This window comes from Lepus europaeus, chromosome 2 (assembly GCF_033115175.1).
Source record: "Lepus europaeus isolate LE1 chromosome 2, mLepTim1.pri, whole genome shotgun sequence".
NCBI classification, from domain to species: Eukaryota; Metazoa; Chordata; class Mammalia; order Lagomorpha; family Leporidae; genus Lepus; species Lepus europaeus.
The window spans coordinates 69,563,419-69,698,780 of record NC_084828.1 but is presented as its reverse complement, the minus strand read 5'-3'; the positions used below and the strand labels follow the sequence as shown (position 1 = coordinate 69,698,780).

The window sequence follows — 135,362 nt, the reverse complement described above, 5'->3', positions numbered from 1 at the left end:
TCTCACTGTCTAACTCTGCATGTCAAAAATAATAATGATAAATTTAAAAAAAGAAATTAAAGCATAGACCTTTTAAAAAAACTTATCTGAAAGGCAGAGTGACAGATCTACTTGCTGGTTCTCTCCCCCAAATGCCTGCAAAGGCCGGGACTAGGCCAGGCCTCAATCAGGAGCTAGGAACTTCATCTAGGGTCTCCCACATTGGTGGCAGGGACTCAAGTGCTTGAGCCATCTGTCACTGCTCTCCCGGCACATTAGCAGGGAGCTGGAGTAGCCAGGATTTGAACCAACAACTCCAGTATGGGCTAGGGATGGCCCAAGTAGCAGTTTAACCCACAGCACCACATTGTCCTCCCTGAAGCACAGAACTTTGAGACAAGAGTTGCACAAGTCTTTCATTAGAACTACCCATGTCAGTTTAGTCAAAACAATGTTTGAGGGTGGAAATAATTAGAGGGACTTGTACAGTGTAAAATTATGCAAAGTGCAACTGCCTTGTAAGTCAAACAATTATTGTTTAGGGATAGCTTAAAGAGGTGTGTTAAAAATGATAAATTAGTGATGGGCATTTGCTACACATGGTGGTTCAGACGCCACATGGAATATCCATATCCAATGCCAGAGTGCCTGGTTCGAGTCCTGGCTGCTGATTCCAGCTTCTGGTTAATGCACACTGAGGACAGCAGGTGATGGCCTAAGTACTTGGCTTCTTGACATCTACATGGGGTTTCCTGGATGGAGTTCCTGGCCCAGTCCCGGCTATTGCAGGCATCTGGGGAGTGAACTGGCAGATGAAGACTTTTTCCCACCCCACTCTTCACAAATATATGTGTATATATATATATAAAGGTAGTGATAAACCCCATATTTGGGATAATGGATGCTCCTTTTTTAAAAAAAAAAATATTTATTTGAAGAGCAGAGTTACAGAGACAGATCTTTCCATCTGCTGGTTCACTCCCCAGATGGCTGCAACAGCCAGGGCTGGGCCAGGTCAAAGCCAGGAGCCAGGAGCCAGGAGCTTCTTCCAGGTCTCCCATATGGATGGCAGAGGTCCATGCTCTTAGGCCATCTTCTGCTGCATTTCCCTGGCCATTAGCAGGGAGCTGGGTCAGAAGTGGAGCAGCCAGGACTAGAACTGGTGTCCATTTGGGATGCTGGCAATGTAAGCGACAACAGCCTGTTATGCCACAACAACACCAGCTCCTGGCTACTGGCTACTTCTTAGAGGGCACAGAGGGGCTTGTATTAGGGAGGAGTATGTCAACAGTAGTGACCTTAAGTACCTGTTTTTAGAAGGGTTTGAAAATGATTTCAGCTTCCATCTCTAGAAGTTTGAAAAATAGCAAGTCAAACCCAAAGGAAGGCAAAGGACAGATATAATACAGCAGAAATCAATAAAACGAAAAATAAGTAAGTCATAGAGAAAGTCGACAAACTAAAAGTTAATCTTGTAAAAGGAAGGAAAAAAAAAGGATCATCCTGCAGTAAGGCTGATCAGCAAAAAATAAGAGAAACTACAATTACCAGTGTCATCAATGTGATAGGACATCACAAAGCATTATACAGTAATTAAAAACATAAATGATTATTTACAAACTTATGCCAATTATATCAATAAAATGATAAAATTCTTGAAAAATACAATTTACCAAAAAGGACAAAAGAAGAAACAAAGTCTTTATAGTCATATTTGTTAATGAAATTGTATCTATGGATATGGAGTTAACTTTTTGGGGTGAAGAAAATGTTCTCAAACTGACCATGCTGATGGTTGCACAACTCTGAGAATACATTAAAAACTCTTGAATTCTATGTTTCAAGTGGATGAATTCCTGGTGTGGGAATTCTCTTCCAATAAGTCTATCTATGAAAAACTTCCTGTGAAGAAAACTTCAAGCCCAAGGGTTTCAATGGTAAATTCCTCTCAATATGGAAGGGAGAAATAGCACCAATTTATCCAAACTCATGAAATAGACAAAGAGGAAACACTTCCAAACTCATTTTATGAAGTCAACATAATGTGTGTATCAAATCTGTCATGACATCATAGTAAAAGGAAATCCTAGGCTAGTACCTCATAGTAAACATAAATGTGAAAATATCCACACATTAAAACTTTGTATCTATGAATCGTACATCCGGACCAAAAGTTGTGTAATTCAGGAATGCAAGGTTGTTTTTTTTTTTTTTTTTTAAGATTTATTTATTTGAATTACGGAGTTACAGAAAGAGGTAGAGACACAGAGAGAGGTCTTCCATGCGCTGGTTCACTCCCCAGATGACCGCAACGGCCGGAGTTGCACTGATCCAAAGCCAGGAACCAGGAGCTTCTTTTGGGTCTCTATTATGGATGCAGGGGCCCAAGGACTTGGTGTACTTGGTGTAAGGTCGCCACAAAACACACCAAACACCGGAGTAAGGGAAAGGGTTTGTTGGGGAAATCCAAAAGACCAGAGGGAAGGGGCAAAGAAGGAAAAGAGGGAGAAGGAGAGTGTAAGAGAGAGAGAGAGAGAGACAGAGAGAGCCGTGTGTTCAGGAACAGGTCCTTTTGAGACTTTGCTAAGGGGTGGGCAGCAAAGTAGGAGCAGCAAATCCCATTAGGATGGGGGTGGGGCCATGTGGCCACCTGGCTTCAAGCAATGACCGCGGGGCTAGAGCCTAGAGTGGTGTCAGGGCATACATCATGCCATAGATAAGACTGCGCCATTTTACTAACACTTGGGCCATCTTCTTTCATCTGCTTTCCCAGGCCATAGCAGAGAGCTGGATCAGAAGAGGAGCAGCCGGGACGGGACTAGAACTGGTGCCCAAACGGGATGCTGGCACTGCAGGCCAGGGCTTTAACCTGTTGCGCCACAGTGCCGGCCCCACAAGGTTGTTTTGGATATTTTAAATTCAATTCACGCAACTCATTGTATTAATACAATAAAGGAAAAAAGCCACTTGGTAACTCAGTTGATAAAATTCAACATCCAGGCCGGATTCTGTCCCGGTTGTCCCTCTTCCAGGCCAGCTGTCTGCTGTGGCCCAGGAGTGCAGTGGAGGGTGGCCCAAGTGCTTGGGCCCTGCACCCGCATGGGAGACCAGGAGGAAGCACCTGGCTCCTGGCTTCAAATTGGCACAGTGTGCCGGCTGTGGTGGTCATTTGGGGGGTGAACCAATGGAAAAGGAAGACCTTTCTTTCTGTCTCTCTCTTACTGTAACTCTGCTTGTCAAAAAAAAAAAAAAAATTCAACATCCATTTATGGCACAAACTCTAAACACAATAGGAAGACACAGGATTTCTAAATCTAATAAAACACATCTACAAAGAACAAAAACCCACTTAATATAGAGCCATAGTGTAATAAGAAAAAACACCACAGTGAAGAAACCAAATATCTCCAACATGCCATACAAGAAACGCAAAAACCAAGCTAACAAGAACAAGGAAGAAACTATGACGCCCCCAAATGAAAAAGACACCCCAATTCAAGATTATGAAGATGATGAGATCGAAGAAATGCAAGAAGCGGATCTCAAAAAATTGATAAGAACATTAACAAGTTCTCAAAAACAAATTCTTGAACTACAGAAATCCTTCATGGACAAGATAGAAAATCTCTCTCGTGAAAGTGAAATATTAAGGAGGAATCAAAATGAAATGAAACAACTAGTGGAACAAGAAACTCTGATAGTGACTAGAAATCATAATGAAATGAAGAGTTCAATAGATCAAATGACAAACACATTAGAGAGCCTTAAAAACAGAATGGGCGAAGCAGAAGAGAGAATATCAGACTTAGAAGACAGAGAACAGGAAAGGAAACAGGCAAACCAAAGAAAAGAAGAAGAAATTAGAAATCTAAAAAATATTGTCGGGAATCTACAGGATACTATTAAAAAACTCAACATTCGGGTTCTAGGAGTTCCTGAAGGCATGGAGAGGGAGAAAGGATTAGAAGGCATTTTCAGTGAGATACTAGCAGAAAATTTCCCAGGTTTGGAGAAGGACAGAGGCATCTTAGTACAGGAAGCTTATAGAACCCCTAATAAACATGACCAAAAGAGATCCTCACCACGACATGTTGTAATCAAACTCACCACAGTGAAACATAAAGAAAAGATCCTAAAAGGTGCAAGAGAGAAACATCAGATCACTCTTAGAGGATCTCCAATTAGACTCACAGCAGACTTCTCATCAGAAACCCTACAAGCTAGAAGGGAATGGCGAGACATAGCCCAGGTACTAAGAGAGAAAAACTGCCAGCCCAGAATACTATATCCTGCAAAGCTCTCATTTGTGAATGAAGGTGAAATTAAGACTTTTCATAGCAAACAGAAACTGAAAGAATTTGTTGCCACTCATCCTGCCCTGCAAAAGATTCTTAAAGATGTCTTACACACAGAAACACAGAAACATGGTCACCAATATGAAAGAAGGTAAAGGAAGGAAACCTCACAGCAAAAGATCACAGGAAGCTCAATTTCTCTTTGACATAGAATTAAACTCTGATGCTCTGTTAAAGCAATGTGTTAAAGTAATCTATTATGTTCTCTTGATGTCTGTTAAATTCTAATTGTTCAAAAACAGCTGAATTTTTATTAAGAGCTATGGGTTATTTAAATATGTGCTTTTTTCAAAAATTTGAATAATCACCTTGTAACAATGATCAAATTTGGTCTATGTTATGTCATGATTTTAAGAAATCTTATTTCAACCAGATATTTTGGATTTTGAGCCTTCTTGGCATTCTTGACAGGCATTCAAAAAATCAAAGTTTCAAACAATCTGGTCTCTAAAATTTCCAGTAAATCCTGGACTTTGGTTTTTCCAGTTTGGGCCCAACTGAAAAAATCGAAGGACCTATGTCTCTCATCTTATAGAGACACCAACTAATCAGTCTATTTGGAGTATATTAGAAGTACTGTCAAGATGTGATGTGGAACCAGACTTTAAGTTTCTATAATGGAAAATGCTATTAATACAAATGTTTGAGAATTAAAAAGTCTAATGATCTTGTGTTACTAGACATGATAGTTATCTTAATGAGAAAGCCCCAGAGGCTTAAAGGGTTAAATACTTGTAAAATCTTACAGGTGCTTTCAAAAATACTGTGAAGTAAGCAAGTGCCTCTTGTTGGTTGATGAGTTTATAATTTTAAACATGGCGACTTAAAGTCTTTTGTCATCCACAGTTATATATGATCTGCTGCTCATAAAACTAAAGCGTTGTTGGTTCTGTGTTTAGCTGTCCTCCTATAGGTTCCTATGGACTTTTTCCAGCCACTTTTATTGTATTCAGTACTTTGGGATGGCTCTGTAAACAGATGAAGCCAATAATGTATTAACAGTACCAACTGAGAGAAAGTATGGTTAACTGAGGTTACTAAAAAGAAAAAGCAATTCAAATCAATTGGCAATCTACAAAAAGAGTTAAAGATTTTAAAAGCTATTATTAAAATTGATATATTGGTCTATTATGCTATATTATATGTGTGTACATATTGTATGTCCACATGGGGAAATTTTATTAAGAGTTTTATTTTAAATGGCTTATAGATAAGATTGTCCATAAATTTAAGCTGCTAAAATCAATCAAAGATACATTTTAATTTATGGGACCTGAATCTGTGTATCATATGTTTTAGACTTGTTGGTAGAAAGAAACTAAAAACATTTTAGATGGTTGTGCTTAAGTTTACTGGCTAAACAAACTACACCATGTTAGATATTTAAGAGGTGTTTTCAAATACATGATTCTTAAAATTTATAGAAGGCATTGGACCTTCTGGTAAATGTTTTCTTAAGTTGTTATCTAATGGTTGAAACGGTTTGCTAAGTATTCATGTGATATTGCTATTGTCAGCAAGCGATCTAGGACTTGCTCCCTCATTTCTCTATTCTAAGCCCAACTTGTTCTTTCATTTCTCTATTCTCTTCAAGGTAGGAAACTAATTCTATTATGAAGGAATCTGTAGGATGCACAATTTAATCTTTAGACCTTATAAAAGAGATGGCTAACATTTTTCTGTAATAGCATAGCCAAAATAAGAACTTAAATAATAATCTCATAGCTAGATTCACTTCGCCATCAGCGAAGTATACAGTAAGTAGAAAAAACCTCCCTTTCAGACCAAAGGGAAAGAAAGTTTTAAAGTGAGAATATAATTTTCCTCATGGGCATTGTCTACCTTAGAAAAACTACTACAGAACATGCCTGTGACTATAGACTTGTAGTTCAGGACACCGAAGATTAGAGATGGGACACGGGCACTCCCTTGACTTGCATCCTCTGGTCTGCTTTAACACAAACCAGGAGGAAAAGAAAGCTCGGCATCAGAAGCAATGGGTGGCAGGCCTATTAATGGCTGATCTGTACAGTGATCTGCCCTCAAGGAGACCCAACAGGCCAGTCCACTGCAGTGGCTTTCAATGTGGTAAGCCTGGGCTTCAGCAGAAGTCAGCTTGTGAAGAGCCCTGGCAGCTCTGCCAAGAGTTGGATCACTGGAAATGGACCTGCCCTGGAGTCGAAGGATGCCCAGGTCAGAGCCACAGATCTTATTGGCTCTAAGCTGAAAAGCCCTTCACTCAGCCCAACTTCCAAAGTGACCACTGCAGCTGAGGGGATGGTCAAGTAGGGTCAGCAACATTGAAGGCAGAACTGTAAATTTCTTGTTAGAGATGCCACCTGCCCTTACCTGGCCAGCTCTCCTCCCAGGCCAGCCAAGTAATGAAAGTCAACAGAGTGCCTTCCCCTAGGAGGTTCACACCTCCCTTAGGATATACCCCATGTGAAGAGATAGATAGGTCTGGGCCTCTGAATTTACAAGGCCTAAAGCCCACCAGATTATTATCAAGCCCCTTCTATCAGGTTCTATTTGCCTCTCAATCAGAAAACTTCATTGTAGCTTAGACAGCACCTTTCTTAGCTCCTCTAATAATGACTCTGTCCTTTGTTCTAGGCCCTGTCTAGTGTACTTGGGCCTCATTCCTTTGTAATCATAACCTCTACTCTACCACCAATGGCTCTACTCCCAACCTGTGTGTACTGATGGTCCTCTTCCCCACTTAATGCTGTATAATTGTTCAAACCTGGTAAATGCCACTCTTAGGATCATTGGTTACTATCCTCACTCTGTCTTTTATGACCTTGTCTAAATATGATCAGAGTCGGCAAACTTGGAAGGCTTCCATAGCCTTGGCAACTCATGACGACAGCCTAGGATGGTTACTGGCGCCATAAACTAGAGTGTCAATTTGTTGGGTCAACAACAGGAGCCACTGTGCACTTGCTCCTCATGTGGGATCTCTGTCCTTAATGTGCTGTACATTGTGATTTAATGCTATAACTAGTACTCAAACAGTATGTTTCACTTTGTGTTTCTATGTGGGTGCAAACTGTTGAAATCTTTATACTAAATTGATCTGTATATAAAGAGAATTGAAAATGAATCTTGATGCAAATGGAAGGGGAGAGGGAGCGGGAGGGGGGAGAGTTGCGGGTGGGAGGGAAGTTATGGGGGGGGGGGGAAGCCATTGTAATCCATAAGCTGTACACTGGAAATTTATATTCATTAAATAAAAGTTAAAAAAAAAAAAGAACAAAAACCAAGATAACTTCCAGCTGATATTGTACTTTCTATATATATATTATTTGACGGGCAGAGTAAGACAGTGAGAGAGAGAGAGACAGAAAGAAATGTCTTCCTTCCGATGGTTCACCCCCCACCAAATGGCTGCTATGGCCAGTGCACTGTGCCAATCCAAAGCCAGGAGCCAGGTGCTTCTTCCTGGTCTCCCATGTGGGTGCAGGGCCCAAGCACTTGGGCCATCCTCCACTGCCCTCCTGGGCCACAGCAGAGAGCTAGACTGGAAGAGGAGCAACCGGGACTAGAACCCGGCACCCATATGGGATGCCGGAGCTGCAGGCAGAGGATTAACCAAGTGAGCCACGGTGCTGGCCCCATAAAAAAAATATTTTAGAAGTAGAAGTGAAAACCTGATTTTCTTTTTCTTAAGATTTTATTCATTTATTTGAGGCAGAGTTACAGAGAGAGGGAGAGACAGAAAGTCTTCCATCTGCTGGTTCACTCCACAAATGGCTGCAATGGCCAGAGCTGAGCTGATTCAAAGCCAGGAGCCAGGAGCTTCTTCCAGGCCTCTCACTTGGGTGCAGGGACCCCAAGCACTTGGGTGTCTTCCACCGTTTTCCCAGGTCGTTAGCAGAGAGCTGGATAGAAAGAGGAACAGCCAGGACACAAACCCGCATCCATATGGAGTGCTGGTGCCGCAGGCAGAGGCTTAGCTTAATATACTATAGCACTGGCTCTGCTAATATTGTACTTAAGGATATCCCCCCTCTAGCTGGGAAGAAGACAAGGAAGATCATTATCACAGTCTATTTAACATATCATTGGCATCCTCCACCAGTGCTTTGTCAAGGAATAAAGCTACCCACAGAAAACTGTAACACCTTGGGAGAAATTAAAGGAGACATAAAATATGCAAGAGTCATGCAACATCATCAACATTTTATTTCCCTTCAAATTATTTATACGTCAATAAAATTTCTGTGAGCTGGGTGGGGGGTTGGAAGCAGAAACTAATTTAAAATTGTAGATGATATTTAATATAATAACTACATAAGCTTAAAGGTGTGAGAATAGCCTAGACTGTCTTGAAAAATCAAAATGGATGACTTAAACTATCAGATAAGAATGAAGTTCCGGCCGGCGCCGCGGCTCACTAGGCTAATCCTCCGCCTTGCGGCGCCGGCACACCGGGTTCTAGTCCCGGTCGGGGCACCGATCCTGTCCCGGTTGCCCCTCTTCCAGGCCAGCTCTCTGCTGTGGCCAGGGAGTGCAGTGGAGGATGGCCCAAGTCCTTGGGCCCTGCACCCCATGGGAGACCAGGAGATGCACCTGGCTCCTGCCATCGGATCAGCGCGGTGCGCCGGCCGCAGCGCGCTACCGCGGCGGCCATTGGAGGGTGAACCAACGGCAAAAGGAAGACCTTTCTCTCTGTCTCTCTCTCACTGTCCACTCTGCCTGTCAAAAATAAAAAAAAAAAAAAAAAAAAAAAAAAAGAATGAAGTTCCTGGTTCCTCACTTTGGTCTGGTCCAGCCGTGGTCCTTGGGGCCATTTGGGGAGTGAACCAGCAGATGGAAGATCTCTCTCTGTCTCTCCCCCTCTCTCTCTCTGTAACTCTGCCTTTAAAATATATGTATATGTGTGTATGTGTGGGTTAATACATAAAGAAGAAAACAGGAAGCATCTGACCATAGTCATAAAATAAAAAATTGTTAAATTGGATTTCATTAAAATTAAGAATTTCTCTTCATCAAGTCACAAACTGTAAAGGATTATGTGTGTGTATATATACATATATGTATATGTATATCCATACATAAGATTCATAAGCCAGTTTTTAAAACTGGCAAAGAACTTAAGTAAATCTTTCCCACAAATGACCAAGAAGTCTAGAAAATGGTGCTCAATATCATTAGTCATCAGAGAATTGCAAAATAAATATGAAGTGTAAATTGGTGCAACTCCTTTCGGAACCTGTTGATACATACCCAATAACTCAGAGATTCTATAGTGCATTGAGTATATACAGCCTGGGAAAAAGTTCAAGAATGTTTGTAGAAGTTTCCTTTACAGTATCCAAAAACTAGAAACAATTCAAACACCCATCAATAGGAGAATGCATAAATAAAATATTCAATAAATATTCTTAGATTTCAAAATTTTTTTTCATCTTTTAGCTCCATTTTTCTATGAACATTTTGGAGTTCCCTTGTGAAGGACAGATGAGGTTTTATCAGAAAGTGCTTTCATACAGTTGCAAAGGCTTATTTATTTATTTATTTATTTATTTTGACAGGCAGAGTTAGACAGTGAGAGACACACAGAGAAAGGTCTTCCTTCCGTTGGTTCACCCCCCAAATGGCCACTATGGCTGGCATGCGCCGATCTGAAGCAAGGAGCCAGGTGCTTCCTCCTGGTCTCCCATGTGGGTGCAGGGCCCAAGCACTTGGGCCATCTTCCTCTGCACTCCTGGGCCACAGCAGAGAGCTGGACTGGAAGAGGAGCAACCAGGACAGAATCTGGTGCCCCAACCGGGACTAGAACCCGGTGTGCTGGCGCCACAGGCGGAAGATTAGCCAAGTGAGCCGCGGCGCCGGCCTTACTTTATGTAAAGTAACTATTTTCTATGACCCCCTTCATTCCCATCTTCCCTACACATGAGACAGAAATGCTAGCTTCCAGTAGAACGGATTTAGCTGGTCAATGGCAATGGCAATGGTGCCTGTGGCCACTGCTTCTTCCTGTGAGGAGTCAAGATGCTGCCGCTGCGCTGCTTTCTAAACAGGCTCAGATGTCAGCTTGGCCAACTATCAGCATGGGAGGCTTGATTTTTCACATGACCAGATAAGCTGTAGATTTTAGGGGAGATAGGAAGACCCAGCTGCCATTGTTTGTGCTGTGCAGATCTGGTTGCCTGAGGTGCTTTCTTACATTGCTTACCACATTCAGATGCGAGGTTAGGGACCGGCCGCAGCCAGACTGTACTTGTGGAGAACTTGATAGCTTCAGGGAAGTTTTCTGGGAATTCATGATTTAATTAGACTAAATCCCATTTTTATAGAGTGGGGGTGCAAATTCACATCCAATATATTTACATATATGCCCAACCCAGCTTGGTACAGGAGAAGAAAATCATTCAGCATGTTAGTGGTCCAAACCAAGCCATACTGCTTTTCTGATCTTATTTCTAGGAAAACTTAAAACATTATTTAACTTTTATTTAATAAAGATAAATTTCCAAAGTACAGCTTTTGGATTACAGTGGCTTTCCTTCCCAAAGCTTCCCTCCCACCTGCAACCCTCCCATCTCCCGCTCTCTCTCCCATTCCATTTATATCAAGATTCATTTTCAATTATCTTTATATACAGAAGATCAATTTAGTATATATTAAGTAAAGATTTCAACAGTTTGCACCCACACAAAAACAGTGTAAAGTACTGTTTGAGTACTAGTTATACTGTTAATTCACATAGTACAACACATTAAGGACAGAGATCCTACATGGGGAGTAAGTGCACAGTGACTCCCGTTGTTGATTTAACAATTGACACTCTTATTTATGTCGTCAGTAATCACCCGAGGCTCTTGTCATGAGCTGCCAAGGCTATGGAAGCCTTTTAAGTTCACCAACTCTGATCTTATTTAGACAAGGTCATAGTCAAAGTGGAAGTTCTCTCCTCCCTTCAGAGAGGTGCCTCCTTCTTTGATGGCCCGTTCTTTCTGCTGGGATCTCACTCACAGAGATCTTTCATTTAGGTCATTTTTTTGTTTGTTTTTTGCCAGAGTGTCTTGGCTTTCCATGCCTGAAATACTCTCATAGGCATTTTAGCTGGATCCAAATGCCTTAAGGGTTGATTCTGAGGCCAGAGTGCTATTTAGGACATCTGCCATTCTATGAGTCTGCTGTGTATCCCATGTTGGATCATTCTCTCCTTTTTAATTTTATCAGTTAGTATTAGCAGACACTAGTCTTGTTTATGTGATCCCTTTCACTCTTAGTCCTATCATTATGATCAATTATGAACTGAAACTGATCACTTGGACTAGTGAGATGGCATTGGTACATGCCACCTGGATGGGATTGTATTGGAATCCTCTGGCACGTTTCTAACTCTGCCATTTGGGGCAACTCCAATTGAGCATGTGCCAAACTGTACATCTCCTCCCTCTCTTATTCCCACTCTTATATTTAACAGGGATCACTTTTCAGTTAAATTTAAACACCTAAGAATAATTGTGTGTTAAATAAAGAGTTTAACCAATAGTATTAAGTAGAACAAAAAAATACTAAAAGGGATAAAGTATTAAGTTGTTCATCAACAGTCAGGACAAGGGCTGATCAAGTCATTGTTTCTCACAGTGTCCATTTCACTTCAACAGGTTTCCTTTTAGGTGCACAGTTAGTTGTCACTGATCAGGGAGCACATATGATACTTGTCCGTTTGGGACTGGCTTATTTCACTCAGCATGATGTTTTCCAGATTCCTCCATTTTGTTGAAAATGACCAGATTTCATTTTTTACTGCTGTATAGTATTCTATAGAGTACATGTCCCATAATTTCTTTATCCAGTCTATTGTTGATGGGCATTTAGGTTGATTCCATGTCTTAGCTATTATGAATTGAGCTGCAATAAACATGGAGGTGCAGACAGCTTTTTTGTTTGTCAATTTAATTTCCTTTGGGTAAATTCCAAGGAGTGGGATGGCTGGGTTGTATGGTAGGGTTATATTCAGGTTTCTGAGGAATCTCCAAACTGACCTTCATAGTGGCTTTACCAGTTTGCATTTCCACCAACAGTGGGTTAGTGTCCCTTTTTCCCCACATCCTCACCAGCATCTGTTGTTGGTAGATTTCTGAATGTGAGCCATTCTAATCAGGGTGAGGTGAAACCTCCTTGTGGTTTTAATTTGCATTTCCCTGATTGCTAATGATCCTGAACATTTTTCATGTGTCTGTTGGCCATTTGGATTTCCTCTTTTGAAAAATGTCTATTGAGGTCCTTAGTCCATCTCTTAAGTGGGTTGTTTGTTTTGTTGTTGTGGAGTTTCTTGATCTCTTTGTAGATTCTGGTTATTAGTCCTTTATCGGTTGTATAGTTTTCAAATATTTTTTCCCATTCTGTTGGCTGCCTCTTCACTTTCCTGACTGTTTCTTTTGCAGTACAGAAACTTCTCAATTTGATGCAATCCCAAGGGTTAATTTTGGCTTTGACTGCCTGTGCCTCTGGGGTCTTTTCCAAGAAGTCTTTGCCTGTGCCTATATCTTGTAGGGTTTCTCCAATGTTCTCTAATAATTTGATGGTGTCGGGTCATAGATTTAGATCTTTAATCCATCTTGAGTGGATTTTTGTGTACGGTGTAAGGTAGGGGTCTTGCTTCAAGCTTCTGCACGTGGAAATCCAATTTTCCCAGCACCATTTGTTGAACAGACTGTCCTTGCTCCAGGAATTGGTTTTAGATCCTTGATCAAATATAAGTTGGTTGTAGATGTTTGGGTTGATTTCTGGTGTTTCTATTCTGTTCCATTCATCTATTCATCTGTTTCTGTACCAAAAACTTAAAACATTTATCATCACTGTCTTTGTACCCTGGATGGAGAAATATGATTTCCCAGTGCAATCAGGCAGTCCTTCCTAAATTTGGCTGCGAGAAACAACTCCTTTCTACGACAAGAGGCATGTACCCAGCAGCCAAGAACAAAGATGATTTCACCACTGATGGGAGTTGCAGATTCTGCCTCATCTGTTGGGCCGGCCCCAATCAGCTTTGGGAGACTTTTTGACTCTTGACAACTTTTTGAGACTCTCTTACATCCCTGTGCTTTCTTTCCATTTTTAATTTTGTTTTTGAACCAGCAGGCTCCCAGTAGTAACCCAACACTTTATGGTATGTATATTTTAATTTAAAAGGAACCTTAGGGACCACAGCCCTTTGCCAAGTGCAATCACTGAATTTATAAAGAGGACTTTGGTTCCTAACAGTCCTCGTATGAAGCCAGCTGTTCCAGCTCAGACAGCCAGCAATGATTCAGACCTGTAGTTTTATTGGTTGACACAGAAGGTTTCACTGTTACTGCGGGTTAGTAACAGGCACATATCTTCTGAAATTTGCAAAAATCTTCCCTTTTTGGTAACACTGTCAACAATTCCACGCAACGTGTTTTGCCTCATTAGTTCCATGCACAGATAAAATTGAATCTTCGTTGGGAGCACAGTTTGTTTTCCTTTTCTCTGGTCTCATTACCCAGACTACTCCTTTTGTACCTGCTAGTCCAGGTTTCTGCACCAGATGCCTCACCTAGAACAGCCACTTCTGTAAGTTTCACTTTCCCATCTGCTACATGGGGATAGCAGTCCTGGTCCTGACTTTGGAGAGGCCTTTCGAGACTGGACACGGTAAAGTACGTAAACCCCCGGCAGAGTGGCTGCTGATGAACACTGGCTGTTTTGCTGATCAGTTCAGCCCATTTAATGTTCCAGCCTTGGAGGTGGGAGTTGAGGAAGATCCCGCTACAAGAGCAGACAGGACCTCAACCACGCTGGCCCTTGGCAGAGGGAGCCGTTGCTGAAGTTTCCAAGCTTTAGGGAGATGATTCCTGTTTCAAGAGTGGATTAAAGGGACCCTCACTCCGACCACCTGGATCTCTGCTCTCTGCTGGGATGAAAACTAGGCCTTTCATTTTTCTCGTGAGCAACTGGAAGCTGCCGGTTCAAAGCGTATCTGTTATTTCTGTGCCTGTCTCCTTTTAGCTGTGAGGACGGTTACGTTTCTCCTCTGGTATGACGGGCCAGGCCGGCTAACACAATGGAAGCTTCCCTCTGCGTGGAAATAATGGTATTTTCAAACACTGCCTGCAGTTGTCGTCAATGCCTGCCCAGGGGACCCCAAGGAGCTCTTTCTTTTTGCTTTCAGCCTGCCTGAAAATGAACAAAATCAAACCCATAAATCCGCATCAAAGCTTGTCCCTCCTCCTTTGGTCCAGTTCCCTTTTCCCAGTGCATTTTATAGTTCGCACTAAAATGACATTTTGTAGGCTCTATCCATCATTTGTGCCACCAACACTACTGCCCAGGACTTTTCATGAGGTTAAGTGACATTCTTTTTCCCTTCCAGTTTGCCCCTTGCTTTTAAAAAGCTATTTTATTTTTCTGAGATTTCATTATTGTTTACAGCCCTTGTCTCTACTGTTGAGGTACAATGCTTTATTCTTACTAAAACAACAACAACAACTTAATTGAGAGGCAAACATACACACACGGTGGGAGAGAGACAGAGGACAGAGTATTAGTATTCATCCATTCATTTACTCCCCACCCTCCAAATTCTGCCCACAGACAGGGCTGGGTGATGTCAAAGCCAGGAGCCAGGGACTCAATCCGGTCTCCCACATGCAGGGTTGGAGACAGACCACGTAAGCCACGTGTGCTGCCTCCCAGGGTTGCACTAAGCAGGAAGTTGGAATGGGAAGCAAAGCCAGAACTCAAACCTAGGCACTTCGATATGGGATATGGCATCCCAAGTGGTGTTTTACCCCAAACCCTTAACTTATGTAACTCAAAGAAGCAGTTATCTTTCCCTCCGCGTACCAATCCCAGAGCATTTGTCCTCTTTTTCAAAATCCCTTTCCTATCTATAGCTTTTAGCAGTGGTTCCCTTCCCCTCCCCTTAGACTTTCAGAAAAAAACACTACTGCTTGAACCTGACCCTCAACTGAGTTTCCATTCAGTCTTCCTGTCGTTCATTTACTATTCTTGCCTCATATCAGTTTCCCTTCTCACTGCTCCATCCATATGCTTATTACATTGCTGTGATACTTGATCATCAACTAGAAACTCTCAGACACATTGAGGGTAATCTTTTTTTTTCTTTTTCCAACAGGTAGAGTTATAGACAGTGTGAGAGAGAGACAGAAAGGTCTTCCTTCCTTTGGCTCACTCCCCAAATGGCCGCCATGGCTAGCACTGCGCCGATCCCAAGCCAGGAGCCAGGTGCTTCCTCCTGGTCTCCCACGCGGGTGCAGGCACCCAAGCACTTGGGCCATCCTCCACTGCCTTCCCAGGCCACAGCAGAGAGCTGCACTGGAAGAGGAGCAACCAGGACAGAATCCAGTGCCCATATGGGATGCTGGCACTGCAGGAGGAGAATTAACCAAGTGAGCCACGGCGCTGGCTCCTGAGGGTAATCTTATCAAAAAAGTCTGTTTCTTCCGAGTCACCCACTCCTGAGAACTAGTACCCTCTTCTCTGGCCAGATCTCAGGCAGGGTCCCACTAATTACTTCACTGCCCTGTTAGGTTAGTAATAGAACAGGGACCCACACATGGAGCAAGGCTGCACCTCCCAGAAGAGGTCTCTTATCGGAGAACTACAGGGCCAAATGTTCTTTCGGGGAATTTGGTTATGGGGGAGATGCTCTGTTGTATTAGCAATTAGGGCTTTATCTCTAGGGGGTGGATATTGCTGATAATTATTTGGATTTTATTTTTTCTGCTCTGCGCCTAATGATAAGATTCTTATTAGGCTATTTTCTTCTGATAGCTCTTGACCTGCTTATAATGAACAGATTATTGGTTCATGTCCATCTTGCCGATTGCACAGTAGACCACACGATGGAAGAGACTGTGTTTTGTCCATGGCTGTGTCCCAGTTCCTTACAGTATCTGGCCCAAATATTTCTTGAGTATTGACTGGCCTTGTATTTCTGGTTCTATGTAAATGAACAGAAAATTGTGAGGAAAGACAGAATAAAGGGAAAATGCACCTCTCAACGAAGCCAAATATTTCACAAGGTGTCCCACATTGAGATGGGAGCAGAGTAAAACTCGAGCCATAACTTGTCTTCTTCTTGAAAGGGACCTTCCTGGTATCTGGTGGTTTATAGAAGACTTAAGATAAGCAATGAAAGAAAAATCATGAAATGCAAATCAACCTCCTGTGATAGCCGTGTTTCAGCACCCCAAGAGAGCTTTGAATTCTTTTGGATAACCTTCTGTTCGAAGGACTTAGAGTTGTAGTTCACACACACACACACACAGAGTCAAGATTTAGAATAAATATAAAGCCGGGGCCCCAGAGCTAGCCATGGTGGGACTGTGTGTTGGATTTCCCTTGCCTTGACTTGAAAATCTTTCACTGTTTAAATCTGTTGTTTTCTAAATCATGATGATGATGCTGGGACAAGAGACAGGACATCCAGACTTTATTTAGCACTGGGCTGAAATGTAATATGACTTCAAGGCTATTCTACATTAAAGTACAGCGGTCAGCTGCTGTCCATCTCCAGGGGAATGGATAAGCCTTCCATGGCAGGGACTACCTTGCAGCCAAAACAATGGAAGACGGTGCCAAGGAACTTTCAAAGATGTAAGGGCCATGGGAAAATGACGGAATTTCCTAACCCAGAGATACTTAGGAAGAGGGCGGAGGTGCATTTCTCTAAGACTGGGGGAGCGAGGGGTAATTCTGCGTGAATGGTAGTGTCGCTTGGTCATCTTTGAGCTACGTTAAGAGCAGCAGCACCAGGCTTCAGGAAAACCATACAGTGTCATTTTCCCCAAGGGGGCCGTTGAGTTGGAGTCCAAGCTAAAACTCAAATTACCGTGGCGTTCTAGAAACGCAGTGAGAGAAGCTGCTCTGTGGTTCTCAAGCTTAGCTGAAGTTGCACCTGTGGGCACTTAACCTGTTGACAATGGTGCCTTCATACCGGGGAACATGAAAACGTAACGGCATAGTTATCTTGTCTCCTCTAAGCAGTGTCAAAAAAAAGCAAAGGAAGGAAAAACCCACCACTACCATAAACTGGGCAGAATCCGGGTAAAAGCAGGCAAAGCTTAGTTCTTCGCTGCTTCTGGCAAACAGTGCCTTTACTCCTAGTGCTTTTCCTCCATCAGTTCCACCAGGGGGCGGCAGAGTCGCCGTGAGTCTTTTCAACCCCTGAGTGGCTCACTGCGGGGACCTGTTTGGCCACCTGCAAGCTGAAGCTGCCTCGTTCTACAGCCTCAACGTCCAGGCTTGCCCTGCAGAACATCGAGGGGGGAGGAGAGTGGAGGGCCAGGGAACCACCAGCACACGACATCGCCTGAACCTCGGTTACGGGAGCCACTGGACAGGAGAAATCTAGGTTTTCTTTTGTTTGAGGTGCCTGGGGTAGAGACAGCAGCAACGAGGAGTGACACGCACCGCCGGACATTCCGCTCGGCCCGGCTTGGACAGTGTTTTTTCTTCTGGGTTGGAACAACTGGATTCAGGGTCAGAGGCAGTGAATTGTGAAGGTGAAGAGCGTGAAGCTGGGGACAGGAGATCTGACAGCTCGGGGCAGGGTAGCGGAAGCGAAGGCGGTGGCTTCCCAAGCCCTCTGGGCCCTCCGGGAACTGAGACGGGGAACCAGCACGGCCGATTTTAATGGAGACTCAGGGGAGGACAAGGATCCCCGCCTGGCCTCAGATCTGCTGTTGCTCTGCCACAGGTGGTGGTCTGCGGGTGGGCATGGGTGTGGAGGAGCTGCGCTGCTGGCGCTGCGGCCGCTGCCTGACCGGTCTCTGCCTTGGTCGGCCTCCCGTGAGGTCATGGAGGTGTGCTAGCCGGGGACCCGAGCGTTTTGGGGACCCACCCAAGGTCACACAGCAGATGAACGGATTTAAAGTCTGACTCCAGAATCCTTCTCAGACTCTGCTCTTCCTTCTATTGAGAATATTTACTTTTTTCCTCCCTTCTCTCAAGTTTTAGGCAGACAGGCTAGCACCCAGAATGAGAAGCATTTGGATATTACTAGATTTCCCAACATATGCCCTCTGGGACCCAGAGCATTCTCTTGGGTGCTCAGAGCCACAGAGGCGGCAGCTGCCCCTGTTTGCCCAACGCTGGCCAGGTGACAGCCCACAGTCATGGAAAGTCCCTTCCCCAGACAGATTCTGGTTTCCCACTGGCTTCTCCTGCTGCTAAAATAAAACCAGGCTAATCCCTCAAGCATCCAGCACTAACAGGTGCGGTGGCCTCCGAGCATCTGTCCGGGAGGTGTGGGGAGGTCATTTTGTGTGTGCACAGTCTTGACCTCTGGCTGCCACATGGCTGGGCTGCTCCCACTCAACTGCTCTCATTACTTCTGGGCTTGCTCTGCCAAGAGCCTCTTTGCAGTCGCTGGTCTCTCCAGTTACCCTCCAGCTGGACTGGCTGTCTCTTCAACGGCAAGGCAAGCAAACAGCACAGGCCTTGTACTACCTTGGGACGGCGGCGGCGGCCCCTGAGCTCTTGTTGAAAGCTCTTGTTGCGCCCTTTATCCCATGGATGCAGCCAAAGAACTTTCTATGTCCTCCAACTACAGTGAGGGTGCTCCCGAGAGAATTCGCAACAGGTACATGTAGGATATTTATCCTGAGAGCAGGCTTGGTCTGAGCGCGTTTTCACAATGTGTGACTTTGTAGCACAAGACTCACTCTCAGAGTGCAGTCAAGATTACAGCAGTGCGACCCCTCCCTTTCTACAGGGGCTCCTGACATCCCCCCTCCCCCTCCACCACTGACATCCCCCCAACAAGCTCCCAGACAGGTAACCATCATCATGTGTGTCCACTCTGGGCCCCAGGGCTACTGCAACGGACTTCGTCTTTCACATTTCCTTAGTGGGTCTTCTGATTGGAAACCATCAGAGCCTTAAAGGGAAAGAACTGGGCCCGATCAGCCAGAAACAGGTTTGAAAATTGTTTTAGAAGTTAGATTGATACAACCATTGAAACAGTGGCCTTCATCCAGGTGGAAGCCAGAGATTTCTTAAGGAAAAAAATAACAGAAGACCAATGACAAATTTGAGGTCATTTTAGAAAAAAAAAAAAAAAATCACGAACTATTTCAGGGAAAGCAACTTTGTGTGTTTAAAAATCTGGAAACACTTGCTCTTTGAATTTACACAAAGTGTTTCTGAACATTAGACAAGTGTTTTAAAGAAAAGACAATGATTTTTTTTTAAAAGAATGCCTGATCCCTTTCTGTGACGAATGATCAAGAAACAAGGGGTGAGAGGGGACTTCAGTCTCACAAGCAAACACAACCATGTGTGCACGCTTGTGTGCGTGTTTCCGGATTACGTCATGCTCCAGGCAGCAGGACAGCTTGGTCAAAGTGGGACTTCTCGGAGGAGGAGCCGCCAGGCAGTGTGCAAACAGATGGCCGCTGGGCTTTTCAACACTCCACTGCGGGAACGAGCCAGGCACAACCAGTGGACAATATCACATTCGCTGTACCCTGGGCAACGAGAGAGGAAGAGGAAGATGTGCTCCTCCTGGCAGCTCCTTCTGAGGGCTCCAGGGAGAAAGTCTGGAACCCTGATCCACATCAAGTGACAGGCACGGGGCTCAGTCACGAAGTCCCCGGCGACAGCCCCTTGTCAGAACGCTCATTCCCTCCACAAAGGTGACATAGGCGCAGGATTGTGGTGCGCAAATGGGAGGGCCAAGTAAGCACCGTGCCCTTGGCTGGTTTGCACGAGCAGTCCCAGTCCCTCGGTGAGGTCTGCCCGCTTGATGTCCGTGTTTCCAGTCGCTTAGCACTGCCGGCCACGCCCCATCTGTCTTGAAGCTGATGGAAGGCTGTGGAGCAACAGGGCCTTTCCAAGAGCGAGGGCTCAACACGCAGCAATGTAGTGAAGACACTAGGGAATAGGGCAGCTCTCCCTATTCTGGAGACAGTGACAGTAACCTGTTAAGAGGTGTCTGTGTCCCAGAGTCCAACCTCAAGTCTCCTAATGGCAGTAGGAACCTGGAGGAAACACTGGACATTCCTCCGGAAGTGGCAACCAGCTGGTACCCCCAGAACATCTATCCTACTTGGGTCCACCTCTCCACTCCACGCGGGGCAATCCCATCCTCCGAGGACCTTAGAGAAGTGAGCTGGTGCTTTGGGAAGCCCGGAGCAGCAGGTGTCACGGAGGTGGGAGATCCAAGGAGCTGGCCTGTCTGACATGGTGGCAGCTGGCAGGAGAGGAGCAGCAGCAGTCTGCCGTTGCCAGCGAGTCTCAGGGGAGGGCGCGAAGCCCTCTCAGATCCAGTTCTGACCACGTCTGACTCACGGAGTAGCAAACAGAGGGGACAGGTGTTTCTCGGTGCTTCTGTTCCCAGCTGTGGCTTCCCTTCTGTCTGCCTTCCTGAGGTCTTGCTGCCCCCAGCCACCTCCCTCCCGGGGGAACACAGGCAGAGTTGCCTCTACGGAGGCTGAGTGGAGCACTGGCAGTGGTCGTGTTGCTGCAGTCGCTGTCATTTGCGTGAAACAGCACCAGGGTGGATTGCTCCTCTCTCCCTCTCCATGCTGGAGGCTCAGAAGACAGGGATCTTGTCCCTTCGCACCACATCCAGGTCATCATCCAGGGTTAACAGAACCTGAAACAAGAGAGACAGAAACGCAAGACTTCCCAGTCGCAGCCCCGCCAAGTCCCTACCTGCTGACCCCCACAGACTGAAAACTGTAGGATCCCTTACTCATTCTATCTTCTACAGCCTTCTGCAATACCTTGCTCTTAACCACTTATAGCCATATAGCTCACTTAGCAATTAAACACTTAGGAAGGGTTTTAATGTACTATTCCAGATGATGGAGATACAGCTTGGAACAAGAGACAAAAATCTCCCCCTTCATAGAGCCTACATAAAAGAGAAGGTTTTAGACATGTATGCTAGATGGTAGTATATGCCAAGGGCTGAAATTAAACTAGGGAGACAATATAGGGAGTATGGGGTGGGAGAGGCAACCGTTTTGGCAAGATGGCTTGGACAGTCATTATTAGAAGGTAACACTGAGGACATGAGGTTTTGTGGCACAGTCTATAAAGAAATGACCCTTCTCCTCCACTCCTAGCTCTTATTTCCATTCTCTCCTCATGGAACCCTTGGCTCCTCTCTCTCTCTTTCTCTCTCTCTCTCTTTTCTTATATGTATATTTTAAAGAATGTCATCCTTTATTAAAGGTTTTCTGGAGAACAAAAGGAGAGATCTACACAAGGCACCTGTGACAGGCATGACATGCAGAAATCCCCAGGAGAATCTGCTGTAACGTCCATGCATTACAACACTCTTGGAAGGGGGAGCCTGTCTTCAAGAGTTGCTAACCAGCATGGTATGGGTTCCTCAAATGTTTTACCTTCGGGACACCGTGGCAGAAGAACAAGTGTTAGGACTCACATTATGCCCTGATGGAAACTCACAGACCAAGTACACGCGGCCTGTGCAGAGGAGTGCAAACACCTATTTGGTGCGTAGTGATGCTGGGTACAACTTGCTTAGCTCCACTTTTGCCTCTCAAAAATACAACCCGTAAGGAATAGGTATACAGCGTGCTTTAACTTTCCTAAACTTCCAAAACTGGCCACTAGGGGGAAGCCTTGGCCCATTCTTGATGTTAACACGGCTGCCAGAGAATGGTCAAAGCGACCTACACTGTTCGTTGTCAACTGAACCTACATGCTAGCACCCGGACTTCCACTTTGGAAAAGTCAAAGTTAGGATTAACAGATGCTGGAAGCTGTCACTCAGGGTTAACATAAGCATGCATGCCTTCTAAGGAAAGGGTTTGGACAAAGAGAGGGACTACAGGAGACCCCGGGAACAGGCTGGAGAGAAGGCAACAGAGGCTGGAGGCTATCTGAGCCACCCCAGGACGTAGAATGTCCAGTTGGACTGGAAGAAGGGCGGACATGTGAGCGGGCAGAGCACAATAAGGAATGGTCCAGTAGAACAGGGATCAAGTGAAGGTCAAAGGCGATTCTTAGGGGAACTCCAGGCACGTGAGTCTGAAAACCAATTCCATCTCAATACGCTGGGCAACTTAGGGAAAGCAATTTCATTACTGTGTCTGAAAATATTGGAGGGTAGAGAGAAAATGAATTAAAGATCTAGCCAAGGATACAGTATAAGGAAAAAGAGATAGGATGGTCCATACACTGAATTACAGTGAGGGATTGGAAATCAGGGAGGACTTTAAAAGAATGTCAGGAAGAGTGGAAGAGAAGAAATGAGGGTAGAGGCTGTAGAGAGAGGGAAGGAAGAAGAAGAAATACGATGAACTCACCAGGAATGAGAAAAACAGAGCCGTGGCAGAGAGGAAGTGCCAGATGTCATGGTCATCAAAGAAATCCAGCAGGATGCACTCGCGGTTCTTCTCTCGGGATTCGGCGGGGGTCCCCTGCAGGAAGGGGAGGCAGGAGGTGGACGAGAGGCCACCATGCAGTGGTTTGGAGCATTGAGCATTTAGAGAGCCACAGAACTGCTGCTGGCTGGCTGGCTCTGAGAGCACCCACAAAGGTACATGCACACCCAGACTTGTAGGCAAGTGCCCGGGGCGGCATCTGTCACAGCACTCAAAAGGCAGGAATAACCCAACTGTCTGTCAACCGATGAACCAATACATGCAGTGTAGACAGCCACACAACGGGATGTTACTCAGCCAGTTGAAGACAGGAAATACTGATGCATGCCATAGCACACATGAACCCAGGAACCAGGCTAAGGGGAAGACAGCAGACCCAAAAGCCACATGTCGTGTGGCTCCCTTTATGTGAAACGCACAAAACAGGCAATCTATAGAGACCAGGATAGCTTAGTCTAGTTTGTCAGTACTAAGGAGTTAGGGAGAAATGAGAGTAGCTGTTAATGGATACAGGGTTGTTCTCTAATTGATGGTAGTGAGTGGCGTGCTGGAGAGCTGGGACTTCATCCCTGTGCTGTGTTTCAGGTTGCACTAATTTCCCAGCCTCAGCTTTTCTGTTCTATGAAATGGATTTACTGACACCTGTGCTGGGCCTTTATTGATGGATGGTGACTCTGCTGAGAAAGATACAGTCTTCTAGGTTCTGCACATGTTAATTATCCACTGGGCACAGGATCAAACTACAACACACAACAGAGAGCAAGTGTGCCATGTCTCTGGGGCTCACACTTTTAGGAAGGGCCTCCCTGATAATGACGTCCACGTGGCAGTTCTATGTGGCTATTCAAAACCATCCTTTTCAGAGAAAGCTTTCACGTCAGAGAAAGTAAAAAAGATCAGAAGCAACAAACACACGGAGAGGGAGGCAGAAAGGTCAAAAATGCAAATGAGAAAGACCTTCCTAGAAAACTGCTCTCTTACCTCCCAGCTGCTGAGACTCTGGAAGAAAAAGTACAGGGCGGCTGCCCACACCACAGCAGTGGCCACGATGCAGAAGAGCGGCAACGGGAGAACCTTCTCCGAGCTGCGAAGCTGTGAGGGCAGACGCAGGCGGCCAAGCTGGACCCAGTGCCAGAGCCAGGGCCGGAGCTCTGCAGGCCCCCACGCCCACACACACTTACCTTCATGATGATGTAGAAGGCCAGGTAGAGCAGCAGGTTGCAGATGAAGATGCCTAGCATGTAGGATGCAAAGTCCCTGGGTCTGTAGATCAGTCCAAAGAGGGCGCTGAGGGCAAGAGAAGGCGGGAAGGTTGCAGGCCCAAAGCTGGGTTTGCACCTTTCGTTATTGGCTTTCTTACCTCTTGAACTCTGATTGGAGATGTTAAAAGCAAATCATTTATATATACAAGTAACTTTCAATGTATTGCCTCCTCTTCAGAATAGTCATTTCTAGTGACTAGGAAAGTTCTCATAAGGGGGTGGATTGTGAGTAATCATCATTCCTCTCCAGCTGAGAATTGCTCCTGAGTCCTTCAGGGGTTCATTGTTTCAAGGAACATTGCAGTGCATAAACACCTGTCTTCAGACATAGGTTGTACTTTATTTTTTGCATTTAAGAAGAACTCTTCTGAACCCTGTAAATATGTACAACCACTATATTATCTATATCATTAAAAAATATCTATTAAGATAAATATATTATTTAAAATGTAAAATATATCAATTTAAAAATAGAAGAAGATTTTTAAGGATTAGCGCCTTAGAATACATTACTAGAGGTGGAATTATCTCAGTACTCAGGATTATGGTTTGAATGTTAAAAGTCATCCAAAGTCCCCTGGGTTAAGCCTTGGTCCCCAGGGAGACGCTGTTAGGAGTTGGTGGAAGCTTTAGAAGGCAGGGCCTAGATGGAGGGTGGGGGGTGTTCTCAGGTCACTAGGTGTGTGCCTGTGGAGGTAGTTCTTGTGTAACTTCCTGAGTTATCACGAGAGGGTTGTCCTATTTTCCTGAGTTTGGGCTCACTCAACTCCCTGGCTTGCTAAGTGATTCTGCTGTTGTAGACACTATGCTGTCTGCCGTGGGGGCCTCACCAGAGCCAAAGTCATGCCTCTGGGACTCTGAACTTCCACAACGCTGAATTAAATGAGTGTGTTCTAAGTTCGCTGTCTTGGGTATTTTGTTATAGTAATGGAAAAAACTAACCAAAACTCTTGGCTTGAAACACATTACCGAATTTTTGCTATCTATGAGTCTTTTTTTTTTTTTTTTAATTTGACAGGTAGAGTTATAGACAGTGAGAGAGAGAGAGAAAAAAAGGACTTCCTTCCGTTGGTTCACCCCCAAATGGCTGCTATGGCCAGCGGGCCGCACCGATCTGAAGCCAGGAGGCCACGTGCTTCCTCCTGGTCTCCCATGTGGGTGCAGGGACCCAAGCACTTGGGCCATCCTCCACTGCCCTCCCGGGCCACAGCCAAGAGCTGGACTGGAAGAGGAGCAACCAGGACTAGAACCCGGCACCCACATGGGATGCCAATGCCGCAGGCAGAGGATTAAACAAGTGAGCCACAGCGCCGGCCCCCACTATCTATGAGTCTAACACTGAAGTTCATCTTGCTTGGCGTTTAGCCTGAATTTTATCCCGAATTTCTATTTTGTTATAACAAGTGTTAATTAGATAATGCTTCTTTTCTCCTTGTTTTGAAAAACTTGGTTTTTTAAAAAATACACATCTGCACATATATGTTTAAAATCTACATCTACATCTTTATCTATATCTAGTTGGTTTCTAGCCCATCCATTAAAAATGTATTCTTATACTTAAGAGACACAGAGTGAGAGAGAATGATTGAGCTTCCATTGGCTGGCTCACTCTCCAAACATCCTCAATGAGCCAAAGCTGAGAGATGGGAAAACAATCCAGGTGCTCCATATGGATGACAAGAACCCAGTTACTTAAGCCATCACTGCTACCTCTCAGGGTCTTTCTTACCAGGAATCTGAAGTCAAGAGGTAGCTAACAAACCCAGGTACTCTGATGTTGAATGCAGTTGCCCTTACCACTAGGCTATATGTCTGTCTATATTTTGATTTACTGACTTATGTTTCTAATTTTGGATCATTATTTCATTATTGTCTAATGATAAGTTATATCATCTGGTTAGGCTAGCCTGCACTATTCAATATGCTAGCCACTTTAATTAATTTACATAAATTTAACTCAAGTTAAATTAATTGAAATTAAATAAAATGAAAAATTCAATTTCTCAGTCACTCTAGTCAAGTCTTAGGTCCTTAATAACTACATTTGGTAATAGTTACCATACTGGACACTTTAGTGCAGAATGTCCACATCATTCCAGAACATTCTATGGGTAGTGCTAAGCTACTCACTATACCCCTCTGCTTCTGCTTCCTTCTGCTAATCTCCTTTTTCAGAGATTTTTTAAAGTTTTACCTAACTAGGCAAATAAATTTTAGAATAAAATACTATTAATTCTATTCTAAATTTGTACATTGACTTGAGAACAGGTATCTTTACATTAGTCAATCTTTTCACCCAGGCCTTGACATCTCTCTTCATATAGTCAAGTTCTCCTTTATGTCTCCTTTTAAAATAACTAAATTTTCTTCTAAAAGTTTCCACACCTCTCAAAATTTACTTCTAAGCATTTCAAATATAAAGTCATGGACTCTTTTCATGCATTTTGTTTTCCAACTAACTTGTTATATATATTGTAGGAAATTTCCTCCTCCCAGATACTTGAAATATTCTGTATCTCAAAAAACTCTCACATATCATTCCCTCTGATTCACCAGTTATTAGCATTTGCCACACATCATCATTCCCTCTCTCTCTATACAAATGTGCATGTTTACACACACACACACATACACATCTCTATTGATACACACATAGGATCATATAAGTGATTGCTTTATGTAAAATAACACCCCTATTACGTCACTCCACATCTTTACAGAGCACCTGAGAGGGAGGCCACGCTGTACTGAGTGCAGCATTAACTGCACCTCAGCCATCCTGCAGGCCTGGTGCCCACAGAGCTGTCTCAGGAGACAGAGGCTGCCGCCTTGTCTAGTGAGCAGATTGGCGGGGGGAGGTGTCTCATTCTGATTACGTAAGAGGCAGAAACAAGTCACACAGTCTTGTTATTCTTCGTGACCAATAAGCTCTGAAATCATTCAAGGAGAATCCATCCCAATCTGCATTTTCAAAGGTTAAATTCTTGACTAATGAAGATGGGGACAAAGTTGATGAGCCTTAGAAGAATGAAACTGGGAGGTGCTCCCCAGCCTTGTCGGGGAGCCTATTTCACTTTCATCAAACTTTATAATAATTTATTTGAAAGTCAGAGTTACAGAACGAGAGAGAGACAGAGACGGAGATAGAGACAGAGACAGAGACAGAGAGAGAAATCTATCTTCTGATTCGCTCCCCAAATGGCAACATTGCCCCAGTCTCCCACATGGGTGGCAGGGGCCCAAATACTTGGGCCATCTTTTGCTGTTTTTCCCAGGTGCATTAGTGGGGATCTGGATAAGAAATGGAGCGGCCAGGACATGAACCAGCACTCATTTGGGATGCTGGCATAGCAGGCATTGGCTTTACCTGCCGTGCCACAATGCCACCTGCCCCCCAGGGAGCCCATTTCAAATCAGCAATAGTCAAGCCTTGTTGGATGTCAAGAGGAGGATCACTTTTGTCTCTCCAGTGCCCTGGCTTATCTAGCCTTCAGGATTGTGGGCTGTGCCCCTGAAAGGGTGCTAACAAAGAGCACTGATGGCCACTGCCACAGCGTCATCTCACCTGTACTCTTCCCCAAGCCAAGGGAGGAATCAGGCACAGACCTTGTCCCAAGGTATTCCTGCCGTGACAACATTATGGAAAATCTCTTCCAGATGCAAGTACTCCTGCCTCTGTTCCCCTCCTTGCCTCCTTCCCCACATAAGATTCAGATTCTCATGGCCGGATTCTGGCCTCCCCTGAAAGCATGTGCCTTTCTTCATTTCTTCCTATGTCTTAATGGGCACCAGGAGCAGAGAGCTGTTCTTCTGTTAAAGCTCACTGATCAGAAGAACACATCAGCTAACAGCCACAAACAAAAGTAGCTAAACTTATTTTTTGATCAATATTACATCCTATTCACTCAATTTTTAAAATTGACTATCGGTTGCATAAAATAATTTCAGCCAGCAAAAATATACAACGCTTGTACTTTTCTATTTGGAGGACATTGGAGTGAAAAAAGCCACTGAGTTGATGAGGGACACAAAGAAGAAAGAGAATGATACAGGTGGAGTAGGAAGAAGAAACCTAGAGAGACACATGAACAGGAAAGAGACGTGCTCATACATGTGCATGCACTACACAAGTTTAGTAAGCAAGAGAGAGTTCAACAGAAAAGAGTGCCCACTATGGATAGCTTTTATGGATAATTATACTGAATAGTTTAAAATTATGGTGTACATATTGGCATACTTTTTGTCTGACTTTTGTCTGTCTGAATTATCCACAAAGGGGTTTGTCTTGTCAAGCAAATGAACTTGACCAGTGCATTAAAGTATTAAGAAATACTTTGTCCCCCTCATGTCTCCAGGTAAGCCTTATCTTCTCCTTAATTTCAGATTTCATTGTAAAAATGACAGTCAAGGAAAGCTATTCCACAGTGTCACAGATGTTAGTAGACAAAACACGCTTTCCTAAGACTACTCACAAGGACCAGTTAACCAGGTTCCCCACGACGAGCAACACCATTCGATCCTGTAAAACAGGGAAAAAAAAAAACCTTCGAATGAGAGGCGGCACACACTACTTTTCTTTTTACTTCCTGTAGCAGAAGCATCAACTATGGGAAAACAATTGCCTTGGTGAAAAACAAACACGTCCTATGGTTCTAAGACAGCCTGGCCTGGGTCTGACACCGATCCTGTACGAGACTAAATGGCAAAGCCTCTGAGTGCAAACAGCCTTGACCTTGTCCCTGAGAAAGAAAGGTGGTCAGCAAAGCAGGACCCTGGCTGTTTGCCCCCAGTGTTTAGTGGAGCTGGGCACCAGGCCCCATTCTCTGGGGGAGGCTAGTGGTGTGTGCTGACTGCTTCGTAGTGAGCATGCTGCCGCTGGTGGCGTGTGAGTGAGCACTGGTGCTCTGGGTTCTGTGACGGCTCAGCCACTATTGCAACTCTCAGGACCAACTGTGACGGTGAGTTTTGTACCCATTACTCTGGCTCAAGGAGGTTCTGCAACTCCCAGGCTCCTGACCTCTATAACCATGGTCTTAATGCTAAGGTTATTGGGTAAGGAGGGAAAGAAGGAGCAAAGGGTCGTCTTGTAGGACAGCTATTCTGATGAGATTAATTCACTTGGGTTCCCGCTCCTTAGTATAATATTTAAATCATTTAGGTGTGATTTAAAGTAAATCACTTATATGTAGATGGTCACCCATCTACTATTTAAAACAATTTTCTGTGTGTCCAGGTGATCCATCCATTTTGGAGAAAATATCTTTAAAAAAAGCAACTCATTAACTCCCTATTTGAATGGCTAAAATCCAACACACTAATACTAAATATTGGTAGGATGTGGAGCAACAGGCACTCTCATTCACTGTGGGTGGGACTGTAAAATGGTTCATCCATATGGAAGACAGTTACAAAACTGAACACACTCTCCAGCACTGTTTTTTTTTTTTTTTGACAGGCAGAGTGGACAGTGAGAGAGAGAGACAGAGAGAAAGGTCTTCCTTTCCATTGGTTCACCCTCCAATGGCCGCTGTGGCCAGCGCATCTCGCTGATCCGAAGCCAGGATCCAGGTGCCTCTCCTGGTCTCCCATGCGGGTGCAGGGCCCAAGCACTTGGGCCATCCTCCACTGCCTTCCCGGGCCATAGCAGAGAGCTGGCCTGGAAGAGGGGCAACCGGGATAGAATCCGGTGCCCCAACCGGGACTAGAACCCGGTGTGCCGGGGCCGCAAGGCGGAGGATTAGCCTGTTAAGCCACGGTGCCAGCCCAGCACTGGTCTTCTTAATATGCACCCAGATGAGTTGAGAACTTGTGTCCACACAAAAAGCTGAATGTGGATGCTGACAGAAGCCTTATTCATAACTGTCCGTACTTGGAAGCCACCAAGAGGTCCTTCAGAGGTGAATGGATAACAACCCGTGATATATCCAGGTGATGGAGTATTATTCATGGCTAGCAAGATACCAGGTCATGAAAAGACGTGGAGGAAACTTACATGCAAATTACTCAGTGAAAGAAGTGAACCTAGAAAGGCTATGTACTATATGATTCCAATGACATGACATTTTGCAAAAGGCAAAACTATGCAGATAAAAAAGGTTAGTGGTTGCCCAGGGCTGGGAAGGAGAGAGATGAGCAGGCAGAGCACAGGGTGTTATAGGGCAGTGAAGCTATTCTGCATGACACGAGGATGGTGGGTACTAGCCATTACACAGAGAATATACAACAGCAGAAGTGAACCCTACTGCGAGCTATGGAGTGGGTGAGGTCGAGGCGCGGGTGTGGGTTCACTGATGGAATGTGCCACTCTGAGACAGGATGCTGACAGGGGAGACACTGTGTACTCATGCCTGGGCAGGGTTTATATGGCCAAACTCTGTGTCTTCTGCTCAATTTTGCTGTGATCCTAAAACTGCTCTTAAATTTTTTTTTTAAAGAAAACCTGCACCAATTAAAGTAAAGCAACAAACAAAAATAGTAATGGCCCCCTCCTGGCTCACAGGTTTGCCTCTCCAAATACCCATAGCTTTTAACAGCTTTTAAACTCTCACCTGAATAAGATCCTCTGGCCTCAATCCCTTCAATATTTTAATGTCTATAGCTCCTAGCCAAGCTCCCCATGGCTAGAGATGCCCATGTTCCTTTATGTAAAATCCCTCTGATGAAACACAATGAGCAGGTACCTCCTGAATTCCTATGTGCCAGCCCCCAAAGCAACACTAGTTTTGACTGCAGCAGCACCATGTGGCAGCTGGGTTCCTGGGCTTGGAGGCAGTAAGTGGGCGTCCTGAAGTCACTGGCTAATGAGCCAGGACAGGGTTAAAGTCAGGGCCCCGATCTCTCAATTTACCAAATAAATGTTCAATATAATCAAAATATATGGCATAACTTTGGAAAGTATTTCAACCATCAAGAAAGAATGATAATTTAGGGGCTGGTGCTGTGGCGTAGTGGGTAAAGCTGCCGCCTGCAGTGCGGGCATCCTACATGGGCGCTGGTTCAAGACCCTGCTGTTCCACTTCTGATCCAGCTCTCTGCTATGGCCTGGTAAAGCAGTGGAGGATGGCCCAAGTCCTTGGGCCCCTACACCTGCATGGGAGACCCGGAAGAAGCACCTGGCTCCTGACTTCAGATCGGTGCAGCTCTGGCCATTGTGGCCAACTGGGGAGTGGACCAGTGGATGGAAGACCTCTCTTTCTCTCTCTGCCGCTCCTTCTCTCTCTGTGCAACTCTGACTTTCAAATAAATAATCTTAAAAAAAAAGCATAATAGTTTAAAAAAATACTCTTGCTTGTTGTAAAAATCGAGCCACACAGAAAGGCATAATATGGAAAGTACAAGTCCCTAATGAAAGCAATGGGAGTGACCACATGCTGCAGCGTACTTGGGGCAGCCTGTTTGATGGCCACTGTGTGTGTAATCATTCACAGTGTGTCCTTTGACTGCCACGCTGGCACCTGTTTGGAAGGACACTGTGTCTTGCTTCTCCCCCACAATGTGCTGTATATGTTTGCTTTTTATAGATTAGCCAGTATTTCACTTATGAAAGTGAGGGCATTCTAGCTATCTTTTAGGAAAAAGAGGAAACAATATGCTTCTCCCGCCCCTCCTTTCTCCTACCCCTCCCCCCAAACTGGACTTCAGCCACTTCGGACCATCTGGATTTTGGGAGCCTTGAGTGACTGCCCTGCGCCTGCCCCTCCTGCTGTTCCCCTGCTTTCTGAAGGAACGCCAAGGAACATAGGGGCACGCATGTGACACACTTACCATGTACAGAGGCCGGCTACACTGCTGCATACAGTCTGTGTAGAACACCATGGCAGCCCGTCGGAAAATTCCCAGGTCTGCTGAAGACACAATCACGTGGTGAGAAGGCTTAGTTGGAGATAAAATAAATACTCGGACATGGCCCAAGCTTACGGGGCAGAGTGCTTTCATCTTCAGTTTGTTAAAACACATTAGAATGCTTTGCATCTAACAGATGAGCAGATGTTTGCTTTAAGAAAAGCGGTGCTGTCATGGAGGCGTGCCCCCTCTGTGTATCACACAGCAGGAAAGTAGGCAAGATGGATGTGAACGGCAAGCACTTGAGAACAACTGGGCGGGCAGCTGGGCCTCCACTGTCTCCTTCAGCTAAGCTTCCCGCTCCGTTTGCTCTGGGGGCATTTTCTTTCTTTCTAACACAGATGGAATGGACTTCCTCAAATCCACCTGGACACATCTCTTCTCCCTAGAGAGTGGGCAGTCTTAGCTTGCAAGGGTTCTGATTTCTATGTCTCCATGTGGTTATGTTAGTAACAGTTGAACCAAGGGCTCCTGGGCTCCTCTGTCTGTACTGAAACCCTCATCAAAGCAATGTAAGTTAAGAGGAGGAGAAAAAGACAGGAAACGTCCTGTTAAGGCAATCTTTGGAAAGGATGGTACAGAATGCTAGGGGTGTGCCCTGGGGGAAGTGTTCTCTGAATAGAGTCAAGGTCAAAGATGCACTGTCCTCCTGCGAACTGTCCACACCAGGGACATCAAAGGCAAGTCCAGGTCTGCCCAGAGCAGGCAGTCCAGAGTGTGGATCCCTGCTCTGGTGGGAATGCCACTCCTCCGCCAGGGGGGTCATGTGACAACACAGGAGAGGCCTGAAGCAGCCTGGCCAGGGTGCAGCGTGGCCCCTGGACTGTCACAGGCTCCCGCCCCCACCCCCGACCTCCCTTGGTGCCCACCCGACCTGGAAGCAAGTATTCAGGGAGCAGAGCGGACAGGTCAGGGGAAGGAAACAAGGCAGAACCCAGGCAAACGGGGCTCAACATTACCTGTGTCAGACACATCTGAATCAATGGGAAGCAGAGAAGAAATGAGAAAAAAAAAAATGATTTGCAAGAAGGAAGCCAAACAGTAAACCATGCTGTTTTCTCAAAACAATGACTTTGCTTATTTTCTCATCATGGAAGTAGTATTTGATTATCTAAAAAACATAGAAATTTTCTGCCTGCGTCAAACATTCAGAAGTTTACTATTCCTCAAAGAGTGCACTGAGCCTCTTCTCTCTTCCTGTCTTCTTCTCTTCCTTATTTACGATTTTTAATCCATCTTCCCTCAAGAGCAATTGCTGAGGTCCTTTTCCAGGGCTCTGGGAGCAAGAGACACAGTGATCATGGGGCAAGCAGCTCTAGGATTTTCTGTAATGTTCTCGCCCATCACTATTGCCTTTCCTGTGTCCACATTTATTTTCTTGTGGCCTAAGGCCAAAGAGAAAGGAACATGTGATAAGAAAGCAAAGGCAGTTTATGAAGTGAGTGGAAAGATTTGAATTGGCTGAGCCATTGTTCATTAATCCAACTTCTTGCCTTTGGACTCAGTGTAGACATGCTCATTGTCACAACAAGATAGCATGTTTTTCCAATGGACTTTGGCAAATCTGTAACCACGTAGGGGAGACTCTCTGGGTCCAGAACTTGGAAAACATTCAGTTCAACTCTATGCTGGCTCTCTTCCACCTGCCCGCCTTGGCTCTCTCCTGCACCCAGCCAGGGAGGTGGACACATCTGGACTACATCAGAGGATTCCCTAACCCTCTTTGGATCCGGACAGTGGGGAGTCCTGGAGGGGACTGCAGGGACAGGGGGAGAAGAGTGGGCTCAGAGGAGTCATGTTCCTGCTGCCCTCCCTGTGAGGTCCCTTTTTAGGTCATGTCTGTCAAGCAAGGATCACTGCTCCTTTCAGAGCGACTTTGTCTCCATGACACAGTGTGGCAACCACTTCCTCCCTGTCCTTTTGGGCTTACAGACAGGAAAGGCATCACTGTGACTGACCCCAGCCTGTGCTACACCTTCCCTCGTCCTCTACCCACCTGCATCTCGTGATCTTTGATGAGCCCTCCTCAGTCTTCAAGTGTGTCAAATCATCATGTGGTCACGATGCATCGTGTGAAATTAGGGAAACTAATTTTTTATTATATTACAGTTTGTACCATTAACACCATTAGTATGCATGACCAGAGTAGTGGTGGTCATTACCATTACCTATATCTGTATTCAAGTTTATTTTACCAACTCTGCGAGAAACTGGAATAGCAATGCTCCAAATTATTTTCCTTGGGACTTCACTCACCTTCGGTGTGCAGGATAGGAAATGACAAAACACCATCTCCAATGTTCTACACAAGTGGCTGCTATAATTGGAGGATCTGAGGATGGCTATGTTTGTGCCAAGGGTAGATCTACTGGCCATGCCCAAAGAGAAAACTAAACTGCGAAGATGAGAAACTGTCTTATTTGGTTTTCTAGTTGTCATTGTTAATGTAGAATTGCTCTTAGACCCAGGCAAACAGGGACCCATATTTTAGAGAGCCCTCGTTCTATGAGTGAGGGGTCTATAGGGTGAGGGAATCAATCAATTCTCTTGTAGACTGTGTTTGGAATTCCTTGGCCCCCCAAATTCCCTTCTTAGGTATTCTTGAGCTTCTTCCCAGGGCCTGCCTAGCCCTCTCCCCTTCTTTATGAGAGCAGATGGTACCACCAGGACTTAGTAGGGGACAAGAAATGGCCAAGAGGTGGCTCATTTAGAAGATATGGATGGACATTGGGTGTTGGGCCAGGTTGTTCCTATACACACTTGTGAGACCTCTTAAAACACAGGGCAAAACAAGAGGCGGAAAGAAAATAATGGCGGGGGCTACAGATTTGCTTTCCTGCACAACTATGCTCTGCACTGTTCTTTTGAGGGACCAAGAATTCTAAATTTCAACTTGGATCTTCTAGGTATATTTACCAATTTCTCTCTCTCTTTCTCTCTTCTCTGTCTCTCTCTCTCTCCCTTTCTCTTTCAGTAGCTTTTCAGTTTGTTTTATAACTTTGAAATGTCCACAATACAGTGTGCAGGTTTTCATTTGTACTCTTGCAGTGCGCTCTGCAAATATTAGTCTAGGCCTATGTTCATATATAATGATTTATCTTGAAATATACAAAAGGAGATTTAGGCCTGACTTCCTGGACCTTAAAATGACTTTTGAAATTAAATGCTCTAAAGCAACCTGAAGCTGCTCCCTTCTGACTGACCAGCAGCACATCCCAGGTTGATCTCTATGAGAGGCTCAGTGCTCCCTGGTGGGTTCACATTGCTTGAGGGAGTTCCGCAGGAGCCCTGCCTCTAGATTGGTAAATGTGTCTCAGAAAGTTCGAACCCTAAAATCTGGAAATAATCTACAATTCATTGTCAGTGACTATTTAGTGTGGTTACAGAAGTGCTCCTTCGGAGTGCTATCAAATGAAGCACACTCCTCCAGCTGGAAGCAGTGGGGTAGCAATCACGCCATTTCTCTCATGCACATTCCAAGTCTGGTGGGTTGGAGAATGTTTGCAACTGGGAGCTGCAGGCACAGCACAGCTCTGAATACAGAAAACTTACTTTCTCAGCAGAAATTAGAACTACTGATAATGGCTCATTGCAATCCTATAAAGGATAGGAAACTCTTGGAGAGAGTACATGGAATTAAACATAGCTCAGAATCCAGAGCACGTGCTCATGGTGACCAGTAACATTTCCATTCAGGATGAGCGAAGACAATGCCCACTTTCCCAGGGGAAGTTAATCCATGTGTTTAGTAGAAAACAAGTGACTCACCTATCTTGAAACGACCCATGTAGTAAATCTGTGTGCTGAGGGCCAGAGAGGCAAGAACATGGATGGCAGAGAAGATAACCCAGAACCATACATCGTTCTTCCCAAACACCTAGGATAGAGATGGGTGTTACCTTCATCTGGGGCTATTCCCAGAGAACTCACAGTAATCAACCAGTCTCTCAGGTATGTGGCAGGAATCAAAAACTAAGCTGCATGTGTGCTTTGCTCTTCTTCCCTTCTTGGAACCCACAGGGATCTCACTGCACAGTGGCCAAAGAAAGTGGAGAAGGGAAGAAAGAGGGGAGGCAGCAGCAGAATAACAGTAAATGGGCAGCAGGGTTCAGCTGGACTAATGCTCTTCCAACAGGTGATAATATCCAACACTTGTTGGCCACATACTGCACATCCCTGTTCCAGTTTCACATGAGTCAGGGCCCAGCTGTGCATTAAAGTTATGCAGGAGCAGTTTTACAGGTGCCTCTTACATGATCAGAAACAATTAGCCAAGTACAATCAGTGACGGTGTGATTACAAACAATTGACTAAGAGTGCGCTACAAATGGACCCATGATCAGAGTGGGTCATGACCCAAGGAGTATAGTTAAAACCAACTTGTTCACCTGAGGTCCAACGAACAAGCAAAGAAACAAACAATAGCAAAGTGCCTCCCATGGGGGCTCTTTTTGGGAGCCAGATGGAAGGCAGGTGGCGAGGGACGCACCACTCCGAGGACGGTGAGCATGATGACCACAGCGAAGGAGGCGTAGGCAGAGTAGGCACTGGCGTTGATGTCTGGGTGGCGGGTCTGGTAAAGCTTCAGCATGCAGAGGCCCGCAATCATGTACATGAAGGAGGTGTCTGAGGACCCAGGGGCCGAGACAACAGGATTCAGTAGGCAACAGACAACCCCTTCTTGATTTCAACCTCTCAGTAGCCCCTCACTGCAGTCCCTGGCATGTTTACTGCCCTCGGACTGTGTGGTGACCCCTCCTCCAAGGCAGGCTGTCTCACAAGACCCCACATGCTCTACCTGTACACCTCCCAGGGCTGTTCCCAGCTCTCCGAAGAAAGGCATCTCCTAGGAAAAACAACTGACTCTCCCCACTTTTGCATTTTAGGTGCTACTGTCCAACACCACCAACAAAAACTTCCTTGAGGGTAGCAGTTTAGGCAGTGACAGTCAGATGAGTCCCAGATCGGGGTAGGGAGCTGTTCTCAGGACTTTGGAGTCTAACCACATTGAATACTACACATATTGACTTGTATATCCCAGTGTTGGAAAATAGCTAGAAACCCTCTCCCACATATGCACAGAGATGTATATAAGGCTATTTATTGCAGTGTTGTGTGTACCAGCAAAATGGAAGCAACATCTAAATGCTGTTCAGTGGACGAAATGATAAATTTCATATACTTTTATTATAAAATATGGTAAGCTTTAAAATTAATAAGCTACATATCTTTGATTAATCTTGAAAAATACTGTGAATGAAAGAAGGTTAAAGATTAATATTCATTTACTACAAATGTAGTAAACATAAAATAACCAAATGGAAGAATAAATACCAAATTAATCAGTCATTGCAGTGGGGGGTGGGGAGGAATGGATTAACTCGGAAAATGGTCCAAAATATGACCTCAGCTTTAGCATAATGTTTTTTTTTTTTTAAGAAATAGATCTAAGGCAAATATTTACAAGTGCGACATCTATTCATTCGGAGTGGTGAATGTTTTCTGTTAATAAATCTTTTCTAATGGAAAGAAATTAAACATGACGGGGCTGTCTGTGGTCTTCTAACAGCCAGAGGCCAGGACACAGATATAAAGACAACCATCTAAAACACTCCATCCTCAGGTGTGGAGGACCCGGTGCGCTGCCTTCCACTCCAGCTCTTCCCTTCCTCCTTCCTAACAGTATCTGCATCTACTCGCCATCTGCTCTTTGCAACTCAAAAACGCACATGCGCCCAGCCCCTTTGCTTCAGCAAAGCTACCCCAGCATTGGTGGGGAAGGGAGGGTCCCATTGGTCTACAGGTCACCCCACTTCCTTTGCATATGAGTGTAGTAGCAGCCTGGGCCTGAGCTAGTTGCTCATAGGGAACCGACTTAGAAGTAGGGCACAACCAAAGTGTGCCCTTGACATTTCTGGAAGGGCCCCCGGATAAGACCCCTGTAACACAGATCTGTGGAGTTGATACAGATGCTAATTACCAAACTGGAAATTGGAGTAATTAGGGCAGACATGGTAGCAGGCACTGAGCACTCCTTCCATCATCAATGCGATGCCCATAGCATAGAAGAGACCAAAGTGTTTGGGAATCCCATACTCCTGGAAAAGGAGAAAGAGAGTCAAAGATGTCTGTAGTGACACATGAGGTACCCTGGGAGCCCACGCTTCCTCATTACACGTAACACAGCATCGCACCATCCCGCTGATGTCTGCTCTGCAAATGCTGTTTGCAACCATAACGTTCCTGGCCCCTGGGATTTACTCACTCTCTCCTCACCATGGCAAAGATGTCCTTGGCTTCCAGGGCTCTTCGATGGAGAATGTCCCGGCGCAGGACTATCAGTAGGAAGAGGAAGCCCAGGAGTACGTGGCCCAGGTTACTTAGGATGTTGTTGAAGGCACTATAAGGAGTGAGAAAGCACAAGAGTGAAGGCAGTCAATGGGATTCAGAAAATGAATGAACATTCAGTATTTCCCACCCAAGAACTTTCCACATGATTTTGGGATTGGAAACCCATCAGAAATCATTTTTTTTAAAACATAAGCTTTATATATTTTAGGTATACAACTTGATGTTATAGTATACATATATGCAAAGCTACTTCAAAAAGTTCAGAGAATGGAATTTAAAAATGAGTTTATTAAAAAAATGAGTTTATTTGGGTACAAAAAATTGAAATATATGCATTTTTTCATGATATGCCTTTACGTGAACTTTCTCAAGACCTTGCATTTGCATGGATTTCAAAAATGTTTGCACTGGCCGGCGCTGTGGCTCACTAGGCTAATCCTCTGCCTGCGGCGCTGGCACTCTGGGTTCTAGTCCCAGTCTGGGCACTGGATTCTGTCCCGGTTGCTCCTCTTCCAGTCCAGCTCTCTGCTGTGGCCTGGGAAGGCAGTGGAGGATGGCCCAAGTGCTTGGGCCCTGCACCCGCATAGGAGACCAGGAGGAAGCGCCTGGCTCCTGGCTTCAGATCGGCGCAGTACGGCGCACCAGCCATGGTGGCCATTTGGGGGGTGAACCAATGGAAAGGAAGACCTTTCTCTCTGTCTCTCTCTCTCATTGTCTAACTCTACCTGTCAAAAAAAAAATGTCTGCACAAAACAATTTGTCTTTTAATTCCAATTTCCATGAACTTTTTGGAGAACCTGGCTATATGCAAAGAACAGTGATAACTATAGCAAAAGCAGACCTCCTCTATAACCTAAGTCCTTTGTTTTAAGAAGCTTATGTCACTTGTGGCCATCTGCCTGCTTCCTCTTGGGGTGACTGCTCTGGTGACTGCATTTGCTCAATTTTCGCTTTTCCCACACAGCACTGGCAAGGTAGCAATCTGGGAAAAGGTCACTCCAAAGACAGCCTTGGATTTCAGCCACGCTGTGAGAGGGAATTCTCATGGGGGGACGACGTTCAGAATAGGTGTCAGCCAATCACGGTCAGCAGCTTTCTTTCAGGAAACCAAAGGCTGCTTCCACTCTGGAGCAAGAAGCCGGGCTCCCAACTCCCAGGCACATACTCTTTCCACTTCACCAGGCTCTGGTGGCTGGAAAGGAGGGGACAGCAGGTCTGGGTTCGAGTTCTGACATCACTAGTGCCTGAGGGGACTTTAGCAAGCCCTTATCTGATGATGCCTTAGTGTCTTTATCTAAAACTGGAGTAACAAGGACATCCGCCACAGGGGGCTGTAACAACGGCCCGAGGAAAAACACCTGTGAACACATGACACCCCAACTACAGATGCGACATTTGCAGAAACACCTCAATTACTCCTAATCTTGTTTCTCATTCACAAGCCAGAGAAACATACATGGTATCGACCTCCTGACTGAGGTCCTATTGCTCTCCACACAGGCTATCTTCCACAGTGATTAAAAAACCTGAAGTCCCAACATTAGACAGAAAGGAGTCTCAAAAAGCCTCACAGGGCAGCCAGGTTTACCTCAGGACGCCCAAGGGGTGGGCACAAAGGAAGTTGTAGTAACAGATGTCCTGGTTGCCAGTGACATTTACCACCTGCAAAATCAAGAGCAAGAAGAGGCAACATGGTTTTTCTCTGTCCTCTGAGCCCCGCCTGAGATCACAAAGAGCAGCCAGGGCTCACGGGGACACGTGGTCAGCCGTGGACACTGCAGCCAGTGCTCATTATCCACCACCTTTACACACAGCTCGGGCACGCCTCCTTTCAATGCCACCTCCTTGCTTTGAGTGAAATGTTCTGTGTATCCCATTATGCGGCCTCAAGGTGGAATTCAATTAAGTGCTTTTCTGTTGTTCTCAGAACAAAAGCACTGAGAAAGGATGGCAGCCTTGGGCCCTGCCTTTTAGAACTGTCAGGCCATGTCCTATTTTCTGGATCAATGCATTGGGATATGAAGCTGCCCCGAGTAACCCCAGGGCAGGTAGGCAGGAGAGAGATGCGTTCAGTTTCTGTATTTGTCACCATCTCTGCCAAGAACCTTTGCAGGCTGCGGCAGAGCTGTATCTTCTTACAGGGCCTCGAATGATGCAGGCTACTTAGATTAGAAACAGCGGTGCTCGAATCGCATAGTCTTGTCCTCATTATGAATGGAATGGACTAGACAGTAGTAGATCATTAGCTCTCAAGCTTGGCCGTGTGTTGGCACCACTGAGGGTTTAAACAATTCTGATGTCTGGTTCTCTTATCAGATTCCCATCTACTCAGTGTAGGATACAACCTGGAAAGTGACATTTTTAAAAATATTATTATTCATTGGATGGGGGGAGGGAGAGAGGGGAGAGACAGAGAGCAAGCTAGTTTCCATCTGCTGGCTCATTCCCCAAAAGTCCACAATGGCTACAGGGCCCCAATTACATGAGTCATCATTTCTGCCTCCCAGAGTCCTCATCAGCAGGATGCTGTTATCAGGAGCCAGGGACAGGAATCAAACCCAGCTCCTCCAATATGGGACACAGGCACCTTGACTGCTAGGTCAAATGTGTGCCCTGACACTGGGATTTGTTTGTTTTTTTTGAGTTCCCTGGGTGATTTTACTGCATAGCAAAGTTTGAGAGCCATTGAATGAGAAATCCCTTCAGCCTTGTGTTATTCTAAAGGGGCTTTCTCGTGGGTAAATTCCAGAGAAGGGGACGCAAGGGATGGGAACCCTAGGGTTCTGTGAGACAGCAGGGGATATTTTCAAGCCGTTTTAATATAACTTTTGTTTATTAAAAATCCTTTGTATTTTGCATTTTTATTGTAATATTTTGTAAGTTGCATAAAGCTGTTTATCCTCAATGAGAAGACACAGGCTAAACTGGACATCAGGTGTCTCAGTTTTGGTCTGGAGATTTATTGACTCTACTCATCATCCCACCATGATCAGAAAGCTCAGGTTGGTAAATAACAAATGCAGTTGATACCATGATGAATGAGCTCAAGGTAATGCTTTCACCTAAGAGCCCTCAGTTCCCTTTCTGATAAAACAATCGCATACTGAACAGAAAGGTTAGTTATAGAGGAGCAATGGAGACGTCCAAATGGAACTCAGTTTGGAAACCAGTTGTTGAACTGAGTTATGCCTTGTTCCGTAAGCCACCTGAAGACGGTGTGACGGACAGAAGCTGGGACTCTGGGCGGGGGGCAGCACTTACTGTCTGGTAGGTGATGACCAGCTGGATCACAGGCAGTGCATAAAACACAGCGATGGTGATGATGTTCCTGTGCAGGCAGAAAGAATGGGAAATCACCGCTTTCCAATCAGCAATGGAATCTCTGCTCTTGTAAAAATGCCTATGCCCGTAACTCCACAGTCAGCTCGGACAGGTAATTAGCAGCTGATGGCAGGCATTCCCTGTCTCTCCAGTCTTCCTCTGCCCTGTCTCGCATCTGCGCGTTTGCTGCACACTATCTTGACTTAGGGGAGACAGGGAAGTGAAGAAAGGCTCCTTTGGCTACTATCAGTTTGGTTGTAGAGAACACGGAAAATCCTAACCAGTGTTGAGGAAATACGGCTGCAGCCAGGGACAAAGAAAGAAAAGCACACACACACATACCCTGCCCTGCCAATGCCAACCTTGAAAAATGGCTGCTCGCAATTAACTAGTGAAGCAGCTGCCCACTCTTATCTTGTCTAGGGAGAGAAGATGCTTTAAGTTCTGCTATCTGTAACTCCAGTCATAAATCTGTTTTCTTCTATAAACATACAAGACCCACTGACCATAGGCTAGTTACCCCTAATTAGTCTTGAGTCACATAGAAAGCAATTTAAACCCACCAATGCTGTGACTGTTAAGCTATGATGCTGATAAACCTATAATATTGTAAAAGACTTGGGACTGATGCTCAGTTCTCTGGAAATGATTCCAGCAGAGCCCACTGGTGTAATAAACTGCTTCGACCCTCCGCTGTCTCTGGTGCCTGTTTGAACAAAGGGAGTGTTCCCTCCTCAGGTTTCTGTAACACCAAGATGGTGTATTTAAAGGTTAATGATGGGACCAACACTATGGCGTAGTAGGTTAAGCCTCTGCCTACAGCACCAGAATCCTATATAGGCGCCAGTACAAGCCCTGGCTGCTCCACTTCTGATCTAGCTCCTTGCTAATGGCCTGCAAAAGCTGTGGAAGATGGCCCAAGTGCTTAGGTCTCTGCACCCATGTGGGAGACCTGAAAGAAGCTCCTGGCTTCTGGCTTCAGATCAGCCATCTGGGGAGTGAACCAGTGGATGGAAGACCTCTCTCTCTGTCTTTCCCTCTCTGTCAGTAACTCTGCCTTTCAAAAAAAAAAAAAGTTAATGATGAACACTCAACAAATACTAGTTTTTTTCCCCTTTCTGGATGACCACTTGTAAAAATAGTGTAAAAACTGCTTTGGGCTTAGCCAAATTATTAATGAAGGTCTAACTCTTCTAGATGTTGTTAGATCAAAAGTGATTGGTGTGTTGGGTCTGGCACTCTGGTGTAGTGGGTAAAGTCGCTGCCTGCAGTGCCGGCATCCCATATGGGCACCAGTTCGTGTCCTGGCTGCACCACTCCCGATCCAGCTCTCTGCTGTGGCCTGGGAAGGCAGCAGAGGATGGCCCAAGTCCTTGGGCCCCTGCACCCACATGTGAGACCCAGAAGAGGCTCCTGGCTTCTGGCTTCAGATCAGCACAGCTCTGGCCATTGCAGCCAATTGGGGAGTGAACCATCAGATGGAAGACCTCTCTCTCTCTCTCTCTCTCTCTCTCTCTCTCTCTGCCTCTCCTTCTCTCTCTGTGTAACTCTTTCAAATAAATAAATAAATACATCTTAAAATAAAAAAGTGATTGGTGTGCAAGTAATGGGTGATGGATCCCATGAAGGGGATCTAGATATCGCTAAGTTCTAAAATGATGACCCTGTGAAATCCCATGTGGCCCCATCATCTATTGATTTCCTTTAAAATTTGTGCCCAAGAGGATATCCTTTGAAAGAAAAGAATGGGAGGAGCTGTCACAAGGGCACAAACGTCAGCCTGGGGACTGGGGAGGATAGAGAGAGGTCCTGGCCAGGTAGCTCAGCCTCTTGGCCCAGTGGGAGCCTGCATCCACATGTCTGAGCATCATAGGTCTATTTGGCAATAGCTGTGCCACCTTTCCTGTGCCTGTGCCTCATTCACCACTAAAATCTTGTGACATCAGTAGTCGTGGCTTTGTTTGCTTAAGGAAACCACGGTTTTGCTGGTCATCTACTTACCAAAAATAAATCTTATATTTTTTGCTGACAATTCTCCGATCCTTCCTGGACAGATCTGACAGGTACAGAAACATCTGGGACACCAAATAAAAAGAGAATGCAAAATTATACTTGACTTTTCTCATGTAAATTATAAAAGAGAGCGTTACAAATTTCAATCCCCTAGGGATTAAAATTACTCAATGATACTTTCTTTTTATTTTCCCCAGGATATCTGAACAAAAATCCTAGTATTTTCCATGGAATAATCAGGATTGGCCAATACAGGAAACCTACTGGGAGTCTTGAGTATTTCTTTTATCTTGAGAACTGATTTCTCAGCTTTTGGAGCTGCCCACTGTGTGGTTCTTGAATTACCTAAGGTTGAAATTGTCCAGTTCTCCTTCTTATCTTCTCCTGGGCACAAAACAACACAACACAATAAGTGTGTGCCCAAAAGACACGAGCTGTACACCTGCCAGAGAGCTTTCCAGTACACCCTTCAGAGGAAGCTCTTCTAGCTGGTTGGCGCCCTGCATCCCTTCCTGTCTACCGTCAGCCACTTCACACCTGGAGAGTGCTTGAATGCCCTGTTCTCTTTCTTACTCTCACTTCCTTTAGGAAAAAAAAAGTTAGAGTTAGGTCTTACCTAAATTTGACTTCCCCTGAAGGGAGAAAACAAATAAAAGAAACAAAGGCACTCCTGAAGTTGATTCTTCTGCCAAACTTTCCGCCCCTTCAGCAAGCCTGGCCAGGCAGAGAGCTACCTTGGTCCGGACGATGTTTTTATCACTCTCAATATCCGGCATGGTGTCGAAGTCACTCTCATCCACGGAGCTGTCTGTGTCAGACTGGCCCGGCTGCCCGTCGGAGGAGGACGCTGGCCTCCCTGCACTGGAGCTCGACTCATCTGAAACAGAGGAAACGCATCTGCCTCTAACGGCTAAGAAGGGCCTCTTGCACTCTTTCTTCCCTGCAAAAGTCTTCACGGTGCGGAGACGTTCTAGAAAATTCTATGTTGGTCAAAAACAACTCCTTTCCCACGAGACATGTTCTTTCCTTCTATTCCTTCTTAAAGGACATTTATTTTTCCTTTTCTCCTATTTTTATATTTTAGCTTGTCTAGCTCTAGGGCTGAATACATAGTAGAATATCAGGACATCTGCTCTGTTAACTATTTGGATGTAGAAACAACCTTGTGCTTACGTTTCATATTTAAAAATATGAACATAAGAATGCACACATGTGCAAGGATTGATGCACAGCATCTGTCATATATATGTGCACACACATACCCAGCAGCTATACATTTCTCACGCATGAAGTATTTGTACACAGAATTCCCCCCGCATGTCGTATCTACGGTTATATAACGAAAACAACATGCTCAGGGAGAAGAATCCTTCTGTTCCCCAGAACGTTTCCCAGAGCAGATGGGAATCTGTGCAGCTTGATGAGCACGTGAGCGAGCCTACCTTCCGCTTTATTTCTTCTGTTCAGATGGCTTAAAAAAAATCCTGTTCCTACAGGACTAAAAATAAGAGGCCTGCACTGAGCCCACATGCTTCTCAGAGTTATAGAATAAGAGGACAGGAATACAGGCGTCCCAGTCCCTCTACACTGAGCACAGCCCTGGCCCACACGCAGCATGGAAGGGGCAGGCAGCTCCACACTCTACTATCCCAACAAGACGGGTGTCAGGGACTCAGTTGTTTTCAGGCCACTGAATGAACACTGGAGTCTGCCATGTGAATGACTGGGTGGCAGTGTGCAGGTTCAGTTATGAAGTTGGCCAAAATGAAGAACTGTTAGGCTACTGCCACATTCCCTACTGCACTGTCTTATCTTCTGATCATCCTTAGTCCACTGAAACCTGAGGATGAAACAACTGGTCAGTGATATCAGGCTCCTTCCGACCTATCTTTTGTGCCCTAAACCCAGAATGGGTAAAAAGGTCCCTGGGGGGCCTTGGTAGTTGATAGCAACCATTCAAAGGAATTAAGTGTGGCTGGTAGATTCAAGAAGCAGAATAGAACCAGAGAAAGTTAGAGCTAGAAGGAACCTTCTAGATCAATCAGTCAGTTCATGTTATAAATAAAACACAAGCTCATAGGATGACTGCCTTGCCCATGCTCACTGTTATTAGTGGCTGGAGATGCTTTGTATCCGATTCTCTGGAGAATTAGGAAACATTTACATAATTGAGCACATTGTAGGAAATACCTATTGCCCCGTAGTTGCTCCCTTCAGGTGTGCTGGCAGCAATGGGATGTGACACCGCCATATTTCCAGAGCCTGTTAAAAAAAAGCAAAGATGCAAGTGTTCTGTGTTCAGCCGCTAAAACAAAACAACACAACTCTAAGTAGCTCAATCAATAGGCCAACATTTTAAATTTGGTTTTCTTTCAACTCTAACACAGGAGCCACCAAACTATGGACCCCAGGAAAGAAATCTAGCCTTGTGTGGTCCTTGAAATAAGAACAGGTTTTACATTTTAAAATGGTTGGGGAAAAAGTTAAAAGAGGACTAGGGAGGCCAGCACTGTGGTACAGAGGATTAAGAAGCCGCTTCAAAGCTGGCATCACGTTTCGGAGTGTTGGCTCAGGTCCTGGCTGTGCTGCTGTGACCCAGCTTCCTATTAATGTATCTGGGAAGGCAGGGGAAGATGGTCCAAGTACTTAGGTCCTGCCACTCATGTGGGAGACCTGGATGGAGTTCTTGGCTCCTAGCTTTGACCTGGCCAAGCTCTGGCTGTTGAGGCCATTTGGGGAGTGAGCCAGAGGACGTGTGCTCGCTCTCTCTCTCTCGATCTCTCTCTCCTATCTCTCTGTTGTTAAGCCTTTCAATAAAATAAGAATGTTTTTAAAAAGAGGAATAGTATTTCATGACCACTGAAAATTACATGAAATTCAAACTTCAATATGCACATATAAAGTTCTATTAATACACAGACACACTCATTCGGTTGCATACATGGCTGCTTTTACATTACAGTGGCACATCTGAATAGCTGCAACAGAGACTGGATGGCCTCGAAATCCTACCCCATGAACTGCTTGGCTCTGTATGGGGTGGGGGGGAAGGAGCTGATCCCTGTTACTGTTTGGCAGTATTGCAGAATCCCAAGAATGAAGAAGTCTGGGTCTGGAATCACCATGAACAGAAGCATCAGAAATAAACTTCTATTATTCGATAGCTGTACCTGGGAGGCTTCTTTGTTGTAGCAGTTAGTGGTCCCCTAATTATGGGCAGGAAGCCCAGATAGGAAGGAAATCAGTGTATTCACTGGAGCAATAAATGATGACCACATGAATAAGGATGTAGAGGGAGATGAGCGCTTTTGAAGGTTATTTAGGAGGTGGAATAGGTGTATCTGTTCTCAACAGGCTGCTGGAAAGGAAAGAAAAACAGACTCCAGGAGAACACGCCTCCAGTTTGTCTGGTGAGCTGATGCTAGTAGCAGGGAGAGCGAACTCACTGCTGTGAGAGCCTAGTGGTACCTCTGGAGCTATCCCACTACAAGCCCCAGAGAAAAACACCTCCCGACCTTCTTCTCAGCTGTTAAGCAAGATGCTACCCTATTGAGCTTATCCATTTCTGAAAACTGAACAAAGAGAGTGGGACCCACAAATGCGTGGGCCTCCAGGCAGTTTCTCTGACTCTGACTTGGTGCTCTGCTACATCCAGGAGCCGCACTCTTCTACGGAAATGCATTTCTTCACTGTCTCCTGAGCTTTGCTCAGGACCTGGATATTAGCAGGCTGGTGGGAATTTCAGTAAATTCCCTTTATGAGAGGTCAATCTTCTTGTAGCACATGACAGACAGTTTTGTGAATGTACTGTTTGGTATCTTGAACTATTTCAAGGAAATATATTTTCATTGAAGAAACATAATTAAGGATATTCTAAAAATATTCTCACTGCAAGTATATGCTGATTTCTTCATGAAAATATTTGTCATTACAATTTACGTTAATGTTACAGTGCGTAACACATGTGAAAGAACTGAAAGCCTTAAACAATTCCCAAGTTGTCAGAGTGCACTGTCTTCATCTGGCTCTAGAACTTCATTTCAACCGGTGGGCAGAAACTTCCTCTAGGAAGAAAAATAATTATATCCTAAGCTCAAAACATTTAACCAGGTAATGAGAGACAAACCTGATAGGCTTGGAGACCAATTTCAGTTCTCTCTTTGGTGGCTTGGCCGAGTGGGCTCCACTGGACAGCAAGGCTTGGGCCAAGGCAGAGTTCTTGGCAGGCAAGGCCATTTTCAGGGCTTACAGAAGGCAGATCTTGGCCCTCAAAATGCATACTCTCTGGCAGTTTTACCATGCCTGAAAATCTAGTAAAAACGCATCTCTGCCAACACATTTCCACCTTTCTTCCAAGTTGAAGGCAAAAAAACAGGTTACTTTCAGACTCTTAAGTTTGAGAAATCAAATCTTTTGAACACAGAGCAATATGTGAAGATACTGTGTATTATTTGACTCTTTTTGACTTAAGCCCGATGTGGCCAAAGTTACAGTACAGAGCTTTGCTGCTGCTGCTACTATTGACTCTACCAAGACCTGACACTATTTCCACCACCACCAGAGATGTTCCTATTGCTAATGCTTTCATTATAATGCTGCTAGTACTATATCTACTAATGCTACTGCTGCTATTACTATATCTATGACTGCTAATGTTTATTGAAACCTTACTATGTCACTCTTTCAAGTTCTTTCCAAGAATTTACTCTTTTAACTTCTCTAACACTCTAAGAGATGGGTGCTATCATTATTATCACCATTTTAAAGATGATAAAAGAGAGGTGCTGAGACGTAAAGTTATTTACCTGTTTACTTAATATTGGGTGAACAGTTGGTTCATTCTGTTGGTCTCAATCAAAGTTCATCTTTTTAAAATAGGGTTTATTGTAGCAGTTTAAGATGTACAATATGATATTTTGCTATTCATAAACATAGTGAAATACAGGTAAACAAATTAATATATCCAACACTTTCCATAGTTACCCCATCTTTTGGTTATTGTTATAAGACCCAAAATCTACCCTCAACTAAGTTTCAATACAGAATCTACATTACTATTAATTACAGCTCTCCAGCTGGACTTCAGATTTCTGGACTTAGCCATCCTACATAACTCCAAGTTTGAACCCTTTGGTCTACTTCTCCTCATTTCCTGCCCTTCCCTGCCCTTGGTAACCACCTGCCTATTCTCTATTAGACTTCTTAATTTTTAAAGATTTATTTACTTATTTGAGAGGTAGAAAGAGAGAGAGAGAGAGAGAAGGAAGAGAGAGAGCTTTCATCTACTGGTTCATTCCCCACATGACTGCAATAGCAGAGGCTTAGCCAGGCTGAAGCCAGGTAGCCTGGAATTCCATCTGAATCTTCTTTGTGGGTGGCAGGGGCCAAAGTACTTGGGCCATATCTACTGCTTCTCAGGTGCATTAGCAGGGAGCTGGATAAGCATAGCAGCTGTGGTACTAACTGGCACACAAATACAGGATGCCAGCAACATAAGGAGCAGCTTAACCCACTCCACCATAGCACCAACCCCTGACTTCTTTTTTCAATTCCACATATAAGTGAGATCACACAGAACTTTTCTCTGTATTTGGTATACTTGACATAGCATAGTGTCCTCTAGGTTCATCCATGGGGGATAGTTTACAAATGGCTGCATCTCCTCCTATTTAAAGATTGAATAATATTCCTTTATATATCTTTATCACAAAGCTTATCTTCTTAATTAAAAAGAAACCCAGAGCCAGCACTGTGGCGTAGCAGGTAAAGCCACTGCCTACAGTGCCAGCATTCCATTTGGGTGCTGGTTCAAGTCCCAGCTGATCCACTTCTGATCCAGCTCTCTGCTATGGCCTGGGAAAACAGGAGAAGATAGCCCAAGTCCTTGGGCCCCTGCACCTGCATGGGAGAACCGGAAGAAGCTCCTGGTTCCTGGCTTTGGATTGGCACAGCTCCGGCCATTGTGGCCAACTGAGGAAGAGTGAACGAGCAGATGAAAAACTCTCTCTCTCTCTGCCTCTCCTTCTCTGTGTAACTCTGACTTTCAAATAAATAAATAAATAAATAAATCTTTTTTTAAAAAAGAAAGAAACTCAAGGGTTTTCCTTCAGTAAGAACCATTGGTAGGAAACATATTGCTTTCATGGCAGCTCAAGCATAGATTTCAAATGGGCCACAGAGGTTGAGGCTCATTTATATCTCCACTTTAATAAACTCACTTTTTAAAAGAGAAAGCCCAACATTTGTTTTTTAGATTGGCTGCTGCTGCTGCTTCTCCTCCTCCTCCTCCTTCTTCTTTTTAAGATTTTATGTATTTATTTGAAAAGTAGAGTTATTGACAGAGAGAGGGAGAGACAGAGAGAAAGGTCTTCCATCTGCTGGTTCACTCTCCAAGAGGCCACAATGGCCAGAGTTGGGATGATCCAAAGCCAGGAGCTAGGAGTTTTTTCCAGTTCTCCCATGCAGGTGCAGGGCCCAAGTCCTCGGGTCATCTTCTCCTGCTTTCCCAGGCCGTAGCAGAGAGCTGGATCAGAAGAAGAGCAGCTGGGATTTGACCTGGTGCCCATGTGGGATGCCTGTGTAGCAGGTGGAGACTTGGCTCACTAGGCCACAGCACCCGCCCCTGGCTGCTGCTTCTTGTGAATGACTCCTGGTTGCGGTAGTTCATTCTGGTATCTTCCGCTTAATTCATTGTGGAGAGGGAGTCTCTTGGAGGCCTCTGTTCCCAGTCTTTTTTTAAAAGAGATTTGTTTATTTATTTGAAAGTCAGAGTTACAGAAAGAGAGGGAAAGATCTATATACAGAGAGGCCTTCTATCTACTGGGTCACTCCCCAGATGGGCTGCAACAGTTGGGCTCCAATGTTGTAGTCTTATTTTTTTCCCTAGTATCTTTTCAGTTAAGCTCTTTAACTTACATTTCTTGTTTAAAATGGCTTGGATAATTAGAATAAAAATAGGGGAGGTGGTTTATAGATTGTGACTCATTTTAGATATTAGGAATAGAAGAAGCTGGGTATGGGTTATGTGGAAACTGTGTAATGTCACAATTCTTGTCTTGTAAATCTAAAATTATTCTGAATTAAATAGTCAAAATGGGATTTGATTATTAAAACATACAAAAAGTAAGTGAAGAATGACACTAAAACCACAAAGCCGGACTTTTTGGTATTTTGGTGTTACTGGGAAGCCCTCTGGTCCAGGAGAAAGACGTGTGCTCAGGCAAATCCTGGTGTTCCATTGAGGGGAGAGGTCAACAGGGTTCGTGTTTTATGTGTGTGTATTCCAAAGAAGAACAAAAACGAAAATCAAAGCAAGTGAACAAACAAAAACACTCACTGTTTTGTTAGGTGACAACTGCATTAAAATCACAAAGTTAGCTCGAAGATCTTGATGAGTCACTGATTTCTGCACTCTGCTGTGGCTCACAAGGGAGCCTGATCTTGTCTGCATGTGGTTTCCAGCCTTGTACACTGTCGGGCAATTGCAGTACTGTGGGTTCTGTGCTGGACAAGATTTTCATGTGCAACACAATTGCCAGCACTTAGAAATGTTTTCACTCTGTGGACTTTTACATGCACAATGTACAGATGAGATTGGGTGACACTGGATAACGACATTCTGTTAATTTTGTTTATGTCTGAGCACTTTTGAAAAAATGGACATTTTGAGATTCAATGATTGTTTACAGCCTTTGTCTCTACTGTAGAGGAACAGTGTTTTTTGTTTTCTTATTATTATTTGTTGAACTCTTTACTTAGTGTGGGGTTAATCTCATGAGTATAAAGTTAACTGAAAGTAAATCATCATAACAATTAAAAGAAAGAGGAAGGAAGGAAGGAGGAGGCAGAATGGAAGTGTGGGCTGGAGGCAGGGTAGGCTGGGAAGTATCACCATGTTCCTAACTATCACTGTGTTTCATGAAATACATGAAATTTGTTCATTTAAAAAAAAAGACCTAAAAAAAAAAAGAATGCAAAAACCAAATCAGATTCTCCTCAACTTCAAGTATGATCACAGTTTTAGGAGGGAAACTGAACTGATATTTAACTGTAAAGTATTCCAAAGGCAGGATCACACACAAGATTTCAGTTGACAGGACAGGCCAAGATGTTGTGGCTGGAAACAGCAGACGTATCAGCTCAGGAATGATCTCGTCTGAACCAGGAGACTTGTGTGAGTGTATACTTCTCTGAGGACCAGGCCCTCACCATCTGCCTACTTCACTAACAGAACAGGATACGCGTGCATGCTTAGCCCTTATGGGAAATGCCCTATGTGAGAGGAAAACGTTCATTTCAGTTTAAGCATGTGTGAATCTTTTGGGGCCCCCTCATTGACAGCTGTCTTGCCTCCTTCGGTCTCTGAAGACTCAGGAGGCTGGGAGCTGAAGAGCGGGCCAGGATGATGTGAATTTTATTTTTATGCCGATTGGTATCCACCCCAACCAGCCTCGTGTTTTGTTTCAAAAGTTGAGGAGAAAGACGCGCATCCTCCGACCGCGGCTGCTATGAGCACGCCGGCCGTTCCCCGGGACCTGCAGCTGCCCCCGAGTCAGAGGGCCCAGTCCGCGTTCAGAGAACAAAGGAGACAGAAATTCAAGGAACATCTGTTAAGAAGAAAAACATTTTGTTCATACAAACAGGAAAATCAGACATTATCCAGTTGTGGAGATAAGACAGTGATGACGTATGAGATCCAGGACAAAAGGAACAAAAGCTCTGAATCTTAAAACAAAAATGGCTGATACAGAAAATCTCGAGGTCCTACAGGGGACAAAAATACAACAGTGGACAAAAATTATGTTCCTTTAAAGCTGTCTAATGAATTAAACAACTCAACCACAGTAATTGACGCAAAGAATTTTGGTGATGATAATCAAGCTATGCAGTTGTTATCAATTAAAGATGATCCCCAAAGTCAACATATGACATTAAGCCAAGCATTTCACCTTAAAAACAACAATAAAAAGAAACCAGTGACTGCAGAAGAGCCAAAGCAAGATGCTAACATGCCCAAAAAACCTGTGCTTGAAGCTTACTGTGGTCAAATTGTTCAATCTAAGATTAATTCTTTCAGAAAACCTCTACAAGTCAAAGATGCAAGTTTGACAACAACGAAACTTGCAACTACTGTCTCTAAAGCCACAAAGCCTCAGCCTATAAACACTAGCAGTGAAACAGTGAAAAGTGAGCAACCCTCAAATATGACAGCTGCCACTAAATCTGTGAGTGCTACATCTCAGAATACACAACTTGTGAGACCTCCGATTAGAAGTCACCATGATAATACCCAAAACACGGGGAAGCAAAGCATCAGTAGAACCTTGGCCAACGTTACCATCCGGAAAGGGCCTCGGGAAAAAGAATTATTACAATCAAAAACAACTTTATCTAGCATCAAAACTGCTTCTTCTCAGGACATAAAAAGAAACAAGGCACTGTCGAGGCATAGCATCTGAAATGGTAGCCAAGCATACTTCATTTCTAATACCAAATTGGTAGAAAAGTCAAAACCCGTTGACCAGCAGAGACCTACTATAGCAACAGCAACCGTTAGTAGTAGGTCAGGTCAACCCAAAGAAACTACAGAACAGAGAAAAGCTCGTCTGAGTGAGTGGAAAGCTGGCAAAGGAAAAGTATTGAAAAGACCTTCTAACCCAGTAGTTCAACAACCTGAGCCTGAGGGACAAGCTGAAAAACCAGTGGGGTCCTTCTGGACTACCATGGCAGAAGAAGATGAGCAAAGACTATTTACTGAAAAAGTAAACAAGACAATTTCTGAATGCCTGAACCTGATTACAGAGTGTAAAAAAGAAGATGCAGTTTGAAACGAATTCTACATATAAAGAGCTGAAGTTTCTTACACCAGTGAGACGTTCCCGTCGTCTTCAAGACAAGACTTCCAAATTGCCAGATATGTTAAAAGACCATTATCCTTGTGTGTCTTCACTGGAGCAGTTAACAGAGCTGGGAAGCGAAACCGACGCTTTTGTCTGCTGTGCTAATGTAGCACTCTGCACGATGTTCTCCGAGACCAATACAACAGAAGAAGAATAAAGCGCTGATGAAGAATGGGGTTTTATTCTTCCTGAGTGTTGTCTTTTGTGTGGCTCTGTATTTCCTTTTGGTCTGGAGATGGCTAAGTCCCTAAGTATTCTTAAAAGTGAGCTCCTTTCCTAGCATTTATCTTATAACGGGCATTACCTTTCTATGCAATGAAAACATAATCCTGCCTTGTAAATCTCAATACTTTTCTTTAAAATAAATAGTTTAAAACAGCTAGTTTACTGTGTTCCTTGACTATAAACAGGTTTGGTCATGTTAGCTTCTTTACTAAATCTAAGTACAGTAAGATGTATTATCAGAAAATAAAATATTCTTGATAAATTTTCTAGTTTTGCGGTTTTTTTTTTTTTTTGACAGGCAGAGTGGACAGTGAGAGAGAGAGACAGAGACAAAGGTCTTCCTTTTTGCCGTTGGTTCACCCTCCAATGGCTGCCACGGCTGGTGCGCTGCGGCCGGCGCACCGCGCTGATCTGAAACCAGGAACCAGGTGCTTCTCCTGGTCTCCCATGGGGTGCAGGGCCCAAGCACTTGGGCCATCCTCCACTGCACTCCCTGGCCACAACAGAGAGCTGGCCTGGAAGAGGGGCAACCGGGACAGAATCCGATGCCCCGACCGGGACTAGAACCCGGTGTGCCGGCGCCGCAAGGCGGAGGATTAGCCTAGTGAGCCGCGGCACCGGCCCTAGTTTTGCGTTTTAAAAAGTTGTGATAATTTTCTTTGATTGAGTAGAACCAATTCCCTTCAAGTATAAAACAAGGTTTAGCTTGCTTTTTCACCAAATTCCTGTTACCCAGACTGTTGTGCCCTGTTGTGTCTCTTGGACTGCTTGTGGTTCTTCACTGTCATTTTCGTCAGTGATAGCCTGTGTCTATTGTCTCTTGGCCTCTTTTACTTATAATTAAGGTCACCAAAAAGGATAAATAGCCTATTCCTAAAAGAGGGTTCTTTGTGTAAGAAAGACAAGAAGCCACATTTTGTAGATATTTGAAACTTTAATCTGAGTTCCTTTTATAACTTGACTACCTAAAACATTAACTTCCATAGCTTCATTTGGTAGTTTATGAACTATTGGAATTGAATTAGGAAAGGGAGTATATAATATTTAATAAATTTCTGTTGAGGTATCATTTCTAAAATAGTTAATATTTATATTTGCTTTCTCCTCTATAACAACTTTACTTTTCAGTCATGACTCCAGCAAAATAAAATTTACATACTGTAGGATCTCTGTCTTTAATGTGCTGTACACTGTTATTTAATGCTATAACTAGTAACTCCAACAGTATTTTTTTCACTTTGTGTTGCTATATGGGGGCAAACTGTTGAAATCTTTACCTAATATATACTAAACTGATCTTCTGTATATAAAGAGAATTGAAAATGAATCTTGATGTGAATGGAAGGGGAGAGGGAGCGGGAAAGGGGAGGGTTGCGGGTGGGAGGGAAGTTATGGGAGGGGGGAAGCCATTGTAACCCATAAGCTGTACTTTGGAAATTTATATTCATTAAATAAAAGTTTAATAAATGAAAAAAAATTTACATACAGTAAAGCATTTTCTCTCCATATATAAATCCACCAATAAAGCTGTTTTGTAAGTCCCAGAACTAATATTTTCATTTCATACATCCTTTTGTAACTCTAAAGTTTCAGATAAGTGAATTGTAAAAGATTAGTTTAAAAACTATGTATGTAATATGAGTGTGGTAAAAATCATATACTTAATCTTATGTATATTCATTACATTTGTATAATATCTCTCTTCTATTTATTGTGTTCTTATGTTCTAGAGGGTAGGATTTTTATTCTTTTTTAACTGCGTACCTGATATGTATATAATAAAAATATCTGTATAAAAAAAAAAGTTGAGGAGAAAGTGAAAAAAACTATTAATATTTGCGAAGGAATGTAAAAGTGAAATACCTCTTGGAGCAGAAAGTAGACAAGAAAAGCCAAAGAAATTTGGGAAAAGAAGAGCAAACCAGGACTGGATTTGAGTCTCATTTCCACAGAACTTGGGGATGGCTTGTGCTCCTTGGGTCCCGCAAACTCTACACACTCCTTGTCTTATTGCCCTCAGACCCTGCTCTTTGCTAAGAGGCTGATTCAGGAATTGCTGTATCCAGAAAAGGATTGGGCTGGCTATTTCTGTTCTAAAATCTACAGCCTGGTCAGGTTTGTCAAACTCTCTCACTTGAGAAGATAATCTCTTATGCTGCACCCTAGGTGCATGGTAGTGGCTCGTGTGGCTTCAGAAGCCTGAGAGGGAGGCCTCACTAGTCTGTCTTCCCAGTTGGTCACTGAATTTCTGTAGAACCTCTTTAATAAGGATGAGAAGTGAGGCGTTCCTCCCCTTTCAGAAACTGCCCCCAGCATTTTCTGTGGCTTTAAACCCTCTGGGTGTCTCCTGCAGCTCTGACCTCCACTGAACTTCGGCTCTCTACAGTCACACAGTGCTGGCCCCAGGAGCGAAAGGCATTTCTGTTTCTCCGATGGTTCCTTCCCTGAATGTAGCATATCAGCTTTCAGAAACGGACCTTATTTACCTCTGTTTCTCATTCTCAGCTGGTTTTTCAATGCTATGTTCCAAAAGCCTAAAAGAGCCACTGACTAGTTCTATAGGGCAAACTTGACTTCTGTTCATGTGGTACTAGATGTAGTACCATCTTCCCTGTCCCTGTCTTCTAACGAGGGGTCCTCATCCTCTCCCCATTTCAAAGCCCATGTTGGTGAACACTCCAACCCTCCACTTCCTGCCGCACTGGCGTTTGGTTCAGGTCTCCCCACTTGCGCCCATCAACTGATGTGTTTCAGTCCATGGTTCTCAGGCGGGGGGTGGGCGGTGGGGTGGGGAGTGGATAGTTTTGTCTTCAAGACGATATTTTGGCAAAGTCTGGGGACATTTTGAGGTGCAAAAGGAGGAATCTAGTGGATGGGGGTGAAGAGTGATACACATTCTACAGAAACAAGAGAACCAGGCAGGAAGTCAAACAGGAATAAATGAGCTGGGAGATTTCCCTGCACCTTCTGTCTCAACAGCCCTGCACCGTAACTCCACTCCTCACATGCCAATCCAGTGTATCCACTTTCCCATGATGCACCTGCATCCAATCTAAGACTGGAAAGGAGGAGAGGCCATGATGCCACGTGGAAGTTAAACTCCATGTGGAGGCTCCATGAAACTCCCAGAAAACCTCACACACACTAACTCTGCCCAGACTCCACCTTGATTGTATATTCAACCAGGGACTACTCCCTACCCATAAAGGAACTGCTGCACACAGGAGTGGCCCTTTCGGCTTCTTGCTCTTGCTGCCGGTTTTCTCTCTCCTCTCCCACGTCTCTCCTCACAGGCTTTTCTCTGGCCCTCTCATATAGGTATCACTCGTGGCATTGCCCACGTTCATGAGTGTGTATTCAATCTCTCTTTCACTTTGTCAAACTAATGGTTAAGCAAGTTATACTACTGTAGTCTTAATGATCTGTGAGACAATTTACTGTATATGGGTGAAATGGGCATTTTTCCATTCAATTACTGTTTATAGCCCTTGTCTGTATTCTCACTAAACTGAGGTCTTTTTTGCTTTTTACTTGTTAAACTTCTTATTTGGTGGTAGTATTAAGCCTTTTTTAGTGTAAGATAAATTTAAAATATGTTATCCCAAAAATTAAGAGAAAAAGAAAGAAAAGGAGAAGGAAGGAGGTTGGGAAGGAAAGCGGATGAGGGAGGGATGGAGGGGGAAGAAAATATCATTATGGTCTTAGAATTGTATCTACAATGCATATTGAATCTGTTAAAAACTAATAAAAATTTTAAAAAATACAATACAATAATAAAACACATAAAAATCTTGTTCTCACTAATGCACCTCACTTATGTCTCTGGTTTGAATTCTCATTTCAAAGTGGGGCAAGGACTTGGAATAAAACCAGGAAACATATTCCCATAACACTACCATGTGTGCAATAGCCCCCAACAACAGAGAATTATCAGACCCACAATGTCAACAATATTGGATTTGAGAAACTCTGGTCTTAGACAAAAAGAATCTCTGAATTCTAAAAATACGGTTGTCTGATGTAAGTAAACCTATTTATTCCTTTGCCGTAACAGTAAGTAAATGATCCATCCACCCATGAAGGACCAGGAGAAGTTTCTGGGAGGTTCTGAAAGTCTTTCCCTCTGACGTCATTATGTGGAGGTGTAAGCCTTCACCCTTCTCCCCACCAGCCTCAGGGAGGGAAGCAGAGTCAGGGGAGTAGGCCTGAGCAATTGGGCTCAATCCATCCTGATGCCTGGGATAGGAGCCCGCTACTGCTCAAGTGTCCTTGAGACACATTCTGTTGTTGTTACTTGTGGCCACATGCACCTTCATGATATGTCTTTATTCTTCTGGTCACTCATTTATTTCTTCTCATCCTCAGAAGGGTGTCCCTAAGTCATGGCTAGTTTTCACAGCCTTCCTGATCTTGGACAATGGTCTAGCTCAAGTCCCAGCTCTGTCCACTTGGGCTGGAATGTTCAGGAGATCCTTTTGAATGTGGAATTGCTTTAATTATGATCACAATAATAAAATGACTTCACCCATACAACAAAAAATAACAGACCATCCATTCAGAGGGTACCCAAAGGGATCCCATCAACTTAATTTATGCTTAAATTCAATTAGGTCTAAAATAATAACAAACTTGGGAGCATTGTAGGAAAAGGAGAACCAGAGAACTGACAAATTCATTTAAACATTTTATGAATAAAAGAGAAAGTAGCACTTAGCATTTTAAAGCTACAAGAGCAGGTGTTCCTTTACAGTCTCTTATATTGGCAGTTGAATGCTTAGTAAAACAAAGCGTCTGGGTGGCTAGAAAAATAGACATGCTGACATTAAGGAAGATAAATGTGAAAAAAAAAAAGCAAGCTCTCCAGCAACGGGAGAAATGTTGCTGCTGGGTGGGGGCAGTGGCTGAGTCTGCGTCTTTCTAAGATTCTGTGGATTCACTTCACTGTAGAAACACAACACTTTACATCTGCCACAGGCAACTTAAAAAATCAAGTCCCATTTCATCATCCTTTGCTACATTCTCTCTCTTTGTGGTACAGCCTATGAGCGCTGAGGAATTCATGCTGACTACTGCATTTCAAAAAGTGAAGGCATTTACATTTCAAGCTTTGATAAAAGGTGAGACAACTAAATTCTTTTGTTCCAAATCTCAGAGTGTAAGAAAGTGTCTGCTACAACGGGTCGGATACGGAATTATCCTGGATTCCCCAAAGTTGTTATACTCTTTATTATACTTGTTAGTCCCAAATATTTCAGTTTTCTAGATACTTTAAAAAGTCCTTTACCTCAGTTTGGGAAAAGCGAACTCTGTGTTAGAGTTGACACATCAAATTCTTACTATTGTTGGCGAATTAGCTTTGGGATAAGATAGGTATGAACAATCACATGCTAGAAAACACCAAACTTTTAACATAAAATATGAGTGGTTTGTAAATAATCTGTGGATTGTTACAAGAGACATGCCAAGGTTCTGGGTGTGAGCTCCCTGTCTCAATAACCATCAGCCATAATATTGGTCTTAATCACTCATCTTTCCATAAAAAAAAAACCCTGCCAATTTGACCACTTTGTGGGATAGGAACCAAGGGAAGATTTGAAAATTGCAAAAGGTAGCGACAAAGGAAGCACCAAGTGGGATGGCAGCACACTATTTTATGTCACTTTGAATGTAAACCAGGGATTTTCTTACCATCATTGGAACCAAAGCTTCCATCAATGGATTTCCTGTGAAACCTGCAAACAAGCACATATACACACTACTAAGATGGTGAAGACCTCAGCGTTTTACATTTGTTCCCTATGGACTTTGTTGCAGATTTTTCTGCTAGGGTCTCTTAAAAAATGGGCCTTTAGATACAGAGAATTTGGAACCCTGATACATCCCCCCCTGCTGGTGGGGATATAAAATGGTACAGTCACTTGGGAAAATCATTTGACAGTTTGAAAAATAGTTTGACATTTCCTCAGGAAGTTAAACAGAGTTACATACAACCAGCAATTCCATTCCTAGGCATGTCCATCAACTCATTCATCAGTTCTCAGATATAATTCTCTCCTGTAAGCTACTTCTGTCTCTATACATGTGCCTATTATGGACATCTCACATACACAGATTCATGCATCTGTGAATTTTTGACTGGCTTCTTTCCCTTGGCATAGTGTTTTCAAGGTTCATCCACAATGCTGCATGTACCAGTAATCCAGTACTTTCTGGTTGAATGTATCCCTTGGGTGTATATACCACGTTACATTTATTTGCTTGCATATGATAGAAGTTTTAGTGGTTTCCACTCTTTGGCTATCATGAATATCACTGCTATAACATTTGTATACAAACTTTTGTGTGGACATGTTTCCAGTTCTTTCAGGTATATACATAAGAGTGGAATTGCTGGGTAAGTGGTAATTCTATGGTAATTTTTTTTTTTTTAAATTTTTGACAGGCAGAGTGGACAGTGAGAGAGAGACAGAGAGAAAGGTCTTCCTTTTGCCGTTGGTTCACCCTCCATTGGCCGCCGCGGTAGCGCGCTGCGGCTGGCGCACCGCGCTGTTCCGAAGGCGGGAGCCAGGTACTTATCCTGGTCTCCCCTGGGGTGCAGAGCCCAAACACTTGGGCCATCCTCCACTGCACTCCCTGGCCACAGCAGAGAGCTGGCCTGGAAGAGGGGCAACCGGGACAGGATCGGTGCCCCGACTGGGACTAGAACCCGGTGTGCCGGCGCCTCAAGGCAGAGGATTAGCCTGTTGAGCCACGGCGCCGGCCCTATGGTAATTTTTTTTTTCCAAACTGTTTTTCACAATGGCTGCAAGCAAGAACTACTTTATATACACACCAAAAATGTATCAGGATTCCATTTTTTCTACATCCTTTCCAATTCATTGTTTTTCTTTTATTTTCTTTTTTTAAAGATTTTATTTATTTATTTATTTGAAAGTCAGAGTTACACAGAGAGGAGAGGCAAAGAGAAAGAGGTCTTCCATCCGCTGGTTCACTCCCAGATGGCCGCAATGGCTGGAGCTGTGCCGATCTGAAGCCAGGAGCCAGGAGCTTCTTCCAGGTCTCCCATATGTGTGCAGGGGCCCAAGGACTTGGGCCATCTTCCACTGCTTTCCCAGGCCATAGCAGAGAGCTGGATTGGAAGAGGAGCAGCCGAGACTAGAACCGGTGCCCATATGGGATGCTGGTGCTTCAGGCCAGGGCATCAACCCGCTGCGCCATAGCTCCGGCCCCTCGTTTTTCATTAACAGAAATTTATGACAGCTGTCCTAGTGAATCTGACATTTCCTGGTAGTTGTGATTTTCATTTCCCTAATGGCTAATGATATTGAAAATTCTATCATGTGCTCATTAGCATTTGTGTATCTTCTTTGAAGAAACGTCTGCTTAAATACTTCTTCTATTTTAAAATAAGGTTACCTTTTTTTAATCACTGTGTTGTAAGAATTCCTTATACAGTCTGGAAATTAGACTTTTACCAGATATACTGATTTGCAAATATTTTTCTCCTATTTTGTGGTTGTATTTTCACTACCTTGAGAACTAACCATTACCTCATCCAAAGTCACAAAGGTTTACATGTATGTTTTTTCTAAGAACTTTATAATTTGGCTCTTATAGTTTTTTTTTTTTATTTTGAGTTAATTTTTGGATGTGTGGTGAAGTGAAATTATAATGTCATTCTTTCTCAAGTCAACATCTAATTGTAGAATAATTTGTTGAAAAGAATATCCTGGGGCTGGCGCTGTGGCGTAGCAGGTAAAGCCACCACCTGCAGTGCCAGAATCCCATATTGGCGCCAGTTCAAGTTCTGGCTGCTCCACTTCTGATCCAGCTCTCTGCTATGGCCTGGGAAGGCAGTAGAGGATGGCCCAAGACCTTGGGCCCCTGCACCCACATGGGAGACCCGGAAGAAGTTCCTGGCTCCTGGCTTCAGATTGGCTCAGCTCTGGCCGTTGCAACCAATTGGGGAGTGAACCAGCAGATGGAAGACCTCTCTTTCTCTCTCTGTCTCTCCTTCTCTCTCTGTGTAACTCTGACTTTCAAATAAATAAATAAATCTTAAAAAAAAAGAAAAAGAAAAGAATATCCTTTCTCCATTGAATTGTACTGGTACCCTTGTCCAAAACTGATTAACTATAAACATAATGGTTTATTTCTGAACTTTCAACCCTATTCCATTATTCATACATATATATGTATATGAATAATTTATACACACACACACACACAGAGCCATGCCAGTAGATCATGCTCAACGACCAGCTGAGATCCTGAGCCCAGCCTATACTGGCAGAACCTTCTGGCTCACACAGGCTTATGAGCAAACTTAAATAGGAAATAGGTATTGCTATATCCCACTGGAGTTTTGTGCTTTTTTTTTTTTTTTTTTAAATGCAGCAGCATTGCGGAAATGGGTAACTAATGTAAGCATCAAAGGGAAGGATGAGTATTTAGGATCCAGCAGTTTGAACTCAATGTCTGGCAGGGCAGTTGAGAAGAACAAAGAGGCTGTGGATTTAGGGCTTGGCCCAGGGTCTGCACACTCATTGTAGGGTGATCAACATCTATCTGTAGGTGCTTATGTCCTTCCTTGCTTTCTTTATCAAAATGAATTCATGAATTTCTAGCTCCTTCCAGTGGTTTATAATCCATTATCCTCAGTTATTTTTGTGCGCAACATCTCCCAGAATTGGCTGAGGGTGTCCTGAGGTTTCTGAAGGCAATATCTCAACTCAAAACTTTCATCAAAGTCACAGAAGGGAATTTGTTCTTGAGTCAGAGCTTGGCTTGTATCGCTGATGGTTCTGTCACTGCGGTAGGGAAGCTTTTTACAGATGGAGTTAATCTCACAACTCTGTACAGGCTTTGCTTTCTTTATATGTTCAAGAGGAGAAAAGAACATTGTTTACTGTAACCCTCTTGCTATTCTTTTGTAGTTGCTTCACAGAGAGCACAACAAAGAATGCAATTCTCAAGGTTCAGTCCTGCTGAGAGGGGAAACAAGACCGGGGCTTTGATATTAGGGGCTCCAAACTCTTGAGAAGGGGGTTTTCCTTCATTGAATTACAGCACAGTCATCTCTGACCCCCACCCCAACCTTTTCTTAAATCTTCCAGGGACACTTTACTGAATAACAGCAGGAAAGCAGCTGCTAATGTATATCCAAGCATATTACTTCTGTTATTGATGGGACCTCAGGATTGATTTTAGGCATTCAATTTACCTTCTGACAAACTATTTAAAGCTCTTTCTAAATTTCCATGTTAGGAAGAACAGATCATTTCCTATATTTTGTAGGAATTACAGTGAGTATTTTCTGAACCAAAAGTATACAGATTCTTTTTGTTGAGGTTTCGTTAACTATGAAAATAACCAACACCCTACCAGCACTTCCTATGTGCATGACATTGATGTAAATATGCAAATTATACTGTTCTGTGAGGTAAATGATTCACTCATCTTGCAGATAGGGGAACTGGTAGCATAGAGAGGTTACGCAGCTCTGCAAAGTCAGAGTTGATGGCTGAGGTCAAACTGAATCCCGTGACTATGGGCCTGAAGCCTGTGGCTGATGATTGCACAGAGGTAGGGAGAGGGGTTAACATTCTTTAATGTTTTCAACCTACCTCACGTAATGAACGAACACAACCAGCAGGCATCCCAAGTAGAAGGATAAGAAGATGAAGGCACTGAAGAGACTGGCTTTCACATAGACGGATTCTGAGGGGAGAGAAACGACTTTGGTCAAGTTGTCTTCAGGAGAAGGAGGACTCTGGGATGGGGCAGCTTAAAGGGCCCACCGCCATCACACTCATTCTTAAATTCTAAGAAATTTTCTTTCACCACAGCAAAACCGTAAGAGGTTACCCAGCATGAATCCAAAGGGACTGTTTTTCCAGGAGAGTATTTGTCGCTGGATACCGGAAGGGACTGCTGTATCCAACTCCAGAATTGAATTCCCTTTCTTTTGAGGAGGGTTTAATGTTCTGATTCCTTCTTTTATCTCTAAGGTGAATGTACTCAGGTTTTCTTGTGATGATTCTCTCCAGTAGGATGACATTAACACTGCATTCTAGGACAGATTTCCTAACATAAGACTCTTTCTAGAGCCAGCACTGACCTTTAACAGAAGGGACAATGGTCACTTTAAGGTTCTTTGTTCGTTGCAGATTCCACGTCTGGTTCTCCTTTTCTGGTAACAACAACAAAATAGCAGAGTGCGATGGTTTAGATACCAGATTTTCGGCCTCTCATATGAACAGTTGTTTTTTTTTTTTTTTTTTTTTAAAGTACCAGAATTAACTCTGGCTGCTGAATCTTACTTTAGCAAGAACTGGAGAAAAAGTCTAACCCCCACCCCTCAAATCACTAACATCCCTCTTGGTTAAGACTCTCAGTTTGGCCTTTGTTTGGTGCATTTTGGTAGCATTTATGGATGCAACTAAGATTGCAGCAGCCTTTCTCTGCTATCTGGACATCTGAGAAAACAGCTGAAAAACGCAGAGTGCTGCCTCTTCCTTTGGTTTGCAGTCTTCTAGCCAGTGACAATTTTTTCCTCTATACAGTCATCAAAGGATTGTAAGAACAATAGACTTTGGTAAAATTCTAGATCTCTGTATTTCAGAGATGAACACAATAGCAGAAATTTCACCTGAATCTCAAGGGAACCATGGTGCACTCAACAGTAAACAGCCTCTGTATTGGTTACATCAGGCTCATCAGCAGCTGACGTTTTCAATCAACAGACCACTGCATTCCCAAGGTAGTTACTGAGTGGTTATCCATAGCTATCAACACTATGCCTACGAGCTCACCCAACCACTCATCAGTGAAATAAGCTGTCTACTTCATTCTCTATTTTTGAGAATAACTTTGGCAACTGGAATGGAGAATTTTTCTTGTGTATCCTTGTGGAAATGACATCTCATAAACACAAGTGACTTCATTATTGTTGGCTACCAAGCTGATCTTAGGAGCTGGGTCTTTGATCCTTTATGTAAGACTAGCACTTTATGATAGTAATTTGTTGAGTAAAGGGCCAACTGAATGAACTCACCTTACACGGCCTGAAGGAATGCAAGACTGAAAAGATGAGATGTGCCAAATGACATTTTGTAGTTTCAGAAATACATTTTGATTAATGATTTGATTCATTTTATTTTTTCTTGAGTATTTCTCAGGCTACCTTGCCATGTCACTGGTGATGGATCCTTACTTAATGGGAACTAGAAATGAGCTTTTGACTTCCCTTTCATTTCCTCCCCAGTATTCCTCATTATTGCTTACCCTGGATGAAGAATGAGCCTCCACAGGCATAATCTTCAGGCTTTATCACAAACACCACGAAGAACTGCTTGCCTGGAAAATCCTTTTTCTGCATAAGACATAACAACATTATGATAGGCAGGTAAGAGAGAAAATAAGAAGGGAGAATGCCTGGGGCCGAGGTGGGGGGTGGGGGGAGGAGGGCAGAAAGGAAGATCTAAGAAAAGTTCACCACTGGCCCCTAGCTCCATAGAAAGGACTTGCAAATATCCATGATCTTTTCCAGATTATCATAATTATTATACCCAAGAAATTAAGTAGATACATTATTATGATTTCTATCTAGTTTGTGCCCACTTAAGTGCTAAGATCTATAATATGCACCATATAAAAACATCAACAGCCATGTTTAATAATTAATACTGGTAGATTATTTTATATTAAAATGTAATGATAAATAGTAACTTTCCTCACAGTCACAACATCAGCAGTTAAATAAATAATTTAAGTGAGGGAGGCAAAGGACCCAAGTCATAAGATCTGAATTACAGTCTGGCTTTCATTTTCTTTAAGTGTGCTTCTCTCTGTGTCTCTTATCCATGAAGAAGCATGTTGACAGGTGATTTTTAAAAGTTTATAAAAATATTTATTGAGAGGCAGAATGACACAGAGAGAGACAGAGACAAACATGTGCACACACACACATACACACACACGCAGCCCCAATCTACTGGTTCACTCCCCAGATGTCTACAATGACTGGGGCTGGGGCTGGGGCTGGGGCTGGACCAGGGCTAGGGCCAGGGCCAGGGCCAAAGCTGGGAGCCAGGAGCCAAGGACTCAATTCAGGTCTTCCACACAAGTGGCAGGAACCTAATTACTTGCAACATCACTGCTGCCTCCCATGGTCTGCATCAGCAGAAACCTGAACTTAGCATCAGGAGGTAGAAATCAAATCCAGGCACTACATTGTGGGATGCTGGTATCTTAACTGCTAGGCTAAACCCTAACTCTCATAAGATGATCTTTAAGTTCCATTATAGTTCTATAACTGTCAGAGAGCTTTGCTAAAAATCCAAGAATAATATGATCCTAACTCCTCATCCATAAGGTAGACATATACTGATATGCTCTACTCATCATTAATTTAGTGTCCTAGGTGATATAAAACCTGAAGTTCCCTATTGTGGTTATTTTTCTGTCCCTTTTTATTTGGGACCATATAACGCTGGGATGCTATGGAAGAAATAAATGCTAAGAACAAAAGAAGATATTTGGGATATCGAATCATTTTTGAAGTCCTCAAAAATGAAAGCCTGACTAATGAAGTTTTGAAGCTTGATCTCTACATTAACTAACTTTTCTTCATTTTTTTGCTTGTTAGTCAATTAAAAGCATCATCTTAACCTTGGGGAAGAGGTCAGGCTGCAGGTATGTTAAGTAAGTACTTCCCCAAACGCAGGGATAGAACCATGCTGACATGACATGCATCTATTTGTGCTATAAAATTACCATTGAAATAATACTTTAATTATAGACACCAGAAACAGATAAATTGCTGTACTGAACCTGACCCTTGTGTCCAGACTTGAAGTCCTCTTTTGGTGACTGTTACTGGTACAAATTATTAGAATCTGTTTAATTGATTTAAGTAGATCTGATAAATTTCACACCAAATCAGCACCCCCAACAAGTAGACTGTAATCTTCTGCCTTTACCTCTCTGAGTCATCTATCAGATTTATGTGCCAAGGGCCTGGGGTTCTCAAAAAACCCTAAGGGCAAAGGGTACCTGGGGGAGCTGCATTATCTACCATCACCCAGGCATAGCAATCTCACTTTTCAAACTAATCAGAAAGAAACACAGTGGTTGGCCATCCCTTTTGGAAGCCAGTCAAGTAGGTAAACTGACCATCTATTGCAAATTGTCATTAACAATAGTGACCACAGAGGCATTCTCACCTGTAGTGTGATAGCAGCTTTCTTGGTCATGGACTGATAGACACCATTAAATTCCACATTGTGGTCAAGATCATACACTGGACACTGCAGCATATGAGAGAGATAAAAGGAAAGCATCATGAATAGTATATAACATCACACCACACGCAGATCCTACCTGGGCCTTTCCATTTGGGTCACAGAGCAGAGGAGTCCTTACCAAGACAGAAACCATGAAAAGGTTTCCCCTAAACTTAGTGCCTTGTCCTCCGAAGTCAAAGTCACTTCATATCAAAGACAGCTATGAAAAGTATATAACTCCTTTCCATTTTTTGTTAATACCACATGAGACAGAAGGAATCTAATGCTATGACACAATTTTTAAAGATTTATTATTTATTCACAAGTGGGAGTTACAGAGAAAGAAAGATCCCCCATCCACTGGTTCAACCTCCAGGTGGCTGTAATGCCCAGGACTGGGCCAGGCTGAAGCCAGAAGCCAGTGGCATCATCTGGGTCTTTCGTGTCAGTGGCAGGGACTCAAACACTTAGGCCATCTTCTGCTGTTTTTCCCAGGCCATTAGCAGGAGAGCTGGATCAGAAGTGGAGCAGCCAGGACACGACCTGGTGCCCATCTGGGATGCCAGTGCTGCAGATGGTGGCTTTACCAGCTGTGCCACAATGCCAGCCCCATAATGTTACAATAAATTGTGAAAACAGAACAAAAGATAGTTTCTATCTTATGTTTCTTTTGACCTCCATAACTTGGTCTTCTTTGTTCTTCATCGTGATCTGCCCTCCTTCCCTCCCTTCCCTCTTTTCCTTTCTTTCTTTCATTTAATTTACTGAGGAATTAACTGATCTTTCTCTATCCAAATCAGTATTTGTAAACACGGGCTGCCCACTTGTTTGCACAAGATACTATTTTATTATTCAGCAGATTTGAGGGAGATACACAGTAAGTAGATGACAGGGCCCCCACCCCCTTTTCATTTATTCTGAGACAACACAGTGCTCCACATCAGCAGGCCGACAAGTTATCAGAACTCACCAGCCGGCGCGGCGGCTCAATAGGCTAATCCTCTGCCTGCAGCGCCAGCACCCTGGGTTCTAGTCCTGGTCGGGGTGCCGGATTCTGTCCTGGTTGCACCTCTTCCAGGCCAGCTCTCTGCTATGGCCCAGGAAGGTAGTGGAGGATGGCCCAAGTCCTTGGGCCCTGCACCCACAAGGGAGACCAGGAGAAGCACCTGGCTCCTGGCTTCAGATCAGCGCGGTGCACCGGCCGCAGCAGCCATTGTGGGGTGAACCAACGGTAAAAGGAAGACCTTTCTCTCTGTCTCTCTCTCACTGTCCACTCTGCTTGTCAAAAAAAAAAAAAAAAAAAAAAGAACTCACCATGATATTCTGGACCGAGACCACAGAACAAGGATAAGCCATTTCGGATACCACTGTAATAATAACTGAATCCACATCTTGGGGAAATTTGTATAGAAAATACTGAGAATAAGAAAAGGAAAAACATGAGTTGTTAATAGTAAGAAATGTTTATAATTACAAACTGGAACTCAAACAATGTTCACAGGAATAGGATTGTTTCACCTATTGTTAGGCACCAGGTTCGCTATAGATCCCATCAGTCAACTATGCATCTCAAGCCCTGAACAACTAACTGCTCTGCCCAGGGCCCTGTGCCAGACGGCAGGAATACGACAGGGAATAAAGGCAAAATAGCAAATAGCAAAATACAGTGTGCCATTTCATTGCACGGGGTGGTCATTTCTTTCTTGACTACACCTTGCTATACTTCATTTTCATTTCCTACTTAAAAAGTATCCCCACTCGCTTTGAATCAAGGGCCCATGAGATGTTATATAAAACAAGATTTATGTCTGTGCTCATTGTGAAACATGAAGCTCTACCTTGAAAAGCAGACACGCCTGTTCTTCAAGAATTTAACCACCTCACCTGGGCAAGAATGAGCTCCAGACCAACCCTTCCTCTAGACATTTTGCTAAAGTATCTACTTCCTGGCTGGAATATTCTGAGAAATTATTCAGATTCAAAGCCTAAGGCCTACAACTAACTCCCTTGAAATATATTTGCAATTTTGGCCAGGCCCAGGTAGTTTTAGAAAGTATTTCTCAGATATTACCAGACACAGAAAGTGCTACTTACTTACTTGGATTGTGAATCTACTGGGAATATGTATTAACTCTAAGTTTTAAACACGTAGCTACCAATGAAGGAAGGGGAATTTTGCTTAACGGTTATAAATTTGATAACTCGCTGAGAAGCTATGTCAAGTTTGTGATTAAGATTTTGAGGGGGGCCAGTGCTGTGGCGTAGCCAGTAAAGCCACCTTCTATAGTGCTGGCATAACATATGGGCACTGGTTCGAGTCCCAGCTACTCCACTTCTGATCCAGCTCTCTGCTGTGGTCTAGGAAAGCAGTAAAAGATGGCCCAAGTCCTTGGGCCCCTGCACCCACGTGGAAGACCAGGAAGAAGCTCCTGGCTCCTAGCTTTGGATTGGCCCAGCTCCAGCCATTGTGGCCATCTGGGGAGTGAACCATCGAATGGAAGACTTCTTTCCCTCTCTCTCTACCTCTGCCTTTCAAATAAATAAATAAATATTTAAAAAAAAAGATTTTGAGGACACCAACCCAGACAAACCCCATATCCTGGTATGAATAAATATATTGCCTCTAAAGACAAAACATGCTAAACCTTAACGTTGTTAACGTTCTCTTTACTAAACCTGTTTTTGAGAATCAGACAATAAAAACAAAATGTTTTTCATAATCCAAAGGTTTCCAGTGGGAAAAAAATTCATCTCAAAATGAAGGAGTGTTGTTAACACTGCTGTCTGGAAGTTCACGTGTTGTAACTGACGGTCACACCTCCAAGAACCAAACTCATTTGGACCTTGATTTAAATAGATATAATATAGGGTTCTCCCTAAGGTGAGCAGTCTAGAATTCCCAAGAGGTATTCTTGATTCTCAAGGAAACCATACATTATTACTCCAGAAAATTACTGTGATTACTGCGAGCAGTGATAAACATATATATTCCCATACTGGTTTGGTACAAGCAGTAGACACCTCCTGAAGCCTTATCTATATGTGAAAGTATTATCCACCTTCTTTATTCCTAAATTACCATAACCCCAAATAAATCTTTTTGGCCGCTGTCCTCACAATCCACTTTTACCAGAAATAAGCACATGACAAATACTTGAAGCAATGACTGGAGTTTAGGCTAAAAATCACCACGTGGGACCTGATTCCTGCCCAGTTTCTACAGCTTGCTTCTGTGTACAGAAACAGAGGCAGACAGTGAGTGACAAAAAGCGCCTGAGAATGTGCAACCACCTAGGTGAGTTTATAGAAACAGAAAAACCTTTCTTGCAACCAAAGAAGATATAAACACAGGGCCAAAGTGGGAACAGTCCAGAGTAAAGGCTTTCATAAATATTAGTCTGTTCTAAACCTATTTTATTCTATTTGGGGCATATATAAATTATTCATGCTTTTTAATATTAACATGCTTTTTAAAATAAAAGCAAGCCTTAATGTGTAACTATCACTGATTTTCAGTCTACAGGCAATTCTACTATAGTGTTAGTGTATACAATGTTCAGTGTGAACTGAACTAGTAGACTGAACTGGACTAGTAGACTGTACTCTTCCTGAAGTTAGGGGTAAGTTGTTCCTCCATTTTGCTAGGTATATCCTATTGCACCTGGTCACCAACGCTTTCTAAATGCTGTCTTTCTTGAAACTAAGTGGTCACAAATGTTAAGGGCGACAGATTACAGGCTGGTGGCCCTCTCCTCCACTGGGCGGCAGTGCATTCTTGTGCAGTGTGGAGACTTCATAGAAAAATAAATTCCACTCTTAAAAGATGTGCAGGGGGCCGGTGCGGTGGCATAGTGGGTAAAGCTGCCACCTGTAATGCTGACATCCCATATGGGCACAAGTTCAAGTCCCAGATGCTCCACTTCTGATCCAGCTCAGTGGAGGATGAGTCAATTGCTTGGGCTCCCTGCACCCATGAGAGAGACCCAGAAGAAGCTCTTGGATCCTGGCTTCAGTCTAGGCTAGTCTTGGCTGTTGTAGTCATTTGGGGAGTGAAGCAGCGGATGGAATATTTCTCTCTGTATCTCCCCCTCTCTTTGTAATTTTGCCTTTCAAAGAAACAAAACAAAACAAAACAAAACAAGATGTGCTGAAGTCCATTCACAGAAGCTGCTTCTGTTCCCAACTTTATGTCCAAAGACATCATGCTGGCAACTTGAAATCAGTCACAGTAAAGGTATTCACAATGCAGAAGTAGGCAAACACTGTAAATTGGGGCTTTCTCTGGAGAACCCGTTGTTAAACATTGACCAACTTACCAGGGACACAACAGGCCCCAGAATGTGCTAATCCCAGTTTCACATATCCAAAGCAAAAGCTCAGTAGCCATTTATGACCAAAGCTATGTCACATCCATTGGAAAATTTACAATAAATATCAGGACATTAATGTTTTAAACTTGCTGTTGTATAGATTTTACTCTTTCAGAAGCAATGAAGGAAAAAGGTAGCTAGACATGTCTCCAGAGAGAGAGCCTGATTTCAAGTGTTCATGTATTCATTCAGTTTATGATCATGGTTTAATGGAGAGCACAACAAAAATATCTAATTCTCCTAACACTTTTGGTCAACATTCCTGTTCTTCCTTAATGACAAGAGAAACTAATTTGTTCCCCCTCATAACTTCGTAGAGACAAATGTCTGCCTAGTTTTTAACTGTGTTTCTAGGTCAATTAGTTATCTTCATATCTGGTGTCAGGTAAGAGCACCATCCCAATTCCCAGGCCCATGTGGCACAGCTGCTTCTCTCTTCTTCACCCTGGTGTTCCCAGCACCTCGTACAGTCTAACACTCCGCTCGGTACATAGCAGACACAGTTTGCTCCAGGAAGGTTAAACCAAGGAACATTTGAAAACAAATCTCATTCCTTCCACATCATACCCATTAAGGTGATAAGATTAAATGTTGGTTCCAAAATCCCATTAACACGAGCAGCATGCCAGAAAACAAGCAAATGTGAAATTCTGAAAGATCAGGGGAAACACCACACACTGGCTCTACCTGTCTTCACTGTGGTTTCTTGGCCAACACCAACGGTGGGATCTTGCCCACTCCTGGATCCCCTCACTTACCTGAGGTTGAGAGGGGCTGGCAGTGAAGTGAAAGGCAACATTCGTCCTGAGAGGCATAAGTGGAGAAAGGAAAGGGGGGGAAGTTAAGACAAAAACATAAGTCAGAGCAAGTGGAACATTTATTTAAAAGAAAGTCACCTTAAACTGGCCCTCTGTGAGGGAGTTCTGGTGCCATCAGACTCACACAGTAAACTGCCCAGGGACTCTGTGGTTTCAACTCTCAGGAATGATCAAAGTGAGGAAGAGCAGGGTGTGTGTGTGTGTGATTGTGTGTGGGAGACAGAGAGAGAGAGAGAGCGAGCGAGCTAGTGCCCATCTGCTTCTTCTCTCACCAAATGCCTGCAACAGCCAGGGGGACAGGCCAGGGCTGTGGAATTCAATCCAGGTCTCCCACATGGGTGGTAGGAACCTGGGTACTTGAGCTGTCACCACGGCTTCCCAGGAGCCGCATTACCAGGGAGCTACAAGCAGGAGCCAGAGCTGGGGACTGAATTTAGGCCCTTCCTGGTGGATGCAGGCACTCTGACTGGTGTCTTAACTACCAGGCCAACAGCCTGTCTCCAGGTTACTTTTTATATCTTGCAATACCTATGAAGTCATACCTACATAAGTAAGCACTTTGTTTACTTCTGTAAACATTTTTGCCTTCGTACTCTCTTAAGATTTTACAATCAAGCATAAAGGTTAAAAGTAAGAGGAAATGCAGGTCCAAGATCCCCCTCCCTTGTTGTTGTTTTTTTTTTTTTTTTTAAGATTCATTTATTTATTTGAAAGGCAGAGTTTCAGAGCGAGAGGAGAGGGGAGATCATCCATCCACTGGATCACTCCCCCAAATGACCACAACAGCTGAGTCTGGGCCAGGTTGAAACCAGGAGGCTGGAGCTTCATCTGGGTCTCCCATGTGGCTATAGGGTTGGAGGACTTGGGCCACCTGCTGCTGCTCTCCCAGGTGCACTAGCAGGGAGCTGGATCAGAAGTGGAGCAGCCAGGACTCAAACTGGCGCCCATATTAGATGCTGGCGTTGCAGGCAGAGGCTTTATCAGCTATGCCACAATGCCGGTCCCTGAAGACGCTTTCTTTCCATTGCTAATTTTTCTTTTACAAACACTGAATAATTTTTTGAAAATTACAAATCCCTTTAGAAAGTATATTTCAAGACATTTAAAGAAGTGTTTAATTAAAAGTGCTATATAGAAGTCATCAAATGTGAGCACTTTTTATAAAGGTAATAACCATAATTTAAACTGTGGTCAGACTAAGCTCAGCATTTAGCTCAGAGCAAAGTATGAAATTTTTATATATTTATTTTCAATAGAACTCATCATCAATTCTAGGGATGATTCTGCTGACCACAGAGGAAAATTTCTGGCCTTAAGTTACCTAAAAAAGCTATAGTTGGGGCAGGTGTTTGGCACAATGGTTAAGAAGCTACCTAGGGGGGACCAGCGCTGTGGCACAGTGGGTTAACACCCTGGCCTGAAGCGCTGGCATCCCACATGGGTGCCGGTTCTAGTCCTGGCTGCTCCTCTTCTGGTCCAGCTCTCTGCTATAGCCTGGGAAAGCAGTAGAAGATGACCCAAGTCCTTGAGCCCCTGCACCTGCATGGGAGACCTGGAAGAAGCTCCTGGCTCCTGGCTTCGGATCGGCACAACTCTGGCTGTTGCAGCCATCTGGGGAGTGAACCAGTGGATGGAAGATCTCTCTCTCTCTCTGCCTCTTTCTGTAACTCTTTCAAATAAATAAAATAAATCTTTAAAAAAAAAAAGAGAGAGAAGCTACCTAGGGGGCTTGGCATTGTGGCATAGCAGGCAAAATCACTGATTAAAGTGCCGGCATACCATATGGGCACTGGTTCGTGTCCTGGCTGTTCCACACTCCCTGCTGATGGTTTGGGAAAAGCAGTGGGGAATGACCCAAGAACTTGGGTTCCTGCACTCACATTGGAGACCAGTATAGAGCTCCTGGCTTTGGCCTGGTCCAGCACTGGCCATTATGGCTAGCTAGGGAGTGAACCAGTGAATGGAAGCTCTCTCCCTCTCCCCATCTCCCTCGATCTCTCTCCCTCTCTCTGACTTTCAAATAAATAAGTTAACCTTTTAAAAAATCAGCAGAAGCCACCTTGGATGCTTTTGTCCCATATCAGAGTCCATGAGTTTCAGTCCCTGCTCCACTTCTGATTTCAGTTTCCTCGTAATAAGCCCCCTGGGAGGCAGCAGGTGATGGATGGTTCAAGTACGTGAGTCCAATCAACCATGCAGGATACCTAGGTAGAATTCTTGGCTCCTGGCTTCAGCCTGGCTCAGCCCTAGCTGTTGTGGGCATTTGGGGGAGTGAACCAGTTCTCTCCCTTTCAAGTAAATACAATAAATAAAATTAAAAACAAAGAAAGAAGTCAAAGTCAGTGTCAAACTCAGTTGAGAGTCTGCCCGGGAGTCCACAGCCAGAGCCAGTCCCAGCAGTGCTGTGTGTGGCCTGGGAAGTCCTTTCCAGCAGTCTGGGGGAGTGTCACTGCTGTCACCAGGCAACAGGGAGTTTCAGCTCTATTTGTGGCCACCTCAGGGGAACCAAGAGGGCAGTGATTTTCTTGGCTGGCAATAGAGCGCATGAGATTTCCTGAAACCACCTGTGTGCTTGGGTCAAAAATGTGGCTTTTAACCCACTCCCACTCCCATCATTTGAATTTCATTGTGGACACTGAGATGCGTTTTCCATTTTTTTTTTCTTGTTCTTTTATGTTTTATTTTCTGGCAACGTACCTGCGAACTTTGAAAACATATTATTCTGAGATGATCACATTTAAGATCTCTGTCCCAGTGAACAGTGTGTGCAAAATAAACACTGTGCCTGTGGCAGATGAACCGCTCTGTTTCCCTCCCATGGTCCCCAGCAGAGGCGGAGGAGGATCATAAGGGCCATTAACCATCGGAACAAAGCTGATTAAAACTCAAATGCACCTTTCCCTTCAGGGAAAGAGGTATCCAAATTTCACTTTGTGTTGTTCTCAAAATTAAACACAGGAAACGTGTTTATTCTTCATTCAATAAAGATAAGACACTAAACACCAGTTTTGTTTCCCTCTTTTGGCCCTTTCGTGCAAGTAGGGAAGAGAAAAGAAACAGATGGAGTCAGGAGAGACAGGGATACAGATACACGGGACACGGAGAAGATGGGGTAGAGCGGCCCGTGGGGAGCGAGCAAGAGGGTGAAGAAATATATGTAGGAGGCTGGCACCGCAGCTCACTAGGCTAATCCTCTGCCTGCGGTGCTGGCACCCCGGGGTTCTAGTCCCGGTTGGGGCACCGGATTCTGTCCCAGTTGCTCCTCTTCCAGTCCAGCTCTCTGCTGTGGCCCGGGAAGGCAGTGGAGGTTGGCCCAGGTGCTTGGGCCCCTGCACCCGCATGGGAGACCAGGAGGAAACACCTGGCTCCTGGCTTTGGATGGGCGCAGTGCGCCATCCGTAGTGGCCATCTGGGGAGTGAACTAATGGAAGGAAGACCTTTCTGTTTGTATCTCTCTCTCACTGTCTAACTCTGCCTGTCAAAAAAAAGAAAAAAGAAAAAAAGAAATATATACAGGAAAGCAATATGATAGAAGAAAAAGGAAGCAAGGATGAGAAGGTGGGGGAGAAGTGGAAAGAGAGGTCAGGACAGAAGTTCCATCAGTTTTGAGGTGAGTCCCAGGGAGCACGAGGAGAGTTCAGCATCTTAGTCATCTTTTATTAGCAAGTCCCGGTACATGTCCTAGTGGGTGCTCAAGCCTCCTGCTTTGTTGGAGGAAAAGGTCCCTGTTACCTACCTACACTACGGACTTTGAAGGCCATTCTCTGTCCTCTGACTGCCCTGTCATGGCCGCCTTCATCCGCCCAACCCTTCCACCGACCCTATCATCATCTATAACCTCTGTGTGTCATCCTCACGGTATAAATATGAATTGTACTCATGAGCTAAATCTTTTCCTTCTACAAATATCCGACCTGCCCATGAACTGAATCAGCCATTCTACCCTACCCCTTCACTTATAAATATACTCATTTCAACCATTTTAAAAATAAATAGAATTAAACAAAACTCTCCAACAAAATCCTCATATCTCCCTCCTTTAATATCATCTTATGTCCTTCCTCTCTTTCACAAACCAGCTCCTTAAATGAGTGTTTTCGGGTTGGGTAGTGTGGTGCAGCAGGTTAAGTTGCTGCTTGAGATACCTGCATCCCATATCAAAGTCTAGTTTTAGTCCCTGCTGCTCTGCTTTTGATCCAGTTCTTGCTAATGTGTCTGGGAGGCAGCAAATGATGGCTCAAGTACTTGAGTTTCTGCCACCCACATGAGAGACTTGGCTGTAGTTCTGGGCCCCTGGCTTCAGCCTGGTATAGCCTTAACCATTGCCACTGTGGACATTTGGGGAGTCACCCAGTGCATGGCCTCTCTCTCTCTTTCCCTCTCTCTCTCCCTCTCTCCCCATCTCTATTCCTTTCTCACTCTACCTTTCAAATAAATACATAAATCTTTACTTTCACCTCTTGCTCATTCTTTCCTCTATCTTCCCTATCAGAGTTTTCTCCCCATCATCGCCCTGAAATTGCCTGTACTTAGGGTGACATTCACCTGTGTGTCTTTTTGGACAGTTAGAACAAAATACCATAAACTAAGTGGCTTAAAACGACGGAAATTTATTCCTCACAGTTCTGGAGGCCGGGATGCCTGAGACTTAGGGTGACCCCAGATGTGTCTCATGAGGGTTTGGTCACTCACAGGCAGCATTTTCTTGTGGCATCTTCACACATAGAAGGGCAAGGAGTCTCTGCTAATCCCATTCCTGAGGGCTCCATCCTCAAGACCCAATCACCTCCTACAGCTCCCACATCCTAGCACCATCTCTTGTGGTTAGGTTTGAATATACGAATTTTGAGAATACAAACATTCAGATCAAGGCAACTTAGAATGCCTAAATCCAGTGATTGCACCTGCAACTCTCTATTTCTCCATGCACATTGGACACTCATAATCACTTTTTCTGTCTTAAAACACTTTCCCCCCCTGGCCTCCATGACACCTGCTTTCCTGGGGTTTCTCCCACACATCTGGCAGCATCTCTTCAGCCTCTCTTGATAGCTCGTTTCTCAGGCCATCCCTTAACTGAGAATGTTACCCACAGTCTTGTTCTTCATTTCTTCATTTTCTTTAGCCACTTATCTTCATGGGAAATACATATTCAGTAGATGTAAGTGCCACAGAAATGTCAGCCCAGTCTCTATGTCCAGTCCCACGGCTGTCTCCCGATCTCCAGTTACAGCATAGGATCACCTGGTAGGTTTCCACACTTGGACATCCCTACAGCACCTCAAATTGCACATGATCAAGATGGAAAGCACTGTTGCGTTCCTGATCCTATCCCCTCATGTCTTGTGTCACCAGACTTCTGACATCACTGTAGGCATCATCTTGGCCTTCTCCTTTCTATCACCTTCCACATTTGATTGGGCACCAGGTCCTACTTGTTCTACTGGTGTAAAAGTAACCTGCATGCACCTGGCCCCTCCCGAAGCACCATCTTGGTAGTGTGGCACTGACAAGAAAAAAAGAACCCCAAAAGTAATGTAAATCTCCCCCCAAATGCTAAAGGGTGATTACACAACATGGCATACAGCAGAATGGTCTAAAATCTATTACCCATTCATTTCCTCAAATAATCTGCCACTTCTCCCAGCATGGTAGCTGAGTTATCTCATTCAAACTCTCTCCACTGCAAACACTCAAGGTATCTACTTAGAGGGCCAGCAGAGGGTTGAAGCCTGCAGGGATTCATACAGGCCTATTTTTTATTCTGCCACATTTATTTGTTGCATTTGTGAAACATCTACCTGTGTATTAGGAATATTTGCCTTTTCTCCCCTTACAACCTTGTTACTGTCAGAATATATTTGATTTCTAGTACTTTTTTCTCCTTCTCTGTTCAAATTACTTTTCATTTGCTTATTTGCCTCTAATCTTTCTTCCCTTGACTTCATCTTCCACATTGCCATTGTCATCCTCTCTCTTACGGAAAGGAGAAGATAGTGCTTAGGACATGTGCATCCTGGATCCGATTGAGTTCCAGCTCCATTCCCAATCCCAGTTTCCTCCTGATGCAGATCCTGAGAGGCAGCAGGAGGCAGATTACAGATTTGGGCCCTGCCAACCAGAGGGCAGCCCCAGATTGAATTTTGGAGTCCTGGCTTCAGATCCATGGCCGTTGTGGGACTTTGGAGAGTGAGCCAGTGGATAAGAGCTCGCTCTCTCACTGCTGCTCTGCTTCTCAAATAAATAGCATCGAAAAAAATCAGATCTAGGGACCAGGGTTGTGGCACTACCACTTGCTATGCCAACAGCCCATATCAGAGTGCCAATTAAAGTCCTGGTTGCTATGCTTCTGATCCAGCTCCCTGCTAACGTGCCCAGGAAGGCATCAGAAGACAGCCTGAATACTTAGGCCCCTGCTACCCACGCAGGAGACAAAGATAGAGTTTTACATTCCAGGCTTCAGCCTGGCTCAGCCCCTCCTGGTCACTATAGCCATTTGAGGAGTGAACCAGTAGATGGAAGATCTTTCTGTTTCTTCCTCTCTTTGTCAGTCTGCCTTTTTCTTTTTAAAAGAATTTTAAAAATTTATTTGAAAGGCAGAGTTACAGTGAGAGAGAGAGAGAGAGAGAGAGCAAGCGGTATCTTCTACCTACTGGTTCACTCCTCAAATGGCAGCAATGGCTGAAGCTGGGCCAATTTGAAGCCAGGAGCCAAGAGCTTCCTCTGGATCTCCCATGTAGGTGCAAGGGCCCAAGCACCTGGGCCATGCTCTGCTGCTTTCCCAGGCCACTAGCAGGGCGCTGGACTGGAAGTGGAGCAAATGGGACTCAAACCATCACCTAGATGGGATGCCTCTCCCCTGAGCATTGTGCTGGCATATAACCACCTCTTTCCCAGACATCTATACTTTATACTCAACATGCCAAAAGTCAGATGATTGTCTCTTTCTTCCCTCCTCAAAATTCTCATTCTCCACTGGGTGCACCCCTTCTAAGCTTCAGTGTCTTCCTTGACCCATCCCATTTTCCTTTTCCCCCAATTGACAATTTTTGTCAATTTCACCTCCTAAATCCTTCAACTTTCCTCCTCATTATTGATTTGGACCACTGCATCAACCTTCTAACTTTTCTGCATTGAGTTTTGTGCCATTCTAATCTATTCCCCACACAATGTCTCAAGGCAGACATTTGTCTAAATTTCCCAACTCCCCTTCTAAACTCCTCTCACTCCCTCATTCAGGGGCCTGCCATTCCCTGCCTGGACTTCACACCCTCGCAACACCCAACACAGGGCCCTGCAGTTGAGGAAAACAGGTAGTGGCAAAGTTGTGTGTGTGTGTGTGTGTGTGTGTTTAGGGCAGCAGGAGATAGGTAGATAGCAGGCAGTAATGCTTTACGGATGGATTTTTAAAAAATGAATTCTTTATGGAATTAAGCTATATATTTAGGGGAACATAAATACCAACAGAATGGTTGTAAACAAATAGCAGACCTTGCATGTTAAGTTGATAGGAACTCAGACCTGGGGATCAGAGGTGGAAAGTAGCAGAGGATGGCCTCTACCAGCCACATGGGAGACCTGGATGGAGTTCTTGGCTCCTGGCTTCACGCTGACCCAGCCTTGGCCATTGCGGCCAGCTGGGGTGGTGAACCAGTTGATGGAAGGTCTCTTTCTCTCTTACTGTCACTCTGCCATTCAAATAAATAAATCTTTTTAAAAATGTAAGATATAAATTGCAACGTTAGGAATTTTGAGTTAATTCTTCGATGTTTTCACAATGCCGACACCACAGTTCTTCCCACAATCCTCAGCTCCTCTCCATCACCCAAATCCTCTGGATTTCTGAGTCTGTAGCAAGGCTACTGGATCTAGGGACAGTTATATCTCAGCTACCATCTCCTTTCAGGCTTATCACAAAAGCACCAGTAACTGTGCATTTTGCAAAGCTCTCATTGGTTGCTGAGGCAAAGTCATATTTTTTTTTAAGATTTATTTTATTTATTTGAAAGAGCTACAGAGAGAGGTAGAGACAGAGAGAGAGGTAGGTCTTCCATCTGCTGGTTCACTCCCCAGACGGCGGCAACGGCCGGAGCTGTGCCAATCTGAAGTCAGGAGGCAGGAGCTTCTTCCAGGTCTCCCACATGGGTGCAGGGGCTCAAGGGCTTAGGCCATCTTCTACTGCTTTCCCAGGCCATAGCAGAGAGCTGGATAGGAAGAGGAGCAGCCTGGACCAGAACCGGCGCCTATATGGGACGCTGGCGCTTCAGGCCAGGGTGTTAACCCGCTGCGCCACAGCGTCAGCCCTGAGGCAAAGTCGTATTAAAAAGAGCAGAACATGAAGACAGGGTGAGGGAATATATTTGCAGTTTCACCAGCATACAGATTACTCATTAGCACTTGTTCAGACTTGTGACTGCATGACCTCCATTTCACAGACTTCAGTTCTCCAAAGGTCTAATGAACTTCCCAGTTAACAGACCTTATAAGTCAAGCACATTGCCACCAGATGAGAGTGCCAGGTCAAAGACATACAGACCAATCTTGTGAGGCAAGTCTTCTCCAAGGTTCACACTGTGCCCTATGCAAGTCATGGCTGCTACCCTCATCAAATGTATAAACATGATCCGCACATGGTTTAATATCACACATGGATTTGTAAATGATTAGACGTAAGCATCATATTTAGAAATTGCCTAAAGGTAGTTGTTCTCAACTCTAAACATTAGAATCACCCAGGGGACTTTAAAAACTGTACTAGTGGGCCGGCGCCAAGGCTCACTAGGCTAATCCTCCACCTGCGGCGCCGGCACCCCAAGTTCTAGTCCCAGTCAGGGCGCCGGATTCTGTTCCGGTTGCTCCTCTTCCAGTCCAGCTCTCTTCTGTGGCCCGGGAGTGCAGTGGAGGATGGCCCAGGTCCTTGGGCCCTGCACCCGCATGGGAGACCAGGAGGAAGCACCTCTCTCCTGGCTTTGGATCAGCGTAGTGTGCCCGCCGCAACGCGCTGGCCGTAGCAGCCACTTGGGGGGTGAACCAATGGAAAAAGGAAGACCTTTCTCTCTGTCTCTCTCTCTCTCTCTCTCTCACTGTCTAACTCTGCCTGTCTAAAACAAAACAAAACAAAACAAAAAACTGTACTAGTGTCTACTCCTCTCTACCCCTGAAGACTGATTTGATTTGGTCCATTTTACCCACCAGAGAATCTTTTTCTGCTTGCTTTTTTTTTTTTTGCTGGGTGGGGGTGTGAGGGAAGTGGGAGGGAATATCCTCACTCTTGAAATGATCACATCATCCCTTTCAATACCAGAATTAATGAAGGGATAAAATGGTATCACTACTTCTCTATCCTTCTGAGCATTCATTTAGCCATGTGCCCATCTGTCTCTATGAGCATTGCCCTATGTCAATGAGTGTAGGGAAGACCAGCGTAAATACTGGTTCATATTAACAACTCCAGTAGATTCAGACCTCTTTAAAAACTGCTTTAGAGAATTTCAAGAGAGATTTAGAACAGAACAGAACATTCTGATAAGTAGCATATACTATTTTAAATATTCTGATTTTAAAGTTAACTTTTTATTGTACTATAACTATGAAGAAAAGAATACCCATTATAAGCATATATTCGGATGAATGATCACTAGATAAATATAACCATATACTAAATTTCTAACCAAAGGTACTATAATCCTGACTTCTAACACTACAGAATAGTTCTACTTGGTTTTCAAAGTTTATATAAATGGAATCAAACAGCGTGAATCCTTTTTGTCTGGCTTCTTTTGCTTAACCTTGTGAGATTTATCCATGCTGTCTGGCATATGCATAGCCTGTTCCTTTATATTGTTGTGTAGTATTTTCCACAATTATATAGCTAGGAGTTGGGCATATAACAAAAATGGAACTGCATTATCAAGCCTTTTAAATTATAGAAAGTTGACATTTGTAATGGAATCTCATTGTGGTTTTAACTTGCATTTATTATTCCTTAATTTTATTTGTTTGGAAGGCAGATAGACACACAGCACACACAGGCACATACACACACACAAAGAGATAGAGATAGAGATAGAGAGAGAGAGAGAGAGAGAGAGAGAACGCCTCTATCCACTGGTTTTACTCCCCCAATGCCTACAAAAGTTGGGAACTAAATTCAGATCTCCCACATGAATGGCAGGGGCACAACTACTTGAGCCATTAGCTGCTGCCTCCTAGGGTACACATTATCAGCAATCAGGAGCAGATCTGGGGCTTGAACCCAGGCAATCTGATGGAGATGCAAGCATCCCAAGTAGCATCTTAAATGCTGGGCCAAGCACCTACTTCTTAATTTATATTTTTGATATCTAATGAGGCTGGGTTTTTGTTTATTTGTTTTTTACCATTTGAGTAGCCTCTTTGGTGATGTAACCAACTCTCATGTTTATTTTTTTCTAGTAGGGTTGTGGGTTTGTGTTATTTTTTTAAAAATCAGGGACAAAAATAATACAAGGCACCCCAAAGAGGTCACATCCCTACCTACTTTCTCAACCTGCAGTAGCAATAAGGATAGGAAGAATAGCTCAAAGCCTTCCTTAAAATAAAAACAAGACTCCCTTTAGGAGTGTGGCACTGGTTTCTAATACAAAGGAACCCAGTCACAGGTAATTCTTGCCAGCACCAAAGACGGAGGAGGGTCCCTTAAGCAGATAGACCTATGAGACTCACTGCTGCTAACCCTCTGCTCCATGCCCTTGCTATCTCTCTCTTGCAAAGATGGAGGCTCTGCTGTCCAAGTATGCTAACACAGGATGCTAGGTGGATGGCTTCCTTCTAGAGTGCTCACCTGTAAGGAAGGAAGCTGAACCGAGCGTCCTGAGCCACAGAAAGAGCAGACAGGGGGACGGGAAGGCCACAGCGAGTCCTGCTTACCGCAGCTGGAAGTGCTTGATCTTGGTGACCAGCAGTTTGTAGTGAGCACCGAGTGGTGCCATGGATGCCACGTCTACAAATATCAGTTGTGTCAAAGGTCCTGTCTCGTTGGTTGCTTCTGAGGGACATAACGTGCGGCTCACTTCCTGGTAGTTGTAGCTTCTCTGGTATCTACGGCCAGTAGAAAGAAACACCAGGAACAAGGAAGACTCAGTGGGTGGCAGGAAAAGAAGTCTGTCATCTCGCTTCTCTCCAAATTTGCTTTCAAGTCCTTGCATCCTAAATTTTGGACTGGACCTATCAATAGAAATTTTATCACCAGTCTTGTTGGCACTGGTTCATGTGAAATAACAGGGACACGAGGCCTGCTCTGGACTAACCAGTGCATTGACACAACATTTATGTTACATTCAGCCAACCCCCGGACTCAGTGAAGAAAAAAAAATACCACCTTTTGAAGGGGGATTGTCTTGATAAAACAGCCAGTTGGTTCTTTTTTGCCACTCTTTCAACTTTTTCCAAAATAAGGAGGAAAGAAAGTCTCAGAGTTCAAATCAAGGCCACTGGAGTCACTTTTTCAACCCTCAAATTCCTCAGCCTTTGACAAGTGATGGAACACCTCGCTATATGCCTGTTTCTGTATGCCTTCCTGGAAGTTCTATTGCGCCCTCTGTAGCTCTCCCCTGCGAAAATATAAACTCCAGGAAGACAGGGATTTAGTCGTCTTCCCAGCACCCACCACTTAGTAGTGCTTAATAAATATGACTGAAGGAAGAACCCATGCGCGGGTGACATTGTGAAGAACGGTGGAGGTGTCACTTATTTATGTTGAGTGCTGGTCCTGGCCCATTAGATGGCTATTGGACAATCATTATCCAACCAAGAGCCACAAAATCTCATGGTAGAATTTTTAAATGTCAAAAGTTCTTCCAGGGGCTGCAAACCTAGGTAGAGCGCTAATCTTAAATTCAAAGAGAATGGAGATTGAACAGAGCTGAACCTGTCAGGGTCTGCATTATGCTTGCACTTTGCACGCATCATCTCTCAACAGTCCAAATGTCTGATTTCTCCTTTCACCAGGGAAAAGATCGATTAAGTCTAGAACACTGAAGAAAACCAAATGCTGTTACCCGAGAGAAGATCCACTTACAGTCCTTGGAAGAGCAGAGGCACCTGCCAGGACAGCACCTCTTTCTGCTGGCGAACCACAACGAGGACCGGGTAGTCGAGGTTCTCAGAGGAACTGTTCACGTGCACCCGCACGGCGGTCACCTGCGTGGCAGGGCAGAGACAGGCACTGCAGACCACACACGCACCACACACGCTGTACCGGCGCCACTGAAGCTTGGAAAAACCTCGCTTTCTGACAGCTGCTTCTCACGACAGCTCATCCAAATGCCCCAGTTGTTTTTCCTCATGCGTATGGGACGGGACTGGGTCTCCACTGCGATTCCACATTGAAACCACTCAGGGAGATTTACAGAAACTGACACCTGGGTCCAACCTGGGGCAATTCCCCTGTGGTTGTTGGCTGGGGGAGGCGAAATGATGGAGCCTTCAAACTGCAGGCTGAGGACTCGCACTGCGCGCTCAACCAGAGCTTCTGAGGCTAAGTCCAGAACAGAAGAAATAGCGATGTGCTTTCCTTCTTATAGGTGCTTAAATATAAATGCTGAAGATACAAACATCCAACAAAACACACACCCCACCCCACAAAAAAGCAAAACACTCTGCAAGACCTCCATGGCTAACAAACTTTAATCTGGGTTTGGTGGGTCACTCTGTGTACCGCATCAAAACGTTAAAGCCACATTTTGTTAAAGGATAACAGATGATCTGATGTTTCCCCCACCAACAAACCCCAGTGTTTCCCTAGGAGCAGATACCACAAGGGCTGCTCCAGGAATAAAGTGGTCCCTGACATAATGAACTCTTTCAGGGGCTGCTGTTGGGGCGTAGTGGGTGAAACTGCCATCTGAAGATGGCCAAATGCTTTGGCCTCTGCACCCACATGGGAAATCTGGATGAAGCTTCTGGCTCCAAGCTTTGACCTGGCACAACCCTGGCCATACTGCTCATCTGGGGAGTGAACAAGTGGATGGAAGAACTCTCTCTGTAACTCTGAATTTCTAATAAATAAATAAATCTTTTTTAAAAAGTGTGTGTTGGTGGGAGGCAGGCTTCACATCGGGCAGCTCCAGGGCCCTTTCTAACTATGCAGTCAACCCAAGGATTTAACCCTCTTGTGTCTGTCATAAAGACAGAAAATTGAACTATGGCCCTAGATCCAGACTCACTGGGTGTGTTCCTTCAATCTTAATAATATCTATTGCAGGCAACAGAGAAAAAAAATAGAAGAAAGTCAAGGTAAAAAAAAAAAAGAGTCAATTTGATGTTCCATATGAGAAGTTTTCACTTAATGCCTCAGGGTGCTCTTGAGAACGCCTTAATTAGGGGAAAGAATCTTGCAATTAAACCTTGAAGATCTATTACATGTTTAAAATGGAAATTGAGAGGAAACAGAACAGAATGGGTATCATATATTGCTGTTTGTTTTTCTTATATCACTCTCCTTGATCAGGCCATTGCTTCTCTTTGTAAATGCTAAAACAGTCCAAGGGTAATTTATTAATTTGCTAAGAAGTGGTTACTGATGAGAAGTGTGTTCTGTGCTTACACTCCATGTGTTTCCATGGAAATGATGCTTCAGTTGATAACTGCCAAAACCATGTCTCCAGCCTGGGCCTCTCTCTTAAGCTCTCAATATCCCTTTGGAATGACAAAGTCAATGTGTTTGAAATGAAGCTTATCGCTCCCTTCACCCTGACTTTAATTGCTTCTGAGTTCCCTTGCTGGAGCAATGGCCCCAGAAGGCAGCCATTCCTCTATGCCTGAATCCTGCAAGTCAACTTTGAGTCTACATTTTTTTTTTTAAGATTTATTTATTTATTTATTTCAAAGAGTTACAGAGAGAGAGGGAGAAAGAGAGAGATCTTCCATCCACTGGTTCACTCCCCAAGTAGCTGCAATGGCCAGGGCTGGGCCAGGCTGAAGCCAGGAGCCAGGAGCTTCATCCGGGTCTTCCATGTGGTTGGCAGGAACCCAAAAACTTGGGCCATCTTCTGCTGCTTTTCCCAGATGCATTAGCAGAGAGTTAGATCAGAAGTGGAATAGTTGGGACATTAACCAGCCGCCCATATCAGATGCCAGCATCATATGCGGCGATTTTACCTGCAATACCACAATGCCAGCCCCTGAGTCCTACTTCTTTAGCTTCCTCAGTCAATAGTTCTACTGATTCTGTCTTCTGGATCCACCCTTCCGTTCCCTAATGATACTCACAGATCACATCTGTGACCCCTCTCAATGGCCCCCTATCTGGCCTTATCCCCAGGACGGTATGCCTAGGGTGTCAAATTTATCTGTCATTCCCCAAAGAATGTTCAGGTTTACTCCAAAGAAATAAGAATACTTTTTGATAAGAACATTTAGCACATGGTCGACCCTCTTAGCAAAGTATTAAGTGCACAATAGTATTTTATTAACTATAGGCTTATATCATACAGCAAATCTTAGTACTTATTCATGTTGTATAACTGTAACTTTATATCCATCAAATATATACAGATGTCTTAGACTTACGATGGAATTATGTCCCAATAAACTTACCACTAGTTGAAAATTAAAAAAAAAAAAAGAAATAAGAATACTACAATGAATACTACAATGAATACTCAGGTACTTATCATCCAGCTTTAATAATTATTGACAAATATAGTTTATTTTATTTATATCTCCAGTTTTCCACACACATCCAGACTAGATTTAATCCAAACTAAAGATCATATTATTTACTCTGTAGATCATTCATTCTATATTTCTAGGAGACAAGGCCTCCTCTTTTTAACATATACTCAATGCCATTATCCCATCTAATAAAGTTAATAATTCTTTTTTTTCATCATTTTATTTTATTTTATTTTATTTAATGAATATAAATTTCCAAAGTACAGCTTATGGGTTACAATGGCTTCCCCCCTCCCATAACTTCCCTCCCACCCGCAATCCTCCCCTTTCCCGCTCCCTCTCCCCTTCCATTCACATCAAGATTCATTTTCAATTCTCTTTATATACAGAAGATCAGTTTAGTATATATTAGGTAAAGATTTCAACAGTTTGCCCCCACATAGCAACACAAAGTGAAAAAAATACTGTTGGAGTACTAGTTATAGCATTAAATACCAGTGTACAGCACATTAAAGACAGAGATCCTACATAATATTTTTTTAATTAATTAATTTTCTATGCCATTTCCAATTTAACACCAGGTTTTTTTTTTTTTCTCATTTCCAATTCTTTCCTTAATGTGTTGTCTAATGTGTAGTGATGCTATAACTAGTACTGAAACAGTATTTTTACACTTTGTGTTTCTGTGTGGGTACAAACTGATGAGATCTTTACTAATTATATACTGAATCGATCTTCTGTATATAAAGATAATTGCAAATAAAGTTAATAATTCTTTAAAATTACTTTCCACACAGTGCTTAAATTTTATTATTTGTTTGAAAAATTTTTTTTTAATTTTAAAATATTGGTTACAAGCAAGACCTGAACATTGCATTTGGATCATGTAACTTTTGCCTATCTTTTATCCATAATACCTCACCATCCTTTTCAGAGGCATTTGTTTGTTAAAGAAACCAGCTCACAACACATGGTACCACTGTGAGGTACCCACATTCTGGATTTTTCTGATTGCACCCTCTAATGTCATAAACAGTTCCTTTATCCTCTGTAGTTCCTGTGAACTGGTAGTTAGCTCTAGAGTCTTGCTTAGATTTATGTAGCCAAATGTCTCAATCTTTTCCCTGGATTTTAAATCAGCCAAGGAACTTTTCGTGACTCCCAGTTACTTCTAGTATTTCATGGTTTCATTAAAAAATAAATAAATAAATAAATAAATAAACCTCTGATCCATCTAAAATCAGTACTAGTATATGGTATAAGGAATGATTTCAGTTTTATCCTTTTTTCATATCACTTTCTAGTTATACCAAAAAGACTTTTAGTAAGTTCATCTTTTCTCTGTTGATTTGAATGCTTACAGGCTCTTCTTAGTTTCTTCCCTGATTTCGTCTTTAATTTCTTTGCTTGCTGATGCCTCACTCTATCCTGTCATGTTCAATCACCTGATGTTTGTCAGAGGGCTATATCCCCAGTGATGAATTGCCCTTGGGACATCCTCTTCACCCCACGGATCCTCCTCTAGGGAGCCTTCCCTAATAGCACCCCACCCTGCCAAATAAGTGGGTGTCTCTCTCTTGAAGAGAGCTTGTGTGGCCTCTGATCACCTCTAGGTGCTATGTTCATACCACATAGCATTTTAAAATGTAGTCATATTTATTGCTTTTTTCTTGGTCATTTCTCATATCATTTATAAAACTGAACTTTAATTCACACACTACACAATTCATTCTTATAAATGTACAGTTGAGTAGCTTTTAGTATATTAGTAGAGTTGTGTGACCATAATCACTATCTAATTCCAGAATATTTTCATCACTCCCAAAAAGAAACCCTGTAGCTATTAGCAGTCACTGCCTCCTTCACTGAATCTCTAGCAACCACTAATCTAATTTCTGTCTCTATGAATTCGCCTATTCTGGACATTTCATATAAACAGAATAACGCAATACATGCCCTTTGGTATCTGGCTTATTTCACTTAACATAATGTTTTCAAGGCTTGCTCATTACAACACACATAAGTACTCCATTCCTTTTATTGCTAACACAATATTGTGTTTATGAATAAAGCACAGTTTGTTGATCTACTCTTCAGTTGATAGACATTTGGGTTGTTCCACTTTTTACCTAATACAAATTATGCTGCTATAAATATCTGTATACAAGTTTTTGTGTGAATGTGTTTTTAATTATTTTTTAAAAAGATTTATTTATTTATTTATTTGAAAGAGTTACAGAGAGAGAGAGGGAGAGAGATAGAGAGGTCTACCATCCACTGGTTAATTCTTCAAATGGCCAGGCCAAAACCACAAACCAGGAGTTTCTTCTGGGTTCCCCACATGGGTGTAGGGGCCCAAGCACTCATGCCATCCTCAGTTGCTTTCCCAGGCTCATTAGCAGGGAACCAGATTGGAAGAGGAACAGCCGGAATTTGAACTGGTGTCTATATGGGATGCTGGCCCTGTAGGCCTGCTATGCCACAGAGACAGCCCCTGTTTTTAATTATTTTGTGTATATGTTTATGGGTGTAACTGCTGGGAGACATAGTAATTCTATATTTAATTTTATGAGGAACCATAAAATTGTCTTCCAAAGACAAGTAGCAGTTTATATTCCAATAATTTACATAGCCAGCAATGTATATGGATTCCATTTTCTCTACATATTTGCCAACACTTGTTATTGTTTGTCTTTTCAAAAATAATTTTAACATTAGTTGCCAACTTCATTTATTTTTATTTGAATGGCAGAGAGAGAGAGAGACAGAAAGAGGGAGGAAGGAAGGAAAGAAGGAAGGAAGGAAGGAAGGAAGAGAGGGAGGGAGGGAGGGAGGAAAAGAGGGAGGAAGGGAGGAAGGAAGGAAAAAACAAGAACTATCTTCAGTCTGCTGGTTCACTGCCCAAATGCCCACAACAGCCAGGGCTGGGCCAGGCTAGAGCCTGAACTTCAATCCAAGTCTCTCATGTGATTGGCAGGAACCCAAGTTCTTGAGCTGTCACGTGCTGCCTCTAAGGTTTTGTATCAGCAGGAAACTGGAACAGGAAGTAGAGCTGGGATTTGAATTTAGGCACTCTTATTATGGGACGCAGGCATCCCAAGCAACATCTTAACTGCCGCCCCTTGTTAGTCTTTTGGATTGTTGTATCCTAGTGAATATGAAGCTGTATCTCATTGTGAACCACACAGTATTTTAACTGTTAGCTTATCTAGTGTATTAGTCAGTTTTATGTAACTTTAACCAAAATACTGAGAGAAGCTAATTACGAAGGAAGAAGGTATATTTTTGCTCATGGTTTTGGAGGGCCTCAGTCTAAGATCAAGCAGCACTATTAGACTAGCATCTGGTAATGGTGGAGGCTGGCAATGGTGGAACATGTATGAAGAAATAATTACATGTCAAGCCAGGGAGCAGAGAGGAAAGCCAGGTCCGACTGTACTTACATAAACAAACTTCTCTCAAAAACTACCTTCTGAGGATGCGCTCCCACAGACCTGAAGACCTTCTGCTGGAGCCACCTCCCAGACACCATAATTGGATCAAGCTGCCATCCATTAACCATTAACGTTGAGACTCTGAGGACCACATCCCTTAATCCATTAACCATCAACATTAAATAATTTGGGGGACCATGTCCCTAACACATGGACCTTGTAGGACTCCCAAACTATTTCCCAAGCCACGAGCTCCAGGAAACTGCAAATTCCATCTTTGCACCATAGTGACTGGCAGAATTACTCAGCTTGGAAGCTGGTTCACTTTTGAGTCTGTGATGCTGCTATGACTGGCATTACACAGCATGTGTTTTGAGAGCACACAGTAGTCTGTCTCAAGTCTACTGCAGTAAAACCTGAGGTGAAACCTAACAAAAGCCGTGAAATAGGCGAACTTCATCTTTGGCTTGTCTGCTTCACTTTTCTCATCTAGGATGCAACCTTCTCCACCCTTCTTAGGGACTTAGCACCTCAATTTTATTAGACTTCATGCTAAGGCAATGATTCTCAAATTGTAGCATGCCTTTTAGCATGTCAATCCTTCAAGGCAACTCCTAGGATTTCTGATTCAGCAAATCAGGAATAGAACTGAAATATATGTATTTTAAACTAGAACGGTGGGGGATTCTGATGTACTTTGGTTTGATAACACTTTGGGAAGCAATGGTCTAAAGAAATAGACTAATGGATGGCCCTGTTTGTCAGCATCTCTCCAACAGTCCATCTTTGTGGGATGCACAGTTGTGAGATCACCAATGTTGATGCAAACTGATTTTTCTTGGGGCTGAGGCTGTATCATTATCATATTTGATCCACACTCCACTGTTATCTCCACACCCTAATTGGAACCCTGGTCTGGCTCTTGTAATCCATTTACTTTTTTGTTATTTAATAATGATCTTACTTGTCATAATAAAAACAAACTCAGAGAAATTGGCATAACAAATTGCAAACGAACTATTAGAGTAGGAGATAGAAGACACTGGGCAGTTTTTCAAGATGAACAGATAATGTATTAGCCCCAGGAAAGGATAAAAAGCTCTGCTCAAAACTCGCTTTGCCCTTCCAGAGGCTAATGAGCAGCTGAGAAAATCGGGTTACATTTTCAGCAGTGAAGCAAGCCAGGTAAAGGCAACACGAGATGCAGGAGAGAGTTTCGACTGTGCTTAGCAGACCATGACACCCTGTCACAGGCCATTCTTAAGAGCTCAGATTTTTTTTCTCCTGTTGCTTCTTCTGTTGTCATGACAACAGGAACACTTTCATTTCATAGATATTATTTTCTATGTTTCTACAACCAGGAAATTACAGTATAGCTAAGAGAGAATTATTTAAGTACTTCCATCTCTGATATTATGCTATAGCTCATAATTATGAAAGGTCTTAAAGCTTAGTGACTCCCTTTTTATCCTTTCAGAACAAGTCACTAGGGTAAAGTCCAAAATTATAAGTAATGAATTTCTGTTGCATAAAAAGCATGAAAAAGAATGTAATCTACAATCAAGTTTAGTTTTGCAAAAATAATGAGACTATAGCCCCTATTAGTTGGAACATCAGATTAAGAATCAAAGATGATTGGTTTTCATTATTAAGCAAACCATTGTTTGCCTGTATGGTCTTAAAAAAAAAAAAACTGACTTTACTTGTAAAACAGCTAGTATTTGCTGATGATCCTCTTTTCTAACCTGTAACTGTTTCAGTAAGTATGGTGTGTTCACTGGGTGTATACCTTTGGTTCCTTCCTTCCTTCTTTCCTTCCTTCCTTCCTTCCTTCCTTCCTTCCTCCCTCCCTTTCTCCCTCTCTCTTTCCCTCTCTCCCTCCCTCCCTTTATCCTTCCTATCCTCCCTTCCTTCCTTCCTTCCATCATTCACAGAAGGTTTGCTCTGAGCCAGGAGCTAGAGGTAATAAAAACAACCCTGCTCTCCCGGAGGCCTGTGGTCTGGTAGAGACAAATGGAAAACCCACCATTAACAGCATATTGTGATGAGTATCACATTAGCAATGTGTGCAGGTACTGTGGATACATCTACCCCCAGTGGGGAGTCAGGGAAAGCAACACAGAGTCTGGTCAGTCACTCCCGAAGTTAATGCAGTTGGGTTCTTTCACATAAGTCCTGCCATTGCCTGCCTGGTGCATAAGAGCTTAACACAGTGTTAGAAAATCGTATGGCAGGAAAGGTGCTCAGGAGATCATGTAGTCCAACCCTCTCATTTACAGAGGAGGCGCCTGAGACCTGGAGGTGATGCGACTTCTCCAAGCATCCTCAGCTATGGAGAATCATGACTACAGCCCAAGCTTCTGCATCCCAGTCTTCACACAGTGCTTGGTGGAAATATGCTGTCATCATTATCCTGAATCCACTGTGGCTCTTCTGTTCAGAAAGCTACATAGATCCGTAAATGAAGGGGAGAGACAAGTCACGGACCAGGATGAGTAATTTGTACATATACAAGGGTACTTCGAAGTGTTCATGGAAAATGGAATTAAAAGGTAAGTTTATTTTGGTGCAAAAATTTTTGAAGTGCATGCATATGAGTGTTTTGAATACACAGAACTCATAAAAAGTCACAATCTATGGGAAAACAGGCTAAGGCAACAAACAGCAACCAAGAGGGAGAGGAATGATCAAAGAATGTGTGAAGGAGATTCAGCACATTGCACTCACTGGGAAGGTAAACACTGCAAAAGTATGACCTACCACATTTGCAAGAATGTAGGGAAACAGGAGTTCTTGCATGTTGCTCATGATAATGTTATTTAGAACAACCACTTCAGGATCAAGTTGGCAATATCTACTAAAGTTGAAAATAAGTTCACATTGCATTTCAATATTTTCACTCCTAGGTTTGTACACAAAGAAAACTTACATTTGCATAAGAAATTATGAATAAGAAAGTTCACTGCAAGCACTGTGGCAATAATGAAATCTGAAAACAACCTAAATGACAACAAAATAAGCTAAATAACAGAAGTATAAGTGGTGAAAAGTGAATGAACTGGAAAATAGATCAGTATGGACAAATCTCAAGATAAATTGAGAGAAAAGTAGATTGCTGAAGGAAATATCCTGTATGGCTCCATTTATATAAACTGCATAAACCAATAACACAATGTCATATTTACACAAATGAGGGAACTTCAGTTTGTATAAAATGGAATTAAGAGAGAATGCACTCTCCATGAGCATTTTTGAAGACTTTCTGTTTATCATTAATAAAATGTACATATGGGGGCTGGCACGGTGGCACAGCAGGTTAAAGCCTCGGCCTGCAGCGCCAACATCCGAAATGGGTGCTGGTTCAAGTCCTGCCTGTTCCACTTCTATCCAGCTCCCTGTTAATGGCCTGGGAAAGCAGCAGAGGATGGCCTAAGTGCTTGGGCCCCTGCATTCACATGGGAGACCTGGAAGAGGTTCCTGGCTCCTGGCTTTGGCCTGGCTCAGCCCTGGTCTTTGCAGCCATTTGGGGAGTGAACCAGTGGATGGAAAACCTCTCTTTCTCTCTGTCCACCTCTATGACTCTTGGCAGAAGTCAGGAGTCAGGAACTCCCTCCAGGTCTTCCATGGGGGTGGCAAGAACTCTAAGTACTTGGGTCACCACTGCTGCCTGCCAGGTCTATTAGCAGCAAACTGGATCACAAGCAAAGCAGGTGCAACTCAAACCAGGCATTCTGATTTGTGATGTGGGGGTCTCACATGGTGTCTCAATTGCTGTGTTAAATGCCCGCCCCAATTTCAAGAACTTTGAAGATCTGAGAGTTCATCTCACTCTCCATAATTGCATCAATTCTAGGAGAAGACACAAGTCTCCTGGGTTGGAGAAAAAGAACTTTATCTTGTCGTGACAAGCTGTATTAGTATCACTTCCCTTGGCTCCAAGTAGCATGAAGGTGGTATGAATGGTCCCAGCTGGATGCCTACATGCATGCAGTGGGCTGTTCTATGGGAGATGACCCCAAGCCAAGGAACCCAAACCTTTTATAATGGGCAGTAAGCCTGCTCCAGAGAGTGATGTGGTATCTACTTTCTGAGGCTGTTCACTATGCAACTATCCTTTTTAAAAGACAGAAAACAACTTCAGTAAGTGCTTTTCTATAAGATATAAAGAAATCAAGAAACTCATAAGGGTCTCCCAAAAATAATTACTTTGGAGGACAGAGGATGAGGATCAGGGTAAGGATAAACAGAAAACTCTAACAGTCTTCTAAGGTCTTTGAATGAGCTGAGTTTTGGATTCACTGGTGAGTGTTACGTTGTTTTCTATACTTGCTTATGTCTAAAATGTTTCCTCATGATAATAAAAAAAGAAACTGCAATGTGCTGGTCTGTGTGTTTGCTCCCTCTTTTTATGCAGGCTTCTGGGTTAGCAGGAATGTGGCAAACATGCAGTCCCCCAAACACACGCTCTTTGCTCCGCTGGCTCATTTGCCATGGTCTGAATTTACTCTGCTGTTTGACCTGCTTATGCTAACTTTCATTTTAGAGCTTCTCTCTCTCTCTCTCTTTCTCACTCACATATGCAAATAGAAACTGTATTTCAGGATATGGAGCTGAAGAAACTCTGTTAGCGGCCTCTCTTTTTGTCTCAGCCAGCTGCAGAACTTGGCATTCTCTCTGGCATCAACATGGCTCATTTCCCCAGTGCTCTAAACCGGATCAGGGACTCAGATGAAACTGGTGGCCTGGATTCTGTGTTACCAGAGTCGTTTCCTAGGCTTGCTGTAAGAAAGTACCATAAACTAAGTGGCTTGGAACAATAGAAAATTACTCTTTCACAGTTCTGGAGGCCAGAAGTCTGAAGTCAAGGTCTCTGCAGGCCATGTTCACACCAACGCTCTCAGTGGAATCCTGACTTGCCGCTTTCTAGCGCCCGCTGATGGCGACATCCTTGACATTCCTTGGCTTGCAGCCGCATCACTCCCCTGCCTCCATTGTTGTCACATGGCCTTTTTTTCTCTCTGTGTGTCTCCATTGGTGAGTTTCTATGTCCATGTTTCCCCCTTCCTGTAAGGATTCCAGTCACACCGGATAGGACCTCACCCTAAACACCTCATCTTAACTTGACCACACCAGCCAACTCTACTTCCAGGTAAGGTCATGTCCACAGGTCCCAGGGTTTAACCCCTAACATTAGGCTTGTAGGATTTTTACAATTTTTATGCAATAAATCATTCTCCAAATCTCTACCTTTCCCTGACTGTCCATCTGCCCATCTCCAGCTTGTACTTACTGTTAACATAAATTAGAACAGAGGCCAGGCCTGAAGAATTCCTGAGCAGACAGAGCTGGAAAGGCCTCATAAATGACCTAACCTTGCTTGATTTGCAAACATAAGTGTGTAGCTTAACTTGAGCTATTTCTTATAAATGCCTTTATTGAAGAAAAATGAAGCATAAGGCTAACAAATCGGAAGCCACAAACGAACTTAAACAGTTTCCAGCAGGGTAGATAAATTAAGGCAATTGCGTAACTGTAACTAATCAAATATTTCCTTTGCTTTACTTGCGTGTTCACCCTGTCAAACACCTCCCTTGTATTCTCCTAGAAGGCACCTGAACCACTTCCGTTTTGGAGTTGCCTGATTGATGAGTCACTCAGACATACACTCACATTTTACCACCATGTTAATTACCCTGATTTGCTCAGTATACATTGTACACATGTAGTAAAATGTCACATTGTGCCCATACATATGAACAATTATTGTTTTTTTAAAGATTTATTTATTTGAAAGAATTACAGACAAGGAGAGGCAGAAGCAGAGAGAGAGAAGAGATCCTCTATCTGCTGATTCACTTCCCAAATGGCTACAACAGCTGGGGCTGGGCCAGGTTGAAGCTAGAAGCTCCTTCCAGGTCTCCCATGTGGGTGCAGGGGCCCAGGAATTTGGGACATTCTTGCTGCTTTCACAGGCACATTAGCAAGGAGCTAGATTGGAAGTGGAGCAGCCAGGACTTGAACCAGCACCAATATGCAGATAGTGGCTTAACCCACTAAGCCATGGTGCCAGCCCCCAACAAATATTGTTAATAAAATGTTTAAGTGTTTTTTTTTCTCTCTGTCTCTCTCTCACTGTCCACTCTGCCTGTCAAAAATAAAAAAAAAATGTTTAAGTGTTTTTTAAAAAGCATGGTAAACAAAATTAAAAAAAAATTTTTTTGACAGGCAGAGTGGACAGTGAGAGAGGTACAGACAGAGAGAAAGGTCTTCCTTTACTGTTGGTTCACCTTCCAATGGCTGCTACAGCCGGCGTGCTGTGCCGATCCGAAGCCAGGAGCCAGGTGCTTCCTCCTGGTCTCCCATGCGGGTGCAGGGCCCAAGGACTTGGGCCATCCTCCACTGCACTCCTGGGCCACAGCAGAGAGCTGGACTGGAAGAGGGGCAACTGGGACAGAATCCAGCTCCCTGACTGGGACTAGAACCTGGTGTGCCAGTGCCACAGGTGGAGGATTAGCCTAGTGAGCCGTGGTGCCGACCAAAATTTTTAAAATTTTATTACATGTCTGTTTAACCCCCTTTTTAAAAAAAAAGATTAATTCATTTGAAAGGCAGAGTGAGAAAGGGAAAGAAAGAGACAGAGATATTCCATGTGCTGATTCATTTCCCAAATGGCCAGGGCTTGGCACTCCATCCAAATCTCCCACATGGGTGGCAGGGGCCCAGGCACTTGGGCCATCCTCCTCTGCTTTCCCAGGTACATCAGCAGGGAGCTGGATTGGAAGCAGAGTGGCTGGGACTCAGATGAGCACAGTAATACAGGATGCTGGCATTGCAGGTGGCCCCTTAATTCTCTGTGCCACAAGGCTGGTCCCTTTGTTTAACTTTGAATACTACCAAGACTCTTCACGGGCTTATGCGTCACAGCTGGGCTGAGCAATGGTGAGAGTCTGTCATGGAATTGTTGTATGGAAAGAGCTGAACCCAACACTGTAGACTTATGGACCCAAATACCTATCATATTAGAGGCCAGCACGTCCTATTTAGTGAAGCATTTCATCTAACTGCTGTGGGCAGCCGGGCTGCTCCAATCCCAGCTTATATTTAAAGATAAACATTAAGAAATTAATGGGGCAGGAATTTTGGCACAGCAGTTGAGACACTGCTTGGGTCGCCTGAATCCTGTATCTGAGAGCCTGAGTGCTAGTCCCTGCTCTGCTTCTGATCTAGCTTCCTGCTGATGCATACTCTGGGAGGCAGCAGGGGATAGTTCAAGCACTTGGGCCTCTGCCACCCCTATGGGAGGCCCGGATGGAGTTCTGGTCTCCTTGATTTAACCTGGTCCAGCCCAGGGTGTTGAGGGCATGTTGGGGGTGAACTAGAGCATGGAAGGTCTCGTCTGTCTCTGTTTCTCTGCCTTGCAAAAAAATTTTAAATAAGTAAATAAATATAACACCAAAAATAAATAAAACAATTCCTGTAGATATTGATGCACCTGATTAAAATTCTCCTGCCTGATTCAGCCTTGGAAAACCCTGCCTTTGCACACTTAGGTGGTGATGAAGAAAGATACACAGATCTGCATTTTATTTCTGGTGCTCTGGCATCTACTAGCTGAGTGGCCTTGGATAAATCAGTTTAATTCCCTGGGCTTTAGTGTTTTCAACTGTAGAACAGAAACAGTAATACCTTCCTGGGCAGCTATGTCAACGAAATGATGGATGATGGGGGACAGTGTGGTGTGATGTGTGGAGCACCAGCAGGCAAAAGCTGGTGCACCTGTGCTTTGGGTTGGAGCAGCGCTTTCACAGCCTTCCATCCATTCATCAGTCGGTTACTGACTGACGCTCATGGATAGAGGCACAGTAAGAGTCAAATCACCCCCAGCCAAAGTGAAGTTTATACAGTCCATCTGACAGGATATTAATTTCTTTTCACAGCTTGGTTTCCAGATTGCCTGGAACCACTCATTCATCTCATTGAAAAGAGTAGTTTACTCCTTTTGAGCTTTTTATTACCTATACTTTTAGATTATCAGCATTTTGCCTTTACAGTTCTTTTCTAAGAGTGTTGTACAGACCTCATCTTACCAATTAACTTACACTATGGGGCTGGTACCAAGGTGTAGCAGGTAAAGCCACCACCTGCAGTGCCGGCATCTCATGTGGACACTGGTTCGAGTCCTGGCTGCTCCGTTTCTGATCCAGCTCTCTGCTATGGCCTGGGAAAACAGTGGAAGGTGACCCAAGTCCTTGGGCCCTTGCACCTGCGTGGGAGACCCTGAAGAGGCTCCTGCCTCCTGGCTTTGGGTCAACGCAGCTCTGGCCATTGAGGCCATCTGGGGAGTGAATCAGCAGATGGAAGACCTCTCTCTTTCTGTCTCTGCCTCTGCATCTCTGTAACTCTGCCTTTCAGGTGAATAAATAAATATTAGAAAAAAAAAACTTACACTAACCATAATCCAGACACAAATACATTTACAGAAGCATTTTGGCTTATGGTCTAAGTTTCACATTAAGAATTCCAGTTCCAATAAAAACAGAGGAAAACACTGAAGAGAGGTATAATCATTGGCATCCTAGGAATATAAAACAAAACAGTCAGACTCTGATTACCTTGGGATGAACTTTTCATTCAATAAACATTTGACTCCGAGTTCTATGCTAGGCATAATGTTCTGGACACATTCATCAGTGGTGTGGACACAGTCCCTCTCCTCATGGAGCTCAGTTTGCATATGGGATGCTGATTAAATATGCAATTACATTAACGTGCGAGCTCCTGTGGGGATGCATGGCATGGACTTTCCAGGGAGTAGTTTCCTGAAGGATGAGTGAGCATTAACAAACAACAACAACAAAGATGCAAGAGCAATGTTCAAACAAAGGCAACAGTGTAGACACAGAGAAGGGGGAGGAGGAAGACAAGAGGGTGAGAAGCATGTTTGAAGAATGAAGGGAAACTTAGTTTGGCTGGCACGTGAAGGACATGGAGGGTCATTATAGACCTGGAGGGTATCACTGGTGATGTTAGGGAGGGGGCCTTATGCCAAAGGCAACAGAAAGTCTTTGGAAGGTGTTTAAGTGCCACCATCCCTTTGCTGTCCTTATCCTTGCAAACACAATGCTGCCTCTATTGCTGCCGAGCAGCCACTTCCTTGCATCATTGGTTCCTAAGACAAAGTCTGGGAAAGCAGATCTGATTGGCAGTGCCTGGGCCACAAGCTCTTGCCTGACTTTGGGGTGGAGGAGGACTCAAGGTTGCAGGGGAGGGAGGGGAGAGTTGCAGTGTGAGGAAAGCAAGTGGCTGGTGTTCAGCTACTGTAGAGGAAGGGGCTACACCTGCAGCTGAAACTCATGACAGAAATTTCCCCAAACAATAGGAGTGGCGTCCAGATGTGGGGTAATCAATACATGCCCATGCTCCACTTCACGTGGAACCCTTTTTACATGCAATACCAACACTGTCCTACAGAAATTGTTGCAGAGAGAACATTTGGGAAAATGTTCTCCTAGGTATTTCTCATAGGAGCTGGTGTCAACACAGTTGTATCCTGAAGACTCTAGGCTATTATGGGCTGCATTTGGCTCTCACTCCAAGGTGTCCATCTTCCATCCTAAGTGTTGTTTTGTTGTTGTTGTTGTTGTTGTTTTTCATGAGTTTCTTAGCCCCTCAGGCTTCTTTCTGGCTTTAGGCATTGCCAGGCTTGGTTCTTTGAGACAGCCAGTGGACATGCGTGGAGGCCCGCCTTCTCTCTGGGATTGGGGCCTGCCCAGCTGTGCTTAATATCCCTTGTCCTTTCCTTTTCTGTCTCTTTCTTTCTCTCTTGGTCAGTCTATCTCTCCTGTGAGGGGATTCAAGAGGGAAATGTAATTATTTTATGGTTTGAGAAAGAACTCAAGGACCCATCTCAGGGTTTTCTTTTCTTTTCTTTTCTTTTTTTTTTTTTTTTAAGATTTTATTTATTTGAAAGGTAGAGTTACAAACAGTGAGAGGAAGAGACAGAGAGAAAGGTCTTCCTTCTGTTGGTTCACTCCCCACAGCCAGAGCTGCACCGATCCGAAGCCAGGAGCCAGGAGCTTCTTCCCGGTCTCCCACGCGGGTGCAGGGACCCAAAGACTTGGGCCATCTTCTACTGCTTTCCCAGGCCACAGCAGAGAGCTGGATTGGAAGAGGAAAAGCCAGAACTCAAACCGGCGCCATATGGGATACCGGTGCTGCAGGCGGAGGATTAACCTACTGTGCCCCGGCGCTGACCCTGAGGGGTTTTATTTCTAAGCAGGCAAATTTCTTCTAGAGCTATTCCGAGGCCTAAAGGTGGAAAAGGACTAGAAAATTATTGTTATGATGGTCAGAGTTATGATCTGATGCTTATCAGCTCTTTGTTGATGGAGAGTTATTGTCGGCCAGGTGCCATTTGTAACTTTAAATAAGCATGTGTCGGGTTGTAAGTATCATCTAAAGGAAACTACCTTATATTAGCAAGCATTTCTCTTTCCAAAGTTTTCAAAGACTATTTCTTGAGACATGGAAATGGGGCTTCAGGGGCAGGACTCTGTAACAATTTCTTGCAGCTTAGTTTCCATGGTCCCCAGTGTTGTCTGAGCCTGGTAACCCAGGTCTGTGAGCTACCCAATATTCTTCTAACAAAGTCTTCTCTGCACAAGTTAGACAGTTCTGTTGTCTGTAGTCAAAACCGTACATGTCCCCACATGCTCTTTCCTTCCCAGCTGGCTTCAATTACCCACAACTACTTTGCAGACTCCCCAGGCCCTGTCTGCACACCTAGACTTCTCTACTGTGCATGGAGTTCCTTATCCCCCCAACTGTTACATCCTTTCTACCCAGGTAAACACTGTTGTTCCTAGAAAGCTATAATTCTTCCTCCCTGGTGAGGATGGCATAAAGAGAGAGAGGGAAGACAAATCTAGGGTTTTTTTCTTGTAGCAGATAGAGGAGAGATATAAACTCAAAATGTGGGCACTCACATGTTAACTTTTTGGCTGGTAACATACATTTCCACTTTGGAGGTTAGTTATAATGGCGTGAGTCACTCTGTCTACAAAAGGGCAGTTAATCCAGAGGAACAAAAAAGAGTTGGTCAGTCCTGTTTGTCCTGGCTTATCTTCCTGGCTGCGTAGTGGGGATCCAGAAATACCAGTTCTCAGGCCCAGTGCTGCCCGAGAGGGACATTGCATTGCTGTGTGCGGGCTTCCATGCTGCCCTGCACTGATGAAAACAGCTGAGTCTGAAGGCATGAAGCTGGGCCCAGTGGGATCCACAGTGAGACCATGGTAACTGTGGTTCTCCGAAACACTGCAAAGTCCGCCAGCACCACAGTTTGCTTTGGTGTTCGCCCTGCTTGCCTGACATGTACAGATGAATAGATGCCTGGGCAATGTGGGGGTGGGGGTGGGGAGGCGATAGCAAAAAAGAATCTCACTTTCGTTTTCAGTAATTGTAAGGGAGTCAGATATGAGGCTCTTAAACTGCACAAAGGGTGTGGCTGTGAAAGCATGACTGTGATATGTTAAACCGTGCTTTATTGTGGCTGATAAGCCTAACAGCTGTGCTCTCGTGGGTTGGAGAGTCATTACACAGAACTATCCAGAGATAATATTCTCTGAAATCCAAGTGATCTTCCTGGATTTGCTTCTAACTGGTAACATGACTTAGGATATGTAATGTATTTCACTGGATTTCAAAGTTCTCTGTCATTAAGTGAGAGGAAAATGAGTGATTTAAAAGGTTTTTTTGAATTCTTAAATTTAAACTCTCTTTTCTTAATGTTACAAAGGATGAGTATAAGTTTCTTTCAGTGATGAGAAAGAACAGAAGCAGTCTCAAATGCAAACTCAATTACACTTCTATAGCTAAGCAGACTTGACAAAGATAACCTTGTTGAGTTGAATAAAGGAAATAATGACACATGAAGTCAACACAGTTACATACTATATGTGCTGCTGAAGCGAGCACATCACAGATACACACTAATGGCCCAAAGTGTTCTTCATTTTCCACCATGGGCATTGCTCAGACTCTGTAGCAAAATTTTGATAATCGTGAGACCACCTATGTAGTAACTAAGCTTATTCATCATTGCTCTGAATCAGAAAGTAAGGAACCAAACTTCTTTTCCAGAAGAAAGATGACAGAAAATCTTGGCCACTCGCAAAACCTCAAACAACCAGACGAGGTCATCCAGAGAAAGGAGAGAACCTTCATGGACTGATCATGTTCCACTGCTTTCCCAGGCCATCATCAGGGAGCTGAATTGGAAGAGAGCATCTGGGACATGAACTGGTGCCCATATGGGATGCCAACACCCAAGCCTTTGCCAGCTCTCTGATGATGGCCTGGGAAAGCAGTGGAAGATGGTCCCACTGTTGGGGTCCCTACACCCACATAGGAGACCCGGAGGAAGCTCCTGGCTCCTGGCTTTGGATAGGCCCAGCTCCAGCCATTGCGGGCATTTGGGGAGTGAACCACAGATGGAAGACTTTTCTCTCTGTCTCTTCCTCTCTCTGCCTATAACTCTATATCTCAGATAAATAAATGAAATCTAAAAAACAAACAAACAAAAAAAAACAGATGGTGACTTTATACGTGTCACAAAATTAGCACCAAATGGATCATATACCTAAATATAAAATGAAAAACTATTTCAAGGGGCTTCAAAAAGATTGCAGAAAAATATAATTAAAAGATAATATGGGAGGAGCTGACGCTGTGGTGTTGCATTTAAAATATGTTAAAGAACAACATAAATCAGAATTTTAAGAATTCAGAAATGAGACGATTTTAGAAGATAATGGTTTTTATTTAAAGAAGTGGCAGAATTCACAGTGACATTAGAAATGGGGTGGAGGGCTGGCACTGTGGCATAGTGAGTAAAAGCCGACACCTGCAGTGCCAGCATTCTATATGGAAACTGGTTTGAGACCCAGCTGCTCCTCTTCCAGTCCAGCTCTCTGCTATGGCCTGGGAAAGCAGAAGATGGCCCAAGTACTTGGGCCCCTGCACATGCATGGGAGACCTGGAAGAAGCTCCTGGCTCCTGGCTTCGGATTGGTTCTGCTCCAGCTGTTGTAGCCATTTGGGGAGTGAACCAATGGAAGGAAGACCTTTCTCTCTGTCTCTCCCTCTCACTGTCTGTAACTCTGCCTCTTAAATGAATAAATAAAATCTTTTTTTTTTTTTTTTTTTTTTTTTTTGGACAGGCAGAGTGGACAGTGAGAGAGAGAGACAGAGAGAAAGGTCTTCCTTTGCTGTTGGTTCACCCTCCAATGGCTGCCGCGGCCGGCGCGCTGCGGCCGGCGCACCGCACCGATCCGATGGCAGGAGCCAGGTGCTTCTCCTGGTCTCCCATGGGATGCAGGGCCCAAGCACTTGGGCCATCCTCCACTGTACTCCCTGGCCACAGCAGAGAGCTGGCCTGGAAGAGGGGCAACTGGGACAGGATCGGCACCCCGACCGGGACTAGAACCTTGTGTGCTGGCGCCGCAAGGCGGAGGATTAGCCTATTGAGCCGCGGTGCCGGCCAATAAAATCTTTAAATAAAATAAAATTGAGCTATTAAGTCACAAAAACACATGGAGGAAACTTAATTGCATATTGCTAAGTAAAAGAAACACATCTGAAAAGGTTACATGATGCATAATTCCAACTGTTGGAGAGGCAAAACTTTATCTCTGCCTTCCTAGGATCCTGGCTGAGCATGGTATTTAAATTGATGTAAGACAGATCAATAGGACAAAAGTGTACAGATTTCACATAACTTACATGACACTGAAGCCATCATGGAGAAATGAAGACTCAAATACACAGTTAGCGCTGCACATGTATGTACAGAATTATACAAATAATAGTAAACTGTGAAGACATGACAAGCAAAAAGGTTTGGGCTAGGGTATTTGACTGAGCAGAGAAGTGTCCAGGAAATAAAGGTTAGTATATCAGTTTGTACATCCCTGATGATAAGAATGCTACTTTCTTTAAGTACAGGAAGGGTATCTTTCAAATTGAATTTCATCTCCTGATAATACAAAGAAAAGATAAAGACATGGAAAGGCTGGTTGTTAGGTTTTATCAGTTAATGGTATGTATATGTGTTGAAATATGGCACTGTATGCCAGAAATGTGTAAGTATTCCATGGCAATCAAAAAATATATAAAATAATTTTTAAAAATAAGAAACAGAGTGAAGATCAGTGATCTTCTTGCATTTTTTATATTTCAAAGACCTTTAACTCAAAACAGTCAACTTGTCAGAGAAGCATATTTTGGGGTGGTATATTCTCACCTTTATCTATATATTGCATTCTGGAAAAGTCAAAATGACAGAGACAGGTTTAAAAAAAGAAAAAGGGTGATTATCAGGAGGTTGAGAGGAGGAAAGGAGGATGAATTGGTGAAACAGGGAATTTTTAAAGGGTGAAATCCTTCTGTATAATGCCATAATAGTGGGGCCGGCGCCATGGCTCAACAGGCTAATCCTCTGCCTTGCGGCGCCAGCACACCGGGTTCTAGTCCCAGTCGGGGTGCCGGATTCTGTCCCGGTTGCCCCTCTTCCAGGCCAGCTCTCTGCTATGGCCAGGGAGTGCAGTGGAGGATGGCCCAAGTGCTTGGGCCCTGCACCCCATGGGAGACCAGGATAAGCACCTGGCTCCTGCCTTCCGCGCCGGCCACGGCCATTGGAGGGTGAACCAACGGCAAAGGAAGACCTTTCTCTCTCTCTCTCTCTCTCTCTCTCACTATCCACTCTGCCTGTAAAAAAAAAAAAAAAAAAAAAAAAAAAGCCATAATAGTGGATAAGTGATTTAATGTATTTCTCAAAACCCATAAACTATACAACAGCAAGAGTGAACTCTAAGGTAAACTCTGGATTTTAGCTAATAATAAATAAAATAACACATCAATATTGGTGCATCATAATTTACCACACTAATGCAAGATGCAAGTAGAGGTAGTTTAGGGACGTCAATGAGGAAGCAAACAATGGAAAATACTTATGTATCCTGGATTAGGCAGAAGGAAAGGTAAATTTTTATTTACACTCTAGAAATTACAAGATATCAACTCTTATGTACCCTTGAGAGAGAGAGAATGCTTTTACAGTACAACAGATTACTTGATGATGTTAGATAAACCTAATATTCCTGCCTTTTTGAGAAATGTATTTTATTCAGATACTTACAGTCTTGTCAACAACCAGTGATCTTCACCTTTAAATCAACCAACACTTTCATAACTACTTATTGACACCTGGCCAGCCTTAAGATCAATTGTAGAAGACTGAGTCCAAAAGAAAGCTGCTTAAAATTATGGTTTGAGAACCAACTCCTGAAAAACTTTTCAAGTGAGTACACTTCCTAGTTCTTGGAGCTGTGAGAGAGAACAGAATTCAACAGCTTTCTGGTCAGGAAAGAGGTTTGTGCTCAGTTTTCTCAGGATGAGACACCTTCAGCCAGCTTCACCCTTCTCATACAACCCATTGAAGAACCACCTGTTCAATCTTGTACAAAATCAGCATCTTCAAGTCCTTCTTAATGGTAAAATCAACTTCTTCGCCTATTGTTGTCACTTCAAATGAGGGAGTGAGAATTCAAAGCAAGGAATTACTTCAGCAAATGCACATTAATGATTTTATTATTAATAGCATTTTACATATAATTTACATTTGCTGTGTAATGTCTTTGCGTTCCCTCTCCTGGAATGGAGTAGTATATCTTAACATGTAGATCAAATGCTTTCCTATGTAAATTATTTAAAAATTTTTTATATTTGGTAGGGGAGGAAAAAAGAGAAAGAGAGAGGGTGTGTGAAGGAGAGAGAGAGACAGAGCACTCCCATTCACTAGTTCACTCCCTAATTACCTGCAATGGGTATGGCTGGGCTGGGCCAGGCTGAAGCCAAGAGCTAGGAGCAGGTTACAGGAACCCACTTATTTCACCCTTCACTTGCTGCCTCCCAGGGTGTGCATTAACAGGAAGTTGGTACCAGGAATGAAGGCATGACTTGAACCCAGATACTCTGAGGTGACATATAGCACCTGTACTAGCATCTTTACCAATTAGGCTAAATGCCTGCCCTTGTAAATGATTTCTACACATATTCCTAAAAATTTATAATATATGAAAACTAAAGGATCATAGATGCGCAACTTAATAGAAGACAATGCTTTAGCCTTTAAGCAAAATACAGACTCTCAGGCTTTTACATTTTTTCATACAGCACAGCCACCTAATGTACTTACAAATCTCCAAAGTTTCCATTTTGAAAATATCCAAGAAAAGAAAAAGAGGCAATGATCATTAATGTGTGGGATTTTGTTTTTGGTTTTAGCAAAACAGGAAAGACTGAATGCGTCATCTGGTAGACCCAAGATATAGGTTTAATAGTTTCCTTAGCAAATGGGCAGAAAAGACAGGGAGGCTCAATTCACATAGCACATTAGCTATGCACTTTAATCATGAATGCATCGCCTTGGTGTGTTGACACAGAACTTCTGTCCGTTCCAGAGTTAAGCAATGTGCCAAGAGCTCGCTAAGACGCTCTAGGGTGCTGCATGGCAACATGTGGAAACGTCACACTGTTCCTGCTATCAGAGAACAAAGAAACGTGAGCACGTCCAGCAGCAAAGGTAGCACAAGCATCGTCAAGGGTCTGGGTCTTTTACATTCAAGGCCACAGTGAGAAATGATATGGAGGATACTTCAGGTAATAAGTTGAAACCAAAGTGGGAAAAGAAGAAAGGGCGAAAATCTCTATATTGTATCAGACATGTACAATATCCTCTTAGAAGGGATCATCACAGCAGTAAAAATAAAACCAAGCAATTAAAAAAAAAAAAAAAAAAACTAACAGGATAGCAAGCTTATGGATACAGCACTCAGCAGGAAACCCCAGCAAGAACACCAAGCAGCTGGTTGTGTTCAGCACATGTGGCAGGGGCAGAGAGAAAAACAAAATAGAAAATCTCAAGAACACTTCTAAGCAGTGGAGAGCCCGACGGGAAGCTTCTCAAAAGGAAAAGAGTGTGTGGGGGGGAAGGGTATTAAGAAACAGCAAAGTTTTGATTTGCTTGCTTTTGTAATGTAGAGTTAGAAATGTTCTTTTTTCACGAGAAATTTATCCTATTCGTCTATAGTTAACATACTTCATGGGAAAATATCAGAACACTGTACGTCAATGCTTGAATAAGGATCAAAGATGCAGTCTTCTTTTTTTTTTAAAGGCAGAGTGACAGAGTTATTCCATTCACTGATTCACTCCCCAAATGCCTACAACAACCAGGGCTAAGCCGGGCCAAAACTAGGAACCAAGAGCCAGGAATTCCACCCAGGTTTCTCACATGGGTGACAGGAACATGAGTAGTACTCAGGCCATTCATTATCTGCAGCTTCCCAGGTGCATTAGCAGGAAGCTGGATTGGAAGCACAGAGTAGCCAGGAGTTGAACCAGGGACCTCAACAGGGGATGCAGGCATCCTAAGCACAGGCTTAGCCCACTATGTCATAATGCCATCTCTGGTAAGTTATTTATAAGAATATTTTAATGTAGTGGCTGGTGCTGTGGTACAACAGGTAAAGCCACCCCCTGTGGTGCCAGCATCCCATATTGGTGCTGGTTCAGTCCTGGCTGCTCCCCTTCTGATACAGCTCTCTCTTATGGCCTGGAAAAGCAGTAGAAGATGGCTCAAGCCCTTGGGTCCCTGTACCCATGTGAGAAACCCAGAAGAAGCTCCTGGCTCCTGGCTTTGGAATGGCCCAGCAGCTGTTGAGGCCATTTAGAGAGTGAATCTGCAAATGGAAGAAAGAACTTTGTCTTTCTCTCTCTGCCTCTGCCTCTCTGAAACTCTACCTTTCAAATAAATAAATCTTTTTTTTAGAAAAGAATATTTTAATGTAAATCAAAGCAATGAGTAATTGAACCAAATAAGAATTTACAAGTCCATGCTAAAGTAACTAAAATAGTAAGTAAGCAAGTAAATAAATGACAGAGAAGAAAAAGCTTTTTCTTAGAACAGACTGTCAACAGATAAATGCAGAGGGACTAAGGAATAAGGAAATCACTAGTTGGAAACCACCATCATAATATCTGATTCAGGCAGGAACAATCAGTGAATGTGAGCGCCAGTAGTTGAAAGCTTGATGAGGCACAGGATATTTACATAGCCTCAAGGTTTCACTCCTCCAATTACTTTTTATATGCTTAATATGGAAGGAAAATAGTAATTTTACAGTAGAGAAACCTGGGAAAAATCATGTTAACCAAGTAACCACCATCAACCACACTACTGCCCTGATATTATGCACTAAGGATGCAACATCCATCCTGTGGTACTCCTGCCAAAAATGCATATACCTTGAATCTAATCACGAGGAAGCATTGGACAAATCCTGATGAACATTCTACAAAATAAGTCCCTGTACTTTTCCAAGGTGTTGAGGCTCTAAAAAACAAAGAGAGAATGAAGAAATGTTCCAGATTAAGAACATGACAACAAATGCCACAGGTATTCTTGGATTGGATTCTGGACCAGACGGAAAAAAGGACAAAAGTTTTAAATTTTTTGCCATAAAGGCATTATTGTGAAATTAGTGAAGCTTGAATCTGGTCTGTAGATTAAATAGTAGCATTATAACAATGCAATTTTCTAAAGTTGGCAATTGTTTAATGGCTATATAAGAAAATATTCTTGTTAATAACAAATATAGATTGACATTTTAGGGAGAATGGCGCCTCATGTCCTTTAATCTCAAGAGTTTCAAGAAAAAAATAATATGTTTCTAGGGAGAAAGAATGATAAGGCAAATTTGACAAAATGTTCACAATTGAAAAAAATGAGAGAAGGGCATATCAGATTTCTTTACACTGTTCTAACTTCTTGTAGTTTGAAGTTATTTCAAAATTAAAAGTTATAGAAAAATAAATAAATAGATAATAGGTAGAGGATTCTGGAAAGATGGTGTCAATAGCACCATTGAGTTAATATCTCTGAATAATCCCTGTGCAAACAGATCAGCTATGATAGTAGAGCCAAAATTTCCAGAGAATTTTTACCAAACCCCTCCCTACCCCAAGCTTTGTTATCTTTCAAATCCAAAAACATCAGTGGGTAAAAACAAATTATCAACAGGTTCAACACCTTCCAGTATTAACTGTGTGGGTCCAAGCGGAGGGAAGGTGTGGCACTCTAAGGCTCAGAAGCACAAAGATGCTCCACAAGGTGCTCACAGAGAAGCCAGGAGGTCCGATCTGAGAACCGAAGTTGAGACTGAAGATAGTTTTATAGGACACTTCAGGAAGAGTGGAACTCTGGTACAGTGCTGGCCTCAGGAATCTAGCTACTCAAAAAATTCTCTTTCTAGACAAAGACCTGCCTGAGGAAAAGCTATTTGAGTAGAATCCAAATTGAGCAGAACAGGGAACATCACTACAAAATGTGCGAAGGAAGGTGTGGAGGTAGACCTCGGGAAGAAAATTGTGTTTCGATCATCTCACAAACACAACAGAAGAAAGGTAGGAAAGCTATTTCTTTTTTTAAAATTTTTTGACCAGCAGAGTGGACAGTGAGAGAGAGAGAGGCAGAGAGAAAGGTCTTCCTTTTTCCGTTGGTTCACCCCCAATGGCCGCTGCAGCCAGCGCACTGCGCTGATCCGAAGCCAGGAGCCAGGTGCTTCTCCTGGTCTTCCATGCAGGTGCAGGGCCCAAGGACTTGGGCCATCCTCCACTGCACTCCCTGGCCATAGCAGAGAGCTGGCCTGGAAGAGGGGCAACCGGGACAGAATCCGGCACCCCGACCGGGACTAGAACCCGGGGTGCCAGCACTGCAGGTGGAGGATTAGCCTATTGAACCGCGGCGCCGGCCAATAGGAAAGCTATTTTGATCTACTTCTCCCTTCTGAAAGTGAGAAATGCTCATCTCATGCACAGAGGGGCAATAGACAAGGATTGCAGTTGAACTGCATACAAGTTTATTGTAAGTAAAAGAGAATAAGAATCAGAAAACATAATTTCCAATGACAAACATATGCCAGAAAGCCAGGATTATAGAAAAGATGAAAATCGTAGCCTCAATCCTCTGCCTGTGGCGCCGACACCCCGGGTTCTAGTCCCAGTTGGGGCACCGGATTCTGTCCCGGTTGCTCCTCTTCCAGTCCAGCTCTCTGTTATGGCCCAGGAAGGCAGTAGAGGATGGCCAAGGTCCTTGGGCCCTGAACCCGCATGGGAGACCAGGAGGAAGCACCTGACTCCTGGCTTCGGATCGGCACAGTGTGCAGGCCTTGGCAGCCATTTTGGGGGTGAACCAACAGAAGGAACACCTTTCTCTCTGTCTCTCTCTCTCACTATCTAACTCTGCCTGTCAAAAAAAGAAAAAAGAAAAAGAAAATCGTAGCCTGATATTTTTATATGGGTGAAAAACTATAAGCATTTAAAAATATGTTAAAGAACAACATAGATCAGAATTTTAAGAATTCAGAAATGAGGTGATTTTAGAAGATAATAGTTTGTTTTTTTTTTTTTTTTTTTTTTTTTTTTTAAGAAGTGGCAGAATTCACAATGACTTTAGAAATGGGGTGGAGGAATCTGGAAAACATCATGCTGAGTGAATTAAGCCAGTCCCAAAGGGACAAATATCATATGTTCTCCCTGATTGGTGACAACTAACCAAGCATAAAAAAGGAAACCTGTTGAAGTGAAAGGGACACTATGAGAAACAGTGACTTGATCAGCCCTTGTCCTGACTGTTGATGAACAGCTTAATACTTTATCCCTTTTAGTATTTTTTTTTGTTCTAGTTAATACTATTGGTTGAACTCTGTAATTAACACACAATTATTCTTAGGTGTTTAACTGAAAAGTGATCCCTGTTAAATATAAGAGTGGGAATAAGAGAGGGAGGAGATGTACAATTTGGGACATGCTCACTCGAATTTACCCCTAATGGTAGAGCTAGAAATATACCAGGGGATTCTAATTCAATCCCATCAAGGTGGCATGTGCCAATGCCATCTCACTAGTCCAAGTATCAATTTCAGTGCACAACTGATCATACTGATAGGTCTAAGAGTCAAAGGGATCACACAAAAAAAGACTAGTGTCTGTGAATACTAACTGATAGAATAAAAAAGGGAGAGAATGATCCAACATGGGAAGCAGGATACACAGCAGACTCATAGAATGGCAGATGTCCTAAACAGCATGCTGGTCTCAGAATCAGCCCTTAATGTATTTGGATCTGGCTGAAGAGCCCATGAGAATATTTTGGGCATGGAAAGCCAAGACACTCTGGCAAAAAAACAAAACAAAACAAAACAAAAAAAAAAACCTAAATGAAAGATCTGTGTGAGTGAGATCCCAGTAGAAAGAACAGGCCATCAAAGAAGGAGGTACCTTTCTCTGAAAGGAGGAGAGAACTTCCACTTTGACTATGACCTTGTCTAAGTAAGATAGAAGTCAGCGAACTCAAAAGGCTTCCATAGCCTTGGCAACTCATGACTAGAGCCTAGGGAGATTACTGATGCCATAAACAAGAGTGTCAAATTGTTAAGTCAACAACAGGAGTCACTGTGCACTTACTCCTCATGTAGGATCACTGTCCTTAATGTGTTTCCAATGTGAAGTAATGCTATAACTAGTACTGAAACAGTATTTTACACTTTATGTTCTGTGTGGGTGCAAACTGATGAAATCTTTACTTAATATATACTAAATCAATCTTCTGTATATAAAGATAATTGAAAATGAATCTTGATGTGAATGGAATGGGAGAGGGAGCAGGAGATGGGAGGGGTGAAGGTGGGAAGGAAGTTATGGGGTGGGGGAAGCCATTGTAATCCATAAACTATACTTTGGAAATTTATATTTACTAAATAAAAGTTTTAAAAAAAAAGAAATGGGATGGAGGGCTGGCACTGTGGCATAGTGGGTAAAAGCGGCCACCTGCAGTGCCAGCATTCTATATGGAAACTGGTTTGAGATCCAGCTGCTACTTTTCCCGTCCAGCTCTCTGCTGTGGCCTGGGAAAGCAGAAGATGGCCCAAGTACTTGGGCCCCTGCACCCACGTGGGAGACCCAGAAGAAGCTCCTGGTTTCGCATTGGCACAGCTGCAGCTGTTGTGGCCATTTGGGGAGTGAACCAGTGGATGGAAGACCTCTCTCTGTCTACCCCCTCTCTGCCTCTGCATCTCTGTAACTCTTCCTTTCAAATAAATAATAAATATTTAAAAAAAAAGATATGACTACTGAAGAAAGAAATTTAAAAAAAAAAAAAAAAGAAAGGGGGTGGGCATTTGGCAGAGCGGTTGTCACCACTTGGGATGTCTGCCTTCCATATCAGAGTGCCTGGTTTGAGTACTGGCTTCTTCACTTCCAGTCCAATTTGCTGCCAGTGAACACCCTGGGAGGCAGCAGGTGGTAGCTCAAATACTTGGTTTTCTGATACACACATGGGAAACCTGGACTGAGAGTTCTGGCTCCTGGCTTCAGGCTGGCCCAACCCTGGCTGTTGTGGGCATTTGGGGAGTAAACCAGCAGATGGAAGATCTCTCTCTGCCTTTCAAATAAAGTGAAAAAGAATAAATAAAAAATTTTCAAATAATTTAGAAATAAATTTCTAAAATATTTCACTTAATATTAAGTTTGAAGTTCTTAATGAAAATAAAAGGCAGAAGAAGGAAAGACTTTTTTTTTTTTTTTTTTGACAGGCAGAGTGGACAGTGAGAGAGAGAGACAGAGAGAAAGGTCTTCCTTTGCCGTTGGTTCACCCTCCAATGGCTGCCGCGGTTGGCGCGCTGCGGCCGGCGCACCGCACTGATCCGATGGCAGGAGCCAGGTTCTTATCCTGGTCTCCCATGGGGTGCAGGGCCCAAGGACTTGGGCCATCCTCCACTGTACTCCCTGGCCACAGCAGAGAGCTGGCCTGGAAGAGGGGCAACCGGGACAGAATCCAGTGCCCTGACCGGGACTAGAACCGCAAGGCGGAGGATTAGCCTGTTAAGCCACGGTGCCGGCTCAGGAAAGACTTTTAATTCAACAAAGAAACAAAAAAGAGATAAGAATAATTCTAGAAAAATTGATGGTTATAGAAAACAATAGAGGGGCCGGCGCTGTGCACAGTGGGTTAATGCTCTGGCCTGAAGCGCCGGCATCTCATATAGGCGCAGATTCGAGACCTGGCTGCTCCACTTCTGATCCAGCTCTCTGCTGTGGCCTGAAAAAGCAGTAGAGGAAGGCCGAAGTCCTTGGGCCCCTGCTCCTGCATGGGAGACTCGGAAGAAGCTCCTGGCTCCTGGCTTCGGATCGGCATGGCTCCAGCCTTTGCAGCCAATTGGGGAGTGAACCATCAGATGAAAGACCTCGCTTTCTCTCTTTCTGCCTCTCCTCTCTCTGTGTAACTCTGACTTTCAAATAAATAAATAAAACTTAAAAAAAAAAAAAAAGCAATAGAGAAGGGTTTACATTGTTGTGAAAGGGAATTCCTGAAGTAGGTAATTAAACATTGGAACCCATTAATACCAAAAGCTCTAAGAATTTCTTAAATGAAAAAATTGTTGAAGCTACATACTGAAAAATTACATTAGGGGGCTGGCGCTGTGGCACAGCGGGTTAACGCCCTGGCCTAAAGTGCCAGCATCTCATATGGGCGCCGGTTCAAGACTCGGCTGCTCCACGTCTGATCCAGCTCTCTGATATGGCCTGGGAAAACAGTAAGAAGATGGCCCAAGTCCTTGGGCCCCTGTACCCACGTGGGAGACCCAGAAGAAGCTCATGGTTCCTGGCTTCAGATCAGCGCAGTTCCGGCCGTTGTGGCCAATTGGGGAGTGAACCATCAGATGGAAGACCTCTCTCTCTCTCTGCTTCTTCTCTCTCTGTGTAACTCTGACTTTCAAATAAATAAATAAATCTTAAAAACAAAAAAAGAAAAGTTACATTACACACCTGGTAAGAACTGATCTACTAGATACAGTTCTCTGGTAAAACCATGAGGTTTTAAAGAAAAAGGAAAAAAAAAAAAGTCTTTCAGGAATACAGGCAGAAAAACAAAGTTGCCTAAGGTTGAATGATAAAAGGGAAAGCAAATTGATTTGTTATCACTTAATACCTGAAGACAAATGAGTAACATCTTTAAAATGCAAAGGGAAACCATCTAAGCCAAGGTTTTTATATCCAGCTAAACAGAGCTTGAAGTTTCTAGGCTGCAGACCAACTGTTATGAGCCTGAAAGAATTCTGGAACATTGTTCCATGAGTTCTTCCTGGCTTATTAACTAGAGAATAAGCTTTCCATAATTAAAATAAATGCAGGACACCAACATAAGGACTTGCTGGGAACTTTAAATATATATGTACCTATAAAGCTGAGGCTAAATGTTGGCTCTGAGGGGGCAGTATAGCTGTTAAAGACTATATGCTGGGGGCCAGCGCTGTGGTGCAGTGGGTTAAAGCCCCAGCCTGCAGCACCAGCATCTCATATGGGCACCAGTTTGAGTCCCAGCTGCTCCACTTCTGATCCAGCTCTCTGCTATGGCCTGGGAAAGCAGTGGAAGATGGCCCAAGTTCTTGGGCCCCTGCACCCCCGTAGGAGACCTGGAACACGCTCCTGGCTTTGGATCAGCTCAGCTCTGGCCATTTTGGTCATCTGGGGAAGTAAACAAGCAGATGGAAGACCTCTCTCTCTCTCTCTCTCTCTAACTCCGTCTTTCAAATAAATAAAATAAATCTTTTTAAAAAAGACTGTACATGACTAGCCAAAATTGGGGGGAGAATGGAGTGGAAGTATGAAAGGTAGAGTTCATAAATTTCTTATTGAGGTTGAAGAAATGGAGGGAGAAGAGAATATCAGCTAATTTCAAGGTTGCTCACCACTGAGAACTAATAGACAACAGACAAAAATACAGCAGACTAAGGGCATTAATTAAATGATTAGTAAAGAGGAACCCATTAGAATAAACACATAAATCTTGGTTTAAAAAAAATTTACTGACCATGAATTTTTTAAAGGTCTACCTATTTATTTGAAAGTTAATTACAGAGCAATGGAGAGAGAGAAGGAGAGAGAGAGAGAGAGAGAGAGAGAGAATCTTTCATCTGCTGGTTCACTCCCCAGATGACCACAAAGGCCAGGGGTGGGTCAGGCCAAAATCAGGAGCCAGGAGCTTCATCTGGGTCTCCCACATGGGTGGCAAAGACCCAAGTACTTGGGCCATTCTCTGTTGCTTTTCCCAGGTCACTAGCAGGGAGCTGGATTGGAAGTGGAGTAGCCAGAACAGGAACCAGCACCCATATAGGATGCCTATGTTGCAGGCAGCAGCTTTACCTGCTACACCAAAACACCAGCCTATGACCATAAATTTTTAAATAATTACCAGTAGAGAGAGACAGGGAGGGAGTCAGAGCAGAGAATAAGAATAGAAGCTCTCTTTGAATGTACCATGTTTGTAGGTTTTTGTTTTTAATTCTCAAACAAAAGTAAGAAGCAATCCCTAAAAATCATAAGTAGAATGAAAATAATGAACATAACAAATTGATTGCATAGCTGCATTAAAAGAAATTATGCTAATTACTTCATTTGTTTTTTTATATTTATTTTTATTTATTTGAAAGGTAGAGTTACAAAGTGAGGTAGAGAGAGAGAGAGAGAGAGAGAGAGAGAGAGAGGGCTTCCACCTTCTGGTTCACTCCCCAAATGGCCACAATGACCAGGGCTGGGCCAGGCTAAAGCCAGGAGCCAGGAGCTTCTTCTGGGTCTTCCATGTGGGTGCAGGGGCCCGGGCACTTGGGCTATCTTCCACTGCTTTCCCAGGAACATTAGTAGGGAACTGGATGGGAAGTAGAGCAGCCAGGACTCAACCAGTGCCCATATGGGATGCTGGCACCACAGGTTGGGGCTTTAACCCATTGTACCATAGTGCCAGCCATTGCTACACTACTTTAAAACACAGTAATTTGATTCACAGCCATGATGATGAAATATACTCTAAGGTTACAAGAAAATGAAAAAATAAATCTTAAAGAAGGATGTTTGGCATAGCAGTTAAGATGCTTCTTGGGATGCTCATATGCCATATTGAAGTGCCTGGGTTTGAGTCCTGGCTCTGCTTCCAATTCCAGCTTCTTGCTAATGCGCACCCTGGGATGCAGCAGGTGATGTTTCAAGTACTTGAGTCTCCGCCACCCATGTGGGAGACTGAATTCCAGGCTTCTGGCTCAGCCTGGCCCAGCCCTAACTGTTGCAGGCATTTGTGAAATGAACCAGCAGATGGAAGATCTCTGTGTCTGTCTGTCTCTCTGTCTCTCTCTGTGTGTCTGCTATTCAAATAAGCAAAATAAATAAATAATTAAAAAATTATGAAGATCTTAAACTGTTTCCAGGAAAATTGTTGTTAGTGATAATATTAGCATTGTTATTCAAAACAATGAATATTGTGGGAAAAATCAAAGGAGTAACTAAGTTGATCTAGTCAAGAACACGGATGTTTGGCATGAGAGAAGAGAGACACAGTAGGCTCTTAGTATCTGTGGGTTCTGCACAAGTGGATTCAATCAACTATGCATGGAAAATGTTTGGGGAAAAAGAATTGCATTTGTGTTGAACATGTACAGTTTCCCCCATCATTATTCCCTAAATAATAACAGCACAATAATTATTTGTATAGTTTTTACATTATATTAGGTATTAAAGTAATCTAGGGATGATTTAAAGTATATGGGAAAATGTGCATAGGTTTTGTGCAAATACCATGCCATTGTATAGAAAAGAGTTGCTCATCTACAGATTTTGGTATCCATGGGAGACCCCGAAATCAAGCCCCTATGGATACTGAGGGACAACTGTATACACGCAGTATCAATAAAGTTAAATAAAACCCCTCTATTCCTGAATTTCAATTGGAAATAATACTGCAAAATCGTGATATAATGTATTCCTTAGCTCTGTCCACTGAAAAGGGTTAGAAAAAATTACCAACCCATCATCAGTAAGGACCTCTGGTTCCCAACTCTGGTTCCTCTAAAACTAGTTCTTCTGCAAAGAAACCTGACTTTTCTGGAGAAATGGTTGACTGTAGGTTGGAAACAGGAGGCTGCCAAAAACCCATGCGGGTTGGGGCTGGCATTGTGGTGCAGCTTGTGATACTGGCATCCCACACCAGAGTACCGGTTGAGTCCTGGCTGCTCTGCTTCCCATCCAGATCCCTGCTAATGTGCCTGGGAAAGCACAGGAAGATGACTCAAGTACTTGGGACCCTGCCACCCATGTGAGAAACCTGGATAGAGTTCTTGGCTCCTGGATTTGGCCTGGTGCAGCCCCAACCACAGCTGTTGTAGCTATTTGGGGAGTGAACCAGTGAATGGAAGATCTCTCCTTCTCTCATCCTCTCCCTTTCAAATAAATAAGCAAATCCATTTTTTAAAAAAACAAAAGCATTTGGATTTTATCAAAAGAGACCAGGAGCCAACTTGAATTGGCTTTTGCTGGTCAAAGATGAACAATTTGAACTTAAACAGGGATGGTAACAGCAGCAGACTGAAATATATAAAAAATGTCTGAATCAATAAGCCATGATTATGCTGAATAAAATCTTACTGATCATCATTTAAGACTTTAGGAAACCAGCTCACTATTCTGTAATTGGCAAATACAAATATTTGGTCAAGAATGAAGCACTTATTACATATTTCTTTTACAAACAATAGCTTGAGGTATCTGATGAGATGTTTCTTACCATAGAAGTATTCCAACTCATACAATGCAAAACAAATGATTAAATTAAGAATCATTCTCTTATTTCTCCTAATGAATTCATGGAACTACATAATGATGATCAGTGGTGGTTATCATCAGAAAAAGACAATCAGACATATAAGCCTCGTGGGGGAAAAATACATCACCTTTGATGCAGTCCTGCCAAAAACATCATATTTTTCCTTATCTGAAATACCTTTACCCTTTGTTTCCATGCATCTTATCACTGCTTAGTTGTTAGGATCCTTTCAAACTTTATTTCCTCCAACAAACCTGCGTCTGGGGCATATGACTTTTCTAAAGTTTTGTAGTAAATGAACTAGTGCTGTCTAATAAAAATAAACTGTGAGCCACATATATGTTTTATATTTTCTAGAAGCTACACTAAAAATAAGATATGAAGTTAATTTTATGGATATAGCTTATTTACTATATCTAAAAATATAATCATTTAAAGATGAGTATAAAATATTAATAACACAGTTTTCATTTTTTCATGCAATCATCAAAATATAGTATGTCTTCTACACTTAACAGTACATCCAAATTCAGACTAATCACCTCCAAACACATGGCTGGTGGATCCTATAATGGACAGATTTACAGAATCCATTATACAATTTTGAAATTCAAAAATCTTGGGCAAACACTGAAGTTTGTTATGGAAAAGCTCAGAGAAGCCAGCCTGTTGCACAGTGGTTAGATTTTTATTTAAGGGGCTCTTATCATCATCCAACTCAAATAGAAACATCTGACCGTTGCCACCACCTGTCTCTACAACAGCACTTTCATTCCCCAGTAAACCTGCATTTTGCCCTTGCTCCAGGTCAAATATATCCTTGGTGACTTTTCTACAAAGTGATTTCCTTCCAGTTTGGCTGGGCCCTGCGGTTACAGAACACTCCTGTTTGTCTAGTTTAATCCCAACTTCCTTAAAGGATCTCTTCAGACACTTTCCTTCTGGAAATATGAAATGTACCATGATCTCAACTACCCTGTAACCTTCAATCATTAGTTTCATTATTCTTCTTTAAACCAGTCACTCCATTCTTTCAGCAGTTTCTTTAAATGAAAAGTTCATATTTACATTGCTCTATGCCTGGAAGGCATATGAGACTTTTCCTGGTGCTGAATCCAAAGAGTTTAGCGTGACATTAGCTTGGTGAAATGGTTCTTCAGGACAGCGCTGGATATGGGAAGTGCAGTGATAACAGGAGAGATTAACAGCACACACTTCACCAGAGCTTCAATGAGAATACACTTTCTCCTCCAAGGCAAAGGAAAAATGATGGCCAACAAAAATGATGAAGAGGAAGGGAAAAAAGATTAAAGCTCAAAACTTTAGACATCCCTTCCCCCCCAACCTAAATTTTTTGTTGTTCTGAAGAGGGGTGGTGAGAAATGACATCACAAGGAAGGGAGCCCTGCCTGACCAAGATTTTACTTAGGTTACAGGAAAAACAATCCCATCCAAGCTTCTGCTCTGGAGAGTGTAGTTCTAGGCTCATAGATCTTTATTTAGCATGGTTCTTTGAGGAAGGTTCTGGCAATGGAGGCAAATATTTCTCAACATGAAAGAATAAAAAACATGTAGAGGGTAGAGGCCAGCATTTCAAGGTGGGGATAAGGGAGTTCCCAAGCAGATGGAGGTAAGTCCCAATTCTTTGAAATCCACTCAGTGACGGGTAGCTGGTACATGGTTAGGATAGTGTTGCACAGTAATCTATTACTTATCCTGTGCTGTGATTTCTTTGTTATTCCAAAGCTTCAGTAAAATCTGCTATATCCAACAGTCTTGTGTTCATGACAGTGAAAGGAGGGGGTATGGTATCCAACAGAGAGTGAAAATCATCAGGAAGAGAGGAGGCCATCAATAGACACTAGAGTAATGGTGTGGACAGACAGCTCAGGAAAGTACTATCTTGGGAGAAATCAACAGGATAATTGGTTGGAGAGGGAGGAAGATATTTTCTGGGGTTCCGCTATTTACATATTTAGGGTCTGTCCCAGAAAGCTGTAAGAGTTGAGCACATCTGGTTTATATGTGTGCATCCTGGCATTAGATGAATTGAAATACTTGCTATCTGCTGGTCTCATGGTTCCAAACTTTGTATTTCACGAACTAGTGACATTTAAAAATTTTTTAAAATTTATCTGAGAGGCAGATATGCAGTGACACACACAGACACACACACACACAGAAGACAGAGCACAAGAGAGAGCTCCCATCTGTTGGGTCACTTCCCAACTGCCTGCCAATCCAGGTCTCCTTGAGTGATCACAGCTGCCTGCCACTGTCTGCATGAGCAGAAAGCTGGAATTAGGAGGCAGAGCGAGGAGTCGGACCCAGGCACTCTGATATCGGATGCAGGCATCCTAACCTGCATCCTAACCACTTGGCCAAAGACCCACCCTCAGGATAGCAACATTTTAAAGAATAATTTTTTATTGTGGTATGCAAATATATTTTAAAACTACTTATCACCATTTTCTCATAAAACGAAGACCATTCAAGCACACATATAGGCAAAATAGAAAGGGCACACTAGAAAAAAAATTTTTTTGTTTTTGAAAAACAACTTTGATTGATGAAAAAATGGTTATGCTTTTATCTGAAATGAACCTACATTTTTCAATCTATGAAGTTGAAAACAGCATATATATATTATATTTAACTTCATCTTAAAAATTCTTTGACCTTTCCTCATTTTCTGGCTCATTTTGGCAAAAACATTGACAAACCTCATAACATGTCATCCGCATTCAACAGCACACAACTATGCCCCCCCTCAAGGTTGTTCAGGAAAGTAAAGACCTCTACTGAAAATAGCCTAACCTGTGATCAAGGAACTCACACAGTACTAACCAAGAAAAGACAAAGCACTTTTAAAAAGCTACCAGTTTATCTCTGAGCAGAATGGCAAGAGATACTAATCTCTGATGTCAGGAGTTACTTTGCACAGGTAACTTACCAATGATTTAGGGGCAAAACTGATACTACCCTCCAGAGGTCCCAGAGTTTTTCAGACCATGACCTGTTCCCAGCCAATCACAGGCAGAGCAAGGCACCCAACTTAGGTGCAATATGTCAGCCAGCTCATGAGTATCTGACTAGGAAGAGGTTGGTTATGTGGGGCTCAGCAAAACTGCCCCTTCCGCTTGTCTACCTTGGAACAGCACTGCCCGCAGCTTCTCTGCCACTACAAGACAAACAACCTACAGGTTACTGGAGGACAGACAGTGAGGGCCATGCTGCCATGGCGACAGTGCCCTAGGATTTGGGTTCAGACTGGAGATGGGGCACTCAGGACTTTGTCGGACCAGCTGGAAGATGTCTTGGGGACAGTGATAGGCACTTCGGTCCCCACTGCTCCAGACAAGCCTCTTCAAGCATCCGAAGCTATGAGGACTTGGAGTTGTGCTCCTCAGTGGGAATCAGAGAGGGAGGCATAGGGTAGTACCCAACATTTTCCCTGGAGTTCACAGAGGCACGAGGGATGCAGTCGCCATAAGCTATGCACGGACACACTAAAATGAGAAGATCCTTTCTCTTTTTATTTCCCATGACCCAGAGTACGCCGTATTGAGGGGGAAACAGCAAACTATATGCATTTTTTAAAAACATTATATAACCAGACACAGTGACTGGAACATTTCCTCTTTGGCTGGTCAGAAACAGGTGTAGAACTTTCACACCTTTACCCACCCTTATTTAGCATCAGAACCTCGACAGATCGGCTGACGGCTCCAGTTCCCACGTCTTTGACCAGGTCTTCTGGCTTCTACGAGGACTACGTGTGACAATGGCACAGAAACACAGGAAGTGACTCGAACACTCACAGGTTCCGCAGCTTCCGTCCATTCTCACACGATTTCCATTTTAGATTCCGAGCAGCTACCAGACAGAAAGAAGGGTCTGCCCGCATCCTCGAAGCTGGAGGAGGTTCCTCTCCCGCAGGCATTATGAGCCGCGGTGCGCCCTTCCCCGCCCTCCAGCAACCCTAGAAATCCGGACTTTCCTGGGCGAAGACCCAGCAGGGCGCTTGGACCCGCAGAAGGTGCGGGGAACCAGAGCCTCTGCAAAGCCCAGAAATGCCCGCGATCACGCCGGGGGAGCGCGAGGTGAAGCGGGGCTGTCCCCGAGGCTGGCTGCGGCAGCTCGGGCAGCACGGCGATGCCTTGGCAGGAGGGTGAGAACGAGGGTTCCCGGGTGCCTGAGGTCCCCCGAGGTCGATTCCCAGGGGAGCCCAAAGCAGCCCCGGGGCTCTGAGATCTGGCAAGTTCTGGAAGCGCAGCGGGGGCTGCGAGCGTCTTACCTGGCCGGGCTGGCTGGTGTAGTTGAAGGAGTAGATGTTCTCGGTGCTGAGGCTCACCACCCCACTGTAGACGTGATCGAAGTCCGCGCCTCTGGCAGGGTCTCTGGCTGGCATGCGGGGCTTCGCGGCCGCCCGCAGGAGCCAGGGCAGAGCGCAGAGCAGCGCGAGCCACTGGCAGCCGCGCATGGTGGGCACCGCGCCCGAGCCTCGAAGCAGAGCCACCCCGGGCAGCGGACGAGCGCAGAGCCGGTCTTCCCAAAGCCCGGTGCGGGGCTGCACGCCGGCTTCAGCGAAGCGAGGACGCTGCCTGGCGAGCCCCACAGGCGAGTGCTGGCAGCGCGCTGGCAAAGGGCCGATCAAATATTGATGCCGCCGCCTGGGGTCTCCACGGGAGGTCAGGGGTGGAGAGTAAGGGGGACCGACAGGGTGGGGGCGGGAGGCTGCTGCTTTCCGCTCCCGCTTCTCAATCCCCGCTTGCTCATCGCCAAGAATCCCCCACTTCCCCACCCAGAATTTCGACCGATCTCCTCTCTCTCACCCTGAACAGCAAGCAGCAGCAACAGAAAAGGCACTGGAGAAATGAAAAGAGAATCTCTACTAGTCTAGAAGAATCGGCCCGACCGGCCATTCAGGAGGAAATGCGGTCTGTTTGATAGGAACGTGCGCCCGGTCTGCAGGTGGAGAAAGAGCAAGCACCGGACCCGGGGCCCCGCGGGGTGCAGGAGTCCCCCTTTCCGTGTAGCTAGCTGCCTGCAGGGAGCTCCTGCGATTCGGGAGAGCGACCCTTCCTGTTCTCCCTCCTCTAGCAAAACCCCTTCTCATTTCCTTGTTACCTTCTGTTCTCCAAGAAGATCCTCACGTCACCGCTTTCTCTCTCCCTTGCCATATGTGTCTGTATGTAAATATGTACAGTCATAAAAAAATAGACACGACAAAGAGGACAGTTTCCAGCGGCACCTGCGGTCCGCTCCTGGAAGTTGTCGAAGACCGTTCAGTAACTAGATTTCCGCAGAAGGCGTTTCTTCGCACCCTATACCTCTGCAATGACTTCTTCCCGACTCTGAGAAGACAGAAACCCACGGGGGTGGGGGTGGGGGGGAAGACCCTCTGGGAAAAAAAAAAAAAGGAGCCTGGAATTAAAGAGTTAAGGAGGCAGGAAATGAGTGGAATGAAAAGAGGATCCGTGGGTAGTCCTGGTGTCAAGAAGCCTTGCTGTTTCAGCCTCAAGTTATTTGTAAACTAGAAGAGAATGTAATCGTGTTCAACCTGAAGGAGCATATGAAAAAGAAGCAACAGAGGCAAGGCTTTAACCTATAGTTAAGATGGCAGTATCCCAGCTCAGGGTGTTTGAGTTTGCTTCTGGCTATGCTTCTGATTCCAGCATTCCTACTAATGCAGACCCCGGGAGGTAGCCATGATGGCTCAAGTAGTTGGGTCCCTGCCACCCAAGTGAGAGACCTGGATTGAGTTTCTGGCTCCAGCTTTGCCCATGCCCAGCCCCAGAAAATCTTAAATCTTGTTCAAAGATTTAAGATTATAGATTAAATCCTTTAGTATTTACCATTTAAAAGAAGGTAGGTTTTTATTTGTTAACTTCATTGAATTCCTACAATTTATCAACACATCAAAAATGAATGCAGTACACACTGTATAAAGTATACTGTGCACTTAGAAAATAATAATGGGGCATGCGCTGTGGTGGTGAGTAAAGTTGTCACCTGCAGCACCAGCATCCATATGGGCGCCAAGTCCAATCCAGCTTCCTACTCTTACACCTAGGAAGCCAGCAGAAGATGGCCCAAGTGCTTTGGCTCCTGCACCCCTGTGGGAGACCTGGAAGAAGTTCCTATCTCCTGGCTTTGGCCTGCTCAGCCCTGACCATTGCAGCCATTTGGGGAGTGAACCAGTGGATGGAAGTTCACGCTCTCTCGCTCTCTCTTTCTGCCTCTGCCTCTCCTTCTCTGTAACTCTGACTTTCAAATAAATAAATATTTTTCAAAAGAAAACACTGATGGAAGGTTGAATTAACTACTCCTTATTGGGACAATTTCATTTTTTTTTTTTTTTGACAGGCAGAGTGGACAGTGAGAGAGAGACAGAGAGAAAGGTCTTCCTTTTGCCGTTGGTTCACCCTCCAATGGCCGCCGCGGTAGGCACGCTGCAGCCGGCGCACCGCGCTGATCCGATGGCAGGAGCCAGGTGCTTCTCCTGGTCTCCCATGGGGTGCAGGGCCCAAGCACTTGGGCCATCCTCCACTGCACTCCCTGGCCACAGCAGAGAGCTGGCCTGGAAGAGGGGCAACCGGGACAGGATTGGTGCCCCGACCGGGACTAGAACCCAGTATGCCGGCGCCGCAAGGCGGAGGATTAGCTTAGTGAGCCGCGGCACCGGCCGACAATTTCATTTTTTAAAAACATGTTGTTTACCATAATATGAACAAAAATACTATGTTAAAGAAGACTCAGGGGTAAAACTCAAAATATAATTCACTGTTTATGAGAAACACAATGATTTCATCCAGAATGTCAATGACTTTAAACTACAGTATTAAAAATGTCTGTATCTCTTTTCAATGTTCAACAAAATTTCATAAACTTGGAATTTATCAAGGCTGTTGAGATGCGCTGGTGTGGTCAGTTTAACTACCACCTTGAGATGCATAATCATGGAGGCCGATTTAAACCTGCTGTGAGATGAGAAAGTGATTCTTTCACAAGGCAAATCTTTTGGGAGCAAGTGCCTCATCATTAGAAAGATGTTTTACATTCTTAAGTTGAAATCTGCCTTTCTTCCACTCGGTTGTACTAATTTGGCCCTCTGAAGCCACAGAAATAAGCCTAATCTGTCTTCCACATGAGAGCCTTGTAGGTATTTGAAGGGAGTCATTGCTGTTCCTTCAAAGTTTTATCCTAACTTTATGCCAAGAAATTAGAAGAAATTGGAGCAGATCCTTTCTCAGAATATGAAACCAAAAACACTTATTGTAAAGCCATTAAAGGTGATAGTTGTCCAAAACAACCTGAGTTATACTTAAATGGTGTTCCAGATCACTCTGTAGTAACATTTAACCCTGACTTGAGCCCAGATTCATTGAGTGATCTTGGGTAATTAACTTCTAAGTATCACAAAATTGCCCTAAGGATAAAAGGGGAAAGGATGTATATGGAAGCATATTAAAAAGTTTAAAGTATTATATGAGCAATAATGGTTATTGTATGTCTGCTAGTTCAATAGCTTAAAAGTAAAAAGTAAAATATAGCCCATTAAGCAAGTGTTTTCAGTACCTGCAATGTCCAGACTCCACCATGAGAGACTGAATATTCACACAGGGGGTTTGCTCAGACTAAATATGCAGTGGCAGACTCTGAGCCACAAGCTCTGCTGCAATCAGCTCGGGGAATCAGATGCACAGTAGAACTGGGAACAGCTCAATGAGGCAACTTCCCCAGTGTTTGCCCCTGCTTCTATCTCAGAATCTACCAGAGGAAACAGTGTATTCCTCAAACCATAAACTCTTCTGCTTCTAGTTAGCCTGCCTTCAGCTTCCTCACACCAAAACCCAATCAGAGCAGACCTAAAACTTCCCCTTATTTCACCATAAAGCTTTCTTACTCCTCTGCCTACCTGTGAGTCTTGCTAAACACAATTAATGGGGCTAACTCTCTTGCTATGCAGCACGCTCTGAATACACAGCTTCTGTTCATTTTAACTTGTGTGATCTATACTTATTTCCATATTTTCCAAGGTTCCACAGACATACTGTCTGAACTGCCTGTCTTATTACGCTCCCAATTCTTTACCGCATATGGCACCTGCCAGGCCCCTTGTGCCTCACCGCATGTAATTTGCTGAGGTGTTCACTGATGTGTGAGGTCAGCACTGCATCCGACCTCTGCTCTCATTTATTTTTGACTTCTTTGGCTATCCAGTCTCATTTTGGTATCTAGGTTTTGTTATCAGTTCCTGTTGTTTGGCATCTTTGGTTTGCCATTTCTTTTTGGTCTGTTTATTTATTTATTTATTTTGCTGTGTTTTGTGTTGTCTACAAGTGTTATCACAGAGAAGAACACATAGGCCTCCCAAGCCTTTCATCTGAGTTGGCCTCACTGCCCAATGTGGGTTTCATTTGACTGGCATTCATTCAGACCAACTTTGCCAACAATCACCAATAGAACCTGATAAGATTATCCTTCCATCTGCGTGTTTGCTCTGAGAGTTTGGCTTTGATCCACAGGAAGCACTCTCTTTATTGTTCCACGTGTCATGGGGTGAGGTTCCCAGGTCTGCATTTGGAGGCAGCTAACCATCACTTTGGGGGCTCAACATGCAAAGAGCATGCACTTCACTTTCAACCAACTCTTGCCAGCTATTATGTGATTGTCTAAGTTCAATTATTCTCCTCTAGGTAGAACCCCTTTTTTTGGATATATTTGCTTGTTGTGATTCTAATTCTTGTGTCTATCTCACTAAATAACATAACGTAACCAAATATGATTTGAGCTTTCAATAGCTACTCTGAGGAACACAGAACTTGAGTAAAATTATTTACTGGAGAAGCACCTTAGGAAGGAAGGGAATTATGATTTTTCACACTTAGTGGGTAACATTTTTGACTGGTGTTCAGAAGCCTCCAAATGAAATTTTGATTTAAAAATTGCTTCAATGTACAGTTCTTTGGTGAAAGCTAATAAGCAATTTGAAAAGCAAACATCAATATCAGTTCATTTCCACAGTAAATCCTATCTCTTCTTGTTCTCTGGTTGGATCTCTCTATCCAGTTCTGCTTCATCCCTTTTATCTTTCTGATCTCTCTCCTGCATCTCCTTCATCTTCTTCTCTTTTCTAGACTCCTTCTGCCCCCACCGCACCACCGCACTGCTCTTTTTTTTTTTTCTTAAAGAGTTATATATTTCAAAGGCACAGTTACAGACAAAGACGGAAAGACAGTGAGAGAAAATCTTCCATCCTCTGGTTCACTCCCTAAATGGCCCCAATGGCTGGCCAGGACAAAGTCAGGAGCCTGGAAATCTGTCTGGTTCTCCCATATGGGTACAGGGCCCAAGCATTCAGGCATCGTGCTGCTTTTCCAGGTACATTAGTGGGGAGCTAGATCTGAAATGGAGCAGCTGGAATTCAAACCAGTGCCCATATTAGTTGCCCCCCTATCTTTTCCTGACAACTCTTCTAAAATCCTCAATGCCATTCACCTCTAAGGATCCATCCCTCCCATGAAGGACATACGCAGGTGACTGTAGAATTTAAGCATTATACCTGATATGAATTAAAGCTGTAATTAAGATTTGCCTAAACCAAAAACAGAAATGCAAATATTCATAGAGGATTTGGAATTATTTTGAGAGCATGTAATTCAGAGATATGTAGTTTATGCATATGTTGGTTGGAGCCTCAGATGCTAAATCCTGGGAGGCAAAACCTGATGGCATAGAGCCAGAAAGGGGTGTAAGGAATCCCTCTTTCTACAATAAACTTGAGAGTCAAGAAGATAACAAAAACTAAAAAAAAAAAAAGAACTACACAACCCAGGAAAGTAGGGCAATGTCTCAAAAGAGACATACTGAAACATTTCTAGTAAAAGTTGGACTAATCATGCAAACAAGCAAAAAAAAAAATCTAACTATAAGAGATTTTTTGGATAGATGAGAAAATACCTTATTTTTTAATTTTTAAAATTCTTAATTAGTTTTTCAGGCCACCGAAGATTAGAGATGGAACACGGGCACTCCCTTGACTTGCATCCTCTGGTCTGCTTTAACACAAACCAGGAGGAAAAGAAAGCTCGGCATCAGAAGCAATGGGTGGCAGGCCTATTAATGGCTGATCTGTACAGTGATCTGCCTCAAAAAGACCCACAGGCCAGTCCACTGCAGTGGCTTTCAATGTGGTAAGCCTGGGCTTCAGCAGAAGTCAGCTTGTGAAGAGCCCTGGCAGCTCTGCCAAGAGTTGGATCACTGGTAATGGACCTGCCCTGGAGTCGAAGGATGCCCAGGTCAGAGCCACAGATCTTATTGGCTCTAAGCTGAAAAGCCCTTCACTCAGCCCAACTTCCAAAGTGACCACTGCAGCTGAGGGGATGGTCAAGTAGGGTCAGCAACATTGCAGGCAGAACTGTAAATTTCTTGTTAGAGATGCCACCTGCCTTTACCTGGCCAGCTCTCCTCCCAGGCCAGCCAAATAATGAAAGTCAACAGAGTGCCTTCCCCTAGGAGGTTCACACCTCCCTTAGGATATACCCCATGTGAAGAGATATATAGGTCTGGGCCTCTTAACTTACAAGGCCTAAAGCCCACCAGATTATTATCAAGCCCCTTCTGTCAGGTTCTATTTGCCTCTCAATCAGAAAAATTACTTGTAGCTTAGACAGCACCTTTCTTAGCTCCTCTAATAATGACTCTGTCCTTTGTTCTAGGCCTTGTCTAGTGCACTTGGGCCTCATTCCTTTGTAATCATAACCTCTACTCTACCACCAATGGCTCTACTCCCAACCTGTGTGTACTGATGGTCCTCTTCCCCACTTAATGCTGTATAATTGTTCAAACCTGGTAAATGCCACTCTTAGGATCATTGGTTACTATCCTCACTCTGTCTTTTATGACCTTGTCTAAATATGATCAGAGTCGGCAAACTTGGAAGGCTTCCATAGCCTTGGCAACTCATGACGACAGCCTAGGATGGTTACTGGCGCCATAAACTAGAGTGTCAATTTGTTGGGTCAACAACAGGAGCCACTGTGCACTTGCTCCTCATGTGGGATCTCTGTCCTTAATGTGCTGTACATTGTGATTTAATGCTATAACTAGTACTCAAACAGTATGTTTCACTTTGTGTTTCTATGTGGGTGCAAACTGTTGAAATCTTTATACTAAATTGATCTTCTGTATATAAAGAGAATTGAAAATGAATCTTGATGTGAAAGGAAGGGGAGAGGGAGCGGGAGAGGGGAGGCTTGTGGGTGGGAGGGAAGTTATGGGAGGGGGAAGCCATTGTAATCCATAAGCTGTACACTGGAAATTTATATTCATTAAATAAAAGTTAAAAAAAAATCTTAATTAGTTTTTAACGGATTCAATGTTCTTTGTAGATACAATTCTAAGAACATAATAATATTCTTTTCCACTCTCCTTCTCTCCCTCCTTCCCATCCACAAGAAAATACCTTCTAACAATACTAATCTTTCTGCATTAAACCCTGCCGTCTTTGTTCCAATTCTTCCTGGTGCTAAACACAACACAGGTGTGGTAGCTATTTCTGATAACCACAGATTTCCTCCTATCTCCCAGCCCTTAACTATAAACCTTTCACCCTTTATCCGAAAACATTCCTTCCTGCTCTGTGACAACACAACAAGTTTAATAGGGAGAGATATCTATATAAGTGGAACTGTAATATTAAATGCACTCCAGAGGAAATATATCTCTTGAGGTTTCAAAAGGCTCTCCTTATAATTAAGTTGTATCTGCTCTTTTAATTTTTTTTAAAAGATTTATTTACTTGAAAGAGTTACACAGAGAGAGAAGGAGAGGCAGAGAGAGAGGGGTCTTCTATCTGCTGGTTCACTCCCTAACTGGCTGCAATGGTTGGAGCTGCACCGATCTGAAGCCAGGAGCCAGGAGTTTCTTCCGGGTCTTGGGTCATCTTCTACTGATTTTCCAGGCCATAGCAGAAAGCTGGATTGGAAGTGGAGCAGCCGGGTCTTGAACCAGTGCTCATATGGGATGCGACGCTGCAAATGGTGGCTTTACCACAGTGCTGGCCCCCCTATTAATCTCTTAAGACTTTCTCTGCTCTCACCTTCTCACTGCTGCAACACCCTAAATTCAATGCAGCAACACCAAAATCCTGCAATTCTCCTGAGCTAACCAAGAGCAGGGAATGTCATGAATGTCTTACTTTAGTTAGGGGACTCTCTATGCCTTGCTCAGATTGATTAGCAAATCTCATTGAGAATATTGAGCTTATATTTTTTTGTTAATGTCTCATACCTCAAAACTGAAATGAGATTACTGAGTTATCATAAATGCTATCACTATCTAAGCTTTATCCTAAATATAGTCCTCTACTTGAGGTAAAATCCAAGTGGTAGAATTTATCACAAAAGACCAGAGAGTGAACATGTGTCTGAGAGCTGCTGGAGCAATAAATGATGCTTTGGAAAGAAAAGATTTTCTCACTTTTGCTGGAACCCCATCAGAAATGAACAAGTTAAAGCATTTTTAGACACACTCCTACTTCCTAGTGATATGGCTACTATAAAGACTGAAGCACATGCTAAGAGAGATAATATGTACAGGAAACGTTCCAGCCTACCATTTTGCCAAACAAGCAACCCTAACCAAGGTTATGCCTCTGCCTAACCCTCCAAAGGCTAATTTCTGGATGAAATGAAGGAGGCCATGACAAAATATCAGGTTTGAGTGCCTGATTTGAGAAATGAAGAAAGGAAAAAATGTATCCTTTACTAGATAACCCTTGGCACTCTTAAGATGGCCATTTGGTGGCACAAGGCAATTTCAGATTGATGTTAGCTGAATTTCTCCATGAAACTACTCATTATGATAAAGACAAATTGATTACTATCTTAAATCAACATCAATGGGAAACTTTAAAAAGGCATTTGAGATTGTTTTGGGGCCATGAATCTCTTGTGAACAACATAACACTTGATTGGGTTCCGGGCTTCTGGCCAGAAGGGGCCTTTTGCAGACATTTAGGGAGTGAACCATCAGATGGAAGAGTCTATCTCTCTGCCTTTCAAATAAATAAATGAATTTTTTTTTAAGAAAGAAAAAAAAGAAACTAGAGGTGAAGCGTGGCTAAGAAGCAAATCTTCAAGGAATCCTTGATCACTTTCAGGTGGGATTTTTCTAGTTTTAGGGTGGGCTGAACAATATCCTTGGTACAAATTTCCAGTTGTTGCATTTGCCTTTTTAATAGAAAGACTTATTTATTATTTACTTGAAAGGCAGAGTGAGAGAGAGAGAGAGAGAGAGAGAGAGAGAGAGAGAGAAAGATAGCTTCCATCTGCTGATTTACTTCTGAAATGGCTATGATGGCCAGGGCTGATCCAGGCTGAAGCCAGGAGCCAAGAACTCCATGTTGGTCGCCCAAGTAGTGGCAGGGGCTCAAGTACTTTAGCCATCTTCTGTTGTCTTCCTCGATGCATTAACAGGAAGCTGGATGGGAAGCTGAGCAGACAGGATTCAAACCAGCACTCTGATAAGGGATTTGGGCATCGCGTCTGGTGGTACAAGGCTGTACCATAATGCTGTTCCCCTCAGCCTTTATGTTTTCTAAAAATCTGCCTAATTGTATGTTTCCAGCCTGGGGTATATAAACTTTTATAAGAAATGACTGGGGGGTGTCTCTGTGGCATAGCTGGTAAAACTGCCATCTTTGGTGCTGGCATCCATATGGGAGCCGGTTAGAGTCCCGGCTGCTCTACTTTTGATCCAGCTCTCTGCTGGGAAAGCAGTGGAAGATGGCCCAAATCCTTGGGCCCCTGCACCCAGCACCTGTTGTGAACAGGTGTTGTTCACAACAAATATAGCAGTGAACCTCCAGCAAGCCAATCATCACCTACATGTTTCAAATCTAGGATTCCATACTATTGGAAAGATAATCCAATATGGAATTATCACCTCTTTCATTCCTGGTATTGGTAATTTATAGAAAATTTTCTCCTGAGCAATTGGTCAGAGGTTTATCAATTTAATCTGTCTTTTTAAAAATTAATTTCTGTACTAGCTTGCTTTCTGTCTCTATCAAAAATATCCAAGGCTGGTTAATCTTCTGGAGGTTCAAAGACATAAACTAGACTCTGGTGAGGACCTCATGAGGGCTGGCACGGCACAGTGGCAGTGAGTGTGAGAGTGAGAGATTACTCACAAGATGGAAAAACAGAGAGACTGGGGTGGGGGGAGTCAGGCTTAGACTTTTACAACTTGCTTTGGCAGGAACTTAGGGTTCCATGAGGATTGCCATAATTCCTTCTGAGAGCAAGGCTCTCAATGACCTAAGAGCATTTTATTGGGCCCCTTGTCTTAAAGGTCCACCACCTCTCACATTAACACCCTGAGAGCCATGCTTCCTACACATGATATGGGAAAAATCATATCCATGTCATAGCAATGTTATCAATTTTGTCTACTGTTTTCGCTTTTTTAATTTCATTGATTCAGCTTTGATTTTTACTATTTATTTTCTTCTGCTTACTTTGGTTTTAACTTGCTCTTCTAGTTTCTAGAGGTAGAAGCTAAGGTCATTGATTTGAGCTATTTCTTTTTTGCTAATATAGTTGTTTAGTGATATTAGTTTCTCTCTTAAGTATTGTCTAAATTACATTCTATAAACTGTAGTGTATTGTATTTTCATTTTATGCAGTTTGAAGCATATTTTATATTTCAATTTTTTATTTGATTAATGGCTGTTTAAGCTGCATTAATAATATACCTCAGGTGTTGGCATTGAGGTGTAGTAGGTAAAGCTGCTGCCTGTGATGCTGACATCCCATACGGGCTCTGGTTTGTGTCTCAGCTGCTCCACTTCTTATCCAGCTCCCTGCTAAGGAACTGTGAAAAATAGCAGAAGATGTTCCAAATGTTTGGGTTCCTGCCACCCACGTGGGAGACTCAGATGAAGCTCCTGGTTCCTGTCTTCAGGCCTGGCCCATCACTGGCCATTGTGGCTATCTGGGGAGTGAAACAGCAGATGGAAGACTCTCTCTCTCTCTCTCCCTCCCTCCCTCCTTACCTCTTTCAAATAAATAAATAAACCTTAAAAAAAAACCCTCCGACTGGATAATTTATGAATAAAAATAATTCTCTCCTCCTCCCCACTTACACCTCATTTCTGGAGGTTGGGAAGGACAAGATCAAGCCACCAGCAGATTCAGTGTCTCGTTACTGTGGCTTCACATGGTGGACAAATAGGGCATAAGGCTCAAATAGGGTCTCTCAAGCTCCTTTATAACAGCACAAGTCACGATCATTGTGGGCAGAGACCTTGTGACATAATTATACTCCAAGGACCCAACCTTTTAGCGCTATTATGCTGGAAATTAAGTTTCAACATATGGATTTTGGTGGGGGAGAGGGAACACATACCAATGGCTTATTTAGAAGTGTGTTTCCCCTAACTAATTTGAGGGAGTTTTGAAGAATCATTCTGTTATTGATTTCTAATTTAAGTACATTGTGGTCAGAGAATTATATTTATTATGATTTGAAACTTGTTGAATTTATTGGAACTTGGTTTTGTTCCATGTTATTACCCATCTTCTAAACATCCTGTATACGTTTAAGAAGTAAGTATATTCTGCTGATTGTTGGAGGAGTGTCAGTCGGGTCAAGATGGCTAATATTGTTCAAATTGATGATTTTCTTCCTACAAGGATTATAAATTATTCAAAGGATAACTGCTGATAATTGTGGACTTTTGCATTTTATATGGCAGTACTATCAGCTTTTGCTTCATTTTTGAGTTTGTTATCAGGTACATACCTATTATTTAGGATTATTGTGTCCTTTTGACTAAATGGTTCCTTCACCATCCCTGGCAATATTCTTTTGTCTGAAATCCACTTTATAAAGCCATTACTGTTTTCTTTGGACTTGTGTTAGCGTGATATGTATTTTGCACCTTGTCCTTTAAACTTTGTTTCTTTAAATTTACATAATGGGTATATTTTCTTATAGATAGCAATTTTTAAAACCCAATCTCACAAGACACATCTTTTTTTTTTTTTTTTTACAGGCAGAGTGGATAGTGAGAGAGAGAGACAGAGAGAAAGGTCTTCCTTTTTGCCGTTGGTTCACCCTCCAATGGCCGCTGCGGCCGGCGCATCGCGCTGATCTGAAGCCAGGAGCCAGGTGCTTCTCCTGGTCTCCCATGCGGGTGCAGGGCCCAAGGACTTGGGCCATCCTCCACTGTCTTCCCCAGGCCATAGCAGAGAGCTGGCCTGGAAGAGGGGCAACCGGGATAGAATCCAGCGCCCCAACCGGGACTAGAACCTGGTGTGCCGGTGCCGCAAGGTGGAGGATTAGCCTGTTGAGTCACGGCGCCGGCCAAGACACATCTTTTAATCAGGCCATTAAACTATTTACATTTAATTGATTGAGTCCATCATCTTGCTATTTCCTTTATATTCACTTCCTATATTCTTTGTTTCCTTTTTTGCTCTTTCTGCCTCCTTTTAGATTAATTAAGTATTCATTTTATTATCCCTTTCTCTTTATATTTATATATACACACACACCTGTGTGTTTTATCAGTTGAAAACCATAAACTAGGGGTCAGCCCTGTGGTGTATTACGCTAAGCCTCCACCTGTGGTGCTGGCATCCCATAAAAGCCCCAGATTGTGTCGGAGCTGCTCCTCCTCTGGTGCAGCTCTCTGCTATGGCCTGGGAAAACAGTGGAAGATGGTTCAAGCACTTGGGCCCCTGCACCCATGTGGGAGACTGGGAGGAAGCTCCTGGCTTCTGGCTTCTGATCTGCCCAGCTACACTGTGGCAGTGTAGATGGAAGACCTTTCTCTTTGTCTCTCCCTCTGTCTGTAACTCTATCTCTCAAATAAATAAAAATCTTAAAGAAAAAGAAAAAAGAAAACCAGAAGCTAAAGGAAATTGCTATACTGAAACAAACTAGACCTGGTTTTACTGTGCTTTGAGAAGCCTTCACACCGCCTACATAGTTCTGTCTGTACCGGCTCTGGCATATTAGGGCAGTTTCCCTCACACCATTCTCCCCTTCTCCCACTCCAGACACACTAGACTTCGCCCCAGGCCTTTGCACATCAGCTGGCTCTGCGGGAATGCTCTCCCCTTCCCTGGTGGCTTACTCATCCTTGCATCTCAACTTTGCTAATTCAAATGTTTCTGTAGTAACAAACTTAGTATCTATTTAATGTGTTTTTTCTTAGCACTAGTCAGTTTTAGCTTTACGTTGTGTGGTTGACAGATCTCTGCCACTACGCTGTAAGCTTTCTAACGGCAGGAACCTAGCCTATTTTGAGTCCCATCGAATACTGCATGGTTTCTGGGGAAACATTTTTAAGTAAATAAGTAGATGTTACAGCAAATACATGTGATATGTGAAAAGTAGT

The 135,362-nt window shown here is 43.5% G+C and overlaps 1 protein-coding gene and 1 pseudogene across 5 annotated transcripts; one reads left to right on the top strand and one right to left on the bottom strand.

The window, feature by feature from the left end:
- Positions 1–20,880: 20,880 nt before the first annotated feature.
- Positions 20,881–122,429, bottom strand: SIDT1 (SID1 transmembrane family member 1). Of its 5 annotated transcripts, none has more exons than XM_062176764.1 (26): positions 122,244–122,429; positions 84,151–84,272; positions 83,001–83,171; positions 72,033–72,078; positions 68,219–68,320; positions 66,845–66,928; positions 64,905–64,992; positions 63,739–63,810; positions 63,245–63,338; positions 59,307–59,350; positions 45,685–45,756; positions 44,229–44,371; positions 43,483–43,556; positions 41,422–41,488; positions 39,749–39,822; positions 38,086–38,209; positions 37,790–37,907; positions 36,299–36,435; positions 35,578–35,686; positions 32,769–32,783; positions 31,732–31,811; positions 28,440–28,486; positions 23,887–23,992; positions 23,687–23,797; positions 22,628–22,741; positions 20,881–20,943 (listed from the first exon to the last, which is right to left on the bottom strand). In XM_062176764.1, exons 1-26 carry the CDS (start codon positions 122,427–122,429, stop codon positions 20,881–20,883), a joined length of 2,463 nt encoding a protein of 820 aa, XP_062032748.1. The 5 variants fall into 5 exon arrangements, with proteins under 5 accessions (XP_062032748.1, XP_062032757.1, XP_062032741.1 ...); XM_062176773.1 differs by having other exon boundaries at positions 31,732–31,808; XM_062176757.1 differs by lacking the exon at positions 32,769–32,783 and having other exon boundaries at positions 31,732–31,808.
- On the top strand, positions 51,980–53,892 carry LOC133771851 (cytoskeleton-associated protein 2-like; annotated as a pseudogene).
- Positions 122,430–135,362: the final 12,933 nt, after the last annotated feature.

Bases quoted from the DNA above. Each gene is read 5' to 3' on its own strand.
- SIDT1 (XM_062176764.1), bottom strand. From the start codon at position 122,429: ATGCGCGGCTGCCAGTGGCTCGCGCTGCTCTGCGCTCTGCCCTGGCTC. The intron at 23,993-28,439 runs GTGAGTAGTCTT...TCTTGCCCTCAG, and splicing joins AACCTGGTTAACTGGTCCTT to CGCCCTCTTTGGACTGATCT. The intron at 22,742-23,686 runs GTAAGAGAGCAG...CCCTTCCTGCAG, and splicing joins AGAGTCTCAGCAGCTGGGAG to GGGACCCCCGCCGAATCCCG.